The 144,179-nt window shown below is 43.8% G+C and overlaps 1 protein-coding gene across 2 annotated transcripts; it reads right to left on the reverse strand.

Annotated features, from left to right (window-relative positions):
- Positions 1–26,453: 26,453 nt before the first annotated feature.
- NR4A1 (nuclear receptor subfamily 4 group A member 1) lies at positions 26,454–84,710 on the reverse strand. Of its 2 annotated transcripts, none has more exons than XM_044286303.1 (7): positions 84,480–84,710; positions 31,825–32,639; positions 30,442–30,571; positions 29,947–30,098; positions 29,623–29,825; positions 27,976–28,154; positions 26,454–27,422 (listed from the first exon to the last, which is right to left on the reverse strand). In XM_044286303.1, exons 2-7 carry the CDS (start codon positions 32,635–32,637, stop codon positions 27,166–27,168), a joined length of 1,734 nt encoding a protein of 577 aa, XP_044142238.1. In that variant the 5' UTR covers positions 32,638–32,639; positions 84,480–84,710; the 3' UTR covers positions 26,454–27,165. The 2 variants fall into 2 exon arrangements, with proteins under 2 accessions (XP_044142238.1, XP_044142237.1); XM_044286302.1 differs by lacking the exon at positions 84,480–84,710 and adding an exon at positions 34,774–34,895.
- Between the last annotated feature and the right edge of the window lie 59,469 nt (positions 84,711–144,179).

The following is a 144,179-nucleotide window of genomic DNA, read 5'->3' on the forward strand; positions in this document are numbered from 1 at the left end:
CCACTGCATACAATGGATGCACCGATCTCAAGCAAGTAGATAGATATAATATACACATATAAGAGAAACATTCACTGAACTCTGGCAGCTAGAGGATAACCTATTGCGTGTACACAGTGTCGGATTGGCAGAGTACTGGTGAAGGTACGCCTAAACGCATAATGGGATAGGCGCTATCCTGGACTGAGGAAGACCTCATGTGCAATCTATGATTCTATTTTATATACGTACTCTTCATATACTATTTGTGTGCAACCTGGGTGTGGAAGATTTTTGCATTTGCGTAGTACAATAATCTCAGCTGCACATTTATTTATTTAGTTATTACTGTTTGGTTCATACTACTCCCTGTGTGTCTCCTTTCCACTGATGCCGCTTTCATTCCAGCACTGATTTTATTCTCCATGGTTTAATCATGTTATGTAACCACTTGCTTACCATTGCACCACTATATACATTGTGGCAATAAGCTCTTAACTGTCAGGTAATTGTGACCTCGTCCCGTGGAGCTGGAGATCGCGGAGACTACGCTATGATTAGACAGCTGTGGTCACAGTAAGGATCCCGGAGACCAAGCAAACTGGTCTCCCTGCATGGTATTGCTGTGTTACAGTGATCAACTGCCCTGTAAAGTAAAAATGCTGATGGGGAGCACTCTTTTTGATGTGAGAGCGCCTCCTGCTGGCTGTAAAATAACTTGCTTTAAACCCTTCTTGCCCTGACCGTGGAAGGAAGGGGTTAATTCACTTTTTCCATTAAAAAAAAAAAAGTATAAAAAAATATAAAATGCAATAAAAAGTAAAATGAAAAAAAAAAGTTATAGATATAGTTACTAGTTTAGCAATACTATAGCAGACTACATATACACATGTACATAAACTGTTCCCCCTTTTTCATTATAAATAAATATATATATTTATTAGTTTTAGCAATAGTATAGCGGACTTTATGAGTGCAAATTTTATACACACATACACTACTCACAAAAAGTGCTATTTGGCTTTTGGGTGAAATTTCAGGATGAACCTAAAATACACTCTTGGGTCCATTCACACGTCCGTAATTCTGTTCCGCATTTTGCGGAACGGAATTGCGGACCCATTCATTTCTATGGGGCCGCACAATGTGCTGCCCGGATCCGGAATTGCGGATCCGTTCTTCCGGGTATGCAATTCAGTTTCTGAAAAAAATAGAACATGTCCTATTTTTGTCTGCAATTGCGGACAAGATTAGACATTTTCTATTAAGTGCCGGTGATGTGCGGTCTGCATAATGTGGAACGCACATTACCATGTCCATGTTTTGCGGTTCCGTAAAACACACACGGATGTGTGAATGGACCCTAACCTTTACAGGTGAACTTAATGTGACCTTCTCTAAATTTTTGGATGCACATGTGCAACTGTTCAATTTATTCAGTATTTTATGCACAACTTGCTGTTCTCTAACAAGGAGCTTAACGGCAAAATTCACATCAGATGTTTGATCCATGAATCGCCCAATAAATTTCATCCTCATTACCTTTTGACATCATGAGACCAAGATGACACCTAACAATTAAGCAACAGTACCTCGTCATTGTGAGGCTTCAAGCAGGATGTTCTCAGACGGAAGTGGCCACTGAGGTTAGAGTGTCACAGAGTGTCATCAGCAGGTTGCAACATAGATACAGAGAGACTGGAAGATTCACAGAAAAACATAGTAGTGGACGTCCTTTGGCACATCCCACACTGATGACCGCTTCACTGTGAAAAATGCCCTGCATGCATATTTAAGGGAGGAGAGAGGCACCCAAGTGTCATGTCAGACCATTCAAAACCATTTGCATCAGCATGGTCTGCTTGCTAGACGACCTGCAAGCGTACCTGAACAAAGGAGTTATCGTCTTGCATGGGCCAGGGAGCATCTACGCTGGATGAGGGACCAGTGGGCCTCAGTGCTGTTCATTGATAAAACATAAAATTCTATTCACACTGAGCAGAAATGATGGCCGCCAGTGGTGGTGGAGGTGTCAAGGAGCGCGTTAAGCATCAGCCACTGTTGTCACCAGACCTGTACGAATTCTGCGGCAGGACAGGTTCTGGGGAGCTTGTTTTTTTTTTTTTACCGCGCCAGTGGCTGCTCATGCTTGACGCCTCCAGACTTCTGCGGCCATTTGATGAGATCGCCAAACTGGTCAGTCGCAGCCAGGGCGCCATCAGTGACATCGTACCATACGCCTTCTTTCTGGAGCGTACGTTGAGTCGTGTCATTGATCAAGCCGTCGAGGAGCAGGAGCAGGAAGATGAGGAAGTCGCAATGCTGAATGAATTCCCAGGTGGGGGGGTACTCCATCTGAGACAAGTCAGCAGGAGTCTGAAGAGGAGTCAGAGGAGAATGGTGCCTGGGGGGAGGAGAAGGAGGAGCAAGAAGAGCAGGCTTTTTAACTTTTCTGGGATCACTTGTGTTGTCCGTGGATGAGGGGAGTAGACCGAGGACGACATTCTCCTGGGCGATGAGCAGGAGCCAGGCCGCTCCACCGCTTCCAATTTAGTGCAAATGGGGTCCTTCATGCTCCAGTGTTTGAAGCGGGACCCCTGTGCAAGAAGCATAAAGGGCAAGGACCAGTACTGGGTGGCAACGTACCTAGACCCTCGGTACAAACACAAAATGGCGGACATGTTACCAGCATCACAGAGGGCTGTCAGAATGCAGCATTTCCAGGCCTTGCTTCGAGAGATGCTGCATTCTGCTGTTGCGGGCGCTGGCAGAGGAATTTCCACCCACAGAGAAACAGTTGCGGGTACCAATCCTACAGCACATACAAGAAGAGGGCGGTTTGAAGATTTGTTGGTTACTTCGGATATGAGATCATTCTTGGAGCCAACCCATCGACAGCCGCCCTCCGGAACCAGCCTCAGGGAACGCCTAGATTGACAGGTGTCCGACTACATCGGGTTAACAGCCAATGTGGACGCTCTGAGAAGCGAGGAACCCCTTGACTACTGGGTGTGCAGGCTTGACCTGTGGCCAAAGCTGGCACAATTTGCCATGGAACTCTTGGATTGCTCCTCGTCGGGTGTCCTGTCCGAAAGAACGTTCAGCGCAGCAGGGGGGATCGTGGCCGATAAGCACACTCGCCTAGCTCACGACAGTGTGGACTACATCACATTTCTGAAAATGAATGAGGCATGGATCTCGGAGGAATTCAACACCTGTGACGACCTTGTTTAATTGAATTTCACCTATAACCATTGGGGGGGGTTCAAGAGGGGGGATGTTTTTAATCAAATTTTATATTTTTAGTTCTTTTAAACATATGTATTTGACATGTATTTGTACTGGCCTGCAGTAAAATTGATATCCAATGATCGTCTAATATACCTCCAGCCACATAATCACTTGATGTTTTCTGTTCAGTAAATGCCTAAAGTTTGGGTCCTGTCAGTGTCGGACTGGGGTACCTGGGGCCCACCAGTAAAATTTATTTTGGGGGCCCACCATACGGATACATTCAAATATAATAAATAATTTAACAAGTTTTTTTTATATGAACATAGGCTGGTTGAGGTGCTGTACATTGAATATATGTATGTAGTGCAGTAAGTCTACTGTGTTATGTGCCACTTGTGTAAGGGGGTGGGAGACTAGGGGCCCACCTTGCTCAAGGGCCCACCGGGGGATTTCCCTGTACCCCTGTGGGCCAGTCCGAGCCTGGGTCCTGTAATCTAACTGGCCAACAGTTAAATTGTTATACGGTGACCGCCTAATGTACCTCCAGCCACATAATCACTTGATGTTTTCTGTACGGTGAATAAATAATTTTTGGGGCCTGTAGTCCGGTCGCCTGCAGTAAAATTGATATCCAATGACCGTCTAATAGACCTTCAGCCACATAATCACTTGATCTTTTCTGTACGGTGAATAAATAATTTTTGGGGCCTGTAGTCCACTGGCCTGCAATAAAATCGATATCCAATGATCGTCTAATATACCTCCAGCCATGTAATCACTTGATGTTTTCTGTCCGGTGAATGCCTAATGTTTGGGGCCTGTACTCCTTTGGCCTAAAATAAAAAAAAATCTAGGCTCCAGCAGGGCACATTTTTGAGTTTCCCTTTGAGATGCATAAAAATAGCCCCTGATTAAAATACATATTTTTTGTGGGAATTTTTGCTATTGATCCCCCTCTGGTATATCACTGTCCATGTTGTGGGACGATTTGTGCACTTCTAGTAAGTATTTAGTGGCTGCAAATATGACCTAAACGTTTTTCAGGTTCGCCTGCCATTAAAGTGAATGGGGCCCGCCGCAAACTTGCGGTTTGCGAACATTTGATCGCGTTCGTGCGTTTCGCGAATCGTTCCAACCGATGTTCATCCATCACTAGTGGGCAGGTGTGTCTAGTCAATACAGAACTGCCCACTTTGTGAACGGTACAGTGACAAGCCCATACTACTTGAATAACATCATTAATCCAGTCATTGTGCCTCTGCATGAGCAACACAATGTGACGACAATGTGCCAGCTCATCGAGGTTGCATCATTAGGGAACGTCTGCTGGAGACTGGGGTACCTCAAATGGAGTGGCCTGCACTTTCTCCAGACCTGAATCTCATTAAAAACCTATGGGATCAGCTGAGTCGCCGTGTAGAGGCTTGTAACTCCAGAACCTCAATGACCCGAGGGCCGCCCTTCAAGAAGAGTGGGATGCCATGCCTCAGCAGACAATAAGTCGACTTTTGAACAGCATGAGACATCATTGTCAAGCTGTAATTGATGCTCAAGGTCACATGACAAGTTATTAAACACTGACATTTTTTGTTGTTGGCTTTTGTTTCAATAAATTGTTTGAGATGAGGACATCACCATTACATGCTTCTCATTAAATGCCCAACTTTCATGATATAATATCACTGTAGCGTGAAGTTTTTACGTTTTCCATAAATTTCACCTGAAAGTCAAATATCCCTAGTAGAGTATACACACATTTTGTTATCCTGTTTGCGTTCTTAAAAAATGTATAAATGTTTTATCGTGAAATCTTTTGTAACCAGAAAAAAAAAATTATAAAAGGAAAAATATTAATTTTTCATTGTTTTTCCTATAAAAGAAAGGTCTAGGGTGGCCCATGAAGAATAATATTAAGTAAATGCAGGTCGGCTCATTAATTAATTTTTTGCAGTTAGGCCCTTTGCCAAAACAAAAAAAATTGGCTTTGTAAGGAATGGGGTAAATCCTCTGGAAATGGAGTGGTAATAAAGTTATTTACAAATCATGGTATGTTTTGGTGTAGACCTGCAGTGTACAAACCCTGAACCTGCAGGGGTTACTGGTAGATTTTAGCTTAGAAACTGTCTATCCACTGAATGTAAAATCAACTGAGGGCTAAAAGACATAATATAACTCAGGATGTGTATATGTGTAAAATAATAGATTTTTTAAGTCACCCAAATTTTTACTTAGATCATATGAATCTGAAAACTTTAAATGCTGATAAGTCAACCCTTAGGCCTCTTTCACACGGGCGTCAGTTTTCTTGCCCGGATAAGAGCCGGGTGCACTCGCGTGAGAAATTGTCATGCGTTGCACTCGCGTGAGAAAAATCGCGCATGTTTGGTACCCAAACCCGAACTTCTTCACAGAAGTTCGGGCTTGGGATTGATGTTCTGAAGATTGTATTATTTTCCCTTATAACATGGTTATAAGGGAAAATAATAGCATTCTGAATACAGAATGCATAGTAAAACAGCGCTAGAGGGGTAAAAAGGAGTGACGTCATCAAAGGTCCTTAACCAGTATTTAATGCAGCAGCTCACCCCAGGTCCTGTTCAGCGCAGAGGAGACACAAGGAGATGCCGGCTTCGCGATCAAGTGGACTAAGGTGAGTTAAATTATTTTATTTTTTTTAACCCCTCTAGCGCTGTTTTACTATGCATTCTGTATTCAGAATGCTATTATTTTCCCTTATAACCATGTTATAAGGGAAAATAATAATGATCGGGTCTCCATCCCAATCGTCTCCTAGCAACCGTGCGTGAAAATCACACCGCATCCGTACTTGCTTGCGGATGCTATGCGATTTTCACGCTTCCCATTCACTTCTATGGGTCCTGCGTCGCGGGAAAATCGGACAATATAGAGCATGCTGCGATTTTCACTCAACGCACAAGTGATGCGTGAAAATCACCGCTCATGTGCACAGCCCCATAGAAATGAATGGGTCAGGATTCAGTGCGGGTGCAATACGTTCATCGCACCCGCACGGAAAACTCGCCCGTGTGAAAGGGGCCTTAATCTCATAAAATGAATATTCCTTAGGCCGGGTTCACATCACTGTTTCGTTGGAGCATAATGGATGCTTAAAATACAGGATTAGTATTTTTTCTTTGTTTTGTTTTCTGTTTATCTGACGGTTCAGAAGAACGGAAATCAAAACGTTGATTTGAACCCGGCCTTATGGTTATTAGTCTATGTGTCTATAACACTGGTTTGTGGCCATCTGGTTTGCACTGAAGCTTGTGAAAACTAAACTTGACACTTGACAGGTATTATTGATGCCTATGCTCATCAAGTTCATGAAAAGTTCACCTCTATCTGAATCCTGTATAATATTCCTTCCTTTGAGGAAGACGCCAGATTGACAAAAGTAATTTCTCACATCAAATAAATGACTAATTCACATTTTATTGCAGATGCAGCAATCCATATCGTTTTGCCTTGGGGTGATTGTATTTTAATAGATCCAGTAATTGTGCATGGATTTGTGACACGTTATTATATTATTTTCAATTATGATATCCATTTTGTAAAACTTTGAACTTCATCACCTACAATTCACGCACAGGGGGCAATGGCTAATTAGATTGCTGATGATGTAAAATCACATAATGCAAAGCAATAATAATAAATCAAGTTTTCAGCACTGGCCTGCTGACAGCTCCGGCTCAGATGAGTAGGAGATGGATCAGATTGCATGATATTCCTGATCTGGAAAAAAAAAAAAAAAAGAAGCTCAGAAAATAGATAAGGCTACTTTCACATTAGCGTTTTTTGCGGATCTGTCATGGATCTGCAAAAACGCTTCCATTACAATAATACAACCGCATGCATCCGTCATGGATCAGCAAAAACGCTTCCGTTACAATGATGCAACAGCATGCATCTGTCATGAACGGATACGGTTGTATTACCGTATGTCTTCTAAATCGTCATGAACTCCACTGAAAGTCGATGGGGAACGGACCAGTTTTCTATTGTGTCAGAGAAAACGGATCTGTCCCCATTGACTTACATTGTGTATTCAGGACGGATCCATTTGGCTCTGCTTCGTCAGCCGGACAGCAAAACGCTGTTTTAGTGTCCGCCTCCAGAGTGGAATGGTGACTGAACGGAGGCAAACTGATGCATTCTGAGCGGATCCTTTTCCATTCAGAATGCATTAGGGCAAAACTGATCCGTTTTGGTCCGCTTGTGAGAGCCCTGAACGGATCTCCCAAACGGAAATCCAAAACGCCAGTGTGAAAGTAGCCTAAGTGAAATTCTTTATTACAAGTCTTTTGTCTACATTTTATATTGGTGTACCCCTTTGAATTATCTTTAATTCTTAGGATGCATTTAGACAGGATTGTATATATAGTTAGGCATCCCAACTCCAGGTACTGTACTAAGGTGGAGGAGCCCATAGCTATCAGTTTGAACAAATGCTAACTCAATGGTGGTGGTGGGGAAGGAGGGTCTATCATGGCTTTGTGCTACTTTTATGGCATAGAAAAGTTGCAGGTTATGATGTACAGCATATTTGCACAATAATTTGCGACTGTCCCTGGGTCAAAGCACTGGTCAAAAGTGCCATAAAAAGAGGAAGGGTTTTAGTATGGGGAGGCGCTCTGTAAAAACATATGGAATATCCCCACTGCAAAGTGGTGAAAGTGTTAATGGCGCTAATGTCATGCATTGTATCTTGTATTTCAGGTCCCATAGGTTGTTTATGGAGAGGGAGTAATGGAAGGTCCCTAGTGCCTAGGCAGGGCTGGCACCACCCCTTCCTTTCTAAGAGGAAATAGAATTTAGTCTAGAATTAGCTGCCGACCTGCGAGCAGCTAGACAGGAGCATGGGGGAGAAACTCAGAGAATCTTCCTACCCTGTAGATTACAAGTTGCGAAGGTGCACCCTTCCCATCATTGCACACCGAACCAGGGAGCTTCAAAACTGTGCGTACAACTACTACACCCATCCAGCCACTCAAACACACATACTCCCCTGTGACCTGGCCGCTGTACATAAACATAAAATGTTTTTTATTCTGATGGAAGTGTCCCTGTAAATACTGCAATAATGAAAGGTTTAGGCCAGGTTCACAGAGTGTACATATCTCTTTTTAGTTTAAATTCGAGGAAGAAAAAACATTAGGATCTACTTCTAAGTAATAAGCCAAAATTTGTCAAAAAATCCCTCCAGGCACAGGGTATATATTTCTCTTTTATCAATTTAGTAGTAGTAGTAGATAAGACAAAGGGTTGGTAATAAAATTAATTGACATTATTCATAATAAATTGAAAACACAGAATACAAAAATATATCAGAAACTGAGTGAATAAAAAAAATATATAAACAAAAGTCCCCTGTAGGTACCAATTAAAGCAACTGTTATGTCTTGATTATTACAGTTCACAAACAAAAGTCCTTCCCCAGATTGAAGTAGTAATTTTTTAGTTTTTATATGAATAGTACATGGTGCATGTATGAGCCTTAATTACTTTCTCTATGGATCTCTGCAAGTTTCAAATATAAGATAATCCAGAATGATATTATTTAAAATGTCTCTGCGAGTAGCACCTGCAAAATAATGGTGTTGTTCTTAGCATGCCACTAATTTCACAGCGGGGAATCCTGTTCCAGCGAAACATCTGAGGTCGAATTGAGTAAAACACCATTCTTTTGCAGGAGCTACTCGCAGAAATGTTTTAAATAATATATTTCTGGACTGTCCAATATTTGGAACTTGCATGGGTCCATAAAAAAAGTAATTAAGGTACATACATGACTAATTTATAAAAAGAAAAAAATAGTGACAATAAGACCCCTTCTCCTTGATATTCAGATTCAACATTGCTGCATCAATATTGATTTAAAAATAAGAAATTACTACTACAATCTGGGGAAGGAATTTTTTGGGAACTATTTTTTAAGACTTAAAGGTCCCTTTAATTGGTACCTACATGGGAAGTTATTATTATTTTTTTATTTTTGTCTTTTTTTTTTTTTACATATTTTAGCATTCATAGTTTAGTACTTAATTTATTATGAATAATATCAATTCATTACTCACCCTTTGTCTTGTCTACTACTGAATTAATAAAAGAAATATATATAAAATATATATATTTTTTAACCTATTGTGGTTTATAATTTATAATCTTTTAGGCTCTAAAGGCAAATAGAGCAGCGTCATATCATTGTAGATATTCTATTTATTGTATTTTGAGAAGGATGAAGGTGCTGTTAACTTCTATTGGATCTACTTTTGCTTTATTTTAAGTCCTTGGTGCACTGTTTTGTAAATGATGGATTGCCTTGCCTAGAGGCTCCATGGCTTTTCTTTATGTCAAGAGAGTAGATCAGGTACAGTAGTTGTGTCCATGTAATAAACAGCAGGAGTCTGGTTGTGATTGAGGAATCTCTGCTGCTTAAACCCTTAAGGACCCGCGCCATACATGTACAGTGCTGGTGGACATGACTTAAGGACCAGCGCTGTACATGTACGGTGGGCTGATTGGGCGGATGCAGATACTGCGCCCGCCCGATTAGCGGTAGGGGTCCGGCAGTCACTGATAGCCGAACCCCTTCTGTATGCACTGGCATAGGTGAAAGGACCGATGCTGGCGCATTAACCCTTGCACTGCCACGGTCAGCGCTGATTGAGGCACGTGCGGTATCCTGCCGGATCCAGGGTGGCCATCGGGTCTGCTGTGATGGAGACCCGATGGCAGGGAAGGCAGCCCCATGCCTTCCTTAGGCATCGTGGCTGCCTTCCGTGAGAGCCTGTGAGATCCAGCCCCCTGGATCTCACAGGCAGAAAGCTGTAAGTGTATTACACTGTGTAATACACTTACAGCCAATGCATTACAATACAGAAGTATTGTAATGCATTGTACAGGGGATCAGACCCCCAGAAGTTGGGACAGAGTGGCACAAAAATAAAAAGTAACAAAAAAAAACATTGTTTTCCATAATAAAAAATAAAGTTTCAAGTGAAAAAAAACTTCCTTTTCCCAAAATAAAACACCTAAAATTGTAAAAATAAAATATAAAAACAAAAATATTTGGTATTGCCGCGTCCGTAACAACAGGCTCTATAAAAATATCACATGACCTAACCCCTCAGGTGAACACCGTCAAAAAAATTAAATTAAAACTATGCTAAAAAAAAAAAGATTTTGTCACCTTACATCACAAAAAGTGCAATACCAAGCAATCAAAAAGTCATATACAGCCCAAAATAGTGCCAATCCAACCGTCATCTCATCCCACAAAAATGATACCCTACCTAAGACAATCGCTCAAAAAAATAAAAAAAACTATGGCTCTCAGACTATGGAGACACTAAAACATGATTTATTTTTTGTTTCAAAAATATCACATAAACTAACCCCTCAGGTGAACACCATAAAAAAAAAAATCGGTGTAAGAAAAGCCATTTTTTGTCACCTTACATTACAAAAAGTGTAATATCAAGCGATCAACAAGTCATACATACCCCAAAATCATAGCAATAGAACCGTCATCTCCTCTCGCAAAAAATTATATCCTACCTAAGACAATCGCCCCAAAAATAAAAAAACTGTGGCTCTTAGTATATAGAGACACTAAAACATGAATTATTTTTTTTCAAATATGCTGTTATTGTGTAAAACTTAAATGAATAATAAATAAAAAAAAAGGTATCGCCGTGTCTGTAAGAACCTGCTGTATAAAAATATCACATAAACTAACCCCTCAGGTGAACACCATAAGAAAAAAATAAAAATAAATACGGTGTAAGAAAAGCCATTTTTTGTCACCTTACATTACAAAATGTGTAATAGCAAGCGATCAAAAAGTCATATGCACCCCAAAATCGTACCAATCAAACCATCATCTCATCCCGCAAAAAATGAGACCCTACCTAGGACAATCACCCAAAAAATAAAAAATAAACTATGCTGTTATTGTGTAAAACTCAAATAAATAAAGTATACATATTAGGTATTGCCGCATCTGTAAGAACCTTCTGTATAAAAATATCACATGACCTAACACCGTAAAAAATAAAAAATAAAAACTGTGTCAAAAAAGCAATTTGTCATCTTACTTGTAATATCAAGTGATCAAAAAGTCATATGCACCCTAAAATAGTACCAATCCAACCATCATCTCATACCGAAAAAAATGAGCCCCTCCATAAGACAGTTGACCAAAAAAATAAAGAAAATATGGCTTTCAGAATATAGAGACTAGAGATGAGCACATTTCATATTTTGAGTCCTCCCCATCATATGTACCCTAAAATAGTACCAACAAAACTGCCACCTTATCCCGTAATTTCCAAAATGGGGTATTTTTTTGGGAGTTTCTACTCTAGGGGTGCATCAGGGGGTCTTCAAATGTGACATGGCAACTTAAAATTATCCCAGTGAAGTCTGCCTTCCAAAAACCATATGGCGTTCCTTTCCTTCTGCGCCCTGCCGTGTGCCCTTACAGCAGTTCATGACCACACGTGGGGTGTTTCTGTAAACTACGGAATCAGGGTAATAAATATGAGTTTTGTTTGGCTGTTAACCCGTGCTTTGTTACTGGAAAAAATGGATTAAAAAGAAAAATCTGCTAAAAAGGGGAAATTCTGAAATTTCTACATTTTCCTTTAATTCTTGTGGAACACCTAAAGGGTTACCAAAGTTTGTAAAATCTGTTTGAATACCTTGAGAGGTGTATTTTCCAAAATGGGGTAATTTTTTGGGGACGTTAGAAGGCTTAGAATTTTAGAAGCAATTCTAAAAATATTTAAGGAAATTTCCAAAAACCCACTTTTTAAGGACCAGTTCACGTCTGAAGTCACTTTGTGGGACTTACATAGTGGAAACCCCCATAAATTACCCCATTATAGAAACTACAACCCTCAAGTTACTCAAAACTGATTTTACAAACTTTGTTAACCCTTTAGGCTACATTCACATGTCCGTGGAACACGGTCTGTGTGATACTGGCCTGGATTTCTTTAGAGTGCAGGAGCGCACGGGGTCATTGGTTGCTGTGACGCCGTGCGCTTCCTGCTGCCGCCACTGTACAGTGACACACTGGTATAGATCATACCAGTGTATAACTGTACTGCGGTGGCAGCAGGAAGCGCGGCGTCAAAGCTACCAATGACGCCGTGCGCTCCTGCACTCTGAAGAAATCCAGGCCGGTATCATACGGACAGAGTTCCACGGACATGTGAATACAGCCTTAGGTGTTCCACAAGAATTAAAGGAAAATGGATATTAAATTTCTAAGTTTCACTTTTTGGGCAGATTTTCCATTTTGATGATTTTTTTTCTTTAACACATTGGGGGTTAACAGACAAACAAAATTCATCATTTATTACCCTGATTCTGAGGTTTACAGAAACGCCCCACATGTGATCGTAAACTGATGTACTGGCACACGGCAGGGCGCAGAAGGAAAGGACTGCCGCATGGTTTTTGGAAGGCAGATTTTGCTGGACTGGTTTTTAGACACCATGTCCCATTTAAAGCCCCCCTGATGCACCCTCACAGTAGAAACTCCCAAAAGTGACCCCATTTTGGAAACTAGGAGATAAGGTGACAGTTTTATTGGTACTATTTTGGGGTACATATGATATTTAATTGCTCTATATTACGTTATTTTTCATCTGACTGTTTAGACCATGCACTATTTTTATAGAGCAGGTTGTTACGGATGCGGTGATATCAAATATGTCTACTTTGTTTGTTTGTTTCAGTTTTACATAATAAAGCATTTTTGGAGGAAAAAAAATGGTGTCTCCATTTTCTGGACGCCATATTTTATTTTTATTTTTTTGCCAATCTTCTTGTGCAGGGGCTCATTTTCTGCAGGAAGAGTTGACGTTTTTATTGGTACCATTTTTGGGTACATATGATTTTATAATTTTTTTTAGCAAATCTTTATTAAGATTTCACATGCGGAAAACAATGGGTAAGACATTGTATATGTGAACATCATAGAGAACAGAATAATAACAACATTATCGGTAACGGAAGCGTTTTTGCTGGACCCTGCTAGATCCAGCAAAAAACGCTAGTGTGAAAGTAGCCTAATACAGTACACTACATAACTAGTATTACAATCACTGTATTGTTGTATATCAAATGTATTCATTTGCTGTAGAAGAAACAGAAGAGTCCATTTGCATAAAGTGACAACAAGTACACATGCAATGTCCGCATTTAAAATTTCCCTTGTAGATTTTCTGCAGTTTAAAAAAAAAAAAAAAACATACTAGGAATAATTTTTTGTGCAAGAGAGGTGGTCTTTTAGAGAGGTTTCACCGTATCTGTGCAGTAGTGGGATGAATACCCTTGATGGCCACCAGCAAAGTCAAATGTTTAGGAGCAACATTGGGAGAGAAGTGCAATGGACATTGCCCAATGCCCCAAGCTTGCAATGCACACAACCATATTGTGGATCTGCAAAATACAGATACCATCTGTGTTGCTCCTGCACTTTTTGCAGACCTATTGACTTCAATTGATCCATGATCTCCATTTTGTGGGAAAGTATATGACATTTTCCATCTTTTTTCGGAAAGGAACTTACAAATGCAAAAAGCACATGGATCATCCATGTGCTTTCTGTATCTGTACTACTGTTCCGTACAATGATAGAATAGGTGGACTGCATTCGCAAAAAAAAAGTGTATGGCACACGGGCCACATCCGTATTTTGCAGATCCGTAATTTTTGGACTGCAAAACAAATAAGGTCGTGTACATGAGGCCTTAGGAAGTGAATGCAATAAATGCCTTAATTGTGTGGTTTTTTTAATTTAGTAAGTTTAGCCATTGAAAAGTCACGCTTACTGTTGGGTTGCTGCAGAAATGTAACCAGCAAATAAATTTACAAGCTCACCATTCATAGTATGAGTATCAAGCATAATTATTCGTAGTATATTTTTTTCACTCCAATGTGCTGTTTTGTCAGTATAAATAAAGTTTTGTGACTACCTGACAACACTTAATTTAAGATGCTGTCATATCCTTCTGTCCAGCCATTCATTTCTTACCTTTTCAGCAACGTATCGACTTCTCTGCAGTAGCCAATCATAAGAGACTTCTTGCTTGAAGAATTCCACAGTCCATGTTTCTTTTATAGTTTGGGGTGGATTTCAGTTTTGGACATATGCCTGGAACACCCTTGGCACAGAAGAGTGCCAACAGCCAGGCCAAAATTTATGGTTGGAAACCAGTGCAACCTGATCTTGGTTCATACTTCCCCCCCAGAATCTGAAACACAGCCTGACCCAGCAGTCTTACAAGACTCAGTTTTCTCACTGGAATAGATTTTCAATAACCAGCTTCAGCCAGGCTCACATTGTAATAAGGTCATCTTATGAGGCTTACAGTATGAGAAAATAAGGATTCTTAATTTTGGAAAATTTGAATATTTTTATGAGATTCAATGATGTCTCATCATATCCAGAATCTGATATTTTGTATTTCCTGACACAATTTATTACTTTCTTACAATGCATATTATTTGCTGCTCTGCGCTACAATGTTATTTGTTTCTAGAAAGTTTTACATATTACCCACAATTCTGAGTTTATGGTTTGAAGTCATTTAATTACTGTGTGTTGATCTACATCAGGGGCAAAACTATCATTCATAGAGCCCCATAGCAAAATAAGATGGAGCCCCCACCACCTAAAGTAAGAAAATTAAAACAGCCGCAGAAGTAGCAATAATTAAAGGAATGTTTAATAGCAGAAAATCCACACTAAAGACAAAAGCCATCATATTGTTATTCTCCACAAAGAGGTACAATGTTCTTGCACCTGATAGGGCCTCCTCAACCTCTGGGACCCACAGTAAGTGCTATAGCTGCTAGGACTATAGTTAAAGGGGTTGTCAAGGCTTTTTTCTATTGATGACTTATACTCAGATCGGTGGGGGTCCGACATCCGACACCCCCGCCGATCAGCTGTTTGAGGAGGTGGTGCATGCAGCGCGCACGTGCCGTCTCCCTTCTCTCTTCCTGTCTGCCACTGCTGTCCCATAGACATACAGCAGTGAGCAGGAAGAGAGAAGGGAGACAGCACGTGCGCACTGCATGCACCATCTCCTGAAACAGCTGATCGGGGGGGGGGGGGGGGAGGTGTCGGTTGTCAGACCCCCACCGATCTGATATTGATGACCTATCCTGAGAATAAGTTATCAATAGAAAAAGGGCAACCCCTTTAAGCCCACCATCTATATGACAGTGACTTCTTTTCATATCTGCCTTAGAAGAGGGAAAATGACCTATTGTTTAAATCAACTTTTTAATAACACATGCATGCCATGCTTGGCCAAGCTAAGAATGCATATGCATTAATTTTTCACACCAATAGTCTTTTTAATTTCCATGTTAACCATCTACTGTATATTAATATGTACCTGTATATTTGCAAAGCCTTTGATATGTCATAGTGACATATCTAAAGTTTTCATCGGTGGGGGTCTGACTGCTGAATCTTGGAGAACAATGAATTCAGAATTTCTATCAGATCATTCAGGGGAATGGTCCTGATATACTTTAGAAGGTTTGTTAGAGAATTGTCTAGGTTCCCCATGTTAAAGGGTTTCTACCACCACATTTTGACCTAATTAGCTGTCAGACACTAGCGATCTGCTAGTGTCTGCTATACCTAACCATGCTAATCCCTTTCCCTTTCTCTGCAGCGGTTACCCTAAAAAACGAACTTTTATTGCTATGCAAATGAGCCTCTAGGTGCTATGGGGGCGTTTTTTCAGCACCTAGAGGCTCCGTCTACTCACCATGTCTGCCGCCCAGCTCGTCCCTCCAGCCCGCCCATCTCTAGATTGACAGCCTCCATCGCGGCCAATTGCTAGAACAAGGAGAAGGAAGCCCTCTGTACAAGGGCTTCCTTCACTGCTGAAGACAGACTGGAGACGAGTCCATAGACATTCTATTGAGTCCATCTTCAGCAGCAAGGAGAGGACTCCTTCTTTCTCCTCCTTCTAGCAATCGGTGGAGAGCTCAGCACTTGGACCCTAAGCGATCAAAGCCTTTTATAAGTCACTATGACTTTTGCTACAATTCAGGTACACTTTAAATAAGTCACTTTTTTGTCCATGTTGCTGCTGCAAAACAAATTGCGGAATTGCTATTCACAGCTCAGAGATACATCCCAGGCACAATGGCTGCCCCCACCATCCTTCTCCGATGATAAAATAAATAAAAAATATACAATCTGACAATAAAACCAGGAAGAAAAAAATTATATGTTTCAGTATCAGGTGATACATTTTCTTTTGTGGAGGCTTAAAGGGTTTCTACCACCACATTTTGACCTAATTAGCTGTCAGACACTAGCGATCTGCTAGTGTCTGCTGTACCTAACCATGCTATTGTGTTAACTCCATGCAATGGAGGCTGTCAATCTAGAGATGGGCGGGCTGGAGGGACGAGCTAGGCGGCAGACATGGTGAGTAGACGGAGCCGCTAGGTGCTGAAAATACGCCCCCATAGCACCTAGAGGCTCATTTGCATAGCAATAAAAGTTCGTTTTTTAGGGTAACTGCTGCAGAGAAAGGGAAAGGGATTAGCATGGTTAGGTATAGCAGACACTAGCAGATCGCTAGTGTCTGACAGCTAATTAGGTCAAAATGTGGTGGTAGAAACCCTTGAACATGGGGAACCTAGACAATTCTCTAACAAACCTTCTAAAGTATATCAGGACCATTCCCCTGAATGATCTGATAGAAATTCTGAATTCATTGTTCTCCAAGATTCATATGGAAACACAGCCTCTCTTAGGCTATGGCTACATGATGACCTTGACTGTGTGATATCTTTCATCATAATGAAAGTGAAGGTGGTCTTATTGTGACCTGCAAGCCGCTGCAACATATTTGGATTTCTGGTGACTTGATATATAACCACAATCACGTTCATTACATTGCGATATTGCATCCTGATACTGTGATCTTTGACCATGTAGCCCTAGTCTTGAAGAGGGAGCAATTCCAATAATAGTGAATTCCTGTTTATGCACAATAGTAAAATTCCAGTAAAAATCCAGTTATAGTAAAATTCCAATCCAGTAATTCTGATAATATGGTATTTAAAACAAACTGCCCGATGTCATATTATCATGAAAATCTCCTTCTAGTGTGCCACTGACTCCTCTGCAGGATCGGTGGCGGTAACTGTACATCCCTTACCAATGCAACACTTTCTGGCCACATTTACTGACGTGTCTTCCTCTAGAAGCTGTCTAAAAAGTGCCATAATTGGTGTGCAACTAGGGTTTCTAATTTTTTTTTAATGACTAGTCCAAAAGGGGGACATGGCTTAGCGGGAAAGGATGGAGCTTCAGGGCAAATGGAGAGTAAAATTATGTAGGCCAACCAATAGTTGTTATAAAGTCAGAAAAAACTGTCTATGCCTTCAGATTTATCATCCACCCTGAGCCCCTGTGATAAATCTGGTGCAGGTCTAGACAGCCGGTCTAAGCTTACACCATCTACAGGATTAGTAAATTTGGGTCTCTACATATCTATATGTGTAGGCTTCACACAAAGAGACATCAACACCAATATTATATCATGCCAGTATAGTAAAAACAGGTCCTGACATTTTGTCAGATTTTAGCAGAAAAACAAATGACTAGAAAATGCAGCAATGTCAGCTACCCCTACAGAAGTGATGGTGGTGGTTAGGAGCACAAAGCAGGAATTGATCATTTAATAAATCATCACACAAAAGCGGAACGTAATGGATCGCGAACCTGCATTTCAGTAATGGGATTTTGGTTTTAGGAAAGCTGATTGTCAAGAAAAGCTCACAAAGGCTCCTGAGGAACATCTCATCTAACTTCTGACTTGCCTTTAAGAAATGACAGAACTGTGAACTTGACAGTCTTCAATAATCCGATTGTACGGAGCTTCCTCTCCTGTTTGCAATTTGCTTTGTTCATTTCTGTTAAATGGCTTAAGTTCCAGAGAGCTAAAAAAAAAAATGCAGCTTGTTAAGAGATGGAAATATATTCCTGGGTACAGTAGGGTGTATCCTCGTGCACAAACTATCTCTTGACTGATGGCTTTTTGCATTGTCTTTCACAGCATATTGGAAATGTCTTTTGGATAATTACAAAATTTGACTATAAAGGCGTTAGAGCCAGGAGAAGGATGAAGATTCAATCACATAAATGTCCTGGTATTTCACTTTGTGGCACTGGCTGCCTAAATAGGTTTTACATCATTGTATTATAGAGAAGACTTCTTTACCACCCATGATGTCTTCAACATAGCAGTACAGTAAAGGGTCAGTGCACCTTGTGATCAGACCACATGTATGTGAGTGCACTCTGATGACCTAAGAGTGGGAAAACATTTCCTTTTAAACATGAGATGGCCCTGTGACAGCTGCTCCGAACCTGGCTAGGTCATGTTAACTGCATGACCTTCAGTTAAAATTCAGTTATGGTATGCATTTCTAGGGTTCCTGTGGGATAAGCTATGCTCAATTTCATTACAAAGGTGTAAGTAATGAACATGCCTGAGATAGAGTACAAGGTGCATAGCATATCAATGTCTTCTTTGTACAGGTCCTTTGAGAGGGCGTTCTTACAGTGTGCGGGGAGAACTAACAAGGTATGATTACTGCACGGGCACGCCATTATCATGGCTGCACAAAGAGGACACCAAAGTGTGGGGGCACTATTACTATGCACAGATTTATCTAAAGCATGGATGTCCAACCTGCGGCCCTCCAGCTGTTACAAAACTACGACTCCCAAAACGCCCTGATAGCTGTAGGCTGTCCAGGCTTGCTGAGGGCCAGAGGTTCGGTTGATCTAAAGAATATGGCTAGCTGTACTTTCTGGCTACACTCACCGACTTCTTCTACCATACAGGAGAACATCTGACACATCATAACTGTAGAGAAGATGAGCTACAAACCCAACAGGTGCATTGCTGATTATATACAGTATTTGCCCATGCCAAATGCTTCTTCCTTAGTTAACAAGTGGACTAAAACATTGAAGCCATTGTGACAGCAGTCAAAGATTGTTGTGGAGTCAAAAGTCTGTTCTGCCGTGAGAGATTCCTTTATTAAGAGATTTATCACTACGGTAAATCTATTAATATAGAAAAGCCTCATTTATAGTGTGATATATTACAACGATTCTCGCACAACGTTATCTTTGGTGTCATTTCCGTTCAGTTGATATCAGTGACTCATTTTACTCTATATTTTAAACACGTATTTTGAGCCTAGTAAAAGAGAATGTGCAGAAATACATAGAAGCAATACGGTGATAGAAAGACAAGTGCTCTCTCCATGTCAGGAGGTGGCGGTGCCTGGAAAGCTGCTCAGCATCAGGTGGAAGTATCAGGATCCTGCAGGCATCTCCTTGGGGTTGCCAGGTGACATATTCCACAGGGGACATAGGTCTCCGTGTGTGTGACAGGGGTTCATCTCAGTGAACACAGAATTTCTTACCTCCTGTGGTGCAGTTGAGATTCATGTCACTCATCACTCACCATGTGGATGGCAGCATGGGCAAGAAGCCTCCAGGCAGGGAACTTTTGAGATATGATATATCTGTCAGTATGTAAGCGTTGTATAAACTATTATCCGTTTTATTTTATTTTTTATTGTAATATCTCATTTGACATTCTATGATATTCATGCCAGAATGGTAATTCTTGTGCTGTATGTGATGCTTGCATAGGACTGTGTTAAGAACACATTATTAATGCAGAAAAATCTAAGAATATATATACACAGCAATCATGGTGTAGCAGAGAGACCACAGAAAAAACACTTGTATTTATGGCTCTATGCTGCACCATTACCGCCTAAGAGTTGGGTCTCATTTAAATGGAACTGGCCACCATGAAAATGCAGTGCAAGCTGCAGGCAGCATGGTATAGAGCAGGAGGAGCTGAGCAGACGATATATAGTTTTATGGGAAAAGATGCAGTATAACCTGTATTTCATTCATTTCAATTCCTGCTCATTCTGGGCTTTGAAGTCCAGGAGTCGGTCCTATTAGTGACTGACAGCCTGCCCTCTATGACTGTGTACAGAGATAGCGGTCAATCACTGATAGGACCGCCAGAAGTTTAAATGAATGAATGAAATACAAATTATACTGAATCTTTCCCCACAAAACTATATATCAATCCGCTCAGCTCCTCCTGCTCTAGAACATGCTGCCTTCAGCTCAGACACCATGGCCAATCGAATATTTTCCATTTAACCCCTTCCCGACTGCGCTGATCAGTGGGGATCTCACTGCTGGGACCCCCACTTATTCTTAGAATGAAGGGGTATAGTGCTACTTAAAAAAGCCTCTGTCAGCAGATTTGTACCTATGACACTGGCCAACCTGTTACATGTGCGCTTGGCAGCTGAAGACATCTGTGTTGGCCCCATGTTCATATGAGTCTGCAATATATTGCAATATATGCAAATGAGCCTCTAGGGGCAACAGGGGCGCAGAAGTTGCAGATAGAACTGAGCCTCTCAGTGTAATAGCAACGCCCCCATTGCTCCTTGAAGCTCATTTGCATATCTTAAAAAATCATTTTTTTCTCAGAAATGTGGGCACGGATGAACATGGGACCAACACAGATGCCTTCAGCTGCCAAGTGCACATGTAACAGATCAGCCAACATCATAGGTACAAACCTGCTGACAGATGACCTCAAGTGCTATGGCTCTCTTAGGCCATGATTAAATGGTCCTGTGGCCACATGCGGATGAAATTCTGCCCACCAGCGGCTGCACTATTTTGTGGTAACACTTCGATTCAAAATTGTGCCGCCACTGGCAGCTGTGGGTGAGTATAGTTTCATCGGAGTGTGTAAAAGCAGCCTGCCAGTTCGTCCTGCATAACGAGACTCACAGCCAGCCACAGTGTGAAGCCCCTCTGCGAGCTATTCCTTCGTTTATCGGATCAGTAGGGTCCCCAGAGATTGGACCCCCACAGAATCTGGTTGCTTATACAGGTTTATGGTTTTTTAATGATTTTATTTCATATTGTTGGTTTTCTATGTTGCCTTTTAATAAAGAAAAAAAAGTTGCTGGGAACAGGATCATATACACTATGCAACATAACTGGTTAAGGTTCCCGGAAGAAGACTACAATGCATACTTCACAGTTCCTTCAATAATGGTAGGAATGAATCTGCTGAGACCTGGGTTGCCCAAAGGTTTCAACTTACACATTATCTGTCCATAGACTATTCTATATGGCTCGAGGTACAAAGTATTTTATTATAAATTTGATACAAGCATTGGGGTTACTTTTCCTGTACGAATCTCCCATAAATCCTGTTCTTTTTTATATTCTACTCATGAACATTGACCATTAATGCAAGGTTGGCAGGTTAAATAATTTTCTGGGTTTTTCCAAGTACCAGTTCCACCTGAGAAAATTATCCACTGTTCTAAATCTCCATTAGGCCTGGCCATTCTGTGCATTGGGGACCATTCGTGCTGTTGCTGCAGATGGATCCAGCCCCAACCTGAATGGGTCCGCGATCTGTCCGCACCGCAAATAAATAGAACATGGCGAGAAACCTGCAAGTTGCGGTGCGGAACAGAGACATGGAACCCCATGGAAGCACTACGAGTGCTTCCGTACCTCCATTCCACACTGCACCTTCCAAATTGTGGACCCATTCAAGTGAATGGGTCTGCATCTGTGATGCGGTGCACAAACGACCAGTGCCCGTATGTGGCGGACCCGCTGTTTGCGGGCCGCAATGCGGGCACGGGGGCAACGGTCGTGTGCATATAGCCTTAAAAAGACTATGCAAACACAGAACATACATTTTTAAATTCAAGCCAATGACTTCTATTTGCTTAAAGGGGCTTTCTGGGTTCAGAGCTGAACCCAGACATAACCTCTAATTCACTCATTTAGCATGTCTTTAGCATGAGAATTTCATGCTCTAATGCTCCATAGCACAGGACAAGGACTGATTTCTTTACTGTCAGTGTCATAGTGTAACATTAGTATGCTAGGCGGAGACTTCTGCCTAACAGTGATCCTGGTGACATCACTGACACAAATGGGCGGTCTATAGCACTGCCGTATAGAGACTATGGCAGTGCTATAGACCACCAATTTGTGCCGGTGACGCCACCGGGATCACTGCTAGGCAAAACCAATTTGATACATATGCAAATTAACCTGAGAGGAGTCCTGCCCCGGACTCATCTCAGGTTAATTTGCATATGTATCAAATTGTGTTTTTTTTTTTTTTACACAATAAAAGCACATAGAGCTATGGGGACTAGGTATTGCGGATGTGCTGGCGGTCATCTAGCAACCCATGTCCTCAGCTCTATACACAAAATCACGGTAACAGGTTCCCGTTAAGTAGGTCCAAATGTATTCATTGCTTAAAACCAGGCATCTCAGGGAGCAGGTGACGCAGCAGAATCCAGGGTGGTACCTTCTGCAGCTTGATATGCACCACCAGCTCTTCTGGTTTTAGCAGTGCAAAGAAGATGGCAACTGATGTGCATAGCATTTTAAGGGGGAATATTATTTATTTTGGGGACAGCAACTCTAAGGCTTCTTTCACATTAGCGTTAGGTTAGTTTCGGCAGGGGAACAGCCTGCTGGATCCGTACTAACGCTAGCACACGTGTGCTGCCGGAAGTTCACTCTGGCCCCATTCACTATAATGGGGACGGGTCAGAGATGCGGCCCCAGCACGGCAAACATGCAGAGAGGCGGCCAAACAAAAACCGCAGCAAGCGGACAATCCTAACGCTAATGTGAAAGAAGCCTAACTGGAGGCCACCAACTTCAACTCCAATTTTGATGAACATACTTTTCCATGTTCTTGCATTTGGGTTAAAATATTTTTTGCCTAAACGGAATTTACAAAACATATATTTCATATACGCACCTACATAATCTCAGTTTTCAGCTTTAAAATGATACAAAATGTTAGCTAACATTTTGTAATCGGAAAGCTATTTCTTAGGTATTAGATATGTTTTGTTAAAGAGGACCTTTAACCATTTAAATGCAGTGCAATCTGCAGGCAGCATGCTATAGAGGAGGAAGAGCTGAGCAGATTAGTATATCATTTTGTAGGAAAAGATTCAGTAAAACTTTAATTTACTACATACATTTAAATCTCTGCTGTTTGAGCTCAGTTGTCCAGCTGGGCTGTCTTACGAGCGATTGGCAGCTATCTACTTATATACACACACGGGAAATGCCATCAGCGATAAGGCAGCCCCCCATGTACAAATGAGCTCAGAAAGAGTAGGGGTTTTAATACCTAAATTACAAGTTTTACAGAATATTTTCCCATAACCTCTATATTAATCTGCTCACAATGCAGGCTGCAGATTTCACTGCATTTTGTGGTGAGAGGTCCTCTTTTAGGCCTTGTCGCAATCATGCCTGCACTAAATTATATAACCTCACTCAAATTAATTTATTTGGGAAACATTGTGGTATTAAGGAGTGTCACATGTACACTAGAAGAGCACACAAGGCACAGACTTGTGCCAAGTTATTAAAGTCATCTTATTACAAAAAAAAAAAAAAAAAGCTAAACTTGAAGTCAGTTGACCTCTATGCTTTGAATTTTAGTTCAGATTCCCTTAAAGTGTTCCTCTGGATTGCATGACTACAGTGCATATAAGAGAATGGCATTATTTGCAGTTCCCCAGTACGCCTTTGTTAGTTTGCAGTCTTCAGCTAGTACATGGAAACCGAGGGGAAACCAAATTCGGAGTCTTCCTTACTACAGACATCTGTATAGTGAACTTTATAGGTAGTTCTCAATGGGCTCCTAGGGCAACCACAGTGAATTTGTTTACCCTGCGGCTGCCCATTGAGATGATATTTGGGAATTGCAAATAATGCATCATTAGCTTATTTACGTCCAAGGCAGATTTATAGTCCTCTTATACTGCCAAATGCAGGGCTACAACACAGGAATGTAAAACCATGGAGGCCTTATTAGGGGCATGAAAAGCTTGACTCATGCGGCTAGCTCTCCACTCACTTGACTTAAATCAGGTTTTACATGAGCGTTATAAAGGTCTTTCTACATGAAAGACATAACGATAGGCCATAATAAGGGGACCATTGGAGACATCAAGAGCTCCCATCAGGTACTAGGGACCATTTGGGGTGCAAAGAGCATTGATAGGTCGCCTTTAGGGCTACGACTAACCAGCAAACTTTCCATTTCTATCTCTAACTAATATCGCCCTCCAGATACAGTGCATTTGGAAAGTATTCAGACCCTTCCACTTTTTCCCCCACATTTTATTGCTAAAAAAAAAAAATATATATGTTTTCTCCCATAATTTTACACTCAATTCCTCTTAACAGAAACATTTGAACATTTATTAAAAAGGAAAAATCTAAATTTTGCATGGACAAGTATTCAGACCCTTTGCTATGAGTCCACCTGTGGTAAATTCGGTTAATTGGATGTGATTTGGCTGCCTCTCCAAACTAATTAAATGGGGTAAAGGGTCTTGGTAAGAGAGGTGACCAAGAACCCAATGGTCACCCTGGCTGAGCTCCAAAGATCCTGTGTGCAGATGGGAGACACTTCCAGAAGGGCATCACTCCACCAATCTGGGCTTTATGGCAGAGTGACCAGAAAGAACCCTCTCCTCAGTGTATAATAATAAAAACAAGGAGATTAGTTAGGGTGGAAGGAAAGCTGAAGAGAGCAGAGAACAGAGCTATTCTTAATGAAAACCTGATCCACAGTACTCTGGACCTCACTAGGCCAAAGGTTCCCCTTCCAACAAGACAATGACCCTAAGCACAGACATGACAACATAGAAGTGGCTTAGGTGACCCAGTCAGAGACCTGACTTGAACCCAACATCTCTGAAGAGACCTGAAAATATCTGTCTACTGACGATCCCTATCCAACCTGACAGAGCTTGAGGGGATATGCAAAGAATAGCAGAAAATCCCCAAATTCAGGTGTGCAAACCTTGTAGCATCATACACAAGAAGAGACTGCCAAAAGTGCTTCAACTAAGTCCTAGTAAGGGGTCTGAATACTAGCCAATGCTATACCAATGCAATAATTTTGTTTTCCTTTGCAACAAATTAGCAAGGATTTTGAACATTCTGTTTTCACGCACGGCGTCATAGAAACCAATGACGCCGTGCGCTCCTGCAATGTCAGTCCGAGATCTCACGGACCGTGCTCCATGGACATGTGAGTGAGGCTTAACTCTGTGGTCAGTGGGGAAATAATAACTTTTCTATGATGTTCACCTAGTTTACATTCTTGGTTTCTATGATGTTCACTTGGTTTCCATTTTGTTGAAATAGGTTTGGTTTCTAATATGAGATCGGACACAAGGACTTTTGAAATTAACACTCTAAAAAATTACCAATTTGACATGTCTGCAAATAATCTATTTAAAAGGTTTTCTGGGATCAGCATAGCGATGGGCAATCTAGGATGTTTGAAGAGGCTGCAGCTTTTTTCAATGCTTACCTTGGCCCATCTATCTACATGCAATCTACTTTGCAGTGGTGGTGCTACAACTTCTTCCCATTTAAGTGAAGCTGCAATATCCTGCACCATGCAACTATATGCATGGTGTGCTAGTAGACAGACTAAACTGAACATAGAAAAGGCTGCAGCGCTCACACAAGCACTGCAGCCCCTTTAAACAGGTAATTGGCAGGGCTACAGATAGCCATCAATACCTTGATCCATGAAAAACACTGGAGTAAATTATTCTAGAACAGTCTAGCATTTAGTTGCAACTATCAATACTACAAGACCATTAGGTTGGTAGAGGATCTTTCAACCTAATATTTGTGCAAGTTCAACACATTTAGGGTATATTCACACACATCAGATATGTTGCAGACACTTGTGTGACTGTCAGTCATCTGAATGGGGTTTGCAGGAATCAGTGTATATGCTGTAGAAAAGAAAACCCCATCCATGCATGGAACTGATTTTCAGTTGCAGCAATGTCTGAAACAAAAACTGACAAATGTGAATATATCCTTAGAGGTACCCACTGCAGTAGGTGATGCATGGACAGTAAGAGGCCATCACCAGGTAAGTCATTAACTGGTACCAGGTTTATAGGCCAACTTGAACTCCGCTACTTTACTGAGCGTCTGATCATCTATGCAACAATCTTCCAAATGTACACGTAGAAAACTACTACCGTAATACTTGACAGCTGGGTACTATTACAGCATTTTTTATTCAATATATTAAATATATATTAATCAGAAAAACACATACTGTAAATCCAGTAGGATACACAAATATAAATGTTTCTATTCAAAAATTACACATATTTACACACAGCCCAAAACACTGTGAAAACCATAGTGACCATAACAAGGGGTAGCTTTGTATTTTTTAATACTATGTACAGTTCACTCTTCATGTATGTACAAGACTTTACAAACTGGCTGTGACTGAAATAGGGTCCATCCCTTTCGGCCTGTTTCGAGACAGAGGGGATAACAGATCAGGAAGGTGGCGGCCGCCTCCCTAGATGCTGAATTAAAGTCTATTACCAAGGACTGGTCCAGTCCTGGCATTCTGTAGGAAAGGCAGTTTAGGAGCCTGATGAATTCTGCAAGTATTTAAAAAAAATACTTTAAAAGTGAAATAAAAGACAACACAAAAAAATAAAATAAAAAGTCTGTTTTTTTTAGCCAAAGGCACATCTGGATATTATAGAATATTATAAACAAAGTCTTCAGATATGTCCCAGAAAATCCCAAAAGAAAAAAAATAAGGATTTGCTGGGTTAGGCACCTAATATCAAAGAAAAGGTTTCACGAGTTTGTAACAGGATTCACCGCTGTCCATGTGTGGGTTTCCTTTTCTTTGTACGAGTAAGAAAGAAAAATAAAAGAAAAATAAGTGCAGTGCTGGTTTAGAAGGGCAGTGTGTCCATGAAGATCTTCTCTACAATAGGAGGAGGCGGTACAAGATCCTCTAACTTCAGGTAAAAAATACGCTGGAGGCCCTGCGTACACAAAGTGCGGAGCTCAGGAAGTTTGCCCAGTAACTTGGACAGACAGTTGGATCTGTTCTGCTCACTCGGGCTTGATGGTACATGCTCTTTAAGGCAATTAATAATCCTGCTTTGCAGCTCTTCTACCTTCTTGGGTTCTTTCAGGCCATGTCTGTCTGCAATAAAAACAAAAAAAAGTACAACTTAATATGGGAAGATAAAATATATACAAACTGCAGTATAGAGTTATATCCATTGATCAACTTTGCGTTTCCTATTATAGCAGCATACTGGTGAGTGGAGACCTCATAATGCAGTTCTTCTAGGAGCCTACACAACTTCCCACCACTCAAGGGGATGAGATCTACCAAGACTCTCCTTGGCCTCAAGCTGTATGGACAACCTTGCATTACAACAAATTCAAGTGGGAAAGGGAAGGTGTAAAACTAGAACAACCTGGAATAACTAAGAAGTGAGTGGCGAATGTAGACGAGAAGTAGAGACCTTTCCTTATAACCATAATGAAGGCAATGCAGACATAATCACAAATTTATAGCTTGTACTTGAGAGTCAGCTCCGTTTGCCTCTGGTTGACTATTCATTGTATGAGGCAATATGGGAAGTCTGAACATTCATTATACACAAAAATACATGACCTTATAAAAAGTAGTTCCAAGTTTAAATGCTTGGCTGCCACAAGAAGTGTTTCAGTATAAGCTTTGGACTTACCTGTGATGATAACAAGGGCGGAGAGACAGGAAAATGATGGGACATCAATGTTCATGCGTTGGAGGCTGTGTGAAAAGTCAATGATTGAGTCGATCCACTCGCCAAACCCCCTGACACACTGTATGCGATGAAGCACCACTCCATTGCAGAAGATCAGCTTCCCTTCTTCAGGCTTCGAGCTGTTTGAAGAGGAAAAAAACACATTTAAAAGAGGGACTACAATTGCCCAGATTTACTAATGTGAGTGTATCTAGTGCCATAATGTGGCAAACTTTGGCGCATGTAGGTTTTAAGAAATTATCTGCGTCTGGCACGATAACGAGGTATGTGCCATTTTGCGCCAAAATTCTGCACCACAATTCTGGTCTAAACTTTTGTCTTAAAGCTAAGCCAACAAATAGTAGGTATAGTCAGAGAAAAGTGTCTGTCCCTGCACCAGATTCATCATGCAGCCTGAGCGCCTGTGATAAATCCGCTGCAGGTCCAAGCATACGCCATCTATAGGATTAGTAAATCAACCCCAATATTTTATCTTTAAAACAGAAATTAGCTACATATAAAATAGGCTCCTTTTTGTACATCATCATACTTCTCAACAGTAGGTGAGGAATTTGGTGAATAAGCCCCACCCCTGGAAACACCCTCAATCATGAAACCGCCCACTTACGGGTGGAGCTTATATATGCTTCACCCATTTTCAGCCTGGGACATACCAAATTTGCCAGGACTGTCTCTGAAAATTAGAAACACTCCCTGCAAATTCGTGAGAACTCATCATGCTATCAATGTTCATCAGAAAAAGTATGTAAATTTATATTTAAGACTATTTTACTTGACCTGGTCCAGAGTTGCTTATTTAAAGGGGTTCTCTCACTTCAGCAAATAGCTTTTATAATGTAGAGAAAGTTAATACAAGGCCCTTCCTAATGTATTGTTATTATCCATATTGTCTCCTTTGCTGGCTAGATTCTTTTTCCATCACATTATACACTGCTCTTTTCCATGGTTACAACCAACCTGCAATACAGCATTGGTGGCCGTGCTTATAGAATAAAGGAAAGAGCGCCGGCCTCTCTGGTGGCTGGGACCGCAGGGGTGCCAATAGTCCGGCAGTGAATAAATGTGATGGACTAATTAATTTAGCCAGCAGAGGACGCAATATGGATAATCACATTAGTAAGTGCCTTGTAAATACTTTGTCTACGTGATCAATGTAATTCGCTGAAGTGAGGCAACCCCTTTAAATAAATTCTACCCTACAGTAAAAGGAAATGTATAAACTGTCTAGCAACCAATTACAGTGCAGCTTTCATTGTATATTTTGCTTTTGAAAAATGAAAGATGAGCTGTGATTGGCTGCCGAGTTTGTCTATCAAACAGTTCTCAGCCAAGTTGAATATCTTTCTCAATACATGTCTGATTAGGATTCGGATGCCCCCTTAAATGTATAAATAACCTTGTGTCATCTGCCTACCATTTGTACTAAATATAACCCTTTATTCTGTCTTGTGTTTGCTTTGGCTTCTCCAAAAGGCAGGTAGCTGAGCATTCTGAATGCATGTATTACTGCGTGTTCTGCCCAATGTTCAGAACAGGATTAACAGTCCAAAAGGAACTAGGTTTTCTACCATGCGACAGATGCATTACCTGTAAGCGAGTCGAAGGATGAAGAGTTCCAGGAAGGAAGACTCCAGAAGAAGACTCTGGTCTTCTTTAGGAAGCTCTGCAAAGCCCTGGATCTTCTCTGCCCATTTGCGGATAACTTCCAAAGAACCAGAGAGAAGGTCGTAGAACTGCTGCACATCAACCGGATTCTCCTTCTCCAGCAGAACGGGGACGTTCTCTTGGTACTAATATAAACAAAGGCAAGATAAGTCACTGAACTCAAGCTCTTCTATGACACACAGGAATTACTTTTCAGACAAGTCAACATGGGTTTTACCAGTTTGAAGACCCTTAACCATGACTTACCTGTGAGTAATCCAAATTGCTGGAACTGGGGATGGTGTCAATGTGCGCCCTCACCAGTGAGTTGATGAGACTAACCGGAGAAGAGTCCGATACTTGCTTTGGTTTTGATGGAAGGCGACCCCTCCTGCCCTTTAAACTGTCTGTGCGTACCACTGAAAAAAGAAACATTTCTGGTTAGTGCTGCAGGAAAAATCTAAAACCAGTATTTAGTGTTTTTTTCTATTGAGGACCAATGCAAAATGGATGCATTAACAAAAAATATATATAATCCCCTATTAAAAATACAGCCATGTGTCCTCTACTAGAATTACATCCTTTCACCCCATTTTTAGAAAATGTCCTTCCAACACATACTGCAAAAACATGATCACATAAAAAAAAAAAAAAAAAAAAAAAAAAAGGACGACACAGTCTGCCACGTTCTCTTATCTCAAGCCAAAAAATTAAAAATGGGAAGATACTGGGCACATTCGAGGAAATATATTAAGTACATACCTTCTTTTACCATTCCCACTGCTAAGCATTTTTGAAACCGACAGAACTGGCAGCGATTTCTGCGCCTTTTGTCCACGGGACAGTCCTTGTTAGCCAAGCAGATGTACTTGGCATTTTTCTGTACAGTCCTCTGTGGGGAGAAAAGGGAACAATTGTCAGGGGAAGCAAGATGCCAGACCAACACAAAGCCCCGTCTGTTCCCATTTATTTTTGTAACATTTCTCTAGTGTCGGCCTGTTCCTAATATCAAGTTGACATTTGGCTCCAAGCAAAAGGGAGCGATTCACCTATCTTAATTAGCTGAGCATCTCCTCTAAAGCACCTGATTTGCCTGCAACACAGATGGACTTGGACCAAGAAATGCAAAAACTATTTGCGGGGGGAAGAGATAGATGAAACTATAGACACTTTGCTTATGCTAGAAATATTGAGATTGATTACTACAAATGCAAGGGACTCCAGCCAAACACCCGCCTTTGACCAAATTCAGAAGACACTTGTAGCAACGATGGAAACTAGCAGTGTAACTTTTTACTACAATGGACAGAAAGCTATTTTTCTGCCATAACGTATTTTATTTTACTAACTGGTGAACAATCAAGTATGCCAAACTTGTCAGACTCTCCGCAGTAGACATAGATACTTGTGAAGTCACATATTACTATTAGACAATTACTGCTTTTCCAAAGAAGAATGGGCCGCTTAATATTTCTAGATAAATGTGTCTATTTGTTTTTATATAAAATACTTAAGTCACAGATGGTCAGGAATGAATAACCTTTAACTAACAGAATTCTAAGACTCTCTATGCACCCTCTATCAGATAGGCTGTTTTCGGTATGCAGCCGTGCATCATTCCCATCAAATTCACTGTGGGTATTAGAGTACACTGGACTAGATCCAGACTACAAAAATCATTGGGCATGGTTACTGTAGACTAAATGAGTCTAGATCTCCATTATAGAAGGTTAGGCTTCCAACACCTGCTGCCTAATGGAAACTTCCACCCTCCTGGCTGCTAAATAATTGGTGTTGGGTTCCTCCTCTTATCCCCTCTGTTTGCCCCAGCTCAATCCTTTCGGTTGACGTTGGGAAAAGGCATCAGAGATGATCAACTGCTGAAAAAAAGTGAGCCAAGAAACTGTACACGGGGAGGACAGCTGCTTTTTAACACCACAGGACAGTTTTGGGACGAGCCCCTATTCTTCATCCCTAGGAACGCGTATCAGCTGAAGCGCAAAGACAGAGTGGCTCAAAACCAAATGCATGTGCCAAGACCACCTGCCAAGTTTGCAGGGGAATGAGGAGACTAAGAGGTGAGGCAATCCAGATCTAATGTAGTTTGATGACAATCAGAAGATATATAGAGTATTTTGTGCTTACCTTAAAAAAACCTTTGCATCCTTCACAGGTTCGTACACCATAGTGTTGACAAGAAGCATTATCTCCGCAGACAGCACAGCGCCCCTCATTTGAGCTTGGGCTCCGCGCTTTGGAGGGAGATAGAGGACCGTCCAATACAACCGAACTATCCAGTACCACAGGCCCCTGACCAAGAGGTATAGTGGGAAATCCGGCAGAAGAGCTTTGTGCTAGTGCAAACACCTCAGGATCCACCACCTGCTGTTCAAGTCTATGTAGACCTTGGGTCATCTTTAAAGAATTAGGAGCCATGTTTGGGCTGTGAGATGGTGTCCCAAAGGAGAAAAAAGAAGACTGTGGAATGCTGTTTTTCTGTTGATCAGTCCATGGTCTCATGCTGTCATAATTCTGAGTTGGAGAGTAGGCCCCGTAAGAGCTCTCCCATGTAGGAACTTGAGGATTCTGGAAACCTGGTGTAGACGGAGATGGGATGGAACAAGGGCTTCCATAATAATCTGAACCACTCGATGACATGGTTTCATCCACCTGATTTGTGAAAGAACCTGGATAACAACCGAACACTTGAAACTCCTCCACCTTTAGTGATGACTGGGGTGTTGAAGAAGGTATCTGGTACAGAAAAGCATCAAATTCTCCAGTGTAACCATCCATGAAGGTGCTGAAACTGGGCAATGAAGTGGAAGCTGCAATTTCACTGTTAACAAGGTCCATGGTGAACTTACTGAACTCTGAGTTTAAGATGTCTGGAACATAATTGTCACTGGGGCCTGCACACTGAGACAGACTTCCATACTGCGCTTGAATACAGGGCATTTCTAAACAAAGAACAAGGAAATAACCATTAATATATTTAAAGGTAGTTGATTTCAGCCAAACATATAATACAGATAAAATGTACAGATCTAAGAGACTGAGTTTTCTCACTGCTGAAGCGAGTTTCCGCTAGTTGTCTGGCATACTGTTCAAGCACTTCTAGGACCTAACTACTGGAAATCAGCAACAGGCACTCTATGGAACTTGACCCAATGAACATCATTGTGGTCACCTTAGAATCAGATCTAGAACAGAAGCAACTATGGAACAAGTTTTGGCAATGGTTCCTCAGAGTGGCTTCAGTAGGAAACATAAATTTCTGCTTCAAATGCTGTCCTACACAGCTCCTCTGACATTGCAATGCATCAATCAGATCTTTTTGCGGGTACAAAGTGCCATAAATGTATTTAATCGACACTGCATGTAATGGAGTTTGAATCAGGAAGGCTCCAGTTATCAGTCAATGATAGCTGTTTGACAGTATGTCCATTACACGCAGCGACTAAACAAAAGTCATAAAAAGACGTTAGGTTTCCACCCCAAGTAATTTCTATTGCAAGTGCTATGAAAAAAATGCAGACACCGCTATGGAAAACCACCACAACTGGATTGACAGCTATTTTGCCACCAATACACAACTCCCAGCATACACCTAAAGACAAGATCTAAGTTTGGAAGCTAGGGGAAAATAAATAAAAAATAGCCGACCATTAGGTCATAGCCTAGCCGTCAGTATTCTCACTATATTTATAGACCATGTAAGGATCTGCCAGGATGACTGGACTTAAAGAAGGCATCTCAGCTGCTGCAGAGATCCTCGGGAAGAAGAGCTGCTAACGAGTCTTCTGCTTCTTTACATAACGGATGGAACGCCATCAACCACCACAGCGCCGACAGTTGGAATTACGACTCAAGAGGCTCTGCAGCAGTTAACCAGAGTGCAGCAATACAGAGAACCACTGCTGAAATGGTCTTATGAATCACAGTTTTCATCTGGATCTTAGTCACCAATCATAATCAGCAATGCCCAGAAGGCGCCATAACTGCCCTCGAGTGTGGGGACATAACATGGAAACCGCCACTTTCTTTTATTTGGCAGCTGACAAACACCATTGTAATGCAACACAATAAAACGGTTTTAGTAGCCTTATAGGTTAGGCTTTTCCCTAGAGGAAATGCAACCAGGAGCATGAGATAGGAGGCTGCGAAGAGCCAAGAAAGCACTTTGCACAGGAAAACAAAAGGCAAAGCTAAAGATGAGCTCCTGATAGGCCAGACCTCTACAGAACACGTCCTTCAAGGGGGGGGGGATGCAAAGTCTGTAAGTGAGTGACCAAACAGAGGAGAACTGCTGCTCTACAGAAAAAGCAATAAATTATTTAGATAGGATAAGGAACAATTATTTAATTGTAATGGGCAATACATATTATAAGGAAGAATTATTTAATTTATATCAAAGAAAAGTTAGTTAATATGGAAGTGTATTTAGTTGTAATATGAAGTCATTTTCTAGAGAAAATCAATTAGACACAATATGGAATAATTATATGGAAGGATTATTCATCTTAATAGGAAATAATTATTTAGATATATTATATAAACAGTTTGATATAGTATGGAATATATATTTAGATATACTATGGAATCATGAATTTAGATAAAATATTGAACAAACATTTAGATATAATGTGGATTAATTAGATATATTATTTAGAATGTAATAGGGAATAATTATTTAGATACCATATGGAATCATTAAGGTATTTAGATGGCATAATCATTTAGATGTAATTATATTAATTATTGGACTGATGAGACTAATGGGGGGAATCTGCAAACCAGAGCTAGCTGTAGTAAGCGGCTACAGTATGTGCAGGTGCACAAGTATAGGAATAGCACAGGACTAGTGGGGTGCATCAGGTGACTAGATATGGGTGCTACAGGCACAGGGTGCTGGAATCATTGTGCACCTGTTGCTTTGAGGAGCTGCACCGACGCCCGCTGTCAGAGTGCAATGCTGGGATCACGGCCATGAGCACAAAGAAATCAGAAATGCAGTCCATCCATGTACAGTAAAGCAGCAGCGGTCTCTATGGGCTTGTCCGTGCAGGGTGCACTAGTGACCACAGAACCTACCAGATGTGTCAGCTGCAGGTCCCCGGTGCGGGCTGTCCGCAGGGTGCGATGATGCTATCCAGCCTCTGGAGCGCTGCGTGTATCTCCCCGGAGCCTGCACTGCTTACTCTGCTCCACTCCTGCATTCTACATTCTATTAAAGCCTCTGCCCGGGGGGCGTGGCCTGACGCATGGAAGGCGTATGACGCACGTGGGTGATTCTTCTCCGCTCTCCATAGAAGGCGAGAGGGGGCGTGGCCTTTCCGGCACGTCGCTGGAATGTATCTGGTGACGCACGTTGTTTCCTATGACGCAGGGCACATTGTTTGATCTATTAATAGCCTGCGCTCTATTAATAGCCGGGCGGCTGGAGGGACGCAGCCCTGAAATAGCAGCCAGGGGAGGGGAGACCCCGAATGAACGTCATCACCCGGCGGATATAGCAGTGGCAGGAGGCTTCCCTGGGATTCTCGGCATACTTACGGGAGAAGGGATTCCAGAAGCAGCGAGGCAGAGCCGTGCTCGTCATGTGCAGGTGTTACATCACCAGACCTGGGACTTGTCACCCTGTGCCTGACCTCCCCTACAGGAGTGGGATCACATGGAGCAGGGTGGCCTGCACTGCCCCGATGTCACACACAAGTGACTCCAGGTCTAGGCTGTCATTCATGCCTGTGGAATGACATATCACTTTCATAAGTGCTAGTTAACCATTTATGACAGGGATGTCCAACCTGCCGCTCATGGGTCCTGGTGCAAGCGTTTAGCTTGGGCCCCCCTTTCCTCAGTGCTTTGTGGCCCATAGCCTTCCTGCTGCAAAAATTGGAGGGGGCCATTCCAAATTCTTGACCTAACCCCTTCCCTCCACCCTCCAGAGGTGTAACTTGACCAACATGCACTTTCTTATGTGACAAGGGTCTTCTGACCCCCTCTGCACACCCCATAGCTACGCCCCTGTCTACCACCCTCCAGCTGTTGCAAAACTACAATGCAGACAGCCTACAGATATAAAGGCATGTTGAGAGTTGTAGCTCTCCAGCTGTTGCAGGTTGGGCATCCCTGCTATATGACAATCGCTAAAAGAAAGCCTCCAAAATAACTTCATGATAGTCATTTATTTATTTTTTTGTCTGCCAAGATTAATAGTAGAATTTGCAGGATACATTAGGATTCATTCAAACCTACATAGTTGGACCAGCATTCCCTATGTAGAATTAATTTCAATGGTTTCGCCAAAAGGGAGAAAAAAAAAAAAAAAAAAAGGTACTCTGTATGCCTTCCATTTCCGTTTTTCTATTCCATTGAAAGACAGAACAGGTCCTTTTCCTCCTGTACAGCAAAGAAGAAAGAAGAGAAGCCAGGCTGCACCAACAAGTGGATTAGGGAGAGTTAAATTTTTATTTTTAACCCCGCCATCACTATTTTACTAAGCATTCTGTATTCAGAATGCTATTATTTTCCCTTATAACCATGTTATAAGGGAAAATAATAATGATCGGGTCCCCATCCCAAACATCTAGCAACCGTGCGTGAAAATTGCACCACATCCGCACTTGCTTGCGATTTTCACACAGCCTCATTCACTTCTATGGGCCCTGCGTTGCATAAAAAATAAAAAATAAAAACGCACAAAATAGAGCATGCTGTGATTTTCACGCAACGCACAAGTGATGCGTGAAAAAAAAAAAATCACTGCTCATGTGCACAGCCCCATAGAAAATGAATGCGTCCGGATTCAGTGCAATGCGTTCACCTACCGCATTGCACCCGCGCGGAAATCTCGCCCGTGTGAAAGAAGCCTTAGTCTGGACTATGGGGTCAGATCGGTGGAACCGACACCCAGCACCGAGCAGCTGTTTTGGGCAGATACCAACCCCAGAAACTATACAGTGTACAGAGCTGGAAGTAGAAGGCTCTGCACTCTGTAGTCTCCCGCGCCACAAATGGGAGCTGCAGTACCCAGGCATGTCCACTAAACAGTGTGCGGAGCCTTGTGCTTCCAAGTCCGTACACTCTAAGGGCTCATGCACATGACCGTTGTATTGCAGATCCGCAAAACACGGATACCGGCTGTGTGCATTCCGTATTTTGCGTAACGGAACAGCTGGCCCTTAATAGAACTGTCCTAGCTTTGTCTGTAATGTGGATAATTATAGGACATGTCGTATTATTTTGCAGAACGGCCATGTGGACATACAGACATGGAATGCACAAGGTGTCATTTCAGTTCTTTTTGTGTGGTCCCATTGAAGTAAGTGGTTCCGCATACAGGACGCAAAAAAAAAAAAAAAAAAAAAAAACACGGAACGCGTGGAAAAAAAAAATACATTAGAGGGCATGAGCCATTTGCTATTCTAAGAACTCAGAGCTGAATGGGGCTTGCTGGGAATTGTAGTTTCACAACAGCTGGATTGCGGAAGGTTGCTGACCCCTGCTCTATAGTTTCTGGTGGCTGCCACCTAGCACTCCCACTAGGATAGGTCAGCAGCGTTTTGGTGTCCGCCTGACGATGGAGGCAAACTGATCCGTCCTGACACACAATGTAAGTCAATGGGGACGGATCAGTTTTCACTGACAATAGAAAAACGGATCCGTACTCCGTTGACTTTCAGTGGTGTTCAAGACGGATCCGTTTTGGCTATGTTACAGATAATACAAACGGATCCGTTCTGAACGGATGCATGCGGTTGTATCATCTGAACGGAAGCGTTTGTGCAGATCCATGGCGGATCTGCACCAAATGCGAGTGTGAAAGTAGCCTTAAGAAATCTGTTGCAACAACTTGGCCTCCAGAAAAGCAGACTTTAAAAATACTGTACAAGATACATTCCTAATATAATAGCAAAGACAGGCGCACTCTGCGGACTTACTAGACCCTCAAACTGATGTTAAAATTGAGAGATTAGCCAACACATTTAGGTGCACCTGCGAGGCCTGGGCCATATCAGCCAGTCTTGAGTGGGACTCGCAGACTCCTCCCTCCTCCCATTGCAAGCATGGTTACATGCTGGAGGTAACTGGCGAGTTGTCTGCAAGTCGGACCTCACGCTCCTGTAATTTGCCCACTGGCCCCTGGTATTACCCATACGGCTCAGGTAGGCGAGTGTTAGGACCTGAGCTACTTGAGAAACCTTGGAGCGGTGCTCGGGCTCAGACATGTCCTCCACAGTAGGACATGTTGGCTAATCTCAGTTTAAGTGTTTAGTAAGACCGCAGAGTGCACCTGGCTTTGATATCGTTATATTGGTTATCACATCCACATAAATGCCATCTTGTGTAGGATGTCTCGTGGTTCGCTGCAGGCATCCTCCACTGTATGCATTTTTGCTGGGGATCGCCATTCGCAACGGGCCACAAGTGCAGGATTTGCTTGTGTGAGATATAGATATATATATATATATATATATATATATATATATATATACACACACACACACACATACATACATACATACATACATACATACATACATACACACACACACACACACAATCGGTATCGGCATCTATTTTGCCGATATTCCGATAGCGTATGGGGAACACAGATCGCGCTGCTGTCAGCGCTCTCCGTGTTCCCCTTAGCAGCACAGGGGAGAAGGAAGCAGTATCTCCTCCCCCTGTGCTGCTGCCGCCAATGAAAGGACAGGGGACAAGAGGAGGGGAGGAGCTATGGCCACTGCGCCACCAATGAAGCTTAATCTCTCATTTATTGATATACAGGAGGCGGGAGCTGCAGTATCACATAGCCGGCTCCCGGCCTCTATGAGCTGTAGCTGCGATAGTTAACCCCTCAGGTGCCGCGGATCGCAGCTACTGCTCATAGAGGTCGGGAGCCGGCTATGTGATACTGCAGCCAGCTCCCGCCTCCTGTATATGAATAAATAAGAGATTAATCTTCACTGGTGGCGCAGTGCACCCCCCCCAAGCCCAGTATTAGACATTGGTGCAGTCCGCCCCCCCCCCACCCCAGTATTAAGCATTGGTGGCGCAGTGCGCCCCTCCCCCCCCAGTATTAAGCATTGGTGGCGCAGTGCGCCTCCCCCACCCCCGTATTAAAAACATTGGTGGCGCAGTGCGCCCCCCCCCCCACAGGATCCCCTCTCCCCTGCTCCTCCGATCGCAGTGTAATGCTGGGGCTCCGATCGGTTACCATGGCAGCCAGGACGCTATTGAAGCCCTGGCTGCCATGGTAAGCTCCATGCTGCTGTGTGCACAAAGCACAGAGCAGCAGGGACAGTGTGAGCTCCTATTCACGCTGATGGAGATCTATCAGGGTGAATCGGACAAGGGTTCTAGTCCCTAAGGGGGCTAAAAGTTAGTAAAAAAAAAAAAAAAAAAAAAGTTAAAAAAAACATTAACAATAAACATAAATTTCAGCAGATTTGTGGGAATTTTTTTTAAAAAAATGAAAATTCCCAGAATATCGGTATAAATTATCGGCCTGAAACTTCACAAATTATTGGTATTGGCCCTAAAAAATCAATATCGGTCGATCCCTAATTATATATATATATATATATATATTATACACACACACCTGCATATGGGTTTGAGCACTTCCTGCCTGTTTAACACCACACAATTTTTTTTAGTTTGCATATCAAGATACATCTCCCCCCCCACCCCCCAAAATACCGACTCGATATTGCTCAAACAAAAGGAGAGATGGGTTGCCACATGGTTATAAGGGAAAATAGCATTCTTTACTACAGAATGCTTAGTAGAAGGTCAATTGAGGGTTAAAAATAAATAAACAATAATAAACTCCACCTCCTCCTCTTGATCGCGTAGTTGCCGATCTCTTCTTACTTATTTAATCATGAGCTGCCGGCTAAAGAACCTGTGGTGACATCACATGGTCCATCACCATGGCAATGGACCATGTGACGAGCTCAGTGATGTCACCACAGGTCCTGAAGAAACAGGAGACTGGCAGCTACGCGATCAATTGGAGGAGGAGAGTTAATTTTTTATTTTTATTTTTCTAACCCTCAATTGACCACCTACTAAGCATTCTGTATTAAAGAATGCTATTATGTATCCTTATAACCATGTTATAAGGGGAAATAATACAACCTACACAACCTTGAACCCAATCCTGAACTTCAGTGAAGAAGTTTGGGTCTGGGTACCACATTAAGTTTTTTCATCACGCGCGTGCAAAACGCATTGCACCTGTGCAATAAAAACTGAACGGAACGCAATCAAAACTGACTGCAATTGGGTACTTACTGGCGTGGGTTTGCCGCGATGCATACGGAGCCAAAACGTGACGCCTGTGTGAACCCAGCCTTAAGGGTATAATATGCAGTGATTGGCTGCAACAGTCACTCTGCAAAATATGCATGGATTTTCATGCGGAAAATCCGCAGGGCAATCAAAAATAGATAAATGCATGAGCTTTTGGAGATTTGTGTGGAAATTAGGGTGGAAAAAACAAAAAAAAAGGATTTTTGGGTATTTAAAATCCGATTTTTTTAAATTTAAAGCAGATTTTTTTTATATATATAAAATGCTTTGAGGAAAATATATTACCATCCAAAGGTTATTACATCATGAAATAAAGATTCGTTTTTTAATTATGTAGAATAAGACTACTTTCACATTAGCGTTCGGGGCTCCGCTTGCGAGTTCTGTTTGAAGGCTCTCACAAGCGGCCCCGAACGCATCCGTACTGCCCTAATGCATTCTGAGTAGATGCGCATCAGTCTGGCAGCGTTTGTCCTCCGCACCGCTCAGCAGGTGGACACCTGAACGCTGCTTGCAGCGTTCGGATGTCCGCCTGGCCGTGCGGAGGCAAACTGATCCGTCCAGACTTACAATGTAAGTCAATGGGGACAGATCCGCTTAAAGTTGACACAATATGGCTCAATTTCAAACAGATCCGTCCCCCATTGACTTTCAATGTAAAATCTGGACGGATTCATCTGAGCTACTTTCACACATTTTTTCCTAAACTATAATGCAGACGGATCCGTTCTGAACGGATCCCATCGTCTGCATTATATGAGCAGATCCGTCTGGGTATACCCCAGACGGATCCGCTCTGAACTCAAGTGTGAAAGTAGCCTTAAAGGGAACCTGTCACCATGATTTAGCGCATAGAGCTGGGGACATGGGCTGCTAGATGGCCACTAGCACATCTGCAGTACCCAGGTCCCATAGCTCTCTGCGCTTTTATGGTGTTAAAATACCGTTTTTAGTGATATGCAAATTACCTCCTATGTGTCCTGTAGCCGGAGATGAGTCCAGCGGAAGGGAGCCCAGCACCGCCCCGCGTCCGCCGAATCTCCTCCTTGCCTGCTGACGTCATAGAGCTGCAGTGCCGAAATCTCGCGATGCGCGAGCTAGCGCATGCGCAGTCTCGGCATCATGTTCATTCCCTGTACTGGAATCAGCACAGGGAACGAACTACGCATGCGCTAGCTCGCGCATCGCGAGATTTCGGCACTGCAGCTCTATGACGTCAGCAGGCAAGGAGGAGATTCGGCGGACGCGGGGCGGTGCTGGGCTCCCTTCCGCTGGACTCATCTCCGGCTACAGGACACATAGGAGGTAATTTGCATATCACTAAAAACGGTATTTTAACACCATAAAAGCGCAGAGAGCTATGGGACCTGGGTACTGCAGATGTGCTAGTGGCCATCTAGCAGCCCATGTCCCCAGCTCTATGCGCTAAATCATGGTGACAGGTTTCCTTTAAGGCTGTATATGTTTAATTTTTTGGGTTAATAAATTCCATTAATCCATTCACAATGTCATGCTCTTCCAGAGGTTTCTGTAAGATTATTGGGCAGTTTCTCTGCCTACAAGATATTATCACAGATGCTCGGTTTACTTTTGCAGTTCTCAAAACTGAATTTGACTCAGCAGAGATCACATGCCTCTTCTTCACAGCAAAAATGTTATAACATGAACAGAGTTGAGAAAAAGACCTTACTCCTAACTTCTACAAACCTATGAATGCAGAATCAACCTAATCAAACTAATATGAAAAGTTATTCTAAAAATCTTCATCTACTTGCATATTATAAGTTATACCAGCAAGAATGAGTCTTTATGTAGAAAACTAGGATTTAAATAAAGCCTTACTGACTAGTGATTTAAATCGAGATTTAAAATCAGTTTGATTTCAATCAAATCCACCCTGGTGGAAATAAACCTAAAATGTGGATTTTGAATGTCACAGCATGTCAAGTGTGTGGATTTTCAGTGCACATTTTACCCTTTGCAATATAAAGAAGATTGAGATTGTGGGCAAGTAGCAAATGCCGATTTCGTGCGGGGACGCAAAATCTGCACAAACTACACTGCACTGTGTATATAGCTTAAAGATTGAAATGCGTGTATGCCTCCAGGCCATGCAAGGTAAAACCAGGGACGCCCTTGTGACTACTACATGGTGTTATTTCTACTAATGTAATCTAGGGAAGAAGAAAAAAAAAAAAACACTGTATAACAGGTCTAGCTTGTCATGTGTACTTCATATCATGGTGCACATTGCTGACATAACTGCAATACAATACTTATGTCTTGTAGGCATATGTCTATACTACTAAAATAACTCAGAAATGGGGGTGTGTGGCCTGGCCAGCAATGTGAACGGACATGGCTACCTGAGCGCCACTTGCCTGTATCCTGAGCCATACTCCGGTGTGAGACTCCTGGGCACTTAGGAAACGGAGGCGCAGTACAGGCAGTCTCCCTGGGCAGACAAGTCAGTATGACCCGCACCACCAAGAGCGAGAAAGCGGGCCAGGACAGCTGCCGGTGAAACATGGCGCCTCGTTCAAGGCGACGGAAGTGGAGCGCGTTCCGCCTGCAGAGGGAAGCCCTGGGGACTCGGATGCTGAGCTGAACAGGATAGAGAAGCAGGAGGCGAGCTCCCCTACTGACAGGGCTCTACAAGATGGCGCCCGAGAGGAAGGAGGATCCAACATAGGGTGCAGGTGAAGGGGGGACCCCAGATGGGATGGCCACACAGTTTATACCTCCACTGAAGCTTCCCTTTCAGGGGATGACCCATGAATCAGAGCCCACATATTTTTGGCGGTACAACAATGCAGCTCTGCCCTAATGACCCTTAACACCTCTATGGGGTCACTACAAGAAAGTGTTTCCTTTATCAGACAAGATATCGGATACTAAGATACTGGGGATCATTTCTAAAATAACCCAGATACAAATACCAATATATTAGTTCTCTTAAATTCACCAGGTGTAGATGATAAACTATCCCTGTGTATTCAAAGATTGCTTTTCCAGGCCACTATTTGAAGGACCTGGCTTCGCACGGGTATATTTAATCTATTTAATTTAAGGCTTGTGTTCATTTTTTAAAAGATAGATAGTATCCACTATAACAGTGACATCTACAGTATCCCACCACCTTAACAGTGACCTCCACAGCACCCCACGGTACAGTACTGCATCTCCTTAAAATGGGACGTCCACAGCAGCCCGCCCCCTTGACAGTGACCTCCAAAAAGGGGCCTGCCACCCTTAACAGTGACCTGTACAGCACCCGCCCCTTAACACTGACCATAGGTTACAGTCCCCTTAACTGACCCACACCATTCCCGGCCCCCTTAACGGAGTCCTCCAAAGCCACTGCCCCTAATAGTGGCCTCTACAGGCCCTCCTCCCTTAACCTTGACCTCTACAGCAGCCTGCCCCCTTAACAGTAACATCCACAGCGCCCTCCCCTTTCTTAGTGACCTCCACAGTACCCAGTCTCCTTAACAGCAATTTCCACAACACCCCACCCCCTTAAATGACCTCTACAGCACACTGCCCCTTAACACTGACCTCCATAGCAGACCGTCCCCTTAAGGCCCCTTTCACACGGGCAAGTATTCCGTGCGGATGCGATGCGCGAGTTGAACGCATTGCACCCGCACTGAATGCCAACCCATTCACTTCTATGGGGCTGTACACATGAGCGGTGATTTTCACGCATCGCTTATGCATTGTGTGAAAATCGCAGCATGTTCTATATTCTGCGTTTTTTACGTTACGCAGGCCCCATAGAAATGAATGGGGTTGCGTGAAAATCGCAAGCAAGTGCGGATGTGGTGCGATCGTCTCCTAGCAACCGTGAGTGATAATCGGGATGGAGACCCGATCATTATTATTTTCCCTTATAACAAGGGAAAATAATAGCATTCTGAATACAGAATGCATAGTAAAACAGCGCTGGAGGGGTTAAAATTTTTACTCACCTTAGTCCACTTGATCGCGGCCCGGCATCTCCTTCTGTCTCCTTTGTTGAATAGGACCTGTGGTAAGCATTAAATACAGGTAAAGGACCTTTGATGATGTATCTCCGGTCATCACATGGTACATCACATGATCTTTTACCATGGCGATTCAGCCTGTGCTGATGACATCACCGAGAGAGAAGACGCCATCGGCGCAGGTGCACTGAGGTAGTGCTGAGGAGGCGAGCCTCCTCATCTCAGAGCGCCTGCGCCGAATGAACACAGGCGCGCAATTTTTGAAAAGCTGACAGGGCCGGCCGGCCGGAGGAGATCGTGGCTGGCCCTGTTAATCAACACGACGAGGGGGCGGTTTTTTGCTGCGGCTACCAGCAAGTTGATGCCTTACTTGCTGGTAGAGAACTAATTTACATATTATAAAAGTTCGTTTTATAAGAAACTGCTGAAGGAAATTAACACCATTATATTTTTATATATCGCAGTATAAGGAATTTAACTAGCCCCCCACCCCCCCAAAAAAAAAAAAAAAATGTATATGACTTTAGTGGGGTGACAGAAGCCCTTTAACAGTGACCTCCACAGCATCCTGTCCCATTAACAGTGACCTTCATAGCGACCCGCCCATTTATCAGTGACCTCCACAGTACCCCGTCTCCTTAACAGCAATTTCCACAACACCCTGCCCCCTTAACAGTGGCCTCTACAGCAATCTGCCCCTCAAGACTGACCTCCATAGCGGACAATCCCCTTAACTGTGACCTCCACAGCAGCCTGCCCCATGGGTGGCCAGAGGTCCGGTTTTAGGCCGGACAGTCCAGCTTTCAGACCCCCTGTCCTCCGTCCGAATCAGGGCCTGGTCGGACACAGGGATGTCCTTTTGAACAGCTGACTCAGACAGCAGCACTGTGTTGTCTGGGCGTGAGCTGCAGGGAGAAAGTCACCCTTCCTTCCACCCCTGCAGCTGACAGAAGTTGATTTTTACCTTTATTTTATTTTTTATCCTTGTCGGCTACAAAGTGGGAGTGGGCGTGACCTAACCAGGTTGGGGCATGGCTTAGTGGGGGCGGGGGTTTAAGTCAGCCTTTTGAGGGTAGCCTGAATGGCTTCCCCCTAAACTGTGACCTCCACAGCACTCCGCTCCCTTTACAGGGTCATCCACAGCACCCTGCCCCTTTAAAGGAAATCTATCACCAGGATAATCTCTATTGAAGTAAAGCCATGGCCTAATAGCACTTGGTACCTTATTTCTAAATGTGCCTTTGTTTCAGCAATAGATATTTTCTATCTTCTGAAAATCCAGTTTATTTGGTATGCAAATGAGCCAGTAAGGTGCCCAGAGGGGCGTCACTCTTGCCGGAAGGAGCCCAGGCACGCCTCCTGCTAATGCCCAAGCCCACCCTCATGCTGGGAGCAGGGAGTAAAGGGGGGCAGAGTTATGGCTTGAATGTGATGTAGGAGGGGTGGGTGGACACATTGTGGCAGGAGACGTGCCTGGGCTCCTTCCTGAAAGAATGACGCCCCTCTGGGCACCTTACTGGCTCATTTGCAAACCAAATAAACTGGATTTTTAGAGGATAAAAACATCCATCTATCTATCTATCTATCTATCTATCTATCCACACACACACACACACACACACACACACACATATATATGCTAAGGGAGTGGTTAAAATAATAAAAAAAAGTTATACTTGCCATTTCAGACCCCCTCTGTTCCAGCACTCTGATCTTTCCTGCTGCTGCGGTCATTACATCTTGGCTGCAGAGATAATATGCCTGTATAAGCCATGTGTACTACCACAGCCAAATCAATACTGACTGTGACCAAAGTAAAGAAAAAAGGATTAGGCAGTGCCAGCATTTTTCTTTAAAAACTCAAAAATGTAATGTAGTGAGATTTCACTTTGAATTACTGAATATTTAGCAGCATATAAACTGTTTCTGAGAACTGCTTGACATCTGTGTTAGGCCTCTTTCACACGAGCGAGTTTTCCGCACGGGTGCAATGCGTGACGTGAACGCATAAGCACCCGCACTGAATCCTGACCCATTCATTTCAATGGGTCTGTGTACATGATTTATTTATTTTTTCACGCATCAGATCTGCGTTGCGTGAAGAACGCGGTATGTTCTATATTCTGCGTTTTTCACACAGCCCTGGCGCCATAGAGTGAATGGGGTTACAGTGAAAAATGCATTGCATCCGCAAGCAAGTCTAGAAGCAATGAGATTTTCACTGATGGTTGCGAAGAGATGTTGTTTGCAAACCTTCAGTTTTTTTATCACGCGCGTGAAAAACGCATCAAAGTGCGTTGCACCTGCGCAGAAAAAACTGAATGGAATCGCAGACAAAACTGACTGAACTTGCTTGCAAAATGGTGCGAGTTTCCCTGAACGCACCCGGAGCCAATTCGTATCGTTCGTGTGAAAGAGGCCTTATATAGAGTCGACCAACTTCCTGCACATCAACAGGTATTCCAGTCCAGAACGATTGGACTACGTTTAACAGTAGTTCAGCATTTTTGGGTTTCCCCTCCCCCAATTTTTTATGTCCCCCCCCCCCCTTTTTTCCAACACTGACTGTAGCAGAACTCACTAGTGGGTTTAGATCTCCATTCATCTTTCTGGAGGTGATCATTGGCTGAGCCTTTGGCTATTCTTCGATCTATTTGAACAGTAGTTCCCCGCTTCCTCCCGCATCTTTCTGGTTTTGGTTGCCACTTCAATCATCTTAGACGGGTGGTCTATAATTTGATGCACTTCCCGATATGTTTTTCAATCTCTAACTATTTACTCAATGTATGTTCATCAGAACAATGTCTGGAACTACCAATTTTCCCACAGTATTTCAGAAGGAAATACACAATAGCAAACATATGCAACATTTGTAAAAAAACGGAAATCATATAGTACATAACAGTCTCTTTCTAACAAAGCTAGAACCAGCCCTGTACCTCACATGGATCCAGAGATCTCCTTATTCATTGCTCTGCTAATTTCTATCAAGCTGACAGCTCAAGGGGAGCATCTTTTCTGCTGCAGCTAAGTGGGCGTGTCCATGTTCCCCCTATCAACTCAGGAGATGATTAAAAAGGATGAAACTGAGCATGTGCAGCCTTCTCAGGTCAGCAGGACAAAGAAATAAGAAAAATAATGAACAGCAGGTGGAGCTATACAGATACATTTTATTGAATAACTTACTAGCTATGCTTAATTTTTAATTACACGCAATTACAAAAGTATTCAGATCCAGGTACTGGTTTGAAAACTAGAATATTTTTCGTGGGACAACCCCTTTAAATTGGTAAAGTCATTCTTTCTGTGGAATAACAGGTGTTAATTTTGGCACTTATTTAACTCCTCACAGGTATTATTTTGAGCACACCCCTTTCAATTAATGATTCAATTACTCAGAACGAGTTTTAATTGTTGGGTCATTTTCTTTTTTTCTATTACGTTACTACACTTACAAGTAAATTATTTGCTATGTAGAAATATCACTTCTACCAAAAACAGCGATTCATCAGGTTTAGGTCTCATGCACACGACCATTGTGTGTTTTGCGGTCCGCAGATCCGCAAAAACACGGATGGCGTCCGTGTGCATTCCGCAATTTGCAGAAAGGCACGGACAGCCTTTAATACAACTGCCTATTCTTGTCCGCAAAACGCAGACAAGAATAGGACATGTTATATATATTTTTTGCGCTCCATGGAACGGAGCAACGGAGTGCTGTCCGCATCTTTTGCAGCCCCATTGAAGTGAATAGATCCGCATCCGAGCCGCAAAAACTGCGGCTCGAATGCGGACTAAAATAACAGCCGTTTAAATGAGGCCTAATGATGTTGGATTACTATGTTTTTTGAACACTACTGCATTAACCAAGCCCAGCCTGGAGGGCCAAAAATCTGACGCAGAAGTGGGGGGTTTGATCCAGTAACTAATTTATATTATTTTAACTCTTTCCCTGTCATTTAACAATTTTTATTTTAACCCAGACAAGTTCTTCAAAAGGGATTATCCCATTGAAAGCTTAACATATAATATGTGCAGTCGGTACTCATGTGCTGATGCAGAGAGGCTCGGGTACTAAAAGTATTAATGAGCCAAATAGACCCACAGCCTATTCACAACAGGACATCATGCATTCATAACACTACTCAAAGATACTGTATAATTAAAAAAAAAAAAATCAGTTACTGATAATACAACCATCTGAATCAGTTTGAACAGATCCCGGTTGTATTATAGTTAAAAAAAAAAAAAGTTAACATTGTCAAAACTGATCTGTTTTGAACTCTTTTGAAAGTCAAATAGAGGACAGTTCCGTTTTCTATTGTGTCTGAGAAAATGGATCCGTCCCCATTGACTTGCATTGGTGGTCATGACGGATCTATTTTGCTCCACAGCCTAGGGACGGAAGATCCCGTTCCTGAGATCTTGCCAAAAAATTACCTGCATTAGCCAATACAAGCCTGCAAGACTAACTGCCATACACACTGTCACATGTCCCTTATCAGCCAATAGAAGCTCGCAGGTCCTTAGTCTTCAGACAGTTTTACACCAGGTTTCCATAACAACCCTGCAATTTTTCTTCACTTCTGCAGGTCAGCTTTAAAGAGGCAGGGGGAGTGGGGTGCTGTTAAGGTCAAAATTAAGGGCATGGGCTGCTGTGGAGGTCCCATTTCAAAGTGGCAGGGCACTGTGTGTGGGGGTCAGTGTTATAGGGTGGGGGACTAGAGTGCTGTAGAGGTCACTGTTAATCTTTCTATGACACACACAAACATTAAATGAAATATACCCGTGTGAAGCCGGGTCCTTCTACTAGTAATAAAGAAAAATAATGCAAAATAAGTGTAAAGTTCATGCACATTTTATGTAACAGAAGTGTTCAACCTTGAACATACCAATTAGTAGAAGAATAGATTTGTATTAAACACTGTTGTGTGCAGAACTCTAGATTTCTGGCTTTGATAATTATAACCCAGAATCATTGTTTTAAGTGGCAGTTAATCTGCATCTCTTACGTCAATCTTTTCAGAACAAGTGAATTTCTATCCTACCTATGCCATTCAGATTATAAACAAAAAGTATGTAATCTTCTGTCATACAATTATTTTCCACCTCTGGCAAAAAACTTCACTGCCAAATATCTGCTCCGCTCTCACCGCTTCAATATTCAAATTATCTGTTAGCTCTTAAACTGGACTTACACTGCCGATGTTCAGCCCGATTGTTCACAGGAAGGTTCGCTTCAGATACTCATTCCCAATAATCTAAAGGTGCTGCGGATCACCCCATGAATGATCGACGTGCTCCATCATCAGGTGAAATGACCTGAGGTGCGGACACAGCACTAAATAGCCCTCTTGCCCAGGAACAATGGGGCACATTTATTAAGACCGGTCTTAATAAAGCCCTGCACTGGCAGTAGATCTGACACAGTTATGAAGAGGTGCCGGCCTCTACATAACTTAAATGTAAGGTGGCTTCCTTGCTGTCTTACATTTAGACCATTTTGTACGCCCAAAACAGGCGTAGAAAATGGTAAATGAGACGGGCCTGCTGACCCACCCCTTCCCCACCCACTTTTTTTTTTAAAACCTGGCATGAGCGGGGAGAAGTCAGAAATGTATGCGTATTTCTGTTTAATAAATGACCCCCAATGATTTTTTTTTTTATGGGGACGAGCGATAGCAGAAGTTGCCATCGCTCTTACTATGGAGATGATCGTTGCATGTAAACGCTACTCTTCACCCCCAGTAATGAGGAGCAGATTGTTGGGGAAAAAACCCTTCCTTCCCAACAATCAGCTGCTCCTCGCAGCTTCCAAATGAGCCTTTAGACTTCATAAAGCAATAATCTTGTTCTCTGGTTAAGTAGCAAATGGTTGTACTGGGTATTCATGTGTTAATTTACTAGGTTTAGGGTTAATAGGCTGTGTTCACATATAGCTGATTTAAAAAAAAAACAAAAAAACAAACACACTAGCTTTTCTGCACCAAAAGCTGCACATTTTACATCCAGAAATCGTTTATGCAGAATCAGCTGCTGATGCTACATGTCGTTTCTGAAAGCCTAAAACCCCATTCACTTATATTTTTTTGAATTTCTGCTATGTATGAACACAACCTTAAAGGGGTATTCTAGAATTTTATTATTGATGGCCTATACTGACAGCCCCTCACAGATGAAGAAGTCCTGCTGATGAGACAAATTGATTGGTTAGAATGGATTCACTCTCCTCTATTCCACTGAAAGAGTTACATACACCACAAAAGCTATTTGGCGGGGGTGTCGGACTCCCACTGATCAGATATTGATGGCCTATCCTGAGGATAGGCATCAATATTAAAATTTGTGGCATACCCTTTTATGGTATTAAGAGGTCGTTCAGACCTACATAGCTTACTCAAATCAATACACCTCTATACACTTCCACTACCAGAGACAAGTAGAATAACTAATCCATCAACAGCAGCCTGATGAAGGTTTCCAGGTAACAAAAATGCAACGGTAAAAATGAACAGTAAGCCAAGTTAAAAACTTAACGAAATAATGTTTGGCATGCATTTGATGTACTTAAAAGGGTTGTCTAGCTTTGGGTTTTTAACAGACCCCTGCACCATTGTTGAAACACTCATACTTGCTTCCCGTGGCTACATTCTGGGTCCTTGGCCCCTTTCAGCAGTCATCCAGTCCATATCCTGTAAACTTTTGGATGGTTGTATGACTTGTGCTGCTACAGCCAATGGGTGTCCTCAGAGGTGATGTGCCCCTAAGCAACACAACACGTCACCTCTGAGGCCAGTCATTGGTTGCAGTGGTGCACTTATTACCTATGTTGTGGATCCGAGAGAAGATTAAAACTTGCCAGAACCCATTTTAACTCTTAACGCCCACATAAAAGTAATACTTGCTTGTTAGCAGATCCCATAAGAGTGCCTGCATACGTTGCGGATTACATGCCGTTTACGAGTAAGGTACCAGCAAAGACTATGGGAATAGACAAATCTCATGTATACGCTGCGGCTTTTTTTCTGGTGGAAATTGATCTGCCCTACGGAATCCACAGCATGTCAATTAATTTTGCTTTTTTAGCTGCAGATTTCACCCTTTACCAATGAAGAGTAAGATATGTTGTAAATCTGCACCAAAAACCACAATTAGAAATTGCAATTTTGGGTGCAGAAGTGCACAGATATCTGGCGGACCTTCTGCACATTCACCCACCTCCATATACAGGCACCCAACAGTAACTGGCCTGCAAGATGAGCTGCAATTAATTAAAAAGAATTGGAATAGTAACACTATCAGAAAATACAATAGCGGTTACCTTCACTGACAAGACGTCTGTGCTGCATCTGATGGAGAAAATAATCACAGACAAGTTAACCAAGTGGCTCCTTGCAGCAGCAAACGCTGTGGGATCAGCGGCTTGTGGAAATGGCATTTCTTTGCTTTGTGATAAATCTGTTCGCTGTCAGAGACGGTGGTCAGCACTATAGAGGCCTCTAACATAGCACCACAGTAACCTACCCTGCCGGTAACTATTGACCCAGGCATTTTTAGCAACATGCTCACACTTGTTACCATGACAGCCGCCAAGAAGGGGAGCGAGCAATAAACTATACCGGTGCGGAGGGAAAAACACACTATAGATACAGTTCACTGCCTCCTGTAAACACGCTTTATTCCAGGCCTTTGATTTCTCACATTAAGGAGCTTTTACATGTAAAATAACAAGTCATCAGTAAACAGAAATCCTTTAAATTTCCAGCTCATAGTGTTATATTTTTATTTTTTTATGTGTATCTCATGAAGATGCCCGATTAGGCCATAAGACAGCGCCCATGGGGGTTGTTGCCCAGCTTTCTCAAACCCTGGCATGCCCTACTATAGGTCGCTTTAACATCAGCACTTGACTTCCACTGTTCTGCTCCATTTTAGGAGCAGAACAATGAAAAGTAGGATTTTTGTCTTGCCTGTAAAATCCTTCTCTCGCAGAGTTCATGGGGGGGGACAGAATACCATGGGTATAGCTGATGCCACTAAGCAAAAAAGCGTTAGCTCCTCCTCTCAGCTATACCCCTCCTGCAGACACTGAGCTAATCAGTTTGCACGAAAGCAGTAGGAGCAGCCAGGAGAAGCCAACAGAAAACAATAAAAAGTAAGAAAGGCGAAGATGGGTCAGAATCAAGAACCGGAGGAACCCATCAAGGAGAGCCAGCAATGTACTTATGGGGTGGGAGCTGTGTCCCCCAATGAACTCAACGAGAAAAGGATTTTACAGGCAAGACAAAAATCCTACTTTCTTGCTCGTATCATTGGGGGACACAGAAGACCATGGGGAGGGAAGAAGACCAAAACGAATCCAAGGCCTGTCATAAGGCCCCGCACAGAAATACGGAGGGAGGACACACCCCGGACCCCTGAAAAAGGTACAGGAAGAGACATTCCCAGGAAGGCCAGCCAGAGAGCGTCTGAATACCCAGATGCCCCACCTGGGCAGAAAAAAAGAGAACATCCCCGGGGACATAAGCCACGGCTTAGGAGACTTCGGAAGAAGTGGCAAGCACACCGAGTCCACAAGATGGACAAGAATAAAAACAAGTCAGGCGCCAGAACAAACTGAGTGACTACAGACTATACCGGAAAAAGACATAGCCTGGGCCCAGAAGACTTCTAAGGAAGGCGATACCCAAGGACCCCGAATTAGGACAATGTCACAGAATGTACAGTACCCAGTGGAAGTGTAAATACACCCACAGTGGAAGGAGGGCAATGATACCGGGAATATAAGATCCAGTTGTAGTGCCAATATTCCGCCTACAAAAAGGAGAGTAATGTGACAGGCTGTACAGTATCCAGTGGTGAAGCACATACTACGCCTATGGATCGAGGCCTTGCTACCGGATGTATAGGGTCCCATATGCAAATACCCTGCCTATGAAAAAAGAGCAATGATACAGAATGAATAGGATCCAGTGGTAGTGCAAATACTCCACCAAAGAAAGGAGGGTAATGCTACAAGCTGTACAGTATCCAGAGGTAGTGCAAGTACTCCGCCTATAAAGGAGAGTAATGCTACAGGCTGTACAGTATACCATGGTAGTGCAAGTTCTCTGCCTATAAAAGGAGGGTAATGCGACAGACTGTACAGTATCCAGTGATAGTGCAAGTACTCCACCTATGGAAGGGGGTAATGCTACAGGATGTACAGTATCCTAGTCGCAAGTAGCTAGCGGTAGGGCGAGCATGCCGCCTATCCATTGCGCCACTGGCTCCGCTGTAGCTGTAGAGACAACACAGTGTAAGCCTAAACGTGGTGCACTACAAGCACTAAGATAACAAGCTGGTCACACACTGCTATAGGAACTAAGCCCAAAATAGGAGCGGAGCTCCAAGGGTTAATAATAATAATAATAACTGTGGGAATTACATACAGCCCCAATCCTAATCAACCCTCTTAAGAGTGATAAGTAATTATTTTTTCCCCCAGTTACAGAAGCACTGAGGCAAGGAAGGGGTTAAGTAGGTTGGGGGTGGAGCTCAGTGGGCGCAAAAGGTTTGCGCTCTGAGGGTACAGTCCCCGCCCCACAAACACTCTGGGAGAACGAAGCATACTAGGCCGCAAAGCAGGGGCCAACCTAAAGAACTTCTGGCTGGGAGAACGCATGGAGGGAGCGAGAGTGTCACGGGGATCTTGCCCTCCAAAACAGAGGAGGCCGGGAATGGGCGTACCGATGCCCAGTGAGAGAAAGCAGAGGCCGTCCAAGGAGGCCTGTGAGCGCTGGAGTACCGCCAGGCCTGGAGGAAAGTGAGGGGGCTGGGGACCAGAACTGGACCGAGGGCCAGTGAGAGGACAAGGTTTTGAGAAAAAACAAAAACAACAACTTCACTTTAGAGAACACAGAAGGGGACCCAGCAGAAGGTTAACTCCTAGAACCCAGTACAGGGAGGAGGGGAGGAAGGTTAACCCAGGGAAGGGGTGGGGAATGGTGGCAGGGGCCAGCAGGGAAAGGTAGGTAATACCTAGACGGTTTCTGCCCACCCCTATACCAGAAGTGTCACCTTCCTCTGTGTGCTGCCCCTTGGGGAGGGCGGCTACAATGGTAACGGGGGGGGGGGGGGGGGGGGGACTTTCAGAAGTAGCAGCAAGGTGACACTGTAGCTGGTGGGTAACAGGGGATTTGAGATCCACTGTTCTTCCTCAGGTGGGGAACGAGCAGCGGGCTTGAGGACCCACTAGTCTCCCCCCTCAAGTGTGGGGAAAACAGGTGGTTGGAGGCCACCTGTAGTCCGATCAGAAAAATAAAATAAAAAAATCTTTGGCTGACCTGCAGGAAAACAAGTCTGCCTCCTCCAGACACTAAGCTAAAACAGATTAGCTCAGTGTCTGCAGGAAGGGTATAGCTGAGAGGAGGAGCTAACACTTTTTTGCTTCGTGTTGCCTCCTAGTGGCAGCAGCTATACCCATGGTCTTCTGTGTCCCCCAATGATACGAGCGAGAAATAACAGAAGAGTCGAACCAGTCGCATGATGGACGGCACACTATAATGCGGTCCATCAGCTTGACCTGTTACTGAACAAAATAGTGGAGTATTCTGTCCAGCATTTTTGATAAAATCTGCAGTTGACACCCTTACAGAAAAAAATAAAAATTGCATTGTCTGGCACATTAGAAAGGTACATGTAGTAAATAGTTTGTTACTGACTGCATTTGAGAGTTATAACTAGTGATGGTCCGAATTTCAGGATAAAATTTGATTTGCGTCGAAGCCGAATATCCTTGTGCTTTGTGGTAGATAATCAATTTAACCTGAAATAGTGTTAAAAAAAAAAATATATATCATACTTACCTGATCCATTTGCTCATGATGGGCCGACCGCCATCTTGCTTTAAGATCTCGCATGAAATCCTGTGCGCGGTGATGTATGAGGTCACCACGCTGGCCGGTGTGATGGAGTCATCTCTGGCCACATGAGACTTCGCACCAGCTCTTCAAGCAAGAAGGCGGCAGGCCTGTCGTGATCAAATGGATCATGTCGGTAGAATTTTAAAATTTTACACGCTGTTATTTATATCAGATACCGCGATCTTGTATGAATGAGGCATCTGACGGGTACAATGACGGGGAGAATCACAGTTGTCGCTCCCTGTCATTGCACCCACTGCTTACAAAGAAATGCACTTCGTGACAAAGCAATTCATCACGAAGCAATTTTTTTTGTAAAATAATTCACTCATCTCTAGTTAAAACCTCCCTTCTGATCCTCAGCTGTATAATGTGATCAGCGCTCTGATCGCCAATTGACACAGCGTCTATGTGTGGACAGCAAGTCAGTTTCTCCATGTATTCCTATGGGAGCTTCAATTTCAGTCTCCTAGGAAAGACTAGAGAAACAGACTTCCTGTCCGCACATACGACACCGGAGCAGATTTACTAATAGTGGTGCACTTTATACTCTCCAAGAATACAAATCAATCACAGTCTTTATATTAGACAGATTTACTATTCCAGTGCATGGACCTTTATCAGTTTGCTGTATCATAAATCCTGCGGCAGATTTACCTAGAAGTCTGCACGCCAAAAATTCGCCGATGTGACAGTATTCTGTCGTGTGCCAAAAAGAGCTGTCTTGTCTAAGTTTATGTCACCTATAAGATGGTGTAGTATACTCCCAAAAAAGAATTTTTGGCACATTTAGGCCACGAGTCCTTGTTGGAAGAGGCATAAAATGATTACAAATGTGTGGAAATCTGCTGGCGATGCAAAGCATGCAAGCCAGTTTTTGGTAAAAAAAAATGCCCCCAAAAAACTGGTGGATTTTTTATTGTAAATCTGCCCCACTGTCTCAGTTGCAGAGTTAGAGTGTTGGTCACAGGACACAACTGAGAACCAGGAGGGACTGGATAACTCACAAATACAGTCAGGCTAAAGAATAAACATTTTTGTGGGAGTGCATCTTTAGTGGAGTTTTTTCATGTAAGGGCTCTTTCACACCTGCGTTCTTGTCTTCCGGCATAGAGTTCCGTCGTCGGGGCTCTATGCAGGAAGAATCCTGATCAGTTTTATCCTAATGCATTCTGAATGGAGTGAAATCCGTTCAGGATGCATCAGGATGTCTTCAGTTCCGGAACGGAACGTTTTTTTGGCCGGAGAAAATACCGCAGCATGCTGCGCTTTTTGCTCCGGCCAAAAATCCTGAAGACTTGCCGCAAGGTCGGATCCGGAATGAATGCCCATTGAAAGGCATTGATCCGGATCCGGCCTTAAGCTAAACGTCGTTTCGGCGTTTTGCCGGATCCGACGTTTAGCTTTTTCTGAATGGTTACCATGGCTGCCGGGACGCTAGTCAAGGCAGCCATGGTAAAGTGTAGCGGGGAGCGGGGAAGCAGCATACTTACCGTCCGTGCAGCTCCCGGGGCGCTCCAGAGTGACGTCAGGGCGCCCCAGGCACATGGATAACGTGATCGCATGGACACGTCATCCATGCGCATGGGGTGCTCTGACGTCACTCTGGAGCCGCGCGGACTGTAAGTATACCGCTCCTACTATGGCAACCAGGACTTTAATAGCGTCCTGGCTGCCATAGTAACACTGAAAGCATTTTGAAGACTGATCAGTCTTCAAATGCTTTCAGTTCACTTTTTTTTTCCGGATCCGGCGTGTAATTCCGGCAAGTGGAGTAAACGCCGGATCCGGACAACGCAAGTGTGAAAGAGGCCTAAATTTGAACATGGTTTTAGAATACCAACATATCTAGATAAGTATGGCGCTCAATAGGTGACGACCCTTTGTATGTCATGCATGGGCGGACTGGGAAGTTAGTGACCCCATGTTGTAGGCAGTGCCAGCAATACTTTAGTGCAGCACAAAATACCACCTCCAGCAGAACCAAATACCACAGTGCAGCATAAAATACTGCAATCCCTGCTGTAGTATTCAACTGTATCGCCATCCTGAGGACAACAATGCAGTTGAATGCAGAAGGGCACTTTCCGCTGCGGGCCAGATGCATTAGTAATTAATGCTCGGAGCATCAGATCTGTATATACTAGGAGGAGGACTTGGGTGGCCCTCTGGACATTAGCCCACCAGGAAATTTCCTTTTACAGGTCTATGGCTAGTCCGCCCCTATTGTCATGGTAGGTTGTTATATAGATGGTCATCCTGTTGTCCCAGAAAAGTCATAGAGAACTAAACAGAATGCTAAGGTACAAGCTCTGAAACAAGGTTGGCCTTTATGCTTTGTCATCCTGGCTAGAGCAATGCACTGCATGTGTGTTTTATGGCTGTATAATTACCTCATTGGCCTCTTCTTCCACTCTGTAGTTTATGGGTCATTAGCCAGCTTAGATGTGTAAAGAAAATCCATATCACACTTACTTAGTAATTATTCTCCATGCTGCATATGGTCAAGCAGTCATGCATTAAGAGTAGTAATCATCAGAGATAAGGCTCACTTACGTCAGTAGGAAAACTTGACTTGGGTAAGAGATAGAGATGTGATGTTTCTGTCAGATTTTTTTTTTTTATAGGAGGTTATAGCTAGTTCTGGATAAAGAGATGCCCAGATAAGCACTGGGGCACAATCAAGTCTCTCGCATGAAGCCAGCCCATCAGATTCTCAGATATGGACTTATCTAAATTTTATAGAAAGACAGATTTAGCTTTTTTATCTCACAAGTCTCTACAAGTTCTACATTTTTCATTTTCTAAAAATCTGCATAATTTCTGCGCCTGTATTACAGCCAAATGTCCCAGGTCTAATAAACCGAGTAGCATGATGCCCATGGTTGGTCCGGGACATTCAGTCATAGTATGGATACAGAAACTTAGGCTTTTACAGCATGCTGACCCGTCTCCATTATAGTGAATGGGGCCAGAGTGGACTTCCGGCGGCACACATGGGCTAGTGTTAGTACGGCTCCGGCAGGCTTTTCCCCTGCTGACGCTCATTTAAAGTAGCTTTAGGCAGTACGGGAGACGTTTATTATACTAGTTACACCAAAATAGTGGCGTTAAGGGTACTTTCACACTTGCGGCAGAGTGATCCGGCAAGCAGTTCCGTCGGCGGAACTGCCTGCTGGATCCGGCAATCTGCATGCAAACGGAAAGCATTTGTAGACGGATCCGGATCAGTCTTACAAATGCATTGTAAGAACAGATCAGTCTCTGCGGATCAATTATATTTTTTCAAATTTTTAACGGTCTGCAATTGATCCGGCACTAATACATTTCAATGTAAATTAATGCTGGATCCGGCGTTCCAGCAACTGATCCGGAATTTTGGACGGAGATAATACTGCAGCATGCTGCGGCATTTGGTCTATCCAAAACGCCGTTCAGTGACTGAACTGAAGACATCCTGAACGGATTTCTCTCCATTCAATATGCATGGGGATAAAACTAATCAGTTATTTTCCGGTATTGAGCCCCTATGACGGAATTAAGTGCCGGAAAAGACAGAAATTTAAGGCAGCTAGGAGGCTGCCTGTTGCACGACAAGCAGGAGGTGGCACCAAATCTATGAGAGGCCTGCGTCTATCCATACATTTGGTGCATCCTCCGGCTGCGCAGGGGGAATTGAGTCCAGCGAAGAAAACGCCAGTCTTGATAAACGTCCCCCTATATCTTTAGCAACCAGTCTACCTTAATACGTGAGTTTTTGGTCCATGCTGCCCATAGGGGGATAAAATTTCCATTCTTGGGAGGAAGAAAGGTATAGAACGGACCAGATAAAAAAAATTTAAAAAATAAATTAAAATAGAACATGAATTTAATCATTTATGGATTGGAAGGACAGATTAGATGGAAAATAGCAGGATGAAATCTATCTTCAACTAACAGGATTGAAGGGGGAAATCAGTAAAAAGATAAATAAAATAAAAATGTTAAGTATACATTAATGAATGTAAAAAGTGAAATAGACATTTAGGCTACTGCAAGATATACCCATGCAAGGTCAGACTGGCACACCAGAGGATCCTCCGGTGGGCCCGGGCTCTGATGCAATAGTGGGCCCCAAAGATCTAGAAGATTGAGATAATAACTTGCCACTAGGGTCTATTTCTTTAATTCCAAACTTTAGACATTACTGATGATATAGGGAGTTGGGCCCCAAGAATCATCTCCTCTGGTGGGCCCAAGGAACCCCAGGCCGACACTGTATCCATATGTTCTCCCTACCAGAATGGGTCATTATACAGAGAACATCTTCAAGCTAGTGCAACAGATGTCTACAAGCTGACCCCCTCCGCAGTGCCTTCCTGGTGTCAGTGCCAGAATATGAAGCTTTGAATACTGTAGTCTCCCTTTCATTATCTGCCACAAACGTTGTTTCACAACAGCCCAGACAGACATCCAGAAGATGGTTAACCAAAAAACATATGATGTGGTCATGTAACCTCTTCCCAACCAGGACAGTAATAGTACTGCAGAAACCCATTTCTCCAAAGTTTTTTTTTTTTTTTTTGGGGGGGGGGGGGCTGGGGGGGGCTGGGGGGGTCGACGAGGACTAAAGCTTCCAAAAAAAAAGTGTAGCGAAAGTGTGAGAAGAGACCATACATTTTTTAAAAAAAATGTTATTTAGACAAAACTATAAAATTGTAGCTGAACTTTGAGGCTCAGCTCTCTATGTGACTGCTGCACCCTCTGCACTTTGATTCATTGGGTCAGGCAGTATAAATGATCACGCCTGGCCCTGTCAAAAGTTCAGAGTGTATGGCTGTTGCAGAGAAAGCAGAGCCTCTAGATGCAACAACCACGCCCCCATTGCTCCTAGAAGTTCATTTGCACATCTTAAAACTTCACTTTTCTCAGCTATGTGGGCACATATAAACATGGGACCAACACAGATGCCTTCAGCTGGCAACCACACATGAAGGTCAGCCAGTTTTCTAGGTACAAATCTAGACAGATGCCCATTAAGATATGAGAATTTGCATATATTCTTCCCTGGAAGCGAAAGCATTGTTGCCTGGTGTACAACATGAATGAATTGGTCTCCCTAATGATCAAGACCACCACAAAGAGTATTAGGCGTTCTCCGTAATTAGAAAGAGTACCCCCCAGACAATGCATATATGCTGCCAAGAAAAACCAGGAGTAGCATACTAGGTTCTCTCTAAAAGATTTGGGTTCATTAGAATCCAAACTTTTGGGGAAATTCGGGACAAGTTCTGAACTGGTAGAGTAGATTGTAAACATTATTGAACTAAGGAAGAGCCATTCTCATACTTAAATTTTTTTATTTCTAATGGCTTCATGTAATGGTAGTGAGTGTGGTTTCAGAGGTTCCAATTTTTCTTTTTTGATAAATCTCCCCCATTGTTTTTTAGGCTGCACTGCGCATATATAAGTGTGAAATATGAGGTGCATTATTCTTGTAAAGAGATAAGCATGTGGTCAGAAGAGAGGTTTGATGTTGCCGAGACTAGGTGTCTGTTTTTAGGAGCGGAATAACCAAGAAATAGAGCGAGTGACAGCCTCGATAGGAGCACCACCACATCCCATTTTCCTTTTTTTTCAAAGTCGTACCATCATACATTGTCATGATGCCTAACTGGAGTAACGCTATGGGTTAAAATGCAATATAGACATCTCCATGGACTCTGTATGTTCGTTCTCCAAACCTTTACATGGTTTTTCCAATCCTCAAAACATTTTGTTTAAATTGCTTCTTAGAAAATTGAACCTAGAGTACATCTGTCCACACACATTAGCCAAAATGTAATCCCCACATCACCCGTTAACAAGCACCTCATGGGGGGGGAGCTGCCATATACCACGGGTGCTGTTTATTCTATATAGCCCATTTCTAATAAGGAAATGTATACGGGCAAGTTATATTTTCCTCCTCTCTTACCCCATTTTTAAGAAGATATCCATATGTACACAGGTTCAGGATAAAACATTTCTACACTGTCAAAAGTTCGCAAGGGAAAGGGTAGATATGGAAATCCACCTCTGCAAAGAGAAGTGCAAACAGGAATAGTTACGCACTTTTCCTATTGTTAAATTCTATTTCGAGAGTCCTCTCTGGGTTCAGTTAAGCAGGTCCACACACATGCGTAATTAATACAACTTTATGGCATGTTTGCGTTGGATTCTTGGAAAAAGGCCCAGGGCTGCTGCTTTTCGGAATGCTGATGGTGGTTATTATGGAATGCTTTGCCAACAACCTTCTGGGATCCTAGCCACTGCCTAAAGAACACTTTAAATTACATGCATGCATCAATAAGTTAAAGGAAAGTCAAAGTCTGCACAGATGGCATTTTAGAATTTGAGAGATTGTGTTTTGTAATTTATTTTATTTCGCTTGAACGCATCTTTTATCTTTATGTAACTGCAATACAGTATTTTACAAGAGATTTTAAATGGAATATATCAGAAGAGGACTGTTTAAATCCTCTTTAAAAATTTATTATTTTCTTTTTAGAATTTTAGGTGTTTTGTTGTAATCTTCCATGTCATTATCTATTTATTTATTAAATAAAATGGTGCCATTTTTGCACTGACCACTAGGTCTAATATGTTGAGACTTCCTGTAGTGTATCAGTAACTTTTCAGTGGCTACCACAACATCACCACAAGCAGGATTACAATAACAGATATCACCTCTGTATAGCTAACACAGTATCCACCATTCACAATAGGTGATGTTAGAGCTCATCTATGCCCTCCTGACCTCTGCCCAGGTCTCAGAGCATGCAGAGAAATCTCTCCCATAGAAATTAAGTGGCCAGTGTGAAAACTGCATGATTTAGGATTTCAATTTTTTAATATAGATGGGGGGGGAAAAAAAAAAAAAAAAAAAGATAGAGAATATATATTAATTACATACATATACACACACAAAATATTTAACCTCTCAAGGAGCCAGTTTTATTCCATATTTCCATAAACATCAATTGAAAACAACTAAAAAAGAAAGTTTCCTTGCACATTGGTTTCTCGGCTCCTAGGATTTGTCCAGCCAGGATTACACACATGTGAAACGCAATTTGTCTGGTGCAAGGACAACTGAATGTCAGACTAGTGGAAACATTACTGTATGCAGCACATGGAAATCCAGAAGTCCCACAGGAAAGGTGCAAGAAATATTTTCAGCAAAACATTCTGCCAGGTGGTAAACTAAAGCAGAAAATAATCACGCCGATAGTTAAATGGGTGGTTTGGATTAGAAAACATATTTCAGATACTCCATTAGAAATGCTGAATTAGGCTTCAAACACACAGCAGTGTCTTTATTTCAGTCTGCAAAATACAGATACCTTCCATATGCATTCCGTATTTTTCTTTCTCCCATCACTAGAAAGGAGCATTCTTGTCCACAGTATGGACTAATCTGCTGTTTATAATTTGCAGAACGACCACACGGATCCCAAAAAATAAAATAGAGATGTGTGCATGTCCTTCTAGAATTGAATGAGTCAGTGTGCCATCTACTAAAAAATGCAGATAGCACTCAGATGACATTACGGTTGTGTGCATGCAGTCTTAGACAAAGAGGGGCCTGGCAAGTCTGAGACTTACCCAATCACTATCAGTAGGCACTGTGTAATGCTTCATTTGTCCATTGGTGGTGCCATAGAGGAAAATGTACACTCAATAGTTGGTTCTCCTACAGTTTACATCACCAAGAGCAATAGTGGGGCGCACGCAGGTTCTCCAGAGTTATATGTGAAGTTCACATCATGTTTCTAGATGAAGCATATGCCAGTTAAAACTTCTGGCATGTACACCAAATCTCACCACTGGAACCCTCACTGATCACAAGAACAGGGATCTCAAACTTCTATACTCCTCAATGCACAGGGCACATGGGCTAAATGTGATCCCACCACTGAAACACCACCGATCACACCAACAGGGGTCCTGAGACCACCAATCCTCCTCACAGCAAGACCAGTGTGGAGAAGCTTGGAGAATGGAGTGGTGCTCATTCTGCTGCTCCATTCTAAGTTATTAGGACTGAAACCCAGCTGCCCAATCCTCATCTCCCCGCCATCCAGGAGATATTCTGAAGTCCCCCATACACATTAGGCTAGTTTCACATCTGCGGGAGATCACAGCTTGCCAGAGATCTTTGGATCAGGCATTGCCGGATACTGCCGCCTGCCTTTCGGACCCCACTGACTATAATCTAGAGATCCTGCTGCTACCCAGCAAATGCATGCAGCAGTTTTTGTACAGCCAAATCCCGGCATTCTCTGCCACATCAGCCGGCATCAGATGCGAAAGTAGTCTTAGATGGTCAGTCAGTCCCACCAAAGTCATCAGGTTTGGGTGACATTTATCTCGTGTGTATATAAGCAATGTGATAATGTAAAGTAACTGTCTACAAGGAGGAGCCAGGATGACTCACTTATTTCCACATTTGCTGTTCGTGCTGTTGAACAGTGGAAAACTGAAGCGCAGTACTGACAGAAACATAATGTGAGGGGGCCCTTGCTTACGACAATTTACAACTTTTGGCGTTTTCCCTAACCTCAGGGATAGTACAAGAAGATTCTATACATTCCTTCCATACAGTAAAACGAGTGCAGGAAAGGGATGCAATGTACGTCAGAAGGAAAAAACCCCAACAGTGAGAACGGAAGACGAATACTTCCAGACATGGAATTTTTACTGATTTTGTTTTCTACACTTGTATACAAAATTTTACTTGCTTGTCATACTCTGTCCAGTAACTGAGATTAACCATGTGTGCTCCACAACTACTCACTAAATATATTGGCAGAATATAGGTTTAATAAAGCGTTGGATCCTATAAAAAGCCTGCCCGGAGTGTAGTGCTAAGTTACTGATGCGGCAGCGCTATCAATCCTTTCAACTTAATTGCCATCGCTCAACACAATTTTCTTAAAACCATTTTGATGTCTGTTGCAGCGGTGAAATAATGAAGTTTGCCCCTTGGTCATATTTGCGGTTAGTTTAAAGGGGTGACTTCCATAAAAAAAATCTGCATATACCCCGTGCAGATAACACGTATATGAACGGTCAGGCAGCGCTTTAATCCCAGAGCTGTAAATTAAATATGCCGTCGCTAACAGAAACTGCCCCCATAATCGTCCTGCTCGTTTAAACCTACACATGTTAAATATCAAAACAATAGTCACAAAATATAGAACCCATTGCAATAATTAAATTTTTGTGTCAGTTTTAATATTTGAAATGTAACTGTCATTTTTTATTTGCTAGTTTATTAGAGCTTGTCACGTATACCCGAGTTAGGCCTCTTTCACACTTGCGTTGTCCGGATCCGGCGTGTACTCCACTTGCCGGAATTACACGCCGGATCCGGAAAAACGCAAGTGTACTGAAAGCATTTGAAGACGGATCCGTCTTCAAAATGCTTTCAGTGTTACTATGGCAGCCAGGACGCTATTAAAGTCCTGGTTGCCATAGTAGTAGTGGGGAGCGGGGGAGCAGTATACTTACAGTCCGTGCGGCTCCCGGGGCGCTCCAGAATGACGTCAGAGCGCCCCATGCGCATGGATGACGTGTCCATGCGATCACGTGATCCATGCGCTTGGGGCGCCCTGACGTCACTCTGGAGCGCCCCGGGAGCCGCACGGATGGTAAGTATGCTGCTCCCCGCTCCCCGCTACACTTTACCATGGCTGCCAGGACTTTAGCGTCCCGGCAGCCATGGTAACCATTGAGAAAAAGCTAAACGTCGCATCCGGCAATGCGCCGAAACGACGTTTAGCTTAAGGCCGGATCCGGATCAATGCCTTTCAATGGGCATTCATTCCGGATCCGGCCTTGCGGCAAGTGTTCCGGATTTTTGGCCGGAGCAAAAAGCGCAGCATGCTGCGCTATTTGCTGCGGCCAAAAAACGTTCCGTTCCGGAACGGAAGACATCCTGATGCATCCTGAAGGACGGACTGTCCATTCAGAATGCATTAGGAAAATCCTGATCAGTATTCTTCCGGCATAGAGCCCCGACGACGGAACTCTATGCCGAAAGACTAACGCAGGTGTGAAAGAGCCCTTAGTCTGTCAATGATCAAAAGATCTGTAATTACCTTATAATAACAGCTTTTTCTGTCCCTTTCCACTGCTCCCTTAAAAACCAGTTGCTATGGCCTGTCTGTCTCAGACCACACATGGCTGCCACGCTCAGAAAATGCTCTATATTTTTTGTGGGGCCACGGAATAGAACTGCAGATGCAGACAGCACCGCGTTTGCTGTCTGCATCTTTTGTGGTTCCATTGAAATGAATGGGTCTGCACCTGTTTTGCAAAATTGCGGAACGGGTGTGGACCCGTTCCTACGGCAGTGTGAATGGGCCCTTATCACGAAGATCATCCTTCAGATAATATGTTCCGCTCACAGCAGCAGTAGACTGACAGTAGATTACTTACATAAAAGGGCTTCTCATTCGTGGTGACCGCTACAGAAGGACAATCATTTTAATTGCATAGTACTGCCGAAATTAAAAAGCAAAACAGACAAAAATTCTAATAAAAATGATTTCCTATGAATACTGACTGAACTTCATTAAAATACCCCTTTCTGATGGAAGTGCCCCTTTAAAAGGTTTATTTTTACTGCCCAATTTATTACAGAACCAAGCGATTAGGTTTCATGCAACAGCTTTGAGCTTTGCTAGATAAGCCGGTGTACGAGGGTGACATGTACTGTATTACAGACTGCACTAGGGGCCTGTGAAGGACAGTCATGGAGTTTCACAAAACACGAGATATAATCTGACATGGTTTGACTGGCGGTAAGGACTAGTATGACAGCATGCCGATGACTACGGGACAGGTTTATGAGTGGAGAACCTTCTAACGAGAACTAGTTTGGTCACAGCTTTCATCTGCCAGCCTGCCTTAGGCCAAGTTCACTCACCTGTCACCAAGCCTTAGAACAGTTTTCCATTGAAAACCTCAGGTGTGGCAATGCATGTGAAAACTATTTCATGTGTGCATTTCTATGTTGTGTTTTCCCCTCACTGAAGGCAGTGGATGAAAAGCTAACAGGAAAGAACATACTGTCTAAAAACAAACAAAAAAAAAAAAAAAAAAACCTGCACCTTCATTCCTATACAATTTCCTGTGCTACATTTGTCTTCTGAAGCCAGACATAGCTGTCCCATATAAGGATGCTGTGGATGGGGTGCTCGCGAAACGCCAACATGTATTGCTCTCCTCCTGGCCCGGTGGTACCGCTGTGGCGTCCTAGTTGTGCTGTCATGTGATACCTCCGACCTATCTTACAAGTCATAGAGGTGGCTGCACACAAAAGTTTCCTTTAAAACGCATTTTGTTCTGGGCTTTTTTTTTGTTTTTGGGAGCAATAAACGTCACGTGGTACATGTTGAGCAATAGGAAATGATAAATACTATGGAGACATTTATTTATTCATTAAAATTTTGGAGCACACCATTTGTGCAGTAAAATTTGCAACAATTCCCTGATCACACCACTTTTCCTGAGCAGCAAGAAAATGGGGGAAGGGGGGATGGGCCTGGAGGCCAATCTTATTTGTTTTCCACGCCAGTTTGTGTGGAAAATGGCTTAATGGCAAAGGAGCTGGCGTGCAGTTAAGAGCTCATGCACACAAATGTATTTTTTTTTCTCGTTTCGGTTCCTTTTTTTTACAGGTCCATATGCGGAAACATAAGTCCGCAAAAAAAACTCTGGCAAGTGCCACGGCCTGTTCACACCAAACCAAGCACCGTACATTGTGTAGTGTCCCACTATGTAGATGTGGGCACTACTCAAGGGTCACGTTATTCTCCACCTCCTGTGCAACATGGTCATTGTATTTTGTATGGCATTTTTTATGTGTATTTTCCTGTTATCTCCTGTACCAGGCCTGTTAGGGGTGTAGTTCCTCCTCCTAGGCAGTAGAGGGAGCTAGGGAACCCCCCAGTATATATGGTCAGGTCCAGTTTAGGGAGGGAGAGAGTTGGAATGTGTAGTTAGAAGCCAGTGTACACTTTAGCTAGAGGTCAGCTGAAGTGCAGCTTCTGACATGTAGCTAGATAGCCCAGGTTTCTAGCTTGCACCCAGGAGAAGAGGTTGCCTCCTGAAGATATCTAGTACCTTGCAGAGTACAGAGCAGAGCCACCTTTATCCAGCCAAGTAGAAAGCTGAAGGATATTTACAGCAATAGGATTTATACCAGAGGAAGGTTTCCCTACCCAAGGATAAAGCCAGCTATAGGGCATACGGGCCTTGGAGAAAGCCAGACAGGATCTGAAGACAGTACAGCCTGATCTGTGAGTGTTTATACCCTCTGTGTATCTTGCAAAGACTGTGCCTGCCATTTTTGTGAAGCCTGCCTGTTAAAGACACTGCATATGTAACTCACTGAAACCTGTATATAGTTGAACTGTTCAGTAAACAGAAGTTCTGGTTCACTACAACTGTGTGTACCTCAATTATTCCTACAATAAAATCGGTGTGCCACCGGCACTGGCGTCACTAACTATAAGGGATCTTGCCACAGACACACTAAACCTGCAAACACCCAGGGCACCTCACCTACCATTCGGCCTGGTCCCTATATACAGAGAGTGCCCCAGAGGATCCATGTGCCAGCCTCTCCATCACTGCTGTACGCCTGCCCAGGGTATATAAAAACTAGTACAAGTACCAATAACAACCCTCGGTTTGTTAACTGCCCCTGTGACCTCACCCTGCAGGACTGTCGTACTGCAATTGTATAGTGTATAATAAGACTGAACTGTACATAATCCAGGTGACCAATGAACATGACATCACTGGCTTAGGGATAGGCTGCAACACTCACTGGAGCACTGTGGCCTCTTCATACAGCTGATCGGCGGGGGTAACAGGAGTCTGACCCTCACCGATCAGACATTGATGACCTATGCCAAGGATAGGCCATCTATATTAAACTCCTGGAAAACCTTTTTAATCTGTGGATCTGTTTGATCTTCCATTGAGATTAGTGTATGTTGTAAGAACTTATGAAATGTATGGTCTAATACATAGCAGAATATTTTCCTTTTAATTGAATCTTCAAGTGGATACCATCAGCTAGCACGATGGCGCTTGATGACGGGTCCACCTGTCAGCAGAAACAAACATGTCCTTGCAGATTGTATCCCTAGACATGGTTTCCTAGCATGTTAGCAGCTGACCGCCAGGGGATGAGAACTTTCCAAACTTTTTTATTTTTTTTGGTCAATGTCATACAACTTTGTAAAAATAATACTCATGCTAGAAAAAAAAAAAAAACACGCAAAAGGAATATTTAGAACATGATTTTTCAGCTTCTACCCAAGTATAGAGCCTAGATGACAAAGGCTACAAATTTTAGAATAATAGGGCTAATATAAAATTAGACCAGCGTGGTCCAGTAGATGCCAGGAGGGCCACGATTAGGTTATTTCAGGTAACACAATTAGCAGATGTAGACTGTTCAATAACAAAGCAAGGATGAGCGTACATCAGCAGTTTGGAAGACTGGCTCATGACAGATGGTCTGTCAATCACAGTATGTGGCGGATAGAGAATTAAATTAGTGTATAAAATACTGCCATCCGAGTATGCAAAACGAGACCCGACAGTGCTGAGCTATAGCTTAGTAACTGTAAAGTCTGTCCTCTTTCTCCTTGTGCCCTGCTCATGGCTACAAGTAACCAGCCTGGACACCTGTTGTGAACATGCATATGAAGAGGCCACCACCACACTGCTGTAATGTAAAAAATGCATAATAAGCAGCTGCTTCATACTAGACAGGCATATCAGCCTTTCCCATTGTGTTTCCAACCTATTAGTAAAATTGGCAGTGAACCAATTTATTAAAGACCAGAGCCCACACTGAATTTTCTAGAACATTGTTGAGCATTAGCAAATTCTGCTGGAGAAAAATAAAGGTGAATAACGCAACACTGAAAAGAAATAAAATGTGCAGAGTCCAACTGCAGTGGCAGATTAGCAGAGGATGGAAATCCCAGAGGGGTTATCCAATATTATAAAAAGCCCCCCCCCCCCCCCCCAATATGCCCAGCCCCCCACAGTGAATATACTTACCTGGGTCCCCGCTCCGTGCACCACTTCTGGTCCTCGCACCGCCACTGCTGCACCGAGTGACGCTAGGGAGGCTCGTCCTTGTCTGCGTGCGTTTTTGAATGCATCCTGGTATGCGGAGCAAAACTGATCCGTCATCACTCACAATTTAAGGCCTCATGTGCCGGCTGGGCCCGTGCACGGGCACAGACTGTGGGGCCACCGCATGTGGATCGCAGACCCATTCACTTGAATGGGGTCCGCAATCCGCATCAGACTGTCCGCTCAGCAAAAGAGTAGTGCATACACTACTTTTTGAGGTGTGGAGGCACGGACAGAAAACCCACGGAAGCACTCCATAGTGCTTCCGATCCGTGCCTCTGTTTGCGGGCTGCAATATGGCCACGGGCAGGCAACGGCCACGTGCATGAGCCCTTAGTCAGTTATGATGGATTCGTTTTCTCTGACAAACCATTGACTTACAGCGGTTTTAATGCCGGATCCGTCTCGGCTATTTTAGAGATAATACAACCGGATCTGTTCATAATGGACGCAGTCATTTGTATTATCATGACGGAGGTGTATTTGCTGATCCATGACAGATCCAGAAAAAACTGATGTGACAGTAGCCCGATTAGAAAAGATTTTGAACATTCTGTTTTCCCTTTGTCATTATGGGGTATTGAGTACGGACTCATTTGAATTTTTTTTTATTTTAGTGCAAGGTTGCAACATAATAAAATGTGAAAGTGTCTAAAGACTTCCCCCATGCACTGTAGAATAATATATATATATATATATATTTTTTTTTTTATTCCCCCCCCCCCTCTTCTATTTTTACCAGTGAAGGTTATCATACTTACTTGCTCGGTTCAAACCCTTTAAGATTATAATACTGGTTTATTAATAATTTGCTGTATTCAGCCATTTTAATATACTCAGAGTTTTTCTATGCACGTGGGTTCAACGTGTGATTACATGCAGCAGTCACGGATCCTACATACAGTTTCCATGACAATGAGGCAGATGGTGGCACGTTCCCTCCGAATCCTGAAATATCTCTATAAACTGTGCCCATGCGACTGTTTTCTGCCTGATAAACTCTGCTTTGTTACGAGAATACGAGAAGCCGCTCGTCGAGCACAAGCCTTGACGGATCTGTATTCTGCACCGCAGCACGACCAGCAAAACAAATCAGATTAGATTTCAATGAATATGTAGATCTGATGAATTAGCAATCATTCCCACCAGTATAACACAAGTGTCCCTGCACTGTATGCATCGTCTTATTTATTCCCCCGCATCCAATCCGCAGCTTTTGTGCTGTCCGCATCTGTATGTACCCCCACAAAAATAGAACGTATACCATCCTTGTTCATTTTGCAGACAATAGGCATTTTGACAATGGGGTCCACGGAAATGGTGAGACACACATGGCCAGCGTCCGTATTTTTATACATATGGTCGTGTGCATGAGGCCTAACTGCTAATAAGTCTGTCCCAATGTCTTGGAGTTCCATAACATAGTCAGTGGGATATCCCAAGAAAACCCTAGTGTCTATGGGCAGCATTCGCATGCTGACTGTACATTTTGCTAGCAGCCTGCACTCTTTCTACTATAGGAGAGGGGGAGACGTCCAGATTGCTCCTCATTATCTAATCAGGCAGTTTTGTTGAGTCTCTGCACAGACTTCTATCACTGCCTCCAAAACAAAATGTCTTGTGAGCAGGGTCATTAGATCATTCTGTGACGAAGACACAATGTGAAGTCAGTCTGATATCACTTATTACATCTAGACATCTGTTACATGGTGCACTGGAGGAGGAGGTGCATGCATTACAGGGAAGCTCTACTTTAGGCCTCAATTCAAAACAGCCTCAGAAAGTTATGTTATGTGGGCTGATAAAATAACTGGATCCGATCATTATCCGGCATGTTTTTGTACAATTATAGCTTTTACAACAGTGATTAGAAAACCCCCACACAAATTTGGCTTGGCATTTTTATGTGGGCAACAACCACCAGAAAATGTTTGCGTTTATTTTATGCGACTTACATTTTATGACATTTTTTGCTACGTTATTGTGGCTTCTTTTTAACATGTAGTGTATTTGAATGCAAACATTTCCTTAAAGTTCTCTTTTCTAGACTTCTTTTTAAAGGAAAGTTTGTACCCCCTCTGGTGTTATGTCATCTTTAGATCTAAAAAAATAAAAAAAATAAAACACCACTGGAAAAAAAAAAAAATGCGATTTAAAAGCAATCCAAATTGGAGCATGCACTTTTTCAAGCAAAAAAATACAAAAAAAGATGTCTATAGGAACAAAAAATAAGGAAATGGCATAGCACGTTGTGATTTTCGACAAGTGTTATGTACTCAAAAATAAATAATTTTCACCAAAAGTAAAAATTTAATGGCAATTACAAGGAAATAAATATACACGTTTCTACTGCATTTCAAAGACTTACAGCTAACATCTGAGTCCACCAACAAAAATAAAAATGTAAAAAAGCAACAAAGAGTCAGCAAGTCAGGGACTTTTATAGTGATTGGGGCCGGGCAGACTTCCGGCAGCAAACATTGTACATGTAATACTAATGTTGGCAACAGAAGTTGCACTACATTTTTACGGAAGAGTAAAAATACTCCTTATACCATTTGAGGAGTACGAAATTTGCGGTAATTCATATATAATACATATGCCTGAATAATGTTAAAAGATGTTGCCATTTATCCAAGGAAACCATTACCAGTCTCTTTGACCATTTTAAATTTCTCTCTCAGAAGACTGAATCCCTACCTTTCTTGAAGCACCAAATCTGTCACGCAGGAATCGGAGCAGTAGATTGTGCAGAACTCAATGCAATAAGAATTCAGGTATGTCTGGTCCGTCTGCGGGTCACTTTCTCCATGTGCTTACAACATCCTCTCCAGTTAAGAACGTACACCCAAACTCAGTCCACCCCAACATCAGTCCCCCCCCCCCTAATCTCCATGTCAACATGCACTGCGCCCAACTGGCCTAGCACGGACCAGATCATTTTATTCATCTGACCAGTGCAAGCATGCTCAGGCATATAGTGCTCTGGGGGAAGTCTGCTGGTATCTGGTTACTATAGAGTTTGGGCGCACATTTTTCACTGGAGAGGACACCGTGAGCACATGGAGTAAGTGACCCACAGCCCAAAACTGCTTACCCCGCCAGGCGCCACCCGGTGAGAATCGAGCGGCTGCAGGGCTCTTCCTCCTCACTTCAGAGCGGTGTGTCGAACGGTCCGGCTGCACACAAACTAAACCTGATATAAAGAGCTTTGTTACACTGCGCTGATTAAAAGGAAGGGAAAAGTCTAAGGCGTATTGGTATGCCTTAGGCCTCATGCACACAACCATTGTGTGTTTTGCGGTCCGCAAATTGCGGATCCGCAAGACACCGATGACGTCCATATGCGTTCCACAATTAGCGGAACGGCACGGACAGCCATTGATATAACTGCCTATTCTTGTCCGCAAAACAGACAAGAATATTTTTTTTTGCGGACCACGGAACGGAGCAACGGATGCGAACAGCACACAGAGTGCTGTCCGCATCTTTTGTGGCCCCATTGAAGTGAATGGGTCCGCATCCAAGCTGGGAAAACTGCGGCTCGGATGCGGACCAAAACAATGGTCGTGTGCATGAGGCCTTAGACTTTTTAAAAAAAAAAAAAAAAAAAAAATTAAAATCGCCTGAACAGGTGTCTGAATGTAGCCTAAGGCCCCTGGCAGACGAGCGTTCCTCCCGCAGCGAGTCTGCAACGCAGCTCCGGGCCTGACCTCCCAGCACTGAAGGGATTCACATAGCATTATATTGATTTATGATGCTATGTAACCCTTAAAGTTCTGGAATGTTTTGGATAACACTGGCATAATGCTGCCAGTGTTATCCAACACATTCCAGAACTGTAAGGGTTACATAGCATCATAAATCAATATAATGCTATGTGAATCCCGTCAGTGCTGGGAGGTCAGGCCCGGAGCTGCGTTGCGGACTCACTGAGGAAGGAACGCTCGTCTGAAAGGGGCCTTAGGCTACATTCAGACAACAGTTTAAGAAAACGGCTGTTAGAAACGGGCCATTTTGTTTTTAACTGCCTTTTTCTATAATGGGTGCTTTCTTAGAAAGGCACCCTTCAATTCTATGTTGGCTGCCATTGGCCATGTGAATAGGCCAATAGACCTCAATGATTCTGAAAAAAGCAATTTTTCACTGTTGTGTGAATTTAGCCTTAAAATGTTATACTCTGTCAATTTCACTTGAATTTCATGGAGGTACATAAAAATCTACAGTCAAGAACATTAAAAAATTTTCTATCATCCATTTCTAGTGTAGTTTTGGATAGCACACAATGTGGGAATTCAAAGCTGGCTGAAGACACTTTACTCCTTGGCCATATGCCACCAGTGGCCGACATTAGGTACACAGTATAGTCTGCTGAACCTTTTGATTTAGCCGCATCAGTTGACTGTCTTGTGTGTCTAGAGGGTGTGCCAACCCCAACAGCAGATGCTGAGGGAATGAAGGATTGGGCGTGTTGGATCGCAAGAGATATAAGCCACCGCCAGAAGAGTGGTTTATTCCTCTCCGACTGTATACACATGTATTCTTGGCTAAGCCACGCATGCATATATTTGGGGGGAGTTGAGTATAACAAATGTTGGGTGAATAGGCAGTTGACGGACAGTTATTGAAGGTGTGTGGCCACCATTAGGCCCATTCACAGCAGGTTCAGGAGCTTGGCTCACTTGTAGGGTAGACTGCATCCCTGAAATCTGGCGATACACTTGAGAAAACAGCTGCCTGAACACTTACCAGCCAGCAACTCTGCCTTGCAACTCCACCATAAACATGGAGTTGAGCATGTTTAGCGTTGTTTCGATACCAAAATTTTGATTTGTTTCGATACCATAAAAAAGAAGTATTGTGATACTCAATACGAAAAAAAATAAAAACTCATACCCATCGCATGCATTTGCACGCTATACATTTCCTCAGCGCAGCACTGACTGACTCCTTCCTCCTGAGCAGCTTTTGTTTGAAAAAGGCTATTCTGCCGAAACGTCACACAAAGTGTTACTTTTCCGCATTACAATAAATACTAAGAATACCAGCGCAAATTTTGCTGGAGTTTGTTTTACCACCTTTAATACTGGGCAGGAGGGAAGGGTGTACTGCGCCACCAATGATGATTAACATTTAATACAAATACAGCCGGCGCCAGAAACACATTGCCGGCACCCGACTATGACAGGGAGCTGCGATCAGCGGCAGTTAACCCCTCTGGTGCGGCACCTGTCAGAGGTCGGGTGCCAGCAATGTGTTTCTGCTGCCTGTATTTGTAATGTATTAAATGTTAGTTATCATTGGTGGCGCAGTGCGCCCTCCCCTCCTCCTCGTTCCCATTGGTAGAAGTGGCACAGGGCGGAGGGAGAGACTGCTTCCTTCTCCCTGTGCTGCTGAGGGAACATGGCCGCGCTGAGAGCAGCGCAATGCATGTTCTGATACTAGGCTGTGCAGCGATACCAGGACAAAAGTATTGATTGGGTATTGAAAATTCGATACCCGAAACAACCCTAGTGCACATGCTTGACCTGACACTCCATTCATTTGGGGGGCCCCCATGTGGTATGGGACCCTGGTTCTTCTGATCAGCGGGGGGCTCCCATCAGTAGGACCCCACCAATCTAATAGTTGTCTCCTATCCTGTGGATAAGGGATTCAATCAAATTACCGGAATACGCTTTTAACTGTAGGAGGTTCGCCACTTTGTGGTGGAGTTGCTGCTACTCAGTTGATGGTGGAATACATAGGAGGGAAGAAATTTCACAAACTGACTTGTGGTATCCTATTACAGGACCACCATGGACTTCAGCGAGCTCTTTAGGAAGAAGGATTTTTTGACAAATGTTTGTAAAGGCAGACAGCATGGCTGGATTTTATACACCTGTGGCAATGGGACTGAATGAAAACATCAAAATTCAGTGATAAAGAGCTGTGCCCCAATACTTTTCTCCATGTAGTGTATATATTATATAATACAATACAGATTGCTCGTGAACACAGAGCTTCAGAAATGCTGAGGGATCGTATGCACTTTTTTCACATCATTGTTTGCGAAAAGCATGACAAACTATAAAACTTTCCCACATGTAAGTATAACCTAACAGTTCCAAAATATTACAGTAAGTAAACCAGAGACTGGAGTAGAGAACATAATAGCAGGGTGTGTCCTGCTGATCCTTGTCACAGCATAGTCTGTGTGTAAACGACTGCACACACTACATGGCAGTCAGAATGCTCCATTACATTTTTTTTTCAGCATACAATTAGAAGCTAGTGGAAAATTTCAGGATAGGTCATCATTGTCAGATCGGTGGGGGTTCAACCTGGTACGCCCGCCGATCAGCTGTTTGATGCGGTTGTGGCACTTGTGTTAGGAGTGCTTCCTCGTATACGTGCTTGTCTCCGAGACAACGCTCAAGGTAATTCTGAAGAAAAGCAGCGATTTCACAAGAGTCGCAAATCCTTCTGCAGTACGCAGCCCTGCAGGGTATTGCGATAGGGAGGTCACGGTTAATAGGCAAACAAGGGTTGCTCTTGGTTCCTCAGTTTATGGGAGACCCTGGGCAGGCGTACAACAGTGATTGAGAGGCTGGCGCTTGGATCCTCTGAGGCACTCTCTATATATAGGGACCAGGCCGGTGGTAGGTGAGGTGCCCTGGATGTTGCAGGTTTAAAGTGCCGCTGGCACGATCCCTTTAAGTTTGTGACGCCAGTGCCGGTAACGGTGGCACACCGATTTGATGTAAGGAATAATTGAGGAACACGTTATGGTGAACCAAAACTTCCTTTACTGGAAACAGTTAACTTTGTACAGTCTAGGTTCAGTTCCACATGGCAGCAGCAATCATAAGCAGGCTTTCACATCAATGGCAGGTACATTGTTCTTTGCAAGATACTCAGAGGGTTAAAACACTTCCAGACCAGGCTGCACCTTTTCCTCAGAACTCCTGTCTGTCTTGATCCCAAGGCCCGTATGCCCTAATGCTTCCTTGGTTGAAAACTTCCTCAGAATCTATCTATCTTTGCGTTAAGTAAAGTCCTTCTGCCCTTCAGCCCTCAGGTTGGCTGGTTACTTTTCTGCTCTGCAACTTTGCTTTGGGAACTTGGTTTCTCAGGAGGCAACTTCTTCCCCTGGTGGTCAGCTAGAAGCCTGGTCTGTCTAGCTGCAAGTCAGAGCCTGCACCTCAGCTCCTATCTGGCTAAAGTGTCCTCTTGCTTCTGACTCTGCACACAGACTCACTCTTCCCTATCTGGGCCTAACTATATGTATTGGGGGTTCCCTAGCTCCCTCTAGTGTCCAGGAGGAAGAACTAAACCCCAATAGGCCTGCTACACACCTCACAGGGAAAAATACACATAAAAATACATTAAAATGGACTGTTAAATACAATGCCACCATTCCACAGGAGGTGGAGAACAACATGGCCCAATTGACCCTTGTGTAGTACCCACATTTACCTAGTGGGACACTACACTTCCAACAGCTTATCCCCAGGGATGCCAGGAGTTGCCTAGAGGGGACATTATTAAACTTGTTACACCTGGAAAAAGTTGCTAATTTTTCTGCAAGCTTTTTTGTTTGCTAGCCACTTTTCCAAAAACTCGCTGTGGCATGGGCATTGGCTCCCACAGCCTAGTGAGTTTACTACAATTTAAACCAGCATTGAGGACCACACATCTAAGCCAAGCCCTCTTGTCAAAAACATGCTGGGGAAAAGTGTCTAAAACCCTTAACCCCTTGGCAACCTCCGCCATGTATAAGATGGCGGCCCACTAACGCGTGCAGCAGGCACCACAGCTGCTGGGTTTCTGCTGTTTGACATAGCAGAGAGACACAGGGCAGATTAATGCAATCAGCCATAAGGATAATTGCATACATTAAGCCACTCGGAGGCCATGGTCAAATGTGACCACGGCATCCGAGCAGTGCAGACCCAGGAGCCGCAAGCTCCCGTGCCTTGACAACGTTCCCTGGCCAAGATGGGGGAACCTGTTATATGGCTGTAACAGCACGGAGCCATTAAATAGTGCCATTAGACATAACAACTTGTGAACAGAAATATAAAAAATAAAAAAAAGTTAAAGGGGACCTGTCACCGGGATTTTGTGTATAGAGCTGAGGACATGGGTTTCTAGATGGCCGCTAGCACATCCGCAATAACCAGTCCCCATAGCTCTGTGTGCCTTTATGGTGTATAAAAACCTGATTTGATACATATGCAAATTAACCTGAGACGAGTCAGAGCTTACAAATATGACTCTTCTCTGGTCACACAAGTAAGATATGACTATTGTTAATTTGCATAAAAGGCGGGAAGTACAAAAATGCATAATACTTATTGAATTCGTCTGCAAATGAAATTAAAAATGTAATTTATATGTTTAGGGTAACACAATGAACATTTAGAAACGCTCAGTGAGGGTGGCATAGTAGAGGTGACAGGTTCCCTTTAAGGCTCCGAGAAGGCGGGGAGTCAAAAATTAAAACGCAAAAATGGAAAATCGTAAGGCCCTCTAAGAGTTAAAGAGCATCTGTCACAAGCAATCTCACTTTTAACCCAGGGACAATACAGTGCTCCCTCAAGTTACAACATTAATTGGTTCCAGGAGGACCATTGTAACTTGAGTAATCGGTTCTAAAGCCCCAAAATATCATCCAAGATGAGATAAAATAAAGATTTAGGAAAAATAAGCAGATAATTAAGACAGATAAAGCAAGTCCTCACATATAACAGTCAGGAATAGCTGCTAACTAGCAACTAATACAGTTATTTTGCCAGAGAAGAGGCCTTGATTGGGTGGATCTGAGTCTGGGACATTGTACGTGGAGTCTGGTTTCAACTTACGATAGCCCAGGAAAGACCATTGTATGGTGAAAATATTGTATCCTGAGGGAGCACTGTACCTGGTAGGACTGGCTCAGTCTAATGTAATCCTACCTTTAAGGGTATGGGTACATGGCGACAGTGGTCACAGCCAAGATAGCAGAGTAGCGGTGATCCCATAGAAATGAAAGGGATCGCCCGCGCCAGTCGCAAAAAGGCCAACACTGCTGCATTTCTTGTGACTGGCACGGCAACCCCCTTCATTTCTACGGGATCACCGCTACTCTGCGATCCTGGCCACGACTGCCCGTCGTGCAACCAGTGTCGTTGTGTAGCCCTAGCCTAAGACTTCGGCTACAAGGCAGCAGGTGTTGCATAACCCCAATCTGCAACTTGCTCTAGCTCACAACTTCTAATAAAGTCAATGGAGGAAAAGCCACATGCGACATAAAATCTGACATGTTTAGATTTTTGAGACTGTGGCGTCACATTGAGACACCATTGACAAACATTACGCAAAGTGTTGCAAGAGTGCTACGTGACGCCGTTCAGCCTAACCCTTATTCAGCAGTCTGGTGTTGTATGGCCGATAAAGGAGTCTTTTTATTCATACGCAAAAGTGCACTGACGGCGGGCGCTACACCCTTGATGCAACCTAGCTTTGCTGCCTTCTGCCAGCCGCTCCCTTTTTTTTTTATTGATTCACAGGGCCAGATTGAAAATGGTTTTGCAGGATTTTTATACTGATGACCTATCCTCTGGTAGGTCTTGCCAAGCACAGCACCATGCATTGTATGGTGGCTGTGCGTGGTATTGCAGCTCAGCTCCAGAGAGAAGGCTGTGGTGCTCACAGGAGCGCAGGTGCCTGTTCAAACAGCTGATTGGCGGGTGTCCCGGGTCTCAGACCCCCCCCCCCCCCCCCCGATCAGATACTGATGACCTATCCTGAGGATAGTTCACCAGTATAAATGTCTTGGAAAACCCCTTTATGACAATACAGAAACCTGATTCTGTCAGGACTCATGCACATGGCCATTGCCTGGCCTGGCTGTATTGCGGCCGATCCATAATATGCGGGCACTGGCAGTGTGCTCCCTGCATCACGGACGCGGACCCATTCACTTGAATGTGTCCACAATTGGGAGCTGCGGTGAGAAATGGAGGCACGGAACCCCACGGATCACATAGAGCTTCCGTGGTGCTTCTGTCCGTGCCTCCGCATCGCAAAAAAAAAAAAAAAAGAAAAAAGTTGAATGGGTCTTGATCCGCCCCGGCCGCCACGCGGACAAATTGCGGTCCCCAATGCATGGAACGGCGGCACAACGGCAGCGTGCATGAGGCCTTAAGGAGAGGGAGGGGCTGCCAGAGGAAAGCTGCTAGGGTGCACAGAGGGGCTCGGGCCCACCAGCGGTGCACTTAAAGGGTTTTTGTCATGAGAAATAACGTTATGTTGTTGGCTGACATTAGCGATGTGCTAATGTCAGCAGTACATAACAGTGCTTTATAACTCCCTGCCTGCCACTGTGCTCTAAATGAGCCTATGGTGCTATTAGGGCGTTGCTTCAGCACCTAGAGGCTCGGTCTACTCACCCTTTGGCACGCCCATGTACACTTGATTGGCTTTTGAGTTCTCCTTAACGCCCTAAGGGCTCCTGCACACGACCGTTAGCCCCCCCGTTTACAGGCCGTTTTTTGCGTTCCATATATGGAACCATTCATTTCAATGGATCCGCAAAAAATAAAAAATAAACGGAATGTACTCCGTATGCATTCCGTTTAAAGATAGAACATGTCCTATTATTGCCCGCAAATCACGTTCCGTGGCTCCATTCAAGTCAATGGGTCCGCAAAAAAAAAAAAAAAAAAAAAAAAAGAAAAAGAAACACATACGGAAACACATCCGTATGTCTTCCGTTCTTTGCTTAACCATCTATTGAAAATGTTATGCCCAGCCCAATTTTATCTATGCAATTACTGTATACGCCATACTGAAAAACGGAACAGAAACAAAAAAGCGAACAGATCCATGAAAGACAGATCGCAAAACACTGAAAAAGCCATACGGTCATGTGCAATAGGCCTAATAGCACCTAAAGGCTCATTAGCATATTTTAAACGTCTTTATTTTAAGAGACCGGCGGCAGGCAGGGAGTTATAAAGCATACTGTGACGTATTGCTGACACGCTAATGTCAGTCAGCTACATAACGTTATTTCTCATGACAGAAACCTTTTAACAGCCAATTTACAGTGCTGCCCATAATTATTCATACCCCTGGCAAATTTTGCCTTAAAGTTACTTTTATTCAACCAGCAAGTAATTTTTTGACCGGAAATGACATAGGTATCTCCCAAAAGATAAGACGATGTACAAGAGGCATTATTGTGGAAAAAAACATTTCTCAGCTTTTATTTACATTTGACCAAAAAATACAAGATGTTTCCGCACTGTGGAAAATCTCAGAGGACGTGGTCGGAAGCCAAAAGTGACACCTGTGCTGGCCAGGAGGATAGTTACGCTGGGTTCAGACCTGAGCGTTCGGGATGTCGCGCTCTGTATGCGCGATTCTACGGGCGTCTGACATACGCGGCTCCGGAACAAGCGAACGCCTATTGTCGCGCGTTCCCGCTAAGTCTATGTACGGGAACGCGCGACAAGACGCCCCAAAGAAGCTCACGTACTTCCTGGGGCGTCGGGCGTTTTACAGCGCAATCGTACACGCTGTAAAACGCCCAGGTGAGAACCATTCCCATAGGGAATCATTGGTTCTTGCCTGTTGAGCGTTTTACAGCGCGTAGGAACGCGCTGTAAAACGCTCAGGTCTGAACCCAGCCTCAGAGAGGTGAAAAAGAATCCAAGGATCACAGCCAAGGCCATCCTGGTGAATCTGGGCTCTTCTGGTGGCAATGTCTCAAGGCAGACAATCCAACGGACACTGCAGGCAGAGGAGGACGCCACTTCTCCAGATAAGGCCTCTTTCCCACGGGCATGTGCGCCCTGTTGCCGTATTGCGGACAGCAATTTGCAGATACATGGGCGCCGTTCCGTGGGCACTCTGCATCACGGATGCGGACCCATTCACTTCAATGGGTCCGGAGATGAGGAACGGAACCACTACGGAGTGTTTCCGTGGGGTTTCGTCCCGTACTTCCGTTCCGCAAAAAGATAGAACATGTCCTATCTTTTTGCGGATGGGTGAATGGGTCCGCGATCCGATGCGGCTGCCTGACGGACTGTGCTGGTGCACTGCAGCCTGCATTTTGCGGGCCGCAGCACGACCACGGGGCACACACGCCCGTGGGAAAGAAGTCTAAGGCACACAAAAGCTCGCTTGGCCTTTGCAAAAGCTCATCTGGACAAGGAAGACGACTTCTAGTCTTCTGTGTTATGGTCAGATGAAAAAAAAATTATAATATTGTTTGGTCACAATTATGTTTCCTTCATTTGGCGTAAAAAAGGAGAAGCCTTCAACCCAAAGAACACCATCCACTCTGTCAAACATGGTGGTGGGAACCTAATGCTTTGGGGGTGTTTTTCAGCCAATGGACCAGGGAACCTAATCACAGTAAATCGCACCATGAAAAAAGAGCAATACATGAGGAATTCTCAACAACAACATCAGGCCGTCTGCCGAGAATCTTGGCCTTGGGCACCAGTGGACATTTCAGCATGACAATGGCCCAAAACACACAGCAAAAGTGGTGAAGAAATGGACTTGAATCCAATTGAGAATCTGTGGAGGGAGCTAAAGATCAGGGTGATGGCAAGAAGACCCTCCAGCCTGAAAGATTTGGAGCTCATTGCTAAAGATGAATGTTCCCACATATTATTCCCCCTTTATGCCACCGAACAGTATTTATGCCCAGCTATGTGCCCCTCACAGGAAAAAAAAAACACCACATACTTACCTTGTATCTCTAGCAGCAGCAGCACATCAGCTAGACAAGAGGTGTGGAGAGCCCGGGGGGAGGGTGAAAAACGCATAGCATCTGGAAGCAAGTCCGTATGCAATGCGTTTTTTCACTGATGGTTGCCAAGAGATGTTGTTTGTAAACCTTCAGGTTTTTTTTTTTATCACACGCGTGATAAACGCACTGCCACCACGCAGAAAAAAACCTGACAAAACTGACTGAACCTGCTTGCAAAAAATGGTGCGAGTTTCACTGAACGCATCCGGAGCCAATCTGCCACGCTCGTGTGAAAGAGGCCTTAATCCCTTAATCCCTTTTTCCCCTGCAGAGAACATAGATCCTCATAGCCCCAGAGATACATGTAGTATGCACAGCAATCTGCGACTTCGTTCTGCTCACGGCAGGTCTAAATAAGTGGACGTGGTGTGGGTGGGGGAAGAGGACAGGCCGGGGGGGGGGGCGCAGTCTCTCCCATTCATCATTTTCTACCCCTGTTTTACGTAGAAAATGTTCTAAATGCAAGGCGGCTTGGAAGCGGTCTTAAATTTAGAAATGGCGGAGGATCCGGCAAAGTTATGTAGAAGCCGGCGCCTCTTCGTAACTAAGGCGGATCCACCGCCACATATAGGAGTTATTAAAGGGGTTATCTTAGACAAGGGGAGCATATCGCTAGGACCTATTCATTTCAATGGGGCCGCAAAAGATGCAGACAGCACACTGTGTGATGTCTGAATCCGTAGTTCCGTTCCGCGGCCCCGCAAATAAGTTAGAGCAAAACCTATTCTTGTCCGCAGCAACGGACAAGAATAAGCATTTCTATCATAGTGCCGGCCATGTGTGGTCCGCAAAATGCATAAAGCACATGGCCGGTCCGTGTTTTGCGGATCCGTCTGAATGGACCCCAAGACTAATGTCTAAAACGCTGGTATTAAAGGGGTTTCTGCACTTTGTTTTAAATGATGATCTATCCTCTGGCTAGATCATCAGCTTCTGATCGGCAGGGGTCTGACACCCGGGACCCCCGCCGATCAGCTGTTTGAGAAGGCAGCAGGAGCCTTCTCACTGTTTACCGCTGGCTGAGTGACGTCACAACTAGTATCGACTAGCGTGGGCGGGGCTAAGCTCTGTTCACTTGAATGGAGCTTAGCCCTGCCCATGCTAGTTGATGCTAGTCGTGACGTCAGTGGGCCGGCGGTAAACAGTGAGAAGGCCGCAGCGCTGCTGGAGCGTCGATGCCTTCTCAAACAGCTGATCACCCGGGACCCCGTCGATCAGAAGCTGATCATCTATCCAGAGGATAGATCAGTTAAATTAAAGTGCAGAACCCCTTTAATAAATGACCCCCTATGTGTTCATTGCACCTAGAGCCTGGATTGAAAACAGAAGTTTCCCCATGTGTCACATTTCTGCATTTTGTAACATTTTCTATAACATGAAGCACAAACAAAATCCTTTGAGGAGTAAAATCATACACCATATTTTCAGAAATTCAAACCTCAAAAACTGTGGGTGCTGCTCCAACACCTTAGGGTGTGACCTCAGAGCGTGGTCGCGTGGCGGTCGTACAGGCCGCAGCTGCCTCTTATTTACCCAATGAAGAACACAGCAGGTCTATATTGTAAATGGCCACGTGGCCATTAGGGTCAGTTCACACCACTAAGTGTTTTGAGGCCCACAAATTGCGGGTACCGGCCGTGTGCGTTCCACATTTTGCGGAAAGGAAGGGCCGGCCTATAATAGGACAGTCCTATCCTTGAACGGTTTTTTGCCGAACGGCCATATGGACACAGAAAGTACACAGAGCCATTTCCATATTGTTTTTGTCGCCCCATTGAAGTTAATGGTTCCGCATACGAGCCGCAAAAAAAAAAAAAAAAAAATAAAAAAAAAAAACACACACCACTTTAACGGACACAAACAAAAAAAAAAAATAATACATTCATGTGCATGAGCCCTTAGACTTAGGATATCACACCTTTTTTTTCTACGTGGCTTGCAGCTCCTGAAAAAATTGCAGTTCATATGGCATTTTTTTTTTTTTTTTTATCCGTGGCAGTTTTGAAAAATGCAAGCAGAAAGAAAAACACAAATAAAAAAAGCATTCAAATTACAAAAGACAAAAAGAGGAATCCTAAACCTTATTCCACATCAAGTTTTTTTCCCACCTGTGTGAACATAGCCTTCTAGGAGCCCGCCAGATAGATTGAGCTCCTAACTAATATCTGCATCTGTCAATCATTCTGTGATATGGAAAACCAGGGACCGAGGGGGTCCCATCAGATTCTGGGACCCTGGAGCTCAGGTGTTTACAGGACATTCGCACTGACCTTTTTGGGGTAGGTTTTGAAGCAGATTTTCCTGCAGGTTTTTCAGCCAAAGCCAGAAGTGAATTTAAAAAGGAATTGGAAATATAAAGGATGCACTTCTTCTTACCGGATGCACTTCTGCCTCTGGCTGAAAAATCTGCAAAAAAAAAAAACAACCCTCTGAACTAACATACCCTTAGGCTTCCACCAATGTCAATCCTAACCACCTGCCAGAAGATAAGGAACCTGGAGAATTCCTTCAAGGAACTAGACTTTGACAAAGTTTCTGTCACTAACAAAACAGCCTGAGGAGAAGGGCAGGTAGAGCAGTAGTGCGGGCAGCCGCTGTACTCACACTGGGCACTCGCTGGGTCTCCGTCATCAGGTTACTGGAGCCGGACCCATCCACCTGCTGCTGCTCCTGGGGGGAGAGAAGCGGGGATTCCTGGGTCACTCACTGCCCTCTCCCCCCTGCCGCTGGTGTGCTGTGGGAGCTCCTGCTCTGCTGCTGCAGCCGGCTGCCCATTGCCCAGGCAGGGAAACCTGATGCTCCTTTGTTTGCGCACAGCACACAGCCCTGCTCGCATTCTCTCTGCCAGGTTCTTCCTTCTCCTGACCGGGGGAGGAGGGCCGGTGACGTCAGCGCAGGGCTCCATTGACGTCAGTGGAATCCCTGTATCTGCATCAATGAGCTAAATATAGCGGCGCAGAAGAAAAGCCCGAAATAACTCTCATGCCTTTTGTGTCACGAGCCCCGGCAGTCCTTCCACAGACAACAATGGGGCGAGGGGATATTTATAGGCCCCCTTTCCATGAGGAGGGCTAATTACAGACACTTGGAGCATGCCAACTCATTATTTCCTAAATATACGACTCAAGACGTCAGCTGAGCTAATCCAGAGCCTCCTGGGGTTTTACTACTTTATTTATTTCACTCACTCCTATAGCGCTGACATATTCCGCAGCGCTGTACAGATGTTAGCATTGCTTCTCGTCCCGCATGGAGCTCGCAATCTAAACCCCTAGGGGCGAAGCTAAAAGCTCATGGGCCCTGGTGCAAGAGTTCAGCTTGGGCCCTGGTCCCTCAGTTTTTGTTGGCAAGGGGCAGGGGAGCACGTAGCCTTCCTGCTGCCTGAGGCAAACATCCCTCATGCCAAATTCTTAACCTAACCCCTTCTCTCCAGCCAGAGGTGTAAATTGACCAGTATGCACTTTCTATAATGCCAGTGTCTTATGTGGCACAAGGGTCTTTGGGCCCCTCAGGCTCCTGGGCCCGGTAGCAACTGCTACCTCTGCACCCCCTATAGCTACGCCCCTGTAAACCCCCTATCAGTATGTCTTCAGAGTGTGGGAGAAAACCATAGAACCTGGAGGAAACCCACCCAAACACAAGGAGAACATACCAAGGGAGATTTATCAAAACTGGGGTAAAGTACTCGCTTTGCCCATAGCAACCAATCAGATTCCTCCTTTCAGTTTCCAAAGGAGCGCTGAAAAATGAAAGGTGGAATCTGATTGGCTGCTATTTGCAATTTAGGCTACTTTTACACTGGCGTTTTGGTTTCCGTTTGTGAGATCCGTTCAGCGCTCTCACAAGCGGACCAAAACGGATCAGTTTTGCCCTAATGCATTCTGAATGGAAAAGGATCCACTCAGAATGCATCAGTTTGCCTCCATTCAGTCATCATTCCGCTCTGGAGGCGGACACTGCCTGCAGCGTTTTGCTGTCCGTCTGACGAAAATGAGCCAAACGGATCCGTTCTGACACACAATGTAAGGGCTTGTGCACACGACCGTGCCGTTTTTTGCAGTCCGCAAAATACGGATGCCGCCCATGTGCATTCCGCCATTTACGGAACAGGAGGCCCGTTATAGAAATGCCTATTCTTGTCTGCAAAACAGACAAGAATGCGGGGTCACGGAACGGAGCAACGGATGCGGACAGCGCACAGAGTGCTGTCCGTATCTTTTGCGGACCCATTGAAATGAATGGTTCCATATACGGAATCAAAATACGGTCGGTATACGGAACGCAAAAAACGTTTGTGTGCATGAACCCTAAGTCAATGGGGACGGATCCGTTTTCTATGACACAATCTGGCACAATAGAAAACGGATCCATCCTCCATTGACTTTCAATCCGTCTTGGCTATGTTAAAGATAATACAAATGGATCCGTTCTGAACGGATGCAGACGTTTGTATTATCTGAACGGATCCGTCTGTGCAGATCTATGACGGATCCGCACAAACCGCGAGTGTGAAAGTAGCCTAAGCCAGTTCTACTTTACACCAGTTTGATAAATCTCCTCCACAGACTTCTACATATCTACTAAATTTGGGGGATAAAGGTCTTCCCGGTCCAGGAGTGGATGAAGGGGTTGTTTCACAGTATGAAGCAGCCAGGAGGATGCAGACATGTTGTCAGGCTCCTGATAGGGATCTGAGAATGTACAACCTACTGTCAGTTATAGTCCTCCAGGAATTCTGGGACCACGTGAAAGCACATGACTTCTAATAGTTAAATAATAGAGGCTTTATTATTCCTTTTAAAGGGAATCTGTCACCACATAGCTCGCTACGAAACATCTTACATGCCAGATGCGCGCTTATCAATAACATTCTAAGGCCTCGTCCACACTTCAATTTTTACGGACGTGTGCTGCCTGCATTTTCCACGGACAGCACTTTGTTTCAAATCTGTCTGTTCACATTTCAGTATTTTTTTTACTGCCTGTGTGTTAGTAAAAAAAATCACGGGGACATGCACTACTTTGATCCGTGATGCGGAGCAAGCATCCGTAGTGCTTCCGGTTTGCACCGAAGACAGATAGAAAATGCTCTTGAAATTAATTTTCAGCTGAGCAACGTCCGTGAATTACGGATGACACACGGAAGGAAAAAAACAGACACACAGATTCTTTTTTTCACGGACTGTTACACTGTCACGGAAGTGTGGATGAGGCCTAATGGTGTTAGTCCTATTTCCATCGGTGGCTCCATTGTGGAGAAATTAGTTGTTGTTTTTTTTATGCTAATTAGCTTCTGGGTGCAAAAAGAGAAGTAGTGTTGCACCCAAGGCTCCACTTCATTTCCTTTCTGGTTGTAACCCCACCACTTTGGCTAACAGGGCCAGGCAGTGGAGACATACTCACACCTGGCCCTTCACGATTGCTCGTTCGCTTCACTGTTCGGCGTAGGCACAAAATCCAGCGGCCGTTGAGATTCTGTATTCTACTGCGCCTGCGCCAAACAGTGCAGAGTATGAACAATTGGGAGACTTCAGGGCCAGGTGTGAGTATATCTTCACTGCTTAGCCTGTCAGTCAAAGTGGGGGAAAGCAATGCTGGAAGGAAAAGAGGTGGAGCCTATGCTGCAGAGAAATGCAATGGCACCTCCCCATTTGCACCCAGGGGCTAATTAGTATAAAATAAAAAGCCTAATTTGTCCACCATGGGGTCACTGGTGGAGATAGAACCAACACCATTAGAATGTACTGACAAGCGCGCATTTGGTATGTACGATGGTTTCATAGCGAGCTATATGGTGACAGATTCCCTTTAACCACTTCAGCCCCGCTAGCTGAAACCCCCTTCATGACCAAAGCACTTTTTACACTTCGGCACTACACTACTTTCACCGTTTATCGCTCGGTCATGCAACTTACCACCCAAATGAATTTTACCTCCTTTTCTTCTCACTAATAGAGCTTTCATTGGGTGGTATTTTATTGCTGCTGACATTTTTACTTTTTTTGTTATTAATCGAAATGTAACGATTTTTTTGCAAAAAAATGACATTTTTCACTTTCAGCTGTAAAATTTTGCAAAAAAAAAACAACATCCATATATAAATTTTTCGCTAACTTTATAGTTCTACATGTCTTTGATAAAAAAAAAATGTTTGGGCAAAAAAAAAAAAATGGTTTGGGTAAAAGTTATAGCGTTTACAAACTATGGTACAAAAATGTGAATTTCCGCTTTTTGAAGCAGCTCTGACTTTCTGAGCACCTGTCATGATTCCTGAGGTTCTACAATGCCCAGACAGTAGAAAAACCCCACAAATGACCCCATTTCAGAAAGTAGACACCCTAAGGTATTCGCTGATGGGCATAGTGAGTTCATAGAACTTTTTATTTTTTGTCACAAGTTAGCGGAAAATGATGATGATTTTTTATTTTTATTTTTTTCTTACAAAGTCTCATATTCCACTAACTTGCGACAAAAAATAAAAAATTCTAGGAACTCGCCATGCCCCTCACGGAATACCTTGGGGTGTCTTCTTTCCAAAATGGGGTCACTTGTGGGGTAGTTATACTGCCCTGGCAATTTAGGGGCCCAAATGTGTGAGAAGAACTTTGCAATCGAAATGTGTAAAAAATGACCGGTGAAATCCGAAAGGTGCACTTTGGAATATGTGCCCCTTTGCCCACCTTGGCTGCAAAAAAGTGTCACACATCTGGTATCGCCGTACTCCGGAGAAGTTGGGCAATGTGTTTTGGGGGGGTCATTTTACATATACCCATGCTGGGTGAGAGAAATATCTTGGAAAAAGATAACTTTTCCCATTTTTTTTATACAAAGTTGGCATTTGACCAAGATATTTTTCTCACCCAGCATGGGTATATGTAAAATGACACCCCAAAACACATTCCCCAACTTCTCCTGAGTACGGCGATACCACATGTGTGACACTTTTTTGCAGCCTAGATGCGCAAAGGGGCCCAAATTCCTTTTAGGAGGGCATTTTTAGACATTTGGATCCCAGACTTCTTCTCACACTTTTGGGCCCCTAAAAAGCCAGGGCAGTATAAATACCCCACATGTGACCCCACTTTGGAAAGAAGACACCCCAAGGTATTCAATGAGGGGCCTGGCGAGTTCCTAGAATTTTTTATTTTTTTTTGTATAAGTTAGCGGATATTGATTTTTTTTTTTTGTTTTATTCTCACAAAGTCTCACTTTCCGCTAACTTAGGACAAAAATTTCAATCTTTCATGGACTCAATATGCCCCTCACGGAATACCTTGGGGTGTCTTCTTTCCGAAATGGGGTCACATGTGGGGTATTTATACTGCCCTGGCTTTTTAGGGGCCCTAAAGCGTGAGAGGAAGTCAGGAATATAAATGTCTAAAAATGTTTACGCATTTGGATTCCGTGAGGGGTATGGTGAGTTCATGTGAGATTTTATTTTTTGACACAAGTTAGTGGAATATGAGACTTTGTAAGAAAAAACAAAAACAAACAAAAAATTTCCGCTAACTTGGGCCAAAAAAATGTCTGAATGGAGCCTTACAGGGGGGGGTGATCAATGACAGGGGGGGGTGATCAATGACAGGGGGGTGATCACCCATATAGACTCCCTGATCACCCCCCTGTCACTGATCACCCCCCCTGTAAGGCTCCATTCAGACGTCCGCATGATTTTTACGGATCCATGGATACATGGATCGGATCCACAAAACACATGCGGACGTCTGAATGGAGCCTTACAGGGGGGTTATCAATGACAGGGGGTGATCAGGGTGATCACCCCCCTGTCACTGATCACCCCCCCTGTAAGGCTCCATTCAGATGTCCGCATGATTTTTACGGATCCATGGATACATGGATCGGATCCACAAAACACATGCGGACGTCTGAATGGAGCCTTACAGGGGGGTGATCAATGACAGGGGGGTGATCAGGGAGTGTATATGGGTGATCACCCGCCTGTCATTGATCACCCCCCTGTAAGGCTCCATTCAGACGTCCGTATGCGTTTTGCGGATCCGATCCATGTATCCATGGATCCGTAAAAATCATGCGGACGTCTGAATGGAGCCTGACAGGGGGGTGATCAATGACAGGGGGCTGATCAATGACAGGGGGTGATCAAGGAGTGTATATGGGTGATCACCCGCCTGTCATTGATCACCCCCCTGTAAGGCTCCATTCAGACGTCCGTATGCGTTTTGCGGATCCGATCCATGTATCCGTGGATCCGTAAAAATAATACGGACGTCTGAACGGAGCCTGACAGGGGGGTGATCAATGACAGGGGGGTGATCAATGACAGGGGGGTGATCAATGACAGGGGGGTGATCAGGGAGTTTATATGGGGTGATTATGGGTGATCAGGGGTTCATAAAGGGTTAATAAGTGAAGGGGGTGGGGGGGGGTGTAGTGTAGTGTAGTGTTTGGTGCGACTTTACTGACCTACCTGGGTCCTCTGGTGGTCGATCCTAACAAAAGGGACCACCAGAGGACCAGGTAGGAGGTATATTAGACGCCGTTATGAAAACAGCGTCTAATATACCTGTTAGGGGTTAAAAAATTCGGATCTCCAGCCTGCCAGCGAGCGATCGCCGCTGGCAGGCTGGAGATCCACTCGCTTACCTTCCGTTCCTGTGAGCGCGCGCGCCTGTGTGCGCGCGTTCACAGGAAATCTCGCGTCTCGCGAGATGACGCGTATATGCGTCCAGGAGGAGTAAAGCAACCACCTCCCGGACGCATATCTGCGTTAGGCGGTCGGGAGGTGGTTAAAGGGAACCAGTCATGTTGACCATAGTGTCTGAGCTGAAGACATCATGTTATAGAGCAGGAGGAGCTGAGCGGATTGATATGTAGTTTTGGGGGGAAAGATTCAATATAACTTGTATTTCTTTAATTTATATCTCTGCTCATTCGGGACTTTGAAGGAGGTGGTCCTATCAGTGACTGACAGCCTTCCATCTATACACATATGGTGTCAATCACTGATAGGACCTCCTCCTTGACGTTAAAGCCCAGAAGGCGCAGGAATTCAAATGTATAAATTACAGGTTTTCCTAAATCTTTTCCCATAAAGCTATATATAACAATTTGCTCAGCTCCTCCTGCTCTATAACATGCTGCCTGCAGATTAATTTGAATTTCATGGTGAAAGGTTCCCTTTAAGGGAACTCATCAGCAAGCTTATGTTGTCCTTACTGCTGACATGACCTTAAGCAAATATCTGTATTTCTCATGAGATCTGACTACATACAAGGTTTACCGTATGACACTATGCTTTAATGTGTGTTGATGTTTGGAGGTTGCCGGATGCAGAAACTATTAAGTTGAACATCTTTTGTAATGTCTTTTTACACAGTAATAGTTGGGCAAACATGGGGACCCCAGATCCTGTTGTGTGACGCACTTTGAGTATAAACTTTCCTCTGCGTTGTGTGCCTGTCTTCATAAACACGCTGCGCGTTCCAGTGGTTTTACTGTTTACACTGTACAGTGTGACTCACTTCTCAAGGATCTGTGCACAGCTCAGGGAATTCTGCTGCTTGGTGAAAATGATGTGTTCTGCTTAGAAGTTTCTTCATAAAGTCACCCTATTCTGCTATATCTTTTGGTGTCTAAGAGATAAGTTTAGGCCTTTACCATTAAAGGGGTTTTCTGAGACTGTAATACCGATGACCTATCCTCTGAATAGTTCATCAGTATGTGATTGGTGGGGGTCTGACACCCGAGACTCCCGCCGATCAGCTGATTGAGAAGACACCAGCTCTCACAGTAGCGCCGCAGCGTTTTCACAGCTTAGGCGATGGTCATCGGTCACGTGGCCTAGGCGCAGCTCAGCACTATTGAAGTGAATGGGGCATAGCTGCGATACAAAGTATAGCTGCTATACTATGTTCCCAAACAGCTGATTGGCATAGGTCCCCCCATCCCCCCACTGGTCAGATACTGATGACCTTTCCAGAGAATAGGTCATCAGTATAAAAATCTTGCAAAACCCCTTAAAAATCAGATTGGAGGGGTTCCTCCTCCTGGCACCCTGCCGATCAGTTTGTTTGAAGAGGCCTCTTTATAGTATACCAGTCACTATACACTGTATAGTGGCTGCGCTTGGTATTACAGCTAAATCTTATTCGCTTGAATGGGACTGAGTGGCACAAAAGCTAGGTGACCGATGGATGTGAAGTCAAAGACTGAGGAAGAGGCTGCAGCACTCGCCCCAGCCCCACGGACACTTCTAACAGATGAGCGGCAGGGGTGCTGGGTGTCGTATTCTGAAAACAGGTCATCCATATTTAATTCTCAGAAGGGTGCATTACAGTTCCATTCAATCAGTCCCCCAACAATATCTGTAGCATAAGGCTAGCTCTACACGCCGACATTTGTCGCGCGACAATAAGATAGCGCACAACTACACTGCAACATTTGTTGCGTGACATTTTGTCGCACCAATGTCTATGGTGTCGCACTGCAACATGTGACACGCTGCGGCTGCGACGCAACAGTCGCAGAAAAATCCACCTCAAATAGATTTTTTGCGACTGTCGCGTCGCAGTCGCAGCATGTCACATGTTGCGGTGCATAGATGGCCATTATGAAAATTGTTGCGCAACATTGGTGCGACAAATGTCGTTGTGTAGACCTAGACTAAGCTCATAGATTCTGACACAACAGCTAAGTGTGATGGAAAGGGGGATATCTATGGCTTTACTTAAGCCTTGTTCACAGTCAGTGTTTGGTCAGTGATTTCCTTCAGTGATTGGCCTCATGCACACGACCGTTGTTTCATTCCGTGTCCGTTGTTCCGTTTTTCGTGATTTTCTGCGGACCCATTGACTTTCAATGGGTCAGTTGAAAACTCGGCTAATGCACCGTTTGTCATCCGCATCCGTGATCCGTGGTTTCAGTCCGTCAAAAAAATATAACCTGTCCTATTTTTTTCACGGAAAACGGTTCACGGACCCATTCAAGTCAATTGGACCATGAAAAAACACGGAGGCACACAAGATTGTCATCCACGTCCGTTTTTTCCTATCATTTGCATGGCAAACTTGACTTAGACTTTTTTTTACTTTCCTTCATGTCTGGTGATCCGCAAAAATAAAGGAAGACACACGGAAACAAAAACGGAAACGGATCACGGAACCCCATTTTGCGGACCGAGAAAAACAACTGTCGTGTGCATGAGGCCATTGAGAGCCAAAATCAGGTGCAGGTCTAAAAACGCAGGACAGGAACAAATCTTTTCATTATAGTTTATCTATAATGGTTTTGGCTCACAATCACTGAAGGAAATCACTGACCAAACACTGACTGTGTGAATAAGACTTTACAGTGATTGTAACTGGTGCAGGGTCTATATGAACATATGGGCTCCTTGATTCCCAACTGGTATTTTGTTGGTACATATGGCATCTTCACCTCTTAGCTTACCGAATTAATATTCAGTTGTGATGTGACTTCAGTTTTTCCGCTCATGATTTTACAGCTGTTTACCTTTTTTTATGCACTTATGAGGTCGCAGAAGCTAACAGCTGTTCACCTGAATAAAACGCAATTGTGATGTCACAGCAGATCAGTTGACAGGAACACACATGTGATGTCACAGCAGCTCAATTGACAGGAACACAATTGTGATGTTGTAAGCCGTATACCGGGGCGGGCTCCCCAGAATACAGCAAAGTCACAGACAAGGAAAGCGACACTGACACCAGCTTAATATGCAAGAACAGAAAAACTTTACTTAGACAACAAGTAATAACATAAGCATCACCAAAGCAATACAAACATGCATAGAAACGCTATATCCCGGACCCACAGTCAATGTCCCTGCCTACTAGACAGGCCTAGACGATGGTGGACACAGCAGAGCCTGCAAGTCGTGTTGTGCTGCTACAGTGGACACCCTTAGCCGGTGGCAAACGCAGCAGAGCCTGCAAGTCAATAACTGCGCTGCAGTCCAGTACAGTACAGCCTATCAAAACTATGTAATCCTAACTAGCTAACTAATGCGAGGCCTAGGCTAGTCTCTGTAACTTCAGGCGCCACACAATATATTACAATCAGTAACCAGGTGTACTGACCTGCGTCCGTTCTGGGCCCGAGGATGCAGCCTACCAGAGATGGCCACCAACTTCTCAGCATCCGTGCGGCCTTGCTTGATGATGAGGCCTTCTGTCCACACACTGAACTGGTCTTCCTGGGGCAACTTCTCTTTCAAAAGAGCTGGATACAGAAAGGATATAACAGCTACTCTCCTTCTTCTGAGTGTCCATTAACTGCCAGACATCTGCAAGCCAGGATGGAATCGGATTCAGTCCCTCACAGCACAACCCTTCCACCATGCCAGATCAACACTTCCTGGTTCACTCACAGGCAGCAGCATGAGTCATCATCTGTTTTGCATATTTAAATCTCAGCGTGTGCTGGCTGTAGCTGCAAAACAGTGACCTCTAGTGCCCGTAATGCCAAATGACAGTTTAAGTACAGACATTATGCAGAAATAGCTGTTTCACAATCTCACATGCCACCACACTAGAAGTTGTCGACCTCAGCAACTCTCCCCATACAAACTCATCCTGAGCATAGCGCTGTGTAGGCACACCAGCATTGGGCCTCGCTGACCTTCTCAGATTGGGGGTTTCAGAAATACTGGGGACATCAGGCATAATTGACAAGAGAGGAGCGGTTGATTGCTCAGCATTGCATCTGGGTGGCAAACCTGCCACGGCCGAAACCTCTGTGGACACTTGAGCAGGGACGGTTCACCATTCTTCCTCGTCTGAGGGACTTTCCTCCATACCCTGAGCGTGAGGAGGCACCCCCTCTACGCACACCGGCTCATCAAAATTGCAACGTCTCACCATATTACGGTGTTAGTTCCATGAGGGTCCCCCTGTCCCTACTGACTCTACCTCATAGACCGGAATAGCGGGGTCTACCCTTCTCTTCACCGTGTATGGAACTGCCTTCCACCGTCCATCCAACTTCCCTGACGGCCATTTGGCTTTGACCATCACCCGATCACCAGGGACATACCCATCTTTCTGCACTGGTCTTGGGTTAGGGTGCACCACCTGTTCCAGGCGCTCCCCCACAACCTTGTGTACCGCTCTCAGCCGGCGGCGGTGCTCCTGCACCCATGTGGTGGTACTTCTCGTGGGGGCTCCATCGGGTTGGGCATGTGGAGATCTTCAATCTCCCGTCTGGCTCGTCTAAACATGAGCATATGTGGAGAGTATCCAGTGATACTGTGTACTCTATTATAGGCCCACATCAACTCAGGTAGGTATGCGGGCCACTGGGCTTTTTGACTGAATTCCAGAGTCCGCAGCATCTGAAGCAAGGTGCGATTGAAGCGTTCGCACGCTCCGTTTCCTTGTGGGTGATATGGAGTGGTTCGGGAGCGTTCAATACTATACAGTTGGTACAGTTCTTCATTAGAGTACCCTGAAAGCAGCTTCGGCGCCCGACTCTTCAGATTGGTCTCTGGTAGGCACAGCCACCGCATACTTGGTAAAGTGATCTGTCATAACTAGACAGTACAAGTGTCCCGAGGTAGAATGTCCGATCTGTACATAATCTATCATCAGAGGTTCTAGGGGCGCTGAGGTGCAGATGGTCTGCACAGGAGCCCGCTGTTCAGTACTTTTACATGTAGGCTTCCATCAGTATATAGCAGGAATGGGGGTATCAAACTGCGCGTAAGCCAGGATCGGGGCATTGGTCAGCGACTCTTTCACCTCTTCAAAGGCCTCTTGTTGCCGGGGCCCCAAGTTGATGAGGCGTTTCTTCGGGCCCCCAGCCATGCCTCTTTGCAATTCGTTTAACGGGCCCACCAGATGAGCGAATTTGGGTATAAACCTCCTGTAGTAGCCGGCCAGTCCCACGAACGCCCGTACCTCCCGTAGCGCACTTGGCCGGGGACACTTCTGAATGGCCTCCACCTTGTTGAGGGCCGGCTTTACCCCATCCTGGGTGACCACATGTCCTAAGTACTCTATCTGCTGTCGGAACAGCTGGAATTTCTTTGGCTTGATCTTGAGCACATGGTCTCGTAGCCATCCCAAGACTTGCCGCAGCTTCTGGAGGTGATCTTCAAAGGAGACCCCGAACACTACTATGTCATCCAGGTATATCAACACTGATTCGAAGTTGAGGTCCCCCAGACAGTGTTCTGTTAATTGCTGGAATGTCCCTGGAGCATTGGAGAGGCCGAAGGGCATCCGGTTGAACTCGTAGAGTCCCATAGGTAGAATAAAGGCCGTCTTGGCTTTGTCCTTCTTGGCCACCGACACCTACCAGTACCCACTAGCCAAGTCAAGGGTTGAGAAGAACTCAGCTTGGCTTAGGGCTGATAATGACTCTTTAATCCGCGGAAGGGGTAGGCATCCTAGACGGTCTGAGCATTCTGCTTCCGATAATCCATGCAGAACCAGAGACTCCCGTATTTCTTCCGCACCAAGACTACCGGAGAAGCCCACGGACTTTGACTCTCCTGGATAACCCGGTTCTCCAACATGCTGGCCACCATATCTTTCACATCCTGATACATCTTTGGTGGGATCTGCCGGTAGCGTTCCCTGATCGGTGCAGCATCGCCGTTGGGATTTCATGTTCGATGGCAGTAGCACACCCAAAGTCCTTATCATGTCTTGAGAAGGCCTCCTGAAATTCCCAGAGGGTGTCTTCCAGCAGCTTTTGTTCCCCCGGGGTCAGGGTCCTGCAGTCCACCCCCATACGGGAAAGTGAATAGAGATGAGGGGCAGTAACGTATTATAAAAAACTGAAGTTTATTAGGATTAATTAAGATCCCAGACTTGGGAAAACAAGCCTCTACTAGACGAAACAACACAGACAACAGTGTGGGGCTCACGTGGGTGAGTCCCCACAAGGTAGGTCCCTCAGTCAGAGCTGACCACCGTAGACCTAAAATGATGCCATAAGGCAAAGTGAAGGGTAGATCTTACCGGGAGTGCCAGTCAGGACAGATGTACTCCAGTGCACAGGAGGTGGAGGAGCTGCTTGTGTTATGAGACACGTCCTCTTGTCCGTGATACCAGGGTTCCAAGGGGCTACAGGGAAGAGTCTATCCCTGTTAATGCCCTACTTGGCCTATAAGTCCCTATGGTATCCTCCTAACACGGGGTCCTGTCCCCGCAAGGGGTGGCCACGTCCGGAACCTAGCCCTATTAAGTCGCCCTAGGTAGCCCTAAGGGGACAACAATTTAGTCCTGATGATAATAAGGGCTGCTAGAGTGAGATGGGGGAAATGGGTATGATATATGTATATAGGGTCCCGTCCCTACGCGTTTCGTTATTACGGGAATATATCAAAGTATAGAGGGTACCTCCACTTTACTACAAATAGACCCCTTAACTCTTCAGGGGACAGGGGTCAAAGAGTGGAGGATGGTATCTCAACTCCTACCACCCTACGATATTGTACCTAGATCTATAGGGCCTATTGGTTAAAAAACCTGACTCGACCGGTGTGGTCCAAATCAGTCCAGACACCTGTGAACAGCAAAAATGACAAAGAAAAATCCATTCAAGTGCCAAACCTGACATTAATCTATATAGCTATGTCACATGGATCATAGATTTACTCACAGTTCTGTTCATGAGGCATAAGGCATAAGAGACAGCGCTCTCAGCCCAAGGTAGTAAATATCTAGGTTGGAAGGAGGGGTAAACAGGGGTAGCCCTGTGGGTTGCGCAGACCTGATTGGACTGGTATAGTCCAAAACAGTCCAGATACCTAGGAAAAATATACGTATATGCAATCCATTAAGAACCTGTGTCTAACAACAACCATTGCAGATATGGCAAAAGAGTTTAAGAGTTAACTTACAGTTTTCAACATGGAGCGCGTATGGCGAATGCCATGTGAAGCGGTAGTGCAGGTGGACTGACCGCTTCTGTATCGGCGTCTGTCAGCGCTACATTGAGCACTAGTCAGTTTAAATCCAGAAGCAGGCTGGCTGTGCGCCTGCGTGAGGAGTGCGGTCAGCGTCATGTGACAATCGCATGTCAGGTGACGCAACGATCCGCCTCCGTCCCGGCGCATGCGCAATAGTTCAAAGGGCAGTCCGACTGCTGCGTAGTTCCAGTGACGCTGTAATGGACGTCATTGTCCGGATGCGTCATCACATATGGGGCACGGCATCGGCTGCAAGGATGAGGATAGCGGCGGTGGGAGGAGTCACTCAATAGATATAGATAACTCCTACTACTACACCTGTGTTGGTGATAGGGGGGTCACCAACACCGTGGGACCTCAGAGAGGGGCATTAAATGACAGGCCGCCCCCTAGGCCTAGGCAAGGTGTGATTGCCAATTTAGGCAATAAGACAATATTTAATTAATTTATTCCATTAACGAGTGGTGACATTCGAATGATGCCCACAATAGGTGGATGGGCCCAGATGGAGTATGATGGCCACTTGGAGACATAACCCAACGAGCCATACATGATTTAGAACATAAGCAACCAGTTGCATCAGGGGGTATCGTTGTGAGATCCGCAAAGTATACTATGGTCCCATGACCAGATGTATACATTGTGTCGGGTAATTGGATTGGTTAGTATTATATCGACCACCACGGCGTCTCGATCTATAACCTCCTCGTCCCCGTCCCCTATTTTTGGGGTATCTATCTTTTTCGTTGTCGGAGGCGTCTGTTTCAGAGGTGGAGACGTCTGTTTTCTGTTGAGACGTCCTTTTTTAGACATCTGCATCTCGAGAGACACCATGGGGGGTCTACAGACCACCATTTTCTGCAAGGAAACATCCACTAACTCACTTCTTCGGTGGGACAGTTGCCATCCTGTCCCACTGAAACGTGGGATCCCAGTTGGCCAATATCTGAGACTCAAACGCAATTGTTCAGAACCCCGTGAATTTACACGACAGGCAAACGAGCTCAGACAGCGCTTCCGGGCACGGGGTTACCCGGATAATACGCTGAGAAAGGCCTACCAAAGGGCCTGTCAGGAGACACGTACCACCCTCCTACATCCCACGGTGGGTTCCACAACTAGCCCACAACAAAAGAAGTTACGTATCATCGGTACATTTGATTCAGCCGCTAGAGAAATTAAGGAGATTCTGGCACGCAATTGGGACACTCTCCTGATGGATCCAGATTTGACCGCTGTTGTAGGCCCTTATCCATCAGTGACCTTCAGGAGAGGGACCAATCTGAGGGACAAATTTGTACATAGCCATTACAATCCTCCCAAAAAGAAGACGTGGCTGGACCAACCGGTGAATGGCTGTTTCAAATGCGGTAGATGTAGCTTTTGCAAATATGTCACCCAGGACAAAGTGGTTACAGTGGGCCCTGCGCACCCAGACCACCGTATACAGGATTTCATCAATTGCCGCAACGCAGGTGTGGTTTACCTCCTCACCTGTGAGTGCAGCATTAGGTATGTTGGTAAGACCCGTAGGGAACTACGGGTACGCATAGGAGAGCATATAGGCGACATCCGCAACAATAGGGACACCCCAGTAGCAAGGCACATCCAATCCGCCCACGATGGGAGCTCATCGGGGATTAGGTTTATAGGACTGGAGGTGATCAAGAAGCCACCACGCGGAGGGAACTGGGATAGGAGAATTCTCCAGAGGGAGTGTTGGTGGATCTTCAGGTTGAGGACCACCAACCCCCTTGGTCTTAATGACCAGTTGCAATTCGGCTGTTTTCTGTGATTGCGTCAACATCAGTCTCCGTGATGGATTCTGGATATCCCTGTTGATCCTTGCCAACTGTATTATGTGCAATCTCAGCATTTTCAGCATTTTCAGCATTTTTTGCAATATTCCAGTTGTAGGTGTGGCCTCATGACCCCAAAGTTTTACTCCGATCACCATATATTAAGAGCCATCTGGTCATGGGACCATAGTATACTTTGCGGATCTCACAACGATACCCCCTGATGCAACTGGTTGCTTATGTTCTAAATCATATATGGCTCGTTGGGTTATGTCTCCAAGTGGCCATCATACTCCATCTGGGCCCATCCACCTATTGTGGGCATCATTCGGATGTCACCACTCGTTAATGGAATAAATTAATTAAATATTGTCTTATTGCCTAAATTGGCAATCACACCTTGCCTAGGCCTAGGGGGCGGCCTGTCATTTAATGCCCCTCTCTGAGGTCCCACGGTGTTGGTGACCCCCCTATCACCAACACAGGTGTAGTAGTAGGAGTTATCTATATCTATTGAGTGACTCCTCCCACCGCCGCTATCCTCATCCTTGCAGCCGATGCCGTGCCCCATATGTGATGACGCTTCCGGACAATGACGTCCATTACAGCGTTACTGGAACTACGCAGCAGTCGGACTGCCCTTTGAACTATTGCGCATGCGCCGGGACGGAGGCGGATCGTTGCGTCACCTGACATGCGATTGTCACATGACGCCGACCGCACTCCTCACGCAGGCGCACAGCCAGCCTGCTTCTGGATTTAAACTGACTAGCGCTCAATGTAGCGCTGACAGACGCCGATACAGAAGCGGTCAGTCCACCTGCACTACCGCTTCACATGGCATTCGCCATACGCGCTCCATGTTGAAAACTGTAAGTTAACTCTTAAACTCTTTTGCCATATCTGCAATGGTTGTTGTTAGACACAGGTTCTTAATGGATTGTATATACGTATATTTTTCCTAGGTATCTGGACTGTTTTGGACTATACCAGTCCAATCAGGTCTGCGCAACCCACAGGGCTACCCCTGTTTACCCCTCCTTCCAACCTAGATATTTACTACCTTGGGCTGAGAGCGCTGTCTCTTATGCCTTATGCCTCATGAACAGAACTGTGAGTAAATCTATGATCCATGTGACATAGCTATATAGATTAATGTCAGGTTTGGCACTTGAATGGATTTTTCTTTGTCATTTTTGCTGTTCACAGGTGTCTGGACTGATTTGGACCACACCGGTCGAGTCAGGTTTTTTAACCAATAGGCCCTATAGATCTAGGTACAATATCGTAGGGTGGTAGGAGTTGAGATACCATCCTCCACTCTTTGACCCCTGTCCCCTGAAGAGTTAAGGGGTCTATTTGTAGTAAAGAAATGGAATGTGAACGAAGCCTAATACTCACCTCAGCTGCTGCAGAACATTATAATAGTGACAAGGGAACTACAAGTCTCATCATCACCAGATTATTATTGGAAATTAGGGAGCAACACAGGGAGAGGTGAAAGTGGAGAGAACTACAATTTCCAGCATGTCCAGGCTGTTATGATCAGATACAAGTAGATATTACACAGAGTATAAGGCCGGGTTCATATCACCATTTAGTTTTCAGTTCTTCTGATCCGTCAGATGAACAGAAAAATAAAGAAAAAAAATGATCCTGTATTTCAAGCATCAGTTCTGCACATTTGGCATCCGTTTATGCCATATCTGTCGGAGATCCGTTATTTTAGACAGAAAAAAGTCCTGCATGCAAAACGGAAAACTAAACTGTGATGAGAATCCAGCCTAAGAAAAGAGAACTACAACTCTCAGCATGTCCAGATTATAGGACATCATCTAGTTGTACCAGGTAAGAGCTTTAAAAATAAATAACTATAACCCCCAGTATGGCCAGACTTATTATGGGGCATCAGTATACATTTAAAAGAGGGGGTATAGGAGGCGAGAACTACAACTCCCAGCATTACCAGCCTATACTAGGGCATACGTTTAAATTACATTGAGAAGCATATAATACGACAAAACTACAACTCCCAGCTTTTCTAGGATGTTATGGGTTATCCCAGAACACCACTAACCTCTCCTCCAGGCACCACACAGAAGCTCCGCCCCCTCACAGTGATATGCCACAGGTCTTTCACCAGTCCTCTGCACTGGTCACATGATGATGACATCACCAAAGGTCCTTTAGACTTCTGCTGCTCTGCTATTTATTGGCTTCCTGATCTGGTCACATGGTTGATGACATCACCATAGGTCCTTTAGATTTCTGCTGCTCTGCTATTCATTGGCTTCCTGCACTGGTCACATGGTTGATGACATCACCAAAGGTCCTTCTCCACCTCTTACTTTCTCAGGTAGCCATACAAGTGTAATTAGTGGGCGGGGCCTATCCTCCACTGTGGGCCCCCTTCCCCCAGGGGCCCCATAGCAGCTGCGTGGTCTGCCTCTATTGGAGGTACGCCACTGCCAGCAGGGTGTTTCCGGGGACGGTTAACTTGTGTCCTCAACATTACAGCAGCGTATAGGCACACATCCGTCTTTCACAATGGCAAGAGCCCGGGCTACCAGTGGGCGAATCTGTGTTTCTTCTTGAAGAAGCGGGCTCGATCAGGACCTCCAGTCCATTCAGTCGTCATCCAGCCCCCACTGGCAGCATCAATATTCGCTCTTGTTGAGGTGGGATCTTCAACGGAGTCCTCCGTGGCACCCTCATGTCTCCAATGGCAGGTCCGGACAGGTTACTCTTTTGCAGGCTACAGCTCCTCACCATTTGTTGTAAGACCTTCTGTCTTACGGTGTGCAGTGGCCCATTGCCAGTACTTCAGCCCTTCCTTGGCATAGAGTTGATGATCTAGGTCTCTCAGTATATTCATGCCCAGGGTCACGTCCATTCCTTTCCGGGACGAATGGTCCACCAGCACGACCCCTTTCTTGCCGATGTCTCGCCCAAACAGTCGAACCCACATCCAGACTATCCCTCGAACATCCATCTCTCTATTATCAGCATCCATCAGCCTGATGACGCTCCCATCTTCGGGCTCCATCATATGCCCGAAGTGCCTCTCGAACTCCAAAGGCATTAGAGTGCACTCTGACCCTGTATCAACTAGGCAGCAAACCTTTCGGCCTTCCAGCTCGGCTTCTAAAACGGGGCTGCTGGCATATAGATCACGTTCTTCACGCAGCGGGCTTAACTTCTGGTGCACCTCCGCAGGACGCCCAGCTACTGCAGCGGTCGGAAGTTTAACGTCGGCTCTGACGCTACCTGTTCTGGGCACCCTCTGGCCATATGGCCGTACTTTTGGCAAACCCAACAGAGGGGCCCTCTTTTGCCTGGCCCCCTCACCGGGGTTGTTCTGGGTGGAGTGACACGAGGTACAGGGACAGTTTCCGGAGGCCGGGACAGTTCTACCTTCATCTGGGACACTTCCAGCCGAAGCCCTTTCAATTCCGCCCGCAGGGCCTGGACCACATACTTTAAGGACTCCAATTCTTCAGATACCGGCCGGTCCCTAGTAACATGCGCGCTATTCACCACTCTCGCTGCCATAGGTATGGGCTCTTCTTCCCTCTCTACGGCTGCTAAATAAACGCTGTAGAATGTCATATCGGACATTGTTCGGGTCATCTCTTGTAATTTATCTTGTAGGAATTTATTGGAGAGCCCCACTATGAACTGATCTCGTAGAAGCTGGTCCATCTCCCGGAAGGCGCCCTCTCGCTGGGGTCGGTTAAAGAAGTGACTCCGTAACTATACCACTTTGGTCCGCCCCCCTTGAGCTCTCTCTAGCAGGGAGAATATCTTCTCTAGGGTATCTCTCTCAGAGTCAGGCCTTACCATCACTGTCCACCTGAGGTCACCCTCTAGGGCTCCCAATGCAACCTCGGCCTGCAGTTCGGGGGTCGAGTTACACATTTTAACCGCACTTCGCACCCTTTCAGTCCTGCAATGTCATATTGTTACCGTCATACTTTGGCAGATGACGCAGCAGTGCCCCTACAGGGATGTATCCTACTGGGGTAGCCATATTGTTGGGGGCAAGCTGAACTTGCGCCTGTGCACCATGGGCTGGGTCCTGATCCAGAACCACTGCCGCCGCGTTCCCGTCCATAATGGTCGCTGTATCCTGCCGACTATGCCAAGTTGTAAGCCGTGTACCGGGGCGGGCTCCCCAGAATACAGCGAAGTCACAGACAAGGAAAGCGACACTGACACCAGCTTAATATGCAAGAACAGAAAAACTTTACTTAGACAACAAGTAATAACATAAGCATCACCAAAGCAATACAAACATGCATAGAAACGCTATATATACCGGACCCACAGTCAATGTCCCTGCCTACTAGACAGGCCTAGCCGATGGCGGACACAGCAGAGCCTGCAAGTCAATAACTGCGCTGCAGTCCAGTACAGTACAGCCTAGCAAAACTATGTAATCCTAACTAGCTAACTAATGCGAGGCCTAGGCTAGTCTCTGTAACTTCAGGTGCCCCACAATATATTACAGTCAGTAACCAGGTGTACTGACCTGCGTCCGTTCTGGGCCTGAGGATGCAGCATGAGTCATCATCTGTTTTGCATATTCAAATCTCAGCGTGTGCTGGCTGTAGCTGCAAAACAGTGACCTCTAGTGCCCGGAATCCCAAATGACAGTTTAAGTACAGACATTATGCAGAAATAGCTGTTTCACAATCTCACAATGTCACAGCAGCTCAGTTGACAGGCACACACTTGTGATGTCACAGCAGCTCAATTGACAGGAACACAATTGTGATGTCACAGCAGCTTAGTTGACAGGAACACAATTGTGATGTCACAGCATTTTGGATGGCTTTCCTCATTGACTTCTATCAGCATCATTGCTACTGTCCTGCACGGGAGGTGTTGGGCGGAAAGGGTGGGAGTTGTAGTATAGTCTGTGAGAGTAGTTGAGGGGGTGTTGGTCCTTTTTGGGTCGCTTACAGATGTGGAAATAGGCACACCCTTTCTTCCCCTTGGGGGACACCCTGGTTTGGTGTTAGCCCAGCGCTCCGTGCCTGCCATGCTGGCCCTACATGCAGGCACAAGCATCGTGCTCCCTTATTCCCTCCTGCTACCATGCATCGTGCTGACAAGCGCGGGCAGCAGGTAGCTTAAACTGTTGTATCTGTGCTCCGGGCCAGAGCTTACTTCCTGCTTGAGTCCTGTACTTTGTTATGGCTTGCACAGGCGTGTCTTTCCTCCCTTGTGAGGCAGCCTGTACATGCCCTCTATCTCCCCAGCCTATGGCTGGTTGCAGGAAGTGTTTAAAGGCGCTTCCTTCCCCAGGAAGGCGCCTGAGCAATCTTGGTCACTAGCTAGTCTAGTTCCCTGTGTAAAGGTGTTTGGAAGTTTCTGCTTTTCTGTGTACTGGACTCTGCTTCTTGATTAAACGGATTTTGTTTGATTGCCGCCTGCCTCTGACCTTGGACTTCGATGACAAACTTTGCTTGATTGCTGGCTGCCCTGACTCCGGACTTCTTGACTATGTCTTTCCTCTCAGTGCTTGCACCAGTATCTCTGACCCCCTGGTCAGCTGCCATTGACCCAGGGACCGCTCTGAAGTATTTCCTGGTAACTACCCTAACAGCCCAAGCCTATCCTCACCATCAGAGGCTCTAGTGAAGACCAGGTAATTACTTAGCCATGCCCCTCCAGGATATAGCCGGTCAGTGGCACAGATGGTCCATACCCACTTGCATAACATTTGGGAGTCTCCTGCCTGATGGTGGTTGGGATGCGGTGACAATGACTAAGGCTTGTTTGGTGTAATAAGGAACAATTTTTACTGGAAACTTTGGAAATCTATAAATATACATACTGTAAAACTGTTTCCCCAAGGCTGAATATAAGGGCTGGACAGTATACAGGCCCCTTCTGAGCCCCTTTCTAGATAAACAGTACATTCTTTGCAATTCCCCCAAAAATACAAATTCTCTCTTTTTATCCGCAATTCTGCAATACCCTCTGCGGGTTGTAGTCCTTTAACAGATTGCCAATCTGTCATTACAATATGGTAGGAAGCCTGAGACTTCTAACTCCAGCCAACATGCAGTGAAGTCCACAGCCAACATACATGTGTTATATTTACTGGCTTCTATTTTTCCAACACTCTCTTGTAATGGCCACTAAACCTTTTGGTAGGCTCCATACTTCTCTTCCTCAGAGGCTAGCACCTGTTACAATCCCTTTACTGGCTGCTCTTAGCTGACAGGACAGGTGTATCCCTCTCTTCTGCTTTTCGTCTCACTCTCCAACTACCACTGTTCATAGCAACAGCCCCACTAGAGGTTAGGATGCAGCCCCAACTTACAACGGTAACAGTAACAACTGTTACCATGCAAGTCCTGTTAACCCCATATGCAGCCTTCATGAATAAAATTTGCCATGCAGCAGATTTTTTTTTACATATTTCACCCCTTATGGACACTGGTACACAACACTAGTTAGAACAAGAATCTGCAGCAAAATAATCCCCCAAAACAGGCCAGATATTTGGACCCCTTCTCATCATGAAAAATGTGGTGCCACAATAAAGTGTTTGCACATTCCAAATAATGACCTCTGACCTGGCCAGCTGGCATCACAGTGACCCATTGACATGACAAATGGGGAATACATCACTGCTGTGATTGGCACACATGACCTCTGTCAAACCGAATGTTGATACGAGGGATCAGTGCGCATCAGTGGCAGCAGGGACCACAGGAGCCGGAACGTAGCGTTTGGGATATGCCTACCTTCTTAGGTATGGCTGTGTGGGTGTGCCTGTCAGAGGAAAGGGCCTTTGAGAATGGATAACCCCTTTAAAAGGTTATTCCCATGTCAACATGTATAACATATCTGAAAAATCTGTCAATCTGCAGGCTTTTTTGCATACTCCAGTCTTGTAGTCCTGTTGAGAACACAGGGGTTAATTTCCTGCTAATCTCTTACATTTTTGACAGGTAAATGCCCAAGGGGTGAAAGTAGCTGAATGGGCAAGTCTTAAGTTCTAAAATATTAAAGGGACTATCTGTCCTTGTGGCTGACAACCCTTGGGTTCCTCCCTGTCCTCCTAAACATAAAAACCCCACTCACCATTCTGCGGTCACCAGGGTTGGACTGGCCCACTAGAGTACCAAAGGATCCTCAGGTGGGCCCAGTCTCTGAAGCCATAGTGGGCCCCAAAGGTCAAAAGTTCCAAATCCCATTTGGAGCTACCTGTGGTGCCAATCTCTTGTCGCTAGTGTCTATTTCTTTGATTCAAAATGTATTAGAATTGTAATGTTATAGAAATTGGGACCCGAAAACAATTTCATTTGGTGAGCCCAATGAACCCCAGTCCGACACCCCAACAGTCCGGTCACCACACCCCAGTCCGGTAACCCCAACAGGTGAGTGGGGGTTTTTACATTCAAGGGGAACAGGAAAGGACCCTAGGAGTTGTCAGCTCCAAGTCCAGACAATCTCTTTAAGGATATGAAGTTTGTGTTCCATTAAAGGCTATGTACACTTTCGGGGGCATTTTTTTTTATGATTGCATGTTACTCATTTTCTCATCGGTCTTTTTAAAAAAATATTCAGCGGTTCTGTCACAAAGGGTTAATTTAATTACTGAAAGGTCATAAACATTTATTTAAGCCACATTCTTATCAGCAAAATAAGAGTGATTAGGAGGTCAGAGATAAGGAGCCATCAGCTGAGCTGCCTGACGGAACACTGTAAAATGCAGATCCAGCTGCTAGAGAATCTCAAGGCTGTACAGAAAAAGGGGCTCCAAATTTTATATATAGACCAATTCTAAATGAGTACAATGCAATAATAAAAACAAATTGCCCCCAAAAATGTATAGATAATTTAAGTCTGAAGGACACTGCCCCTGCCTCTTGCGTCCTCATCCTAGAAGCTGGCTGCAGACTGCCGAAGAACACAGACATAGACATCAAGCTATCATCAACCAATCCTAGAGGCTCAGTGATGGTGGTGGTACCTCATCTGTGCCTCATCTGTGTAAGCTGTTAAAGATCCAAGATTGGTGTGACCAGGGGATGGGGTTACTTGTTTTAAAACTTAATTTAATGAGAGCGGCCTCTCACTTTCTCAGGGCTGCTGAACAGGGTGCACAGGCAATATGTCCGCTCCTGTGATATTTTACTTATATACATATGTAGTATGAATCTAAACCTCAAACTGCAGATGTATTGAATTAAATATTTAGATATGGAATGAGAGCAAAATGTTCAAATTGAGATTAACTAGACCATTGCAGGGTGCTGAAGTGGCACTAAAAGGTACCCGAGAGTTCAGTGCTGTCTTGACTCTTGATCTTCCTCTTTTGGGACGGGTTTTTGTATTTGTACCACAGATTCTATTATGATTCACACTTACACCAGTGTTTACTCATCATATGATTACTGCTAACTTCCCCCACTCACAACCCCCTCCGTCTTATATTTAGTGGTGAAAGTGACTAGAAAGGAAACAGTGTGACGCAGCATTTGTATTAATAGTCTTGGAGTATGACAGATTCCAGTGCGTTGAATTGATAGTAAAAATGTACACAGAAATTACATCATCTGCTGCAATAACGTGGGTAGACTGCTTCTTATGACATAGGTATTAAAGGGGATGTAGCATCTTGGTTTTACTACTTAAAACCAGATAGGCACACATTTTTATTCTCTTTAAAAAATATATATTTTCTAATTAAAGATTTTTATTCTATTTTCTGTACATGATCTATAGGAGCAGCCATCTGAGGCTAGGTTCACATCTCCGCTAAAGATAATCCAGTAGTCTGTTCCGGCAGAGGAGCAGAATATCAGAGTTACCAAATCTGGCATAGCCAGACACTGGATACGGAAAGCACCGCTGGATACGGAAACCAGCTCCCCATGGGGAAGAGGGGGGGGGGGGGGCAAGCAGGGGTGCACAGGGTTGAAGATATGTCCGGGCTGTTCATTTACATGGTGTATCTGGGATGCTGGGCTGTGTGGGAGGAGCGATGCAGGCCCTCCAGCAGCACAATGTGTGTGTGACTGCATTGTGCTGCTGCTGGGGAACGCTGGATGTGATCAGATCATTAGGGAAACGGGTGAGTTTTCAGTGTTTTGTTTTTAACTTTATTAATGGAACCTGTAGAGGGCACTCCTGAAAGGGGCAAAATGTTGGTATTACTGCTGTGAGGGGCACATGGTGGGCATTACTACAGTGAAGGGCACAATGTGGGCATTATTACAGTGGGGGCATAATGTGGGCATTTATACTGTGAAGGAGCACAATGTGGGCATTACTACTATGAAGGGGGCACAATGTGGACATAACTACTGTGGGGAGCACCATGTGGGCTAACTACAATGAGGGGGCACAATGTGGGCATTACTGCTGTGAGAAGGACACAATGTGGGCATAACTACTGTGAGAGGCTATTATGTGGGCATAACTGCTATGAGCTGGCACAGTGTGGGCGTTACTACTGTGAGGGGGCCACAACGTGGGCATTACTATAGTGAGGGGGCACGATGTGGGCATCACTATTGTGAAGGAGGCACAGTGTGGGCTTAAATACTGTGAAGGGCACAATGTGTGTATTACTGCTGTGAAGGAGGCACAATGTGGGCATTATTGCTATGAAGGAGCACAATGTGGGCATTACTACTGTGAAGGGGGCACCATGTGGACATAACTACTGTGGTGGGCACCATGTGGGCCAACTACAGTGAGGGCGGCTCACAATGTGGGCATTACTGCTGTGTGAAGCACACAATGTGGGCATAACTACTGTGAGGGGCTATTATGTGGGCATAACTACTATGAGCTGGCACAGTGTGGGCATTACTACTGTGAGGGGGCACAACGTGGGCATTACTACAGTGAAGGAGCACAATGTGGGCATCACTACTGTTAAGGAGGCACTTTGTGGGCATAACTACTGTGAAGGGCACAATGTGGGCATTACTGCTGTGAAGGAGGCACAATGTGGGCATTACTGCTATGAAGGAGGCACGGTGTGGGAATAACTACTGTGAGGGGCACAGTGTGGGCATTACTACTGTGGAGGGCACCATGTGGGCCAACTACAGTAAGGGCTCACAATGTGGGCATTACTGCTGTGTGAAGCACACAATGTGGGCATAACTACTGTGAGGGGGTATAATGTGGGCATAACTACTATGAGCGATCACCCATAAAAATATTTTTCATCTTGTAAACCAGAACCTGGATCTGAATTCTTTTGTAACTGCATGTAAATTTAGTGTAGCCACTGTGTTTTAACATAAACGGTATCTGTATCGTACCACCTACTGTTTGTTCTTTTCCTTATTTCTCTGTCCACCTCAGTAACATCACTGAGGTGGATGCTCATACTCAGTTACATCCTTCAACACTAGCTGGATCTACGGTTAGAACCTGTGAACACGCCCCCTGAGCTGTGAGAGGGAGCAGCAGTAGAAAGGACACACTCCTTTAGCTGTGATAGGGAGAGAGCAGTAGTAGAAAGGACATGCCCCCTGAGCTGTCAGTTTGAAACAAATCTAGCAGAGCAATTGCAGCAATGAATGGGGAGATCTCTGAATTTATATGAGGTACAGGGCTAGTTCTTGCTTTGTTAGAAAGAGATTGCCATGTACTATATGATGTCTGATTCTCATTTTTACATTGAACAGAGGGTGCTGTGCTGGTGGCCCTTTCCCATCTCTGCCATGCTACCCCAAGTGGGCAGGGGAAGCGCATCACTCATCCAGTGTCTTCTTTGTCGGTGGTCTGGACCCGCTTGCCCTCCTCTGCCCACTAGTAGCGGGCCTAACCGTGGGCATCCCACATTGTGTCCCCAGCTGCAGGTCGTGGCCTGTGCTTCCTTCTAAGGCCTCTCAGTTCGGCCTATAGGCTGGTCAATGGCTGGTCACTTTAGGGTATTTAACCTGTCACGGACACAGGGCGTACCTGTACGTCCTTGCTTTTTTTTCCAGTAACAAAGCAAGGGTTAACAGCCAAACAAAACTCAATATTTATTGCCCTGATTCAGTAGTTTATAGAAACACCCCATATGTGGTCGTAAACTACTGTACAGGCACATGGCAGGGCGCAGAAGGAAAGGAATGCCGTATGATTTTTGGAAGGCAGTTTTTTCTGGACTGGTTTTTTGACACCATGTCCCATTTGAAGCCCCCCTGATGCACCCCTAGAGTAGAAACTCCAAAAAGTGACCCCATTTAAGAAACTACACCCCTCAAGGTATTCAAAACTGATTTTCCAAACTTTGTTAACCCTTTAAGTGTTCCACAAGAGTTAATGGCAAATGGAGATGAAATTCTATTCAGAAGTTCTATTTTTTGTTACTTTGCCTCACAAAAAGTGTAATATAGAGCAACCAAAAATAATATGTACCCTAAAAAGTACCAACAAAACTGCCACCTTATCCCATAGTTTCCAAAATGGGGTAACTTTTTTAGAGTTTCTACTCTAGGGGTGCATCAGGGGGCTTCAAATAGGACATGGTGTCTAAAAACCAATCCAGCAAAATCTGCCTTCCAGAAACCATATGGTTTTGAATAACTTAAGGGGTGTAGTTTGCAAAATGGGGTCACTTTTGTTGGGTTTCTACTCTAGGGGTGCATCAGGGGGGCTTCAAATGGGACATGGTGTAAATAAACCAGTCCAGCAAAATCTGCCTTACAGAAACCATATGGTGTTCCTTTCCTTCTGCGCCCTGCCGTGTGCCCGTACACTAGTTTTCGACCACATATGGTGTGTTTCTATAAACTACCGAATCAGGGCAATAAATATTGAGTTTTGTTTGGCTGTTAACCCTTGCTTTGTTACTGGAAAAAATGGACAAAAATTGAAAATTTGCCAAAAAATTTAAATTTTGAAATGTCATCTCCATTTGCCAATAACTCTTGTGGAACACCTAAAGGGTCAACAAAGTTTTTCAAATCAGTTTTGAATACCTTAAGGGGTGTAGTTTCCAAAATGGGGTCACTTTTGTGGGGTTTCTACTCTAGGGGTGCATCAGGGGGGCTTCAAATGGGACATGGTGTAAATAAACCAGTCCAGCAAAATCTGCCTTACAGAAACCATATGGTGTTCCTTTCCTTCTGCGCCCTGCCGTGTGCCCGTAATGTAGTTTACAACCACATATGGGGTGTGTCTATTAAACTACAGAATCAGGGCAATAAATATTGAGTTTTGTTTGGCTGTTAACCCTTGCTTTATTACTGGAAAAAATGGATTAAAATGGAATTTTGAAATTTCAGCTCCATTTGCCAATAACTCTTGTGGAACACCTAAAGGGTTAACAAAGTTTGTAAAATCAGTTTTGAATACCTTGTAGGGTGTAGTTTCCAAAAGGGGGTAATTTTTGGGTGGTTTCTATTATGTAAGCCTCACAAAGTGACTTCAGACGTGAACTAGTACTTAAAAAGTGGGTTTTGGAAAATTTCAGAAAAATTTCAAGATTTGCTTCTAAACTTCTAAGCCTTCTAACGTCCCCAAAAAATATTCACAAAATGATCCAAACATGAAGTAGACATATGGGGAATGTAAATTAATAACTATTTTTGGAGGTATTACTATGTATTATAGAAGTACATTTTTTGTAAATTTGGTATTTTTTTATAAATAAAAATGATTTTTTTTAACTCCATTTTACCAGTGTCATGAAGTACAACATGTAGGTTATCTAGCTTGCTAGTTCCAAGAGGAGGTGTGCTGCACATGGCTGCCGCTACCATAGAAAATGCCTATTCTTGTCCACAATTGTGGACAAGAATAGGACATGCTCTATCTTTTTTGTAGAGCTGCAGAACAAAACTACGGATGCAGACTCATTCATACGATCATGTGAATATAGAATAATGATATAGGGGTTGGGCCTCGAGAATAGTTTCCTCCGGTGGGCCTCAGGAACCAGTTCCAAGAGAAGGTGTGCTGCACATGGCCGCCGCTACCATAGAAAATGCAGATTCTTGTCCACAATTGTGGACAAGAATAGGACATGCTCTATCTTTTTTGTAGGGCTGCAGAACGAAACTTCGGATGCGGACTCATTCATTCATGTGAATGTAAATTAATGATATAGGGGTTGGGCCTCGAGAATAATTTCCTCCGGTGGGCCTCAGGAACTCCAGTCCTATTCTGCTCAACAGTGTTGTTCTTTGATAAATGACATTGTATCAACATCCTGAGGACACAGATCCATTTGAAATCAGGACATACATCAGGTCTCCCGGGACTGCAGGGCAACCTCTGAAATCCAGGACTGTCTGCTGGATCATGCAGCTATATCAACGGAAAGATAAAAAGTTATGGCTTTTGGAAGGCAGGGAGTGAAAAAAGGAAAAGCAAAAATAAAAAAATGGCTGCATTGGGAAGAAGTAAAAGATAAAAATAAGGGTCTAGCTATTCTCAGCGATTCTGTCACTGGCCTTTCCCCTTGTTCTTCCACAACATTAAAAATGAAATGGAAGTTTATCATCATCTATAGTTTACATGACTACATGATTGTAAATAATCTCTAGAGCAGTGTTCCTCAACTCGAGTCCTCAGGGCCCACCTATCAGTCATGATTTGAGAATATCCCACAGAATGAATACATGTGGTAAGTCCTGATCCACTGACACAAATTATATCACCTAGTCAGGAGCGGATTGGCCATAGTTCTCACAGGGAAATTTCACGGTGGGCCAATGCCCAGGGGGCCGCCCAAGCGCCCATCTCTTCCGCTGGCTGTGTACATAATAAGCTAACAATGATAATTAAGAATCAGGTACCTCTTAAGCCCCATGCTCCATATCTTAAGCAGAGACAGCTGGAAGAAGAGAGAAATGGCCTCTATTGATGGCCAACTCAGTATTGCGTCAATTTAGACCCTCCTCCAATATGGGGGCCACTTTTGGGTATTCTTTTCCAGGGCCACTTTAGGTTCCCAATCCGCGCCTACACCTGCTCAATACTAAGGAAATCTTAAAATTATGACCAGCAGGTGGGCCCTGAGGACTGGAGTTGAGGAACACTGCTGTAGATGCTATCCCAATTAAAACAGTCAAAACTATAACTTACCTATATTGTAGTGATGTGGCTGCAGCATCGGCACCTCATGGTGGAACAGCACAAAAATCTTTTCTCAACTTTTCCGCAATCAGTTGTTGATGCTACAGCCACAGTCCGTGCCTCCAAAATCCTTCCAAACTGACTAAGTAAAAGATTCACATCCAGTCAGGCTCAAAAGGAATGATTTAGTATAGCTTCCACTTGCCCAAAAGACAGCCAGGATCGGACTGGCCATAGACCTTACAGAGAAATTTCCCGGTAAGCCGATGCCCAGGGGAACGCCCAAGCCGCACATACCCTCCTGAATTCAACTGCTGTGGCCCGCATCTCATCTTCTAAGCTCCCTGCTCATATCTTAATCAGAGACAACTGAAGAAGGACAAAAAATGGAAGCTATTGATAGCCACCAGAGAGAAACAGCTTTTGGGGCAATATTGTTCGCCACTATGGTATATGGTTCTGGTGGGACAGTATTTGGCGCTGTGGTATTGCTGACTGCCCTCCCCTTACATGTGTTGCCCCACCTTCTATCACGTACAAAATGGGGCCATTTTTAGTTTTTCTTTTCCAGTGCCACTTTAAGTTCCCAGTCCACCCCTAAAAACAGCTGAATCTAAAACAGACCCTCCGCCCACACCAGATCTCAAGCACCCTGCCTAGTTGGCAATTTACAAACACGGTTTGCTAATTAAATGGATTCATAAAAGTATTCTAATATGTTATATTTTTTTTCCTGGTCAACCCTTTTGACTGGTGTAAGTCATGGACCACATTACCACATTATACGCTGATCTATTGCGGCTAAGCAACATTTCTGAACATGAGCATGAGGGTCTTATTGTACATTTGATCGAATTTTATAAGCTTACTTTCAAGTGGGTCCGTACACTAATCTAGTGCAACATTGCATGGCAACCAGGATTAGCAATCTTAATAAATTCCCCCCTAAGGCTAGTTTCACACTAATGTTATGCCGGGGATGTCTGGATCCAACACTGCTGGATGCTAGATGACACCCGCTGGAGCGCAGCAGTTTTTGTCTGGCCCATTCTCTGCATATTTTCTGGGTTGTGGCCAGATCTCCGACAGTCCTCATTATAGTGAATGGGGCCAGACAGAATTCCGGCAGTGCCCAGCAATGGCCGTGTATATGTATTTTAGAAATTTAGTCATCACAGAATTTTGGAGGTTTTTATGGTTAAAATGGTTTTTTCACCATGGATATTCACTTTAAGGTCAAAGTTGTCTAATTCTTGAAGGGGTTAAAGGTGTTTGAACCTGTAACCTCTCCTAACATGTCTGTTTTATCAGCTACTTGCATCCCCCATGTAATAACCGTTCTGGAGCATCTATTCTTATGACTCTATGTTGTGTCATTCCATTATTATTCCTGCTAGAAGTTATGAATTAATTGCCTGCGGGATTCAATAGAGGGCCAGCTGGGTGTTACCAGTTGGGGGTCTGCCTGCACAGTTTGACACTTTTAGCACTGATTGGATAGTGTCAGACTGTGCAGGAACACACCCCTAACTGGTAACATCCAGCTAAACATAGGTGATTTCACATGGTTTGGGGATTAGATTGTCAGCTCTGAGGCCCTGAGTCTGACTCAAGTCTCCCCGGGTGGGAACTAATGTGCCATGTTTGCTAAGAGAGGTTTGCAAAGGTATAGATTATACGGATGATGTGCAGACTGTCAGTAGTGTTTTCGAATGAAACCTGTGATATAGAATCATAATCACCTTAGGTAATCATTAATGGGGTCCTTTATCAAACTAGTGTAAAGTAGAACTGGCTTAGTTGCCCATAGCAACCAATCAGATTTCACCATTCTTTGCCCAAAGCTGCTGACAAAAATGAAAGGAGGAATCTGATTGGTTGCTCTGGGCCTGTGGTAGGCAAACTTTTTTTGTCAACTGAGCCAAATATCGCCAAAACCACGATTGAAATTTCTTTTGAGAGACACATTTTTAAAACCTAAAATATATAGGAAGGTACATTGTTTTTAGTTTCAATACGTTTTTATTGAGAATATTCTGCATGTAAGTATCCACATGGAGAATACAAATAACACAACTAATAAAACAAAGACTTTAGAAAGATATTATTTATTGATTCCGTAAAATTTGCCTTACAAGAGAAAATGACATCCTGACAATGACTGACAAAGTCACAAACACTAATGTGAACAATGGCCTTGAATCTCCTTGGAAAGTTTGAGTAAGGCCTATTGCACACGGCCGTTTTTTTTTCCAGTTTACTGGCCGTTTTTTGCGTTCCGTATACGGTCCGTATACGGAACCATTCATTTCAATGGTTCCGCAAAAAAAAACGGAATGTACTCCGTATGCATTCCGTTTCCGTATTTCCGTTTTTCCGTTCCGTTTTAACATAGAACATGTCCTATTATTGCCCGCAAATCACAGTCCGTGGCTCCATTCAAGTCAATGGATCCGCAAAAAAAACGGAACACATACGGAAATGCATCCGTATGTCTTCCGTTTCCGTTCCGTTTTTTCCTGAACCATCTATTGAAAATGTTATGCCCAGCCCAATTTTATCTATGTAATTACTGTATACTAAATATGCCATACGGAAAAACGGAACGGAAAAACGGAACAGAAACGGAAACACAACGGAAACAAAAAACGGAACAACGGATCCATGAAAAACGGACTGCAAAACACTGAAAAAGCCATACGGTCGTGTGCAATAGGCCTAAGTCAGGTTTGTACGTTGTTGTTTTTAATTTTAGGCACGATTCCAGGTTCTCATCGTTGAGATGATTTCTCAATTTACTCTTGATAAGGTTCATGCTTGAAAATGATTGTTCGCATACATATGTAGACCCGAATAAGGAAAGAACAGCAAACGCTAGTTTTTTCAGTTGACTATATGAGTCAGGAATACTATTCCAGGTGTTAAAAATCAACATATCTTCCTTCTCCGGGTCTTTCAAAGCAGACCACTTGTGCTGTGAACTAAGTTCACATTTGTTTTTCTCCAATATTTCTAAATCAGCACAAAGACGTTCAAATTTCGAGCTCCACAGTTCTTTGTTTTTTAAATCCAGCAATTGCATTTCATAGTTGCCAATGTCGATATTAAAGGGAGAAAAATGTAATTCCGTTACAGTAGCATCCAGAGGTATTTTAACAAAGGCCGACGTTGCTTTGCTGTTTCTGAATTCCTGAAACCTCTTGAGAAAAGCTTCCCTCATATTTAAAAGTGCTGTTTTAAAATAGCAAATGTCAATATCAGAATTATTCTCTTGGCGATGTTTCAGCAGGCTTGGAAAGTGAATCAAAGTTTCTCTGTCAAAATCTTGAGCAAAAACAGATAATTTGTTTTCAAACAAAATAACTTCTTCTAACATCGAAAAATTGGGTTTCCTTTCCCCTGTAGTTTATGATTAAGCTGATTTAGATGGGAAGTAACATCTACCATGAAATGCAGTTTTTGGATCCACTGATCGTTGTTAATTCTGGATAGTGAACACCCTTCTCAAGGAAAAATGCTTTCATTTCTGGTAATAAGGAAGCAAAACGTTTCAAAACGTTTCCTCTTGATCACCAACGTACCTTGTTATGCAGCAGAAGATCTGCGTACTCACTCTCCATTTCAACTAAAAATTCTTTAAATTGGCGATGATTAAGAGCTTGAGCTATAATGGAGTTGATCATCTTAATCACCAATTCCATAACTTTGCACATTTCTTCTGGAAATGTCTGCGCACAAAGTGCTTCTTGATGTATGATGCAATAGTATGTAAGTATCTTGTGACTAATTTTTTCTTTTATAATAGCAACAAAACCTTTTCTTACGCCGGTCATACTTTTTGCCCCGTCTGTTGCAATTGAGACGATTTTATCAAGTGGAATATGATGTTTTTCAATGCAACCAATTACAGCATTTGCTATATCCTCTCCACGTGTTTGACCTTTCAGTGGCAATAATCCTAAAAGTTCTTCTTTAGGACCTGTAGTTGAGATAAATCTTACAAAAAGTGAAACTTGCGCTGTATCATTTATGTCACAAGACTCGTCAACTGCTATTGATAAAGCTGAAACCCCTTTAAGATCATCAACTTGTTGGTTGGTTATATTGGAAGACATTTTGGCTGTTCTATCTTTCACTGTTTTAGCAGACAATGGCAACTCTTTAATTTTTTTTTTAATTTCTTCTTTGTTCTTAAAATCCCTAAATAACTCTTCTGATGCATTTATAAAACAACATTTTATGTATTCGCCATCTGTATATGGTTTTCCTCTCTTAGCAATCTCTTGACTAACCACAAAACTTGCAAAATTAACATAGTTGGAAGATTGCACCCAGTGATTAAACACAGAACTTGATTTTTCTTGACTCTTCAGAAGTTCCTCAACTGCTTTCTTCCTTGCATCACCGACAGGATATTTATTACTAAATGACAAGTGTTTAGTTGTAAAGTGTCTCTCTAAATTTGATTTCTTGTTATGTGCCAATTTTTCCTTACAAATAAGACAGGTCAGAAGGCCATTTACGTTTTGAATAAACGCGAAAGTCTTGGTCCATTCCAGTCTCGGTTTTCATCCTCCGTTTTTCGTTGTTTTTTCTTTGTAGCCATGTCAAACAGGGCACCTATAAAAATGTTTCATTTAAAAAAAAAAACACCAACACCAAACCAACACCCTTACTCACATAAAACAATAATATTGGATGACGCACTGTTATGTATCTGTGGATGGAGCACTGTTAAGCTTCTGTGGATGACCTACTGTTAAGCTTCTGTGGATGGAGCACTGTTCAGCTTCTGTGGATGATGCACTGTTATGTATCTGTGGATGGAGCACTGTTCAGCTTCTGTGGAAGATGTACTGTTATGTATCTGTGGATGGAGCACTGTTCAGCTTCTGTGGATGATGCACTGTTATGTATCTGTGGATGGAGCACTGTTCAGCTTCTGTGGATGACCCACTGTTAAGCATCTGTGGATGACCTACTGTTCAGCTTCTGTGGATGACCCACTGTTATGTATCTGTGGATGGAGCACTGTTCAGCTTCTGTGGATGATGCACTGTTATGTATCTGTGGATGACCCACTGTTACTCTTTTGTGGATGATGCACTGTTATGTATCTGTGGATGACGCACTGTTATGTATCTGTGGATGACGCACTGTTATGTATCTGTGGATGACGCACTGTTATGTATCTGTGGATGGAGCACTGTTAAGTTTCTGTGGATGACGCACTGTTATGTATCTGTGGATGACGCACTGTTATGTATCTGTGGATGACGCACTGTTATGTATCTGTGGATGACGCACTGTTATGTATCTGTGGATGACGCACTGTTAAGCATCTGTGGATGACGCACTGTTATGTATCTGTGGATGACGCACTGTTATGTATCTGTGGATGACGCACTGTTAAGCATCTGTGGATGACGCACTGTTATGTATCTGTGGATGGAGCACTGTTAAGTTTCTGTGGATGACGCACTGTTATGTATCTGTGGATGACGCACTGTTATGTATCTGTGGATGACGCACTGTTATGTATCTGTGGATGACGCACTGTTATGTATCTGTGGATGACGCACTGTTAAGCATCTGTGGATGACGCACTGTTATGTATCTGTGGATGACGCACTGTTATGTATCTGTGGATGACGCACTGTTAAGCATCTGTGGATGACGCACTGTTATGTATCTGTGGATGGAGCACTGTTCAGCTTCTGTGGACGATGCACTGTTAAGCATCTGTGGATGACCCACTGTAAAGCTTCTGTGGATGATGCACTGATATGGGGGATCTGTGGATGATGCACTGATATGGGGGATCTGTAGATGGCGCTGTTATGTGGGGGATCTGTGGATGGCGCTGTTATGTGGGGGATCTGTGGATGGCGCTGTTATGTGGGGGATCTGTGGATGGCGCTGTTATGTGGGGGATCTGTGGATGACGCTGTTATGTGGGGGATCTGTGGATGACGCTGTTATGTGAAGGATCTGTGGATGACGCTGTTATGTGAAGGATCTGTGGATGGCGCTGTTATGTGAAGGATCTGTGGAGGACGCTGTTATGTGGGGAATCTGGAGGATGCTGTTATGTGGGGGATCTGTGGAGGACGCTGTTATGTGGGGGATCTTTGGAGGACGCTGTTATGTGGAGGATCTGTGGAGGACGCTGTTATGGGGGGATCTGTGGAGGACACTGTTATGGGGGATCTGTGGGGGACACTGTTATGGGAGATCTGTGGAGGACACTGTTATGGGGGATCTGTGGAGGACACTTATGGGGGATCTGTGGAGGACACTTATGGGGGATCTGTGGAGGACACTTATGGGGGATCTGTGGAGGACACTTATGGGGGACCAGTGGATGACGCTGTTATGGGGTGGATCTGTGGATGGCACTGTTATGGGGTGGATCTGTGGATGGCACTGTTATAGGCAGGGCCAGGGATGTGTGATATGACACATAGGGCCATGAGGGGGGCCAGCATAAGACACACATATAGCATCTTATGCTGGTCCCCCTCATGGCCCTATGTGTCCCCTCATGTGTCCTAAACTGCGCACATAACTGGCTTTGTGTGTAAAGTTTTTTTACTACTGTCTGAACTCTGAAACAAGCTCTCGCCTATTGACAAAATGGCCAGCCTCTGTACTCACTTTCACTATGAATGCACTGCAGCGAGCGGGCCGGTGTTCTGCCACTTTTCTATACCCGGACAAAAGTCTATACCCGGAAGTGATGTAGCTGCACCGGAAGCCGCTCGCTGCAGTGCATTTATAGGGACAGTGAGTACAGAGGCTGGACCTGTTATCAATAGGAGAGAGCTTGTTTCAGAGTTCAGACAGTAGTAAACAAACTTCACACATAAAGCCAGCTATGTGCCCCTTCATATATAATTTTCGGGTCCGCAAAATCGCATTTATCGATTATTCGCAATTCAATTATTCGCAATTCGATTATTGTGCACCAAAGAGCCGCATAGAAGTGTCTAAAGGGCCGCTTGTGGCTCGCGAGCCGCACTTTGCCGACCACTGCTCTGGGAAATTAAGCCAGTTATACTGTACACCAATTTGATAAATAATCCCATAAATGTCTGGATTTATTGCAAAATATCATGGACAGCAGTATACTACTTGTCTGTCTCAGGATAGGTCATCAATATCAGATTGGCGGGGGTCTGACACCCAACACCTTGCCGGTCAGCTGTCTGAAGAGGATGCAGCTGTCATGGACGTACCGAGACATACGGACGTCCCCGCGACAGTGGGTGACAGAAGATCTGTGAGACTGGCAACACGTGCTTTGATCTGACAGGTTTCCTTGTGGATCAATAGACGTCTGTGATGTTTCTGATACTGGCCACACCTATAACCTCCAGGTGTTGCTATTGTGGTCATTTAACCTCTTCAGGATCCTGCCATTGATAACTTTAAAACTTTATTTATCCAAGCCATTCTGAGACAGTTTTCTAGTCACATATTGTACTTCATGACAGTGGTAAATTTGAGTCAAAATATTTTATTTTTATTTATAAAAAAATATAAAATTTACCAAAAAGTTGAAAAAATTAGCAATTTTCTAAATTTACATTTCTCTGCTTTTAAAACAGATCGTGATACCTCCTAAAATAGTTGTTACTTTACATTCCCCATGTGTCTACTTCATGTTTGGATCATTTTGTAACTGACATTTTCTTTTTTTGGGACGTTAGAAGGCTTAGAAGTTTAGAAGCATATCTTAAAATTGTAAAGAAAATTTCCAAAACCCAGTTTTGAATCACCCATAAATGGCCCCTATTTTAGAAACTACACCCCTCAAGGTTTTCAAAACTGATTTTTAGAACCTTTGTTAACCCTTTAGGTGTTCCACAAGAATTAAAGGAATATGGAGATGAAATTTCAGAATTTCACTTTTTTGGCAGATTATCCATTTTTATAAATTTTTTCCAGTAACAAAGCAAGGGTTAACAGCTAAACAAAACTCAATATTTATTACCCTGATTCTGTAGTTTACAGAAACACGCCATATGTGGTTGTAAACTGCTGTACAGGAACACGGCAGGGCGCAGAAGGAAAGGAACGCCATATGGTATTTGAAGGGCAGATTTCACTGGGATAATTTTAAGTTGCAATGTCACATTTGAAAACCCCCTGATGCCCCCCTAGAGTAGAAACTCCAAAAAAGTGACCCCATTTTGGAAACCACGGGATAAGGTGGCAGTTTTGTTGGTACTATTTTAGGGTACATACAGTACAGACCAAAAGTTTGGACACACCTTCTCATTCAAAGAATTTTCTTTATTTTCATGACTATGAAAATTGTAGATTCAAACTGAAGGCATCAAAACTATGAATTAACACATGTGGAATTATATACATAACCAAAAAGTGTGAAACAACTGAAAATATGTCATATTCTAGGTTCTTCAAAGTAGCCACATTTTGCTTTGATTACTGCTTTGCACACTCTTGACATTCTCTTGTTGAGCTTTAAGAGGTAGTCACCTGAAATGGTCTTCCAACAGTCTTGAAGGAGTTCCCAGAGATGCTTAGCACTTGTTGGCCCTTTTGCCTTCACTCTGCAGTCCAGCTCACCCCAAACCATCTCGATTGGGTTCAGGTCCGGTGACTGTGGAGGCCAGGTCATCTGGCGCAGCACCCCATCACTCTCCTTCATGGTCAAATAGCCCTTACACAGCCTGGAGGTGTGTTTGGGGTCATTGTCCTGTTGAAAAATAAATGATAGTCCAACTAAACGCAAACCGGATGGAATAGCATGCCGCTGCAAGATGCTGTGGTAGCCATGCTGGTTCAGGATGCCTTCAATTTTGAATAAATCCCCAACAGTGTCACCAGCAAAGCACCCCCACACCATCACACCTCCTCCTCCATGCTTCACGGTGGGAACCAGGCATGTAGAGTCCATCCGTTCACCTTTTCTGCGTCGCACAAAGACACGGTGGTTGGAACCAAAGATCTCAAATTTGGACTCATCAGACCAAAGCACAGATTTCCACTGGTCTAATGTCCATTCCTTGTGTTCTTTAGCCCAAACAAGTCTCTTCTGCTTGTTGCCTGTCCTTAGCAGTGGTTTCCTAGCAGATATTCTACCATGAAGGCCTGATTCACACAGTCTCCTCTTAACAGTTGTTCTAGAGATGTGTCTGCTGCTAGAACTCTGTGTGGCATTGACCTGGTCTCTAATCTGAGCTGCTGTTAACCTGCGATTCCTGAGGCTGGTGACTCGGATGAACTTATCCTCCGCAGCAGAGGTGACTCTTGGTCTTCCTTTCCTGGGGCAGTCCACATGTGAGCCAGTTTCTTTGTAGTGCTTGATGGTTTTTGTGACTGCACTTGGGGACACTTTCAAAGTTTTCCCAATTTTTCGGACTGACTGACCTTCATTTCTTAAAGTAATGATGGCCACTCGTTTTTCTTTACTTAGCTGCTTTTTTCTTGCCATAATACAAATTCTAACAGTCTATTCAGTAGGGACTATCAGCTGTGTATCGACCTGACTTCTCCACAAGGCAACTGATGGTCCCAACCCCATTTATAAGGCAAGAAATCCCACTTATTAAACCTGACAGGGCACACCTGTGAAGTGAAAACCATTTCAGGTGACTACCTCTTGAAGCTCATCAAGAGAATGCCAAGAGTGTGCAAAGCAGTAATCAAAGCAAAAGGTGGCTACTTTGAAGAACCTAGAATTTTCAGTTGTTTCACACTTTTTTGTTATGTATATAATTCCACATGTGTTAATTCATAGTTTTGATGCCTTCAGTGTGAATCTACAATTTTTATAGTCATGAAAATAAAGAAAACTCTTTGAATGAGAAGGTGTGTCCAAACTTTTGGTCTGTACTGTATATTTGCTCTATATTACGCTTTTTGTGAGGTAAGGTAACAAAGGTTAGATCATGTGCTATTTTTATAAAGCAGGTTGTTACGGACGTGACAATACCAAACACAACTACGTTTTTTGGTTGTTTGTTTCAGTTTTACATAATAAAGCATTTTTGAAAAAAAAACATTTTTTTTGTGTCTCCATATTCTGAAAGCCATATTTTTATAAATTTTTTTGGCTGACTGTCTTATGTAGGGGCTCATTTTTTTCTGTATGAGATGACAGTTTGATTGGCACTATTTTTGGGTGCATATGACTTTTTGATCGCTTGGTATTACACTTTTTGACATAGTTTTTATTAAATTTATTTTACAGTGTTCACCTGAGGGGTTAGGTCATGTGATATTTTAATAGACCTGGTTGTTACGGACACGGTGATACCTAATATGTCTACTTTTTTTAATTTTTTTTCACTTTTAACACAGTAAAAACATTTTTGAAACAAAAATAATCATGTTTTAGTGTCTCCATATTCTGAGAGCCATAGTTTATTTTTATTTTTTGGATGATTGTCTTATGTAGGGGCTCATTTTTAAAAATATGAAATGACGGTTTGATTCGTACTATTTTAGGGTGCATATGACTTTTGGATCGCTTGGTATTATACTTTTTGTGATATAAGGTGACAAAATGGCTTTTTTGACACAGTTTTTATTTTTTTTCACGGTGTTCATCTGAGTGGTTAGGTCATGTGATATTTTTATACAGCAAGTTGTTACGGATGCGGCAATACCTAATATGTTACACAATAAATGCATTTTTTAAACAAAAAAATCATGTTTTAGTGCCTTCATATTCTGAGAGCCATAGTTTTTTATTTTTTGGGCTATTGTCTTAGGTAGGGGTCACATTTTTTGCGGGATGAGGTGACTGCATGGTACTAATTTGGGGACATTCGCCTTTTTGATCGCTTAGTGTTGCGCTTTTTGTGATGTAAGGTGATAAAAAAATGGTTGCTTTAGCACAGTTTTTATTTCATTTTTTCTACGGCGTTTAGGTGAGGGGGTGGATCATGTGATATTTTTATAGAGCCAGTCATTACAGATGCAGCAATACCCAATATTTATTGGGTTTTATTTCACAATTTTATGTTTTATTTTGGGATTTTATTTTTTTACTTGAAACTTTATTTTTTTTATTATGAATAATTATTATTTATTTTTGCCTTTTTTTTTTTACTTGTTAATTTTGTCCCACTATGGGACTTCAACTTCTGGGGTCTGATCCCCTCTGCAATACAACCTGTATTATAATGCATTGGCTGTCAGCTTTTATACCTAAGGGCTGGATCTCACAGGCTTCCGCAGGAGGCAAGCCCCGATGCAATCAGGTCCCCGCCACTACAGCGCGGGGACCCGATGGAGATGCGGAGGACACCCGTACTGTCCACAAACCCTCTGCATGCCACGGTCAGCTTTGACCATGGCATATAAGGGGTCAATACGCCAGCATTGGTGTCTTCACCAATGCCAGCGTATGCAGCAGGGACCCGGCTGTCAGTAACTAGTCGTCGCTGGTCCTTAAGTCACAGCCAGCTGTGGCGTACATGTACGGCAAGGGTCCTTAAGGGGTTAACTTTCCTTATTTATAGTTGCTTCTCCCACAATGCTGTGCGGTTTATAGCTTCAGTGGTATCTGTGGTCTGCTGGTGTTTGGTTCTCGGCTGAGTTCCTGTTGCTGCCATAGCTACTGGAAAGTTAATTGTTTCCTTTCCCTTTTGCATTTTGTTTTGGTTTATCTGTGTTGTTTTTCCCCTGCCCTTTGTTGTAGGCCTGAGGGAGACTCCTGGTTGTCCTTCCTTTCTGGAGGAACAGGTAGTCTTATGTCACCGCCAGATCTCTGAGAAGCTCTGACAGACGTTCTTCACTACCTCTTGCTTGAGGTTCTTTTGTTTTGGTTTCGTTTTGTCATCTCATTTCCCTCTCTCAGCTGTCATCTAGTTGCACTGATTGCATCCCTTTATATTCCCTCCCATTCTGCATCACTTTACAGTTTATACAACTTCCTGGATTGTGCTCACTGCTAGATGCTGCAACTGCTGGTTCCTCAGATAAGTCTGTTCCTTTATTTGTGTTTTCCTGTTGGCTTGATCCTAGGTGACCCTGACTCCCTCCGTATTAAGTGTAGGGAGCCGGTGGTCGTGTCCCCTCACTATTATAGGGTTTTCAGGTGTCACACAGTCTAGGTACGAGGGCATGCAATTATCTATCATAAAGATCTTTGCATGGGCTGAGCAGTCAGGGAGAGCTCTATGGCTTTTATAGGGCTCACCCTTATGTTCCTTAGTTTGGGATCAAGTCAGTCGGATCTTTATTTGAGAAAATGGAAAAAAAATGGAAAAAAAGGGGGATCCGCTCACCTCTGTTCTCTCAGGATAGGTGTGTCTTCTAGTTTTCTGCAACACCATCCGTGACATCTTAGTCCTGTCACTATCGCCAACAGGGGCGTTGCTAGAGTCACAAAAGACCTGGAGCCAAAGCCCCAATGAATATGGCCCAGTTTTCTAAGTCGCCATCCCCCCTCCGCCAGCATTTTGCTGTACTTGCTATACAGCAGCAGATACCTCTCACATACAGGGCCTCCCAGGTGACGTCTCCTATCATCATCTTCTCCATTTAGTCCGGACAACTTCTTTCAGCCGCCTCGTCTCTGCAGAGTGTGACACGGACATCGTAGCTTCCTCACATTTCTATCATCCCCCAACCTGGAGTCCCCACAGTGTTATCCTACTGCTCGCTGTGCCCCCCGATAACCCCAAGTACTATCCTAAAGAAATATCAGTGCCCCCCATAGTAATAGTGTTCCTCATAGTCCCACCAATAGTAATTCCCTTCTAAAATGCCCCATTAGTATTACTGCCCCCAACAGTGATAATGCTCCACAATAGTGCCTCTATTAGTAATACTGCTCCCTACAGTGCCCCCAACAGCGATAATACTCCACAAGAGGGTCCCTATTAGAAGAGCCCTCCAGTATTAATAATACCCTCACAGAGCCTCCAGTAGAAATAAGGCCCCCTATTGTTCCCCCAGTGGTAATAAGAATGCCTACACTGCCCCCTGGATTTAAAATTCTCCTACAGTGCCCCCAGTATTTATACTGCCCCCTACCGTTACAATGCTCACCCTAAAGTGCCCCCAGTATTTATAATGCCCCCTGTAGTTATATTCCTCCCTCCACCATACAGTCCCATCTAAATAACATCACACCATCTATCCTGTCCCCTCCAAAATACAGTCCCATATAAATAACATCACTCCCCTCCCTTCCGCCCCCCTCCCATATATAGTCCCATATATAGTCCCATGTAAATAACACTCACATGGTCCATCACCGTGGTGGAGCATGTGATCTGACGTCACCACAGGTCCTTTAGCCCACAGCTCATCATTAAAGAAGTAAAGAGACCGGGAACTACGCGATCAAGAGGAGAAGGTGAGTTAACTTTTTTTTTTTTTTAAACCCCTCCAGCACTATTATACTATGCATTCTGTATTCAGAATGCTATTATTTTCCCTTATAACCATGTTATAAGGGAAAATAATACAGTGAATAGACTGTCACCTAGAACCCATGCGTGAAAATCGCACAGCATCCGCACTTGCTTGCAGATGCTTGCGATTTTCATGCAACCCCATTCATTTCTATGGGGCCTGCGTTACGTGAAAAACGCAGAATATAGAACATGCTGCGATTTTAACATAACGCATAAGTGATGCGTGAAAATCACCGCTCATGTGAACAGCCCCATAGAAATGAATGGGTCCGGATTCAGTGCGGGTGCAATGCGTTCAACTCACGCATCGCACCCGCGCGGAATACTCGCCCGTGTGAAAGGGGCCTAATACTTATTTTTGAGAGTTTTGCACCCCTGTGATCATCTTGAAAAGGTTACAAAGTGTTTAGACGGAGCTCAGGGACTACTACTCCTATTATCATCATCATTGTTGCCGTTTGCCAATATACAGCAATTGGGAAAGTAGTGCACTTTGACTTGCCTTGTGAAACGGGCCCCTCCCCCTAGGGCCTTCTATATAACGCTGTCCCAGGTGTACGAAATGCCGAGAGGTATAGTGCAGCCTAAAATGTCTCTTTATGTGTGTCACGGTGCTCCTACCTGGATACCGCTGGTGGCAGAGGGAGGACTGCCACTGTGAACAGTGAGTACTACTACCCCTCTCAGGGCCACACCACTCCCATCCTCCCTGCCTCCTTGGTGGGTCGCTGCACACATCCCGACTGCAGCTTGTAAACAAACATCTTGAGAAGGAAGGAATAGTGGGACAGAGGGCAGTGCAGGAGAAAGAGTATATAGTAAATTTTTATTTTACAGCTTTAGGATTCATGCACACGACCGTGTCCGAGTTTCAGTCCGCAAACAAAGGAGCTACAAAATACGGATATCTTCCATGTACATTCCACATTTTCCTCACTCCCATCATTAGAAATGATTGCTTTTATCTGCAACATGGACAAGAATAGGACATGTTCTATCGTTGGTGGAACGGCCGCATGGATCCTCAAATAATATGGCCGTGTGCATGGCCCCATTGAAATGAATGGGTCAGTGTTAGCTGCAAAAAATGCGGATAGCACACGGATGAAAAATAAGGTCAGGTGCATAAGTCCTTAGAGGGGTTGTCTCATGACAGACAATGGGTGCATATTGCTAGTATATGCCCCCATTGTCTTATAGGTGCGGGTCCCACCGCTGGAACCCGCACCTATATCGAGAACGGAGCCTCGAAAGTGGTAAAGGGTGCACTGTGCATGTGCAGACACCCTCCATTCATTTTCTAAGGGGCTGGCGAAAATAGCCGAGCACTGGCTTGGCTATTTCCATTGAGCCCATAGAAGCGAATGGGAGCGGTGGCCGGTCATGCGCGGTGCGCTCCGATTCACTTCTATGGAAAGCTGGCTTGGTGTTGGAGTCCTCCAGCCACCACCTTGCGGGGCTACGTTTTCGATATAGGTGCGGGTCCCAGCGGTGGGACCATCACCTATGAGACAATGGGAGCATATCCTAGTGATATGCCCCCATTGTCTATGATGAGACAATCCCTTTAAGTAGTTTAAGCCCAATTTATAATAATAAGGCGGTGTCTGACGAATATTTAACATTTTTCAAACCAGCACCTGGATCTGAATACTTTTGCAATAGCATGTAATTTAAAATTTTGTATAGCCACTGAGTTATTCAATTAAATCTATCTGTATAGCGCCACCTGCTGTTGGCTCTTTTTCTAATTTCTTTGTCCTGCTCACTGATATGGAAGCACCAGCTCAGTTCTATCCTTCAACTGCCTCCAGCTTCAGCAGAAAGGACACTCCCCCTGAGAAAGGACAATCAAGCACACTAATTGGAGCAATGAATGGGGAGATCTCTGGATCCATGTGAGGTACAGGGCTGGTTCTAGTTAAAGAGAGGTTTTCACGTATTATACGATGTATGATTTTCACTTTTTACATTAGTCATGGGATAACCCCTTTAACTTGTACATTAAAGGGGTAGTCCCGTCACAGACAATGGGGGCATATCGCTACGTCAAAAATAAAGCGGGGAGAGTGGTGGCTGGAGGACACTGGGTTTCCCGGGGTCCAGCCATCTGCCAAGCACTCCCCCCATACAAGTCTATTTTCGGCCGTCCCATAGAAATGAATAGAGGGCGGCTGCACATGCGCAGTGCGCCCTCCACCACCTTTCCCCGCTCTGTTCTCGTGTAGGTGCAGGTCCCAGTGGTGGGACCCACACCTATTGGACAATGGGGGCACATTGTCTGTGATGGGAATAACCGTTTAAAGTGAATATAAAGTAGAAGATAAAAATAAATGTTATAATCAAGCTTTTATTTCAGCAAACACACAAAATGGGAAGAATACAGCACATAACACCCATAATAATCCTAAAAGCAAAGCAAACATATTACTGTGTTATAAGGACACTTGCTACAGATTAGTCCTTGAAACCACAAAGCGCGCACTAGTCTGTTGGATGTAGGGTGGGCTGCTGTTACGCTGGACAATGCCCCTTCTTCCGGCTGGAGAACGTGTAGCAGGTCCCTGTATCAAGGTTAGGGAACACACAGGGGATTAGAGGATCTGGTCGCATACAGGTTGCTAGGCAGCCAGCCTTCTCCTATTCCCAGCTAATTCCTCAGCGTTTCCTGAGGCCAGGAGAGAGTGTATTATTTCCAAGAAATTCATGCACCTGCTTGTTTTCACCGTATTTCTACTTTACGAATAAGATCAGCGCCAGAAGAGGAAAGCTCCGTCCTCCTGTTACTATGGTTTGATGCTTCTGAGAACCAAAGGGCCATTTACTTCACATTTTGCAGCGATGCACACAATCCTGTACTCGAGGGAGGATTTATATCACTGGCACACAGCGGAGGTGGCAGCAAGTGGGTCTTACACCGTTATTAAAGAAGTATTCCCATTGTAAAAGTCTATGCATATGTTATAAGTAATGAAGATGGGAATACACCTTTAAGGTACATTCACACGTCCTCATAATGGGTCCGCATCCGTTTTCCACAATTTTGCAGAACGGGTGCAGACCCATTCATTTCAATGGGGCCACAAAAGATGCTTCTTTCAGTACAATCACAGCAATACCACATTTAGATTTCATGCTTTAAAAAACTAATTAAACTTAGAAAAAAAACACATTTTTTCTTTGCATCGCCATATTCTGACCCCCATAACTTTTTTTTATATTTATGTCTATGGTGATGTGTGAGATTTTTTCAAGCTGTATTTTTTTATGATACCTGTTTGGGGTGTATATGACTTTTTGATAACTTTTTATAATTTTTTGGGGGGAGGTTAAGGGCAAAAAAAAAATCTGTGGCTATTTTGAGGGCTTTTTTTATTACGCCGTTAACTACAAGGGACCATGGCATCTGACGGCAATGGACATGATTGACATTGTCTCCAATCACAGGCTTTGTAAAACAGCAGGCACCCGGCAGCCATCTTTAAAGACGTGACATCCACCGTACATGTATGGCAGATGTCACAAAGTGGTTTTCCAATGATCCCGTAATGTAAAAAATTCAAATCAGGCATCTTATAATACATGACAACCTCTATCGCTACTGTTCGTGTGCATGAGCCCTGCACGGGCATCATCATGATGCCCGTGCATTGCATGAGCCCCCGTGATGCGCGGGCATCATCTATCCGGTCCACATCCATGATGCAGAGTGCACAGGGCCACTGCCCATATATTGTTGATTTACTGTTTGCAGGCCACAATACGGACACGGGGCACACACATTCATGTACATGAGCCCTAATCAAATATAGAACCAGCCCTGTACCTGACATGGATCCAGAGCTCCAATTGCTGTGCTAGATTTATTTCAATCTGGCAGCTCAGAGGCGTGTCCTTTTTCAGGGGTCCTTTCTGCTGGAAAAGGCCTGTGGCCTGCACAGTGATGACAAGTTTGAACGGCACTCATTTTTATTTTCTCTTCTTTCTTGGCCACTTGGAGAGCATACTATTGGGGCACTATAGGGGTCTTTACTGAGGGAAGTCCAGGCAGCCTGCTGAAGGTAGAGTGGAGTTGGATCTGTGACCTGCATCTCACCATCTAAGCCTCTTGCTCCATATCTTAGAGATAATTGGAAAAGAAGAAGGACAGAACACAACACCTATTGATGGTCACAAGAGGGACATCTTCTGGAGAGGTATGTTGTGCTGCACTGTGGTGTTTGGTTCTGCGGAGGCAGTATTTTGTGCAGCACGGTGGTATTTTGTTCTGTGGGATGGTATTTTGTGCAGCACTTTGGTGTTGCTGACCTTGCTGACTTGTGTTGGCCCCATCTTCTTACGTTGGCGTTTTCTACTTGTGTTGCCCTGCCTTTTGTCAATTTGGACACGCTTACAACATGGGGCCACTTTTATTTTTATCTTTTTAGGGCCACTTATTATTTTTAAAAAACCAAAACATTTTATTGATTTCCAAATAGGCAATACAGAATAGGTGTCACGGATTATATTGCAGATAGCTGGATCATCCTGACTGCTAAGCACATACAAGGGTCTCGAGGTAGATAATTGCATGCCCTCGTACCTAGACTGTGTGACACCTGAAAACCCTATAATAGTGAGGGGACACGACCACCGGCTCCCTGCACTTAATACAGAGGGAGTCAGGGTCACCTAGAATCAAGCCAGCAAAGAAACACAATACATGAAAGGACTTATCTGAACAAGCAGCAACAGAAGCCTCCAGCAGTGAACACTTCAATCCAGGAAGTAGTATAAACCGCAAAGTGAGGCAGTATGAGAGGGAATATAAAGGGAGGCAATTAGTGTGAATAGGTGACAGCTGGGAGAAAGAAAGGAGATGACAAAGTGAAACCAAAACAAAGAACGTCATGCAAGAGGTACAGAAGAACGTCTGCCAGACCTTCTCAGAGAGCTAGCGGTGACAATAGGTCACATTCACTGTTGTACAATTTCAGAGTTTGTGTCTATTTGACAGAAAACTTGAACACTCATTACACATTGGTGACATATGTCTACAAACAATTCAAATCTGCGTTGTACAAATTGAAAGTAATAGCGCAACTTTTCTATTTTTGTAATAATCTTACTTTGGTAAAAGCTTTGATGCCTATAACTAACCGGTTAAACAAAACCTATCATTGCAGCTTAGTATCAAGGGGAAGTAAACTAGTTAGGTCTGAATTCCATTATAGTGTACTCAAGGGGGCGCTTCTATATGTCTTCCAGGGGCCCCAAATGTATTCAAAATAGTGGTGGGTGTTGAATTCCCAGTGAGCTAACTGTTCCATTTGATATATCTGATCGCATTTAATTAACCACTGTGATATCTCTGGAGAATACATTTCCTTCCAATTTACAGCAATAAGCAATCTTACTGCCGCTAAGAGGTGTTGGCAAAGACGCTCCTCTCATTTGTTATAGGAAGGTAGTGGCATCATTCCCAAGAGGCAAAACTGTGGCGCTTGTTGTGTTGTTTTTTTCCTTATTTTGGTCAATATTTCACAAATTCTGGACCAAAAAGGGATTTTTAATGGGCACGTCCACCAAATGTGCATAAAGGTGCCAGTATTTTGTAGACATCTCGAGCAGAGTGGTGAGGATGATGGGAACATCTTGTGCAATTTCTCAGGGGTATAATACCATTTGGTAAGGATCTTGTAATCATTTTCCTGTAGACGGGTACATCTGGAGACCTTGGGTGTGCGCGCTAGTAAGGATTTTACTTCATCTTCTGTGAATTTTAGATTTAAGTATTTTTCCCAGTTGGTAATAAACAGGGGTTTCTGCGTTGTATCTGCAGGTAGGAGTGAGGAATATAATTTAGATATTTTCTTTAGGGGGTCCTTACTTGCCATCTGCTCAAAGCACGTATGACTAGTTTTGCTTGGGGTGTGAGATTTTTTAATAAATTGTAGGAGATGTAGCCTATGAAAACCTCTCAGATTTAAATACAGCTGATCTTCCGTGTTCAACTCAGAATCAGTGCTGTCCTGTCTCAATAGATCCCAGATAGCTATTACATTGTGTTTACAATTATCTGTTAATGTGGATCTAAAATCTGAAGTGCAGTCCCACATTACATTCCTAATTTGGAGGAGGGGTGTTAGGGGGTTTCTAACCAAATTATTAGCTAATTCCTTATGCCACAATTTCACGGTACTAAGCGTCAGTGGGTTTAAAATAGCTGTAAATAGGTCCGGCTTATGACTTTTGGCCAAAGCTAGTGATCGCAGTGGTACCTTCGACATAGCTTGCTCGGTAGAAATATCTAATCTATCCGGTGGGTTGCATATCCATTCCAAGACTCTTAGGCCTCTTTCACACAGGCGTCGTGTGTGAGGGGCGGACAAGATGCGGGTGCATTGCGGGAAAATGCGCTATTTTTCGTGCAAGTGCAAAGCATTTTAATGCGATTTGCACGCGCGTGAGAAAAATCGGCATGTTTGGTACCCAGACCCGAACCCAGACTTCTTCACAGAAGTTTGGGTTTGGGTTAGGTGTTCTGCAGATTTTATTATTTTCCCTTATGTTTCAATGGGGTATTTATTGATGAAAGCATAGTAAAAATGTATAACATTTCAATATAGAACAATTCAGGTCTTAAACTTGAATATACTTCAAATGAAATAACAGTACATGTTGACATTCCTATTGCGATACACAATTTAGCACAGTCGGTGCAATAAAGGCAGAATATAAAACCAGACAGTGAGTTGATGATATACCTCTCGACATGTCACTACCAATCATAAAGTAATACAGTAACGTATGTCTGAGGAGTGTGGGGATGAAAGCCAAGGTTCCCAGAAGTTTTCAAAGGTGGAGAAAGTATCCATCCGAATGGCCGATAATCTTTCATTTAATAAGATCCTGTTGACCCTGTCTAATACCGCTTGGTAACTTAGGTCAGGTGACCTCCATTTATAAGCTATATGTATTCTAGCCGCCAATAATATAAACTGAGATAGCTTAAAGTTGGAGTATCGAAGCCAAGTAGGTTTATCACCTAGTAGGCATAGCTGTAGAGATGTCGGATAGGTACATCCTAGAGTGGAGGATAAAAGATTGCTAATCTTGCTCCAAAATCTCCTAACTACTGGACAAGTCCACCAGATGTGAAGCATTGTACCAATATCTTCACATCCCCTAAAACACCTAGGAGAAACTTCAGGGTAGATATGGTGTAGTCTAGATGGCACCAGGTAGGTTCTGTGTAAAATCTTTATGGAGGTTTCTGCTAATGTTTTTTGCCAAGACCCTTTAGTGAGTGTTTGTGAACGCTGGTGCCATCTGGATGTGGAGTAACTCTCGTTCAAATCCTCCTCCCAGGCCCTCATGTAAGGCAGTTTAGCTCCCTCTTGTGGTGCGTTAAGTATTCCATAAATCTGAGACAATAGGCCTTGTTTACACATTGAGTAGGTAGCAAATCGCTCGAACTGGGTAAATTCGATAGATTGGTTATTTGTACAAAGTGATTGCAGAAAGGAGAAAACTTGCCTGGTCAGAAACCTTTCCCGTACAGGGGGGGGAGTATTTGTCCTCAAAGTCTGACATAGAAAGCAATTTACTCCTAGTCAAAAACCTGTAAAGGGAGCACAGCTTGTTGGAAACCCACCAATCCATGGAGGATGTTTGGATGCCTGGGAGGAAAGCAGGGTTACCTACTAAGTATGTTAGCGGTGGGGTTTTGGATTGTAGTGAGTACTTAAATCTAACTGACCTCCATAATATGAGGGAATAGTGTGTTAGTATGGAATTAGTGCGGATGATACCCGGTAATAGAAGGTTGGACCATGTCAGAGCTCTCCAGGTGTATGGGGCTAACAAAGATTGTTCCAATGGGATCCACAGCGGATGTGTTTTAGGGTCTAGGTGAGTTAAGAACAATTGCGCTAGTCTGGCTGCCTTATAATATTTTATAAGATCTGGTACTGAGAGGCCTCCTTGGGATTTGTGACGACACATCGTCGCCCTAGAAATTCGGGGGCGTTTGTTAGCCCAAATGAATTTCATAATGGCAGCCTGGAGAGCTCTTAGATCCCTGCTAATAACTGGTACTGGGAGTGACCGAAACAGATAAAGGAGTCTGGGGAGAACCACCATTCTTATGATGTTAATCCTACCGACCCAAGACACAGGTAAAGTATTCCAAGACACAAGATCGGTTTTAAGTTTACGGTACAGTGGGACAAAGTTGGTTTTATAGACCATTTCAATTGAAGTGGGTAATTGTATCCCTAGGTAAGGGATATGGTGAGGCTTGTGTTGGAACGGGAAGTTATCTAGAATAAGAGATTTCATGTGGGGTTTAACATTACATAATAGGAGCTCTGATTTGGTGTGGTTCATCTTAAGTCCCGACACTAATGAAAAGGCATCCAGCATCTTCATCAGTGAGGGGAGGGATATAACCGGGTTTGTAATAGTCAACAATATATCATCTGCGAAGAGGCTCAATTTATATTCTTTCCCTCCAACCGAGATACCAGTGATATCAGGATGTGATCTTATGTGGGAAGCCAATGGTTCCATAGCAAATGCAAATAATGCCGGGGATAAGGGGCAACCTTGCCTGGTACCTCTATGGATTTGGATAGGTGAGTAACTAGAGGCAGGTAGTTTGAGGCTGGCCTCAGGTGAGGAATACAAGGACTGTATAGCTGCTATAAAAGGGCCTCTGAAACCCATAGTGGAGAGCACCTTATGAAGATATTGCCATGTCACAGTGTCGAAGGCCTTCTCTATATCTAGAGCCAGCACCGCCAAAGGAGTGTTAGATCTGTTGGCCTTCTGTATTAAGTTTAAAACTTTCCTGATATTATCCGGGGCTTCCCTCCCAGGAATAAACCCCGTCTGATCCTTATGTATTAGGTTGGGGAGTAGCCTATTGAGCCGGCGTGCTAGAATGGAGGTAAATATTTTGTTGTCTAAATTTAGGAGGGAGATAGGTCTGTAATTGGAAGGTGATAGAGGGTCTTTATTTGGTTTGGGCAATACTGTAATTTTAGCCGATAAAAACTCTGGCGGAGGCCTAGAGCCCTGTATTAGGCCATTACAATACTTAGTGATATGAGGGATTAATGAAGTCGCAAACTTCTTATAATATAGGGCAGAGAATCCGTCAGGACCCGGGGCCTTTCCTATTTTCAGATTCTTGATTGTATATTCTACTTCATCCCCTGAGATTTCCACCCCCAACCCTGCCGCTGCCTCTGGAGTGAGTTTTGGGAGTGGGACTGAAGACAAAAAGTCTTCCCCTGTGGAAACATTGGCCTCCCTAGAGTTGGAATAAAGTTTTTTATAGAAAGAGTGAAATGTATCGTAAATAAGGTCCGGGTTTGAGGTGGTCTGACCCGAGCTAGTACGGATTTGGAAAACCTGATTGATTCTCTGTCTAGCCTTGAGCTGGCTGGCTAGCATCCTATCCGGTTTGTTGGCGTACTTGTAATAATAAGAGGCTGTCCAGCGTAGGGCCTTCTCTGTGTTATTGGAAAGCAGAACATTCATTTGGGCCTTAACATCTTTAATCGCTTTTAGAAGGTAAAGAGAGGGGTTTTGTTGATGTGCTCGAACCAACCTCGTCAATTTAGCCTCTAAAGCAAGTAATTTTGAGTTCCTCTCCTTTTTCAGCTTAGAGGCAATCCCTATCAGTCTTCCTCGCATGTAAGCTTTGTGCGTTAGCCACAACATCATAGGGTCAATATCAGGCGTAGCATTTTCAATAAAGAAGTGTCTCAGATCATCTTGGAGCTGATCATGTACAGCCGGTCGTGTTAGTAAAGATTCGTTCAGTCTCCATGAGTATGGAATGCTGAGTTTGTTTGAGGATAAGATTTCCACCAATACCATATCATGGTCAGACCAAGATGAGATAATGTGCCTGGAATAGGAGATATGAGGAAGGTAACTAGTGGACACCAATATCATGTCAATACGGGTATATACTCTTTGAGCAGGGGAGTAATAAGTATAGCTTCTTTGAGAACCATTATGCTCTCTCCAAGAATCAGCCACTGATAAAGATTCCAGAACTTGTTGAATCCTGGTGGAGTTGGTACGAGAGCGGGGTTGGTTAGGTGGGGAGGAGCGGTCTAATATGGGGTTAATAACAAAATTGAAGTCTCCGCACCATAGGAGTTTATGATAGGAGAGTGATTCAATAATGTGTCCTATGTCTAGAAAGAAGGCAATGGGGTCTGTCGTTGGAGCGTACACATTAACTATACATAGGGTTTCACCTTTATATGTGCCCACTAGTATTACATATCTCCCATCAGGATCAGTGATGGTCTGGGTCGGCACAAATGGGAAGGAGTTTTTAAGCAAGGTAATCACCCCCCTACTTTTGGTATGATAGGTAGAAGAAAAATATCTAGTGTAGTGTCGGTGAAAATATTTTGGATGCGATGTCGGTGCAAAATGTGATTCTTGTAGACATATAACATCTGGTGATTGTTTAAAATATGTGATGAAAGCTGTCTTACGTTTCCTGGGGGAATTGAATCCCCGCACATTATGGGTTAGTAGCTTACACATAAAAAGATCATATAAGATTGATTACATTCGCATCGACAACGCTGAGAATTACAAAAGCAACAGTGAATGCCCCTATGGATAACTATTGGTTCCAAGAACCTTAATAAAGTGCTTATCAGCACAACATAGTAAACTAAATGGCTGAACCTAAAGTGGTCAGCAAATAGAGGTAGGCAATTGGAGGTAAGACGGTGCCCTAGAGGGGCAGACGGCTCAACTCCAAACAGCCTTAGAGGAGTGGGCAGCATGGAAGTCCGAGACGCCGAATCCCTGTAGTGAAGTACAGGTCCGAAGAGTCTTCAGGTGGTTACTAGATGGAGGGTGAAACTTGTGTCCAGAACTTTAGCCCATTTTCCTGGTAATGAAGGCCTGAGCATACGATCTTAGTTAACCGCCGCTCTGGTCGCTCGAGGTGAAGATGATGGAACCTTGGTCCAGACTCTGGCTGGTCTTTGTGGTCTCGGTGGGGCGGCTGTGGTTTCAGGACGGTCAACTGAGATCCCTGCCCGCTGCAGAGCATCTATCCCCTCCTCTGGGGTGAAAACCGTATGTGAACGGGAATTCAATTGGAAAGTCAGATTAAAAGGGAAACCCCACCTGTAGCGGATTTGAGCATTTTGCAAAAGGACCTTTGATGACGTCACTGCGCTCATCACATGGTCCATCAACATGGTGATGGGCCATGTGATCAAAGGTCCCCATCCCGATCGTCTCCTAGAAACCATGCGTGAAAATCGCACCGCATCCGCACTTGCTCGCGGATGCTTGGGATTTTCACGCAGCCCTATTCACTTCTATGGGGCCTGCGTTGTGTAAAAAACGCACAATATAGAGCTAGCTGCAATTTTCATGCAACGCACAAGTGATGCGTGAAAATCACTGCTCATGTGCACAGCCCCATAGAAATTAATGCGTCCGGATTCAGTGCGGGTGCCTTGCGTTCACCTCACGCATTGCATCCGCGCTGGAATTCTCGCCCGTGTGAAAGGGACCTTAGACTTTGAGCCACTCTATAATATATATGGCAGTCTGGAACTCCCATACCTCCCTCTTTATTTGCTTTAATAACTCGAGAATGTGGAAGTCTACAGTCTGTTCCCACTCCAAAGGAACTGAGTAAGTATCTTCTTCATTTGTGCAAAAAATGCCTTGGGGAGGGGTATAGGTAGTACCTGCAGGTCGCATAATATTTTTGGAAGGATGATTGTTTTTATTAAAGCTCGGCGCCCAAACCAGGACGTAAATGAGACCTCCCACGTTTTTAAGAGAGTATCTATAGTGTGTGGCAAGTTTTTATAATTTTCCTGATACACTAAAAAAGGAATACTGCCCATTTGAATTGTGTACTTCTCTCAAGGGTTTTCTGTATTTCTGGATCTAGGGTAATATTCAGTACATGTGACTTGGATAGATTTACTTTAAAGTTAGAGAATGTACCAAATGAGTCCATTCAGGGCCACTTTAAAGGGGTTGTTTTACTTCAGCAAATGACATTTATCATGTAGAGAAAGTTAATACAAGCCACTTACTAATGTATTGTGATTGTCCATATTGCTTCCTTTGCTGGCTGGATTAATTTTTTTATCACATTATAGACTGCTTGTTTCTATCGCTACAGACCACCCTGCAATCCATCAGCGGTGGTCGTACTTGCACACCATAGGAAATAGCGTCAGCCTTTCTGGTGGCCGGGACCATGGGAGCGCACATAGGCTGGGTGCTTTTTCCTATATTGTGCAAGCACGACCACCACTGATGGATTGCAGGGTGGTCTATAACCATGGAAACGAGCAGTGTATAATGTAATAAAAAAATGAATCCAGCCAGCAAAGGAGACAATATGGACAATCACAATAGTAACATAGTACATAAGGCCGAAAAAATACATCTGTCCATCCAGTTCGGCCTGTTATCCTGCAAGTTGATCCAGAGGAAGGCAAAAAAAAAAAACTGTGAGGTAGAAGCCAATTTTCCTCACTTTAGGTGAAAATTCCTTCCCGACTCCAATCAGGCAATCAGATAACTCCCTGGATCAACGACCCCTCTCTAGTAGCTATAGCCTGTAATATTATTACGCTCCAGAAATACATCCAGGCCCCGCTTGAATTCCTTTATTGTACTCACCATCACTACCTCCTCAGGCAGAGAGTTCCATAGTCTCACCGCTCTTACCGTAAAGAATCATCTTCTATGTTTGTGTACAAACCTTCTTACCTCCAGACGCAGAGGATGTCCCCTCGTCACAGTCCTGGGGATAAATAGATGATGGGATAGATCTCTGTACTGAACCCTGATATATTTATACATATTAATTAGATCTCCCCTCAGTCATCTTTTTTCTAAAGTCAATAACCCTAATTTTGATAATTTTTCAGGGTACTGTAGTTGCCCCATTCCAGTTATTGCTTTAGTTGCCCTCCTCTGGACCCTCTCCAGCTCTGCTATGTCTGCCTTGTTCACAGGAACCCATAACTGTACACAGTACTCCATGTGTGGTCTGACTAGCGATTTGTAAAGTGGTAGGACTATGTTCTTATCACGGGCATCTATGCTCCTTTTGATGCAACCCATTATCTTATTGGCCTTGGCAGCAGCTGCCTGACACAGTTTTTTGCAGCTTAGTTTGCTGTGTATTAAAATTCCTAGATCCTTTTCTATGTCATTGTTACCAAGTGTTTTACCATTTAGTATGTACGGGTGACTTGCATTATTCCTTCCCATGTGCATAACTTTACATTTGTTAGTGTTAAACCTCATCTGCCACTTCTCTGCCCAAGCCTGAAATCTATCCAGATCCCTCTGTAGTAGTGTACTGTCCTCTGTAGTATATATACAGTATACTGTCCTCTTCAGTGTTAATTAATTACTTTACACAGTTTAGTGTCATCTGCGGAAATGTATATTTTACTGTGCAAGCCTTCTACAAGATCAGTAATAAATATATTGAAGAGAATAGGGCCCAATACTGACCCCCTGAGGTACCCCACTAGTGACAGTGACCCTATCTGAGTGTGTACCATTAATAACCACCCTCTGTTTTCTATAACTCAGCCAGTTACTTACCCACATACAGACATTTTCTCCCAGTCCGAGCATTCTCATTTTATATACTAACCGTTTATGTGGTACAGTGTCAAATGCTTTGGAGAAGTCCAGATATACGACATCCATTGATTCTCCACTGTCAAGTCTAGAACTTATCTCCTCATAGAAACTGATTAAATTAGTTTGGCATGACCGATCCCTCATGAAGCCATGCTGATATGGCGTTATTTGCTTATTTCCGTGATAGCATCTCTTAGAAAACCTTTGAAGTGAAAATATGGTGAAGATACGAGATGTGCAGCACCTGAAACTACGGATACTGGAAGCCTGTGCTAGCATTTCTCCTGCGGTGTTGCGATCAGTGTGTGAAGAGTGGGAGAAGAGGGTTGCATTGACAATCCAACACAATGGGCAGCACATTGAACACATTTTATAAGTGGTCAGAAACTTGAACATATTTCATGAAAGAATTAAGTTACGTTAAAACCAAGCACACCATTGTTTTTCTTGTGAAATTCCCAATAAGTTTGATGTGTCACATGACCCTCTTCCTATTGAAAAAACAAAAGTTGGATTCAAAATGGCCGACTTCAAAATGGCCGCCATGGTCACCACCCATCTTGAAAAGTTTCCCCCCTCACATATACTAATGTGCCACAAACAGGAAGTTAATATCACCAACCATTCCCATTTTATTAAGGTGTATCCATATAAATGGCCCACCCTGTATAATTTTTTACCCTACACCTTTCCTTCTGAACTGTTCTAGTCCCTCCTTCCATTCCTCCCCCAGTCCCAATACCTTGCCCCCGGTCTCTATCTGCACTATCTCTCCCTCCTATAATGTAATTACCCTCCTCAGTCCCTAGTTTAATTCCTTAAGGACCGGGTTCATTTTCACCTTCAGGACCAGGCAATTTTTTGCAAATCTGACCAGTGTCACTTTATGTGGTGATAGATTTAAAACGCTTTGACTTATCCAGGCCATTCTGCAATTGTTTTTTCATCACATATTGTACTTCATGACACTGGTAAAACGGAGTCCAAAAAATTCATTTTTATTTATAAAAAAAATACAAAATTAGCAAATTTCCAAGTTTCAATTTCTCTACTTCTATAATACCTATTAATACCTACAAAAATAGTTATTACTTTACATTTCCCATATGTCTACTTCATGTTATGATCATTTTAGGAATGACATTTTTTGGGGGGGGGGGGGGGGGGACGTTATAAGGCTTAGAAGTTTAGAAGTAAATCTTGAAATTTCTCAGAAATTTTCAAAAACCAACTTTTTAAGGACCAGTTCAGGTCTGAAGTCACTTTGTGAGGCTTACATAATAGAAACCACCCAAAAATGACCCCATTCTAGAAACTACACCCCTCAAGGTATTCAAAACTGATTTTACAAATGTCATTAACCCTTTAGGTGTTCCACAAGAATTAATGGAAAATAGAGATACAATTTCAAAATTTCACTTTTTTGGCAGATTTTCCATTTGAATATTTTTTTTACAGTTACAAAGCAAGGGTTAACAGCCAAACAAAACTCATTATTTATGGCCCTGATTCTGTAGTTTACAGAAACACCCCATATGTGGCCGTAAACTGCTGTACAGGCACACGGCAGGGCGCAGAAGGAAAGGAATGCCATACGGTTTTTGGAAGGCAGATTTTGCTGGACTGTTTTTTTTTTGACACCATGTCCCATTTGAAGCCCCCCCTGATGCACCTCTAGAGTAGAAACTCCATAAAAGTGACCCCATCTAAGAAACAACACCCCTCAAGGTATTCAAAACTGATTTTACAAACATTGTTAACCCTTTAGGTGTTCCACAAGAATTAATTGAATATAGAGATACAATTTCAAAATTTCAAATTTTTTCCAGATTTTCCATTTTTATATTTTTTTTCCAGTTACAAAGCAAGGGTTAACAGCCAAACAAAATTCAATATTTATGGCCCTGATTCTGTATTTTACAGAAACACCCCATATGTGGTCGTAAACTGCTGTACGGGCACACGGCAGGGCGCAGAAGGAAAGGAATGGATGCCATACGGTTTTTGGAAAGCAGATTTTGCTGGACTGGTTTTTTGACACCATGTCCCATTTGAAGCCCCCCTGATGCCAGCCTAGAGTAGAAAGTCCAAAAAGTTACCCCATTTTAGAAACTACGGGATAGGGTGGAAGTTTTGTTGGTACTAGTTTAGGGTGCATATGATTTATGGTTGCTCTATATTACATTTTTTGTGAGGCAAGGTAACAAGAAATAGCTGTTTTGGCACTGTTTTTTGTTATTTACAACATTGATCTGACAGGTTAGATCATGTGTTATTTTTATAGAGCAGGTTGTCACGGACGCGGCGATACCTAATATGTATACAATTTTTTTATTTATGTAAGTTTTACATAATGATTTCATTTTTGAAACATCATGTTTTAGTGTCTCCATAGTCTGAGAGCCATAGTTTTTTCAGTTTTTGGGAGATTATCTTAGGTAGGGTCTTATTTTTTGCGGGATGAGATGACAGTTTGATTGGCACTATTTTGGGGTGCATATGACTTTTTGATCGCTTGCTATTACACTTTTTGTGATGTAAGATGACAAAAAATGGCTTTTTTTACACCATTTTTTTGTAAACGGTATTCACCTGAGGGGTTAGGTCATGTGATATTTTTATAGAGCAACTTATTACGGATGCGGCGATACCTAATATGTATACTTTTTATTTATTTATGTAAGTTTTACACAATGATTTCATTTTGGAAACAAAAAAAATCATGTTTTAGTGTTTCCATAGTCTAAGAGCCATCGTTTTTTTTCAGTTTTTGGGCGATTATCTTAGGTAGGGTATGATTTTTGTGGGATGAGGTGACGGTTTGATTGGCACTATTTTGGGGTGCATATGACTTTTTGATCGCTTGCTATTACAGTTTTTGTGATGTAAGGTGACAGAAAATGGTTTATTTAGCACAGTTTTTCTTTTTTCTTTTTTACTGTGTTCACCTGAGGGGTTAGGTCATGTGATATTTTTATAGAGCCGGTCGATACCTAATATGTATACTTTTTATTTATTTATAGATAGAAAACAAAATGGCTGCACACCGTTATATATACAGACAATAGAGCTAAGAAATTGGGGCCATTCTAGATAAAAGTAGTACAATACCGACTATAAATGAGTAATGGAAGCTCTTAGCGCACATACATCTCGGGCCCATCTACCAGGCGTCAAGGTGGCTTCCGCAGATGGGTCCCTAACACTAAATATACTGCCTCACTTTGGACTTACTTAAGCCTACAATATTCAGGGCAGTGTAGGAACCAGCTACAAACGTACTCTGCTCAGAAGTCCCAGGTAGATGGGCGTGTTCAGTCTAAAAGAGGTGCTACCCTCAATATATTACAAGAAAATTTAGACTAGAACCTTCAGAATCACAGGTGCATATCCATGAAGCAAACATAATTACAAAAAACAAAATGGCTGCACACCGTTATATATACAAACAATAGAGCTAAGAAAT

Source organism: Bufo gargarizans, chromosome 3, assembly GCF_014858855.1.
Source record: "Bufo gargarizans isolate SCDJY-AF-19 chromosome 3, ASM1485885v1, whole genome shotgun sequence".
Taxonomy (NCBI): Eukaryota; Metazoa; Chordata; class Amphibia; order Anura; family Bufonidae; genus Bufo; species Bufo gargarizans.

Excerpts from the sequence above, each read along its gene's own strand:
- NR4A1 (XM_044286303.1), bottom strand. The coding sequence starts at position 32,637 with ATGCCCTGTATTCAAGCGCAGTATGGAAGTCTGTCTCAGTGTGCAGGC. Across the intron at positions 30,099-30,441 it reads AGTGGGAATGGTAAAAGAAG|TGGTACGCACAGACAGTTTA; the intron begins GTATGTACTTAA and ends TTCTTTTTTCAG. Across the intron at positions 27,423-27,975 it reads CGCCCTTGTTATCATCACAG|ACAGACATGGCCTGAAAGAA; the intron begins GTAAGTCCAAAG and ends TTTTTATTGCAG.